The following is a 116,331-nucleotide window of genomic DNA, read 5'->3' as shown; positions in this document are numbered from 1 at the left end:
AAACAATTGATCATGAAGCCCTAAGCACTTTCTACAAAAACACTGTTTACATTTTTCACAGTAACACACTGCATATTCAACAATATCCTTGTCCTTGCATGATTCACAACAAAAGAAGCTAACCCTATCAGAGCCAACGCTAATGTAAGACTGAGAATCTGTCGCCATTTTGCTCACCAACTTTAAAAATGGAATATAAAGCACTTGTATTCAATTGAACCATTAGTCTTTGCTGTATTATTGATATTTCAGAAATGTATTGGCTCTTTCATAGTCTAGTAGACCCTTGCGACTTCAAAGTTTGTTAACGTTAATGAAACACACATAATCTACAAATGACTCCAATCAATAAAATATTTTTAGATTAGATCAGCCAACTTTATAGCCTTCTGTATTACATGACATAATATTAGGTCTAAATCAAAGCGTCACCAAGGTTTAAAAGAAGGTATTACAGCTATTCATATGTAAAGGGATTTATTAAGACTTTTGTGGGTATACAATATCAAGGGGTTTTCAACCAGGTGGAGTATGATTAAAAGAAAAACATTTTCAAGTATTCATCAAAAGTTTATAGTTTAAAAGAAATGTGGTTATCGAATCTTGATTTATGAATAAAAATGGATTTGTATTAGATAAAGTCTGTTCATTGTATTTCATTAAATCATTCAATGCGGGAAACGAGAAACTGCTCTTAAAGGGGCTTTTCACAGATTTTGGCATGTTTTGAAGCTTGTAATTTAATGCTTTATATTGATAAATTTAAACATTTGACCTAAAAATCTCTAGTAAAAAAGCACATGAATACAATTAAAAAAAAGGAAAAAAAGTAACCCTCAACTGGGCTCGAACCACTGAACCCTGAAGTCCTGGAGTAAAAAGTGTTACGCCTAGACCACTCAACCATCCGTGCTCATGCTATGAGCGGTAGTTTTTTTACTTATATAAGCAACTCTCGTAGTTTCCCAAAATATAACAACAACAAGAGAACTTTCATTTCGGATTGCAACGCTTTATAATTTTCAGGTTTTCAAATTGTCAAAAGATGCATATAATGGATATTTTAGAGCATGATAAATGTTCAGTATTACTATTTCTTCACAAATATCATAACTAAAACGCAACTTTGCGAATCTTAAACATTTTTTTTAATTTTGTCAATTTACCAAAGCATGAAAAGGCCCCCTTAAAGGTACACAATTTACACAGACAGACTACTTGAACACGCTGGTACTGCAGATAATGGATAACGGATGGCACTGCGATAACAAAGAAAAACAAAAGCCACACGGGAAATATAAGTTCCTCTTTTTTTTATGCCCCTGATAGGGCAGCATATAGCAGTTGAACTATCCGTCAGTCCGTCTGTCTGTCCATCCGTCTTTCTTTTACAATATTGAAGATAGCAACTTGATATTTGACATGCATGTGTATCTCATGGAGCTGCACATTTTGAGTGGTGAAAGGTCAAGGTCATCCTTCAAGGTCAATGGTCAATAAAACAAATCCAAGGGAAGTAACAAGCTTTAAAAGGTATTTATATTTATCATTTGGCAGGAAAAGATCATTTTCACAAGGGAAGTAATATTTGTATGCCCCCCTTCGGAGAAGAGGAGGTAAATTGCTTTGCACATGTCGGTCGGTCTGTTGGTCTGTCGGTCCGTCCACCAGGTGGTTTCCGGATGATAACTCAAGAACGCTTAAGCCTAGGATCATGAAACTTCATAGGTACATTGATCATGACTCGTAGATGACCCTTTTTGATTTTGAGGTCACTAGGTCAAAGGTCAAGGCCACTGTGACCCAAAATAGTAAAATGGTTTCCAGATGATAATTCAAGAACGCTTCTGCTTAGGATCATGAAACTTGATAGGTGGTTTGATCATGACTCACAGATGACTCCTATTGATTTTCAGGTCACTAGGTCAAAGGTCAAGGTCACGGTGACCTGAAATAGTAAAATGGTTTCGGGATGATAACTCAAGAACGCTTATGCCTAGGATCATGAAACTTGATAGGTACATTGATCATGACTGGCAGATGACCCCTATTGATTTTGAGGTCACAAGGTCAAAGGTCAAGGTCACGGTAACTCGAAATAGTAAAATGGTTTCCGGATGATAACTCAAGAACGCTTATGCCTAGGATCATGAAACTTGAAAGGTAGATTGATCATGACTCGCAGATGACCCCTATTGATTTTCAGGTCACTATTTCAAAGGTCAATGTCACGGTGACCCGAAATAGTAAAATGGTTTCCGGATGATTACTCAAGAACACTTATGCCTAGGATCACGAAACTTTACAGGTAGATTGACCATGACTCGTAGATGACCCCTATTGATTTTCAGGTCACAAAGTCAAAGGTCAAGGTCACGGTGACCAGAAATAGTAAAATGGTTTCCGGATGATAACTCAAGAACGCTTATGCCTAGGATCATGAAACTTCATAGGAAGATTGATCGTGACTTGCAGATGACCCCTATTGATTTTCAGGTCAAAGGTCAAGGTCACGGTGACCCAAAATAGTAAAATGGTTTCCGGATGATAACTCAAGAAGGCTTATGCCTAGGATCATGAAACTTGATAGGTAGTTTGATCATGACTAGCAGTCTCATCATGACCCCTATTGATTTTCAGGTCACTAGGTCAAAGGTCAAGGTCACGGTGACCCGAAATATTTAAATGGTTTCCGGATGATAACTCAAGAACGCTTATGCCTAGGATCATGAAACTTCATAGGTACATTGATCATGACTGGCAGATGACCCCAATTGATTTTCAGGTCAAAGGTCAAGGTCATGGTGACCCAAAATAGTAAAATGGTTTCTGGATCATAACTCAAGAATGCTATGCCTAGGATCATGAAACTTGATAGGTAGATTGATCATGACTTGCAGATGACACCTATTGATTTTGAGGTCACTCAGTTGAAGGTCAAGGTCACGGTGACCCAAAATAGTAAAATGGTTTCCGGATTATAACTCAAGAACGCTTAATATGCCTAGGATCATGAAACTTGATAGGTACATTGATCATGACTGGCAGATGACCCCTATTGATTTTCAGGTCACTAGGTCATAGGTCAAGGTCACAGTGACCCGAAATAGTAAAATGGTTCCTGATGATAACTCAAAAAAGCTTATGGCTAGGATCATGAAACTTCATAGGTACATCGATCATGACTCGCAGATGACCCCTATTGATTTTCAAGTCACTAGGTCAAAGGTCAAGGTCACAGTGACAAAAAACATATTTACAAAATGGCTGTCACTACAACTGAGAGCCCATATGGGGGGCATGCATGTTTTACAAACAGCCCTTGTAAAATCTTGACGTACCATTAAGAATTACAAAATCAAGTTACGAATATTATTTTTGCATCAGATCGTATCAATTTCTATTGAGTTCTTTTCGCGCATTAAAGATCTTTTCGGTGCTTATATAGAATGGTTATCGGGTTTGTTTAACAAAGCGCATTTTTTCCAATAAAAGCGGTGTGTACAGTCTATCTGTCAAAAAACAATGGCGGCGCCCAGAGAGCGTCCTAAAAAGCGTTCAAAGACATGCTTTTAACATATTGTACGCAAAGTGAGCCGAAGTTGAATGTTAAGAAAGACATAATAGAAAAGATCTTTTACGATGTTGTATGTTCAGTTGCCGACACAGTTGGAAAAGCAAAAAAAAAAACGCGACACGACGGTCACACTGTTAGTTCAAAGTTCAAAAATGGCCATAAATGATCTTGTCCGGGCCATAACTATGTCATTTATTGTGAGATTTTAAAAATACCTGGTACGTTTGTTCACAATCATTGGACGATGTGTCATGCCAAAGAATTATGTCGATAACTCCAAGGTCTAGGTCACACTTGGAGTTCAAAAGTAAAAAAAAGGCCTTAAATTTGGACAGCATGTCATGCTAAAGAATTCAAGAGTTCAAAGGTCAAAATGGCCATAAATGATAATGGAATTATAATTCTTAAAAATGGCCATACATTTGATTCTCTTGTTTTGTGAAGACAGCATGCAAAAAAGTCTGTGTCAATGCGGAACGTGGGGGTATATGTCAAGTCTGTGACAAAGCTCTAGTTTGCATATGACAGCAGCCAGTAAACCAACACACACTTTTCCGGGGCTAGAGTGTTTACCAGTAATAGGTGTATATACGCATGTAAGGAAGTGACAACTGCCGTACTTGAATCAGAGATAGAAGGAAAAAAAAAAAAATAGAAAAGATTTACTACCAGTCCCCACACAAGCTATGTTGCCGGGCCAGGGGTTGAGCCCCCAATCCCCTGGATATGTCATCCAGCACTCTTAAAACTGAGCTAGCCAGCCTGGTCTTAATTAAAAGGACATACTAAGTAATAAAACACTGACCCGTCTTCACTAGTATTTGTCTTCTACACAAGCCTTTTTTCTTCCCTCCCCACAGACACTGCTGCTGGAGAAGCGACTGGTTGTCCTCAGGAAGTCTATTGCTGCCATCTGTGCAAATGCCAGGAACCAGTACTCCCAGGCCCAGATACGACGTGACTTCAAGGCTGGATTGAGGGTAAAACAGTGGCTGGATCTCAAGCACTGTACAATCAGTTGTCCAATAAGGGGACGCAAAAGATCCAGTTTTGCTTTATTGTTTTTTATGCCCCCCTTCGAAGAAGAGGGGGTATATTGCTTTGCTCATGTCGGTATGTCAGTCTGTCGGTCGGTCTGTTGGTCCGTCCACCAGGTGGTTGTCAGATAATAACTCAAGAACGCTTGGGCCTAGGATCATGAAACTTCATAGGTACATTGATCAAGACTCGCAGATGACCCCTATTGATTTTGAAGTCACTAGGTCAAAGGTCAAGGTCACGGTGACCCGAAATAGTAAAATGGTTTTTGGATGATAACTCAAGAATGCATACGCGGCCAACAGGGCGAACTTTGAACAATATAACTGAAGCAACTTTTCTGTAATCCTAAATCTATAATTATCAATCCAATGAAACATCATCCTTTGAGTAAAATAAAGTGGATCAGTAAAAATATTATCAGAATATAATTTTTTTTGTATATTTTGTATATTAAATATTGTGTTAATGTTTAATTTTGTTGATTAATATAATTATAAGCACGACAGGGGAGGTAATACACTATTATATCTTTCTTATATACAGGGGAAACAAATGCAATAAGTTCAAATTTCATGTTTAAAGAATAGAGGATATCACCCACCCCCCAATTTTTTTTTTAAACATCATCTAATAAATTACCACACCCCACATTAAACCCCCCTCTCACCCCCCACCCCCTACCACCCCCTACCCCCCCACCCCCCCTTTTTTTTTAAACATGTAATAAATAACCCCACCCCACATTATACCCCCCTCTCACTCCCCCCTACCCCCCCCCCAATTTTTATACGCCCGTATAAAATACGGGACGTATTATGTGAAACCCCTTGGCGGCGGGCGGCGGGCAGCGGGCGGCGGGCGGAAGGCATCACTTTGTCCGGACTCTAATTCAAATTGTATTCATCCGATCTTCACCAAACTTGGTCAGCAGTTGCATCTAGTTGATATCTAGGCCAAGTTCGAATATGGGTCATGCCGGGTCAAAAACTAGGTCATAGGGTCAATAAGTGCATTTTCAAAGGGGCCACTTTGTCCGGACTCTATTTCAAATTGTATTCATCCGATCTTCACCAAACTTGGTCAGCAGTTGCATCTAGTTGATATATAGGCCAAGTTCGAATATGGGTCATGCCGGGTCAAAAACTAGGTCATAGGGTCAATTAGTGCATTTTCAACGGCGCCACTTTGTCCGGACTCTAATTCAAATTGTATTCATCCGATCTTCACCAAACTTGGTCAGTAGTTGCATCTAGTTGATATCTAGGTCAAGTTCGAATATGGGTCATGCCGGGTCAAAAACTAGGTCACAAGGTTACTTAGTGCATTTCAAGCATTTAGCATGGTGTCCGCTCTCTAATTGAAGTAGTTTGCATCTGATCATCACCTAATTTGGTCAGAAGTTGAGTCTAGATGATATGTAGATCAAATTCGAATATGGGTCATGCCGGGTCAAAAACGAGGTCACGATCGGACACATAATGAATTTCAAGCATTTAGCATGGTGCCCGCTCTCTAATTGAAGTAGTTTTCATTTGATCTTCACCAAATTTAGTCAGATGTTACATCTAAATGATATCTAGGTCAAGTTCAAATATGGGTCATGCCGGGTCAATAACTAGGTCTCGAGGTCACTTAGTGCATTTCAAGCATTAAGCATGGTGTCCAAAACCTCCGAACGGGCGTATCTTGTGACAGTTTGGCACTCTTTTTTTTTTTTAAACATCTTATAAATTACCACAGCCCACATTATACCCCCCTCTCACTCCCCCCTACTTTTTTCTAAACGCTTGCAGGTATTGACTTGAATTTTGATGTGTGAGTCTACCTGCATAACTTATAGAAGATCAAGTTTTAGTTTCGTTCTGGTCCATTTATATTTAATGATGTTACCAGCCTTGGACTACAGGTACTGACCTTAGTTTTGGTGTGTGAGTCTACCTACATGAATTACAGATCAAGTTCAAAGTTTGTCCTGGTCCTTACACATTTTCTCTATAATAACTTGTTTTTCATTAGTATCCAAACCAGCTTGTTAATTTCGAAAAAAGAGTAAATTTAACAGGTGTTTCAGTTTTTGGCGAAAATAATACTTCTTAAAAATGAGATAAGGGTTTAGGGTGTTTTTCCTACCTTTTTTGTTTGGCCGGATCTATTCGTGATTGCTATCAATGCTTGATGTTTGCAGGAGATGAAGCGTCGTGCTGGCATGACCGAGACAGACGACCCAGACGAGGTGGACGATGTGTACGATGATAACGATGATGACGACGTCGGCAGTTCAGCAGATAACCTGCGTGTCTTCTGCTGCAGCGCTACAGAGTACCAGAAGATGAGCAATCTGCTGACAGATGATGGACCTCCGCAGGTTGGTAACTCGGTGAATTGTGCTGATGTGAGAATCGTGATTTCTGTTGTTTAAAATCAATGTCTATCATCAAGAGTGTCATGGCCTGTCTTGTGCTTCTTAAAGTAGTAAAGGTTTGCGTGCAAGATGAACTTTTAGTCAAAATGTGTGTGAAAAAAAAAAAAAATCTCTGTAAGTACTACATTTATTAAATTGAATCTTCAATTCAAATGAAAATGTAAGGTCATTTACCAAGGCACATAACTCTGACCTGCAACGGAGCAGAATGACCAGCAATTTTACAGAATAATGCCCCTTCTGTACTTTTAAAATTAGGATTAAGTTTGTGTTTAATAATTAACAATTTCAATTTGTATTAAACAATCTTGATGAAACTTTGATAAAGCACGCTTGCATGAAGATTGCATCCTGGGCTTGTTGGGTCAAAGTCACTTGTGTTAATATATAGATAGGTTCTTTAAAAGAACTTCATTGTGAATGGAGATTTTTATGCCCCCCTTCGAAGAAGAGGGGGTATATTGCTTTGCTCATGTTGGTCGGTCTGTCGGTCGGTCTGTCGGTCTGTCCGTCCACCAGGTGGTTGTCAGACGATAACTCAAGAACGCTTGGGCCTAGGATCATGAAACTTCATAGGTACATTGATCATGACTCGCAGATGACCCCTATTGATTTTGAGGTCACTAGGTCAAAGGTCAAGGTCACGGTGACCAGAAATAGTAAAATGGTTTTTGAATGATAACTCAAGAACGCATACGCTTAGGATCATGAAACTTCATGGGTAGATTGATCATGACTTGCAGATGACCTCTATTGATTTTGAGGTCACTAGGTCAAAGGTCAAGGTCACGGTGACCCGAAATAGTAAAATGGTTTCCGGATGATTACTCAAGAACGCATACGCCTAGGATCATGAAACTTCATAGGTACATTGATCATGACTCGCAGATGACCCCTATTGATTTTGAGGTCACTAGGTTAAAGGTCAAGGTCACGGTGACCCGAAATAGTAAAATAGTTTTCGGATGATAACTCAAGAACGCATACGCCTAGGATCATGAAACTTCATAGGTAGATTGATCATGACTTGCAGATTACCCGTATTGATTTTGAGGTCACAAGGCCAAAGGTCAAGGTGAAGGTGACCCGAAATAGTAAAATGATTTTCGGATGATAACTCAAGAACGCTTTTGCCTAGGATCATGACACTTCATAGGTACATTGATCGTGACCCACAGATGACCCCTATTGATTTTCAGGTCACAAGGTCAAAGGTCAAGGTCACAGTGACAAAAATCGTATTCACACAATGGCTGCCACTACAACGGACAGCCCATATGGGGGGCATGCATGTTTTACAAACAGCCCTTGTTATGAAAATGTTTGTGCAGGTAGCTTTCATGCTGTTTTATTGTTGGATTGGATTTTAGGGCCAGTAGTGTCAAGTTAATGTGTCTTACAAGATCAAGGCTTTCAGACTGATTTATTGTTGGATCAGATTTTAGGGCCAGTAGTGTAAAGTTAATGTGTCTTACAAGATAAAGGCTTTCATACTGATTTATTGTTGGATCGGATTTTAGGGCCAGTAGTGTCAAGTTAATGTGTCTTACAAGATCAAGGCTTTCAGACTGATTTATTGTTGGATCAGATTTTAGGGCCAGTAGTGTCAAGTTAATGTGTCTTACAAGATAAAGGCTTTCATACTGATTTATTGTTGGATCGGATTTTAGGGCCAGTAGTGTCAAGTTCAATGTGTCTTACAAGATCAAGGCTTTCATACTGATTTATTGTTGGATTGGATTTTAGGGCCAGTAGTGTCCAATGTGACTTACAAGGTCAAGAATTGAAATAAATTCCTTCACCTTTGTTTGGATTCAGTTTTAATGCCCCCGAAGGAGAGCATATAGTGATCGGACTGTCTGTCCGTCACACTTTGCGTTTAGGTTTCGAAAAATGCTCATAACTTCTATGTCGCTTCAGATAGCAATTTCATATTTTGCATGCATGTGTATATGGACAAGGCCTTTCCATACGCACACAAATTTTCATCCCTGTGACCTTGACCTTGAACTTAGGGTCGGCGTTTAGGTTTCGAAATCTGCGTTTAGGTTTCGAAAAAGGCTCATAACTTCTATGTCCCTTGAGCTATAACCTTCATATTTGGTATGCATCTGTATATGGACAAGGCCTTTCCATACGCACAAAAAAATGTGTTACCCCTTTGACCTTGACCTTGAACTTAGGGTCTGCATTTAGGTTTCAAAATCTGCGTTTAGGTTTTGAAAAAAGCTCATAACTTCTATCAAGCGTTTATAGGGGGCATACATCATCCTATGGTGACAACTCTTAATTTCCTGTAAATGTGTGAGAATGTTTGTACATGCAGACTTAGCCTGGGATTGCAGTTTGTGCCAGTTGTATTAATGTCAATGTTGCTAAAAATAGAACAAATGTTTTCTATAAATAACTTTGCTTTAAGCTATAATGCTGAATGTTTTCTTCACAGTCATAATATCATGTGACTAACAGAAAATATGCACTTCACTATCAAAGCAGATGCATAGTTAAGTGCACTGTCCTTAAATAGCTCTTAATATTTACATTAGCTGTAAAATCATATTTGTAATTCTTATGGCATGTAACAAATTACAAGCCCAATGGTGTGCAAAGAAATAAAAACTGTTAGTCTATATGAAAATTGGAAACTGAAGAACTCATTGCAGGTTTTCAACCAAACTCCGTATAAAAGTGAATTTTAAAGTTAAACTAGAATGTTGTCTTTTATGGCTACAGTTAAAGAATAAAAAAGAACCTTTTTGCTATACACCTGCCATGTTTCTTCTGCAAAAGTCGCTGTGGCATAGTGGATAAGCTGCCCGCCTACCAAGAGGTTGCGAATGAAGCTGAAATGAATAGAATTAAACTAAAGCTGCCATGTTTTTCGTGCAGGTGTTCAGCACGCTTGAGGAGACCCAGATCCCGACGTTAAGGAACTACGTACATGAGATGACAGGCATTAGACAAAGGCAGTCCATGGAGCGACTGGTCCACAGCGTGGGAAGATTCGTGTCTGATATTCTACTGTACACCAGTCATGATGGAAAAACTGTATGTTGCTTTTAAATTGTTATGTTATATATTTTGTTCGTTATTCTACTGTGCATTAGTCACGATGAAAAACTGTATAATGCTTTTAGATTGTTTTGTTCTATATTTTGTTCGTTATTCTACTATACACCAGTCATGATGAAAAACTGTATGTTGCTTATGGATTGTTTTGTTCTATATTAAATAATTTTGTTAATTATTCTACTGTACACAAGTCATGATGAAAAACTGTATGTTGCTAATCTTTTTTGGCCTGCAAATGTACAAGAATGTGCATCTCTTTTAAGGAAAAACAAGCTGCAAAACGTCTGTACATAAGACGTCAATGTCCCTGTTCTCTATACAAGGATTATAATCAACAGTATTAATAGTGCAACATATGCATCATATATAGGATCTGGCACTAGTTGTCATATCATACCATATTTTATTAAACAAATTCAGGAATTTTGTTAGTTAGCAAGCCTTTGGCGAGCTTGCTAACAAATTTCCTGGAAGAGTTTAATAAAATATGGTATGATATTACAATGAGTGTCAGATCTTTTTATCAGCTGCTTTTAAATGAGCAAATTAAATAAATATTTACGCAAGCATAATGATAAATCCCGAATGTTGTTTACATTTCGTGACTTGATTTGACGTTGCAATTTCAGCAAAATAACAAAATTCGATTGTTCAATGGAACGAAATCTAAGCAAATGAAAACGCTTAAAAAGTATATTACACATGTTTAAGATGAAATTTTTGTAATGGTTATATTACATGGGAAACAGGGTATGGCATGTGATAAATGGTTTTCCCAAAGCAAGGCTCAATTATTTTCTAATCAGAAACTTAATATTGTTCCAGCCTCAAAAGTTGTCATTGGTGCAGAGTACATTACATCTTGCAATCTTTCAGGGTGCAAAAGGTAACATGTTTACCAAGTCAGTTGTTGACAACGAGTTGCAGAAACTTGACAAGGCTCTGGAGCCAATTGTGCGGAAGTTGTCCGCAGATATGGACGCCATATTTGACGGGAGTGTGAGACAGAAAATGGAGGAAGGGGCTTCAAATGCAGCATCAGAGGCCGGCAATACCTGCGCTAAATGGAGCGCTCCTGTATGTACATTGTGAAACAAATTGGTCATGCTCTGTGGAAAAGGGGTTTAATGCATGTGCGCAAAAGTGCCGTCCCAGATCAGCCTGTGTAATCCCCCTTAACTAATTTTTTTGGTAACAAGAGACTTTCTTGAAAGGAAAAATATTATAAAAGCGGAAAGTGTCATCCCTGATTAGCCTGTGCGGACTGCACAAGCTTATCTGGGACAGCACTTCACGCACATGCATTAAACCCCTTTTTCACAGAGCACGGCCCAAATACTTTGTGAATTGATTTTTTTGTTTCTTAAAAAATATTTGTAAGAGTTACCCCTGGTCCATCAGCCAGATCCATAATTGGATCCTGCTATAAGTCAAAGGCAAGGTAAGCTAGGTTGATAGTGCCTGGTAAGTGGACCATATGGGGGAATATTCACTTCATTCATTTCAGTTTTGTCTGTCTGTCCAGTCGTTTGTCTGAACACAAAAAGTTCTTAAGCTTGATTGATGGAAGTATTTATGCTGACCTTATAGCTTCGGGCAATTAATAACATTAAACTGACTTAAAAGTTTGAAATATGGTGGAAGCCAGTAAATATTAAGGACAAGAAAATGGTGAAACTCAAAAACTAAAAAGACAAGGTAAAGATTAAGAATGCCCATTTGTTAGACCAGATCTTTGAGACATTCCTACCTTCTTGTGTTTGAAGGCTGTCAGAGATAAGACTCAGGACAAGCGTTCTGGCGGCCTTCACTTTTCCACATACCGTGCTACAACGCGGAGACAGGGGGTTTTTACCTCGCCAACCTATGGACCTGTGGACTTCAACGAAGACTTAGCTGAGCCCATGTACAGGAGTATGACCATTGTGTGGGACAGGGCTTTTAGGTATAAAGGCAAGCCATATTCTGAGAAAATTGGTCATAACGCATGTGCGTAAAAGGTTTCCCCAGATTAGCCTGTGCAGTCCGCATAGGCTAATCAGAGACAACACTGTATGCCTACTCTGGATTTTCGTTTAGAAAAGACCTGCTTTAAAATAATAATTACATAAAATGGAAAGTGTTGTCCCTGATTAGCCTGTGCAGATTGCACTGGCTTATCTGGGACAACTCTTTATGCACATGCATTAAGCACAGTTTTCACAGAAATTGACTCAGGGAAGAAATCAAATGTTAAAATGTTTGACTGTGGAATATGTTGATAAATTGAAAAGTATTTTTAATAATAACTAGCTTTTCAGTTACATATTTGATGTTCTGCATGTTCTGAACATAATGAAATTGGTTTTAATTGCCCTTCATCTTGAGCAAATAATGGGCTATGTTTGAAATGTGCTCTTATTATGCTCCCCCAAAATTTTTGGGGGGAGCATATAGTCGCCGCTTTTTCTGTCCGTGTGTCCTTCCGTCCGTGCACAATTTTTGTCCAGGCTATTTCTCAGCAACTAATGACCGGAATTCAATGAAACTTTATGGGAAGCTTCACTACCAAGAGATGTACATATTATCAGCGGGTTCTGGTCGGATGATTTTTATGCCCCCTTTGAAGAAGAGGGGGTATATTGTTTTGCTCATGTCGGTCGGTCGGTCCGTCCGTCGGTCGGTCCGTCCGTCAGTCCGTCCACCAAATGGTTTCCGGATGATAACTCAAGAACCCTTAGGCCTAGGATCATGAACTTTATACGTAGATTGATCATGTGTGGCAGATGACCCCTCTTGATTTTTAGGTCACTAGGTCAAAGGTCAAGGTCACAGTGACTCGAAATAGTAAAATGGTTTCCGGATGATAACTCAAAAATGCTTAGGCCTAGGATCATGAAACTTAATAGGTACATTGATCATGACTGGCAAATGACCCCTATTGATTTTCAAGTCACTAGGTCAAAGGTCAAGGTCGCAGTGACTCTAAACAGTAAAATGGTTTCCGGATGATAACTCAAGAATGCTTACGCCTAGGATCATAAAACTTCATAGGTACATTGATCATGACTGGCAGTTGAACCCTATTGATTTTCAGGTCACTAGGTCAAAGGTCAAGGTCACAGTGACTCTAAACAGTAAAATGGTTTCCGGATGATAACTCAAGAATGCTTTGGCCTAGGATCATGAAACTTCATAGGTAGATTGATCATGACTGTCAGATGACCGCTATTGATTTTCAGGTCACTAGGTCAAAGGTCAAGGTCACAGTGACTCGAAATAGTAAAATGGTTTCCGGATGATAACGCAAGAATGCTTACGCCTAGGATCATGAAACTTCATAGGTACATTGATCATGAAGGCAAATGACCCCTATTGATTTTCAGGTCACTAGGTCAAAGGTCAAGGTCACAGTGACTCGAAACAGTAAAATGGTTTCTGGATGATAACTCAAGAATGCTTACGTCTAGGATCATGAAACTTCATAGGTACACTGATCATGACTGGCAGATGACCCCTTTTGATTTTCAGGTCACTAGGTCAAAGGTCAAGGTAACAGTGACTCGAAACAGTAAAATGGTTTCCAGATGATAACTCAAGAATGCTTATGCCTAGGATCATGAAACTTCATAGGAACATTGATCATGAATGGCAGATGACCCCTGTTGATTTTCAGGTCACTAGGTAAAAGGTCAATGTAACAGTGACTCGAAACAGTAAAATGGTTTCCGGATGATTCAAGAATGCTTACGCCTAGGATTATGAAACTTCATAGGTACATTGATCATGACTTGCAGATGACCCCTATTAATTTTCAGGTCACTAGGTCAAAGGTCAAGGTCACAGTGACTCGAAACAGTAAAATGGTTTCCTGATGATAACTCAAGAATAATTAGGCCTAGGATCATGAAAGTTCATAGGTACATTGATCATTACTTGCAGATGACCACTATTAATTTTCAGGTTACAAGGTCAAAGTCACAGTGACTGGAAACAGTAAAATGGTTTCCTGATGATAACTCAAGAATAATTATGCCTAGGATCATGAAACTTCATAGGTGCATTGATCATGACTGGCAGATGACCCTTATTGATTTTCAGGTCACTAGGTTGAAGGTCAAGGTCACAGTGACAAAAAACGTATTCACACAATGGCTGCCACTACAACTGACAGCCCATATGGGGGGCATGCATGTTTTACAAACAGCCCTTGTTCACAGAGTTATGGCCTTTTGAAATTTTCCATTCACTGTACATATAGTGCAATTCTTGTCCCCCCAACTACTGACTGGAATTCAATGAAGCTTTATGGGAAGCTTAACTACCTTGAGGAGATGCGCATGTTATTTGTGGGTTTTGGTTAGATTATTTATTTAGAGAGTTATGGCCCTTTGAAATTTTTAAGTTGCTAAACCATCCATCGTATTATTTTGTACAAAGTTATGCCCCTCAAGACGTTTCCTTTTATTAGCCGAATTTTTTTCGAAAAAATCTCGGCTTATAGATTGATGTTGTCGGGCGGGCGGGCGGGGTGGCGGCGTGCTCGAAAATGTTAAAGTTCTTATTTCATGGTATAACTTTGGTATGCTTGGACCTAGAGTCTTCAAACTTGACATGAAGGTTGGCCAGGATTAACAGATGACCACTGGTCATTTCAAGGTCATTCATTTGAAGGTCAAGGTCACTGTGACCTTCAATATAAAAAAGGTTAAAGTTGTTATAACTTTGGTATGCTTGGACCTAGAGTCTTGAAACTTGACATGAAGGTTGGCCATAACTAGTTAGTAACCACTGGTCATTTCAAGGTCATTCATTTGAAGGTCAAGGTCACTGTGACCTTGAATGTAAAAATGTTAAAGTTCTTATTTCATGGTATAACTTTGGTATGCTTGGACCTAGAGTCTTCAAACTTGACATGAAGGTTGGCCAGGATTAACAGATGACCACTGGTCATTTCAAGGTCATTCATTTGAAGGTGAAGGTCACTGTGACCTTCAATATAAAAATGTTAAAGTTGTTATAACTTTGGTATGCTTGGACCTAGAGTCTTGAAACTTGACATGAAGGTTGGCCAGAACTAGTAAGTAACCACTGGACATTTCAAGGTCATTCATTTGAAGGTCAAGGTCACTGTGACCTTGAATGTAAAAATGTTAAAGTTGTTATAACTTTGGTATGCTTGGACCTAGAGTCTTGAAACTTGACATGAAGGTTGGCCAGAACTAGTAAGTAACCACTGGACATTTCAAGGTCATTCATTTGAAGGTCAAGGTCACTGTGACCTTGAATGTAAAAATGTTAAAGTTCTTATTTCATGCTATAACTTTGGTATGCTTGTACCTAGAGTCTTCAAACTTGAAATAAAGATTGGCCAGTACTAGAAGATGACCACTGGTCATTTCAATGTCATTCATTTGAAGGTCAAGGTCACTGTGACCTTAAATGTTAAAATGTTAAAATTGTTATAACTTTGGTATGCTTGGACATAGAGTCTTCAAACTTGACATGAAGGTTTGCAAGCACACTTAGATGACCACTGGTCATTTCAAGGTCATTCATTCTAAGGTCAAGGTCACTGTGACCTTGAATGTAAAAATGTTAAAGTTCTTATAACTTTGGTAGGTAAAAATGTTAAAGTTCTTATTCCATGTTATAACTTTGGTATGCTTGTACCTAGAGTCTTCAAACTTGACATAAAGGTTGGCCAGTACTAGAAGATCACCACTGCTCATTTCAATGTCATTCATTTGAAGGTCAAGGTCACTGTGACCTTCAATGTTAAAATGTTAAAATTGTTATAACTTTGGTATGCTTGGACCTAGAATCTCAAACTTGACGTAAAGGTTTGCAAGCACACTTAGATGACCACTGGTCATTTCAAGGTCATTCAATTGAGATCAAACTTTCCTAATTGTCAATTCAAGTTCATATTTGTGACCTTAAATGTTATTGTTGTTCATGTATATGCATGCATTCAAAACATAACACAAGGTTTGCTCATGCCTTGAAAAGTACTTACATTTCATTTTGACCTTTGAACAATATTTCAGTAATTTAAGTATTGCATTGACAAAAACACGAAAGGTACTTTCCTGTCATTTAAATAAAAAATCCGGCTTCAATGCGGTCATCTCCGACCGCGGAACTCTTGTCTGAATATATAGTGCAATATTGTGACAAAAAAAAACTTTGGGGAGCATCACCCATCTCCGATGGAGTCACTTTGTCGGTCCGTCGGTCTGTCGGTCTATCCCGAAATTTCATCCGATCTTCACCAAACTTGGTCAGAAGTTGTATCTAGATGATGTCTAGGCAGTTCTATAATAGCTACAGATTAAGCTCCATTTGAAAGAAAACAACCATTAGTAATTCTTGATCTTCTGGTACTAATCAAAATTTGCTAGATAAGTGTTGCTGTTTGCGTCTTATCAGCGTTAAAGATCTATTGATTTTGTCACGATCTCGTGTATGTCATATGTTTGCAGGGCTAATTGCTGACATTAGAGGTAGTGTGATTGTTAAGTCATTTCTGAAAAAAGCCAACTACTTTTGTGTTTTATGTCCCAACAGTACTTATATCTCGTGTATTATACCAACTGAAGTTTAGATAAGCTTGTGCAAAGTAGCATCAATTGGTTTCTGTATAATTCGGAAAATTGCAAAAGTTAGCTGTTATGAAATTATAAAACATCTTCAATGTTGGGCAGAAGTTGATTTTAAAAGGTAAGTGGTTTGTGATGAACATGCATTACTTACTGAAATGAAATATAATTATGTGTCCCGCAAGGAAGCAAAGTGTCTACACAATGTTTGCAAAACGTGATTTTGGCAAAGAAAATTATGGCATGTATGTGTAACTGTCAATAGAACATTTGATTTGATCATGCCTGATCTAAATACATGTATGCATCTGTCATATTCCGCTTTAGACCTTTACATGCTGTAATATCAAATTTAGTTTTTTTTAGACCTTAACATTCTATATCAGTTGGTATGAATAGGCAGCTTTTTAGCTGATCTTAAGATCTCATCATACGAAAATCAATTTGAGACTTAGAATCTCACAGTGCAGTTGTGAGGAAAACATAAAACCATCATAAAACTTACTATACATAACAGTTTGACCAATCAATTCCAACTTCATATAATTTATCATGAAACAAGCAATCTTACAAGCCCCCACCTACCTATTACCTGTATTAACCTGTTACCACTTAGATATGTATTTGTAGGCATTTGTTTTTTAGTCCATTAGAAAGTTACATTTAATGAAATACCTTTCTTACTTAATTCAAAGGCTTCATTTCCAACCCTTGGTTACTGATGAGCAGCAAACAACATAAAACCTGAACAGACTGCGAGTTACTCGCAGGCTGTTCTGGTTTCATGCTGGTTGCAAAAGCCATTTTCGCTTTGCTTCATGTGGGGGAAAGGTCTGACCGTGTAGGGCTTGAAGGCTTGTGTCCATTTCCATTTCTGACATGGTTGGTATGCACTGTTGAAGCTATATATGAGCTTTGTTCTCATCTGGGAAAACTGGTTTTTTTGTTAGGGCTAACCTTAGCTCTTAATGCATATGCATAAAGTGTCATCCCAGATTAGCCTGTGCAGTTTGAACAGGTTAATCAGGGACGACACTTTCTGCTTTTGTGGAAGTTTCAGACCTGTTTACTTCTACGGATTCGCCGTAGTTACTACGGATTATTTGGCTAAACTACGCACTACGGATTTGTACTGAAAAACTTCGGATCCATCGATCAAAATGGTCAAATATCAGTTTTTAATCGTACTTTCGCTTATTTTCGGTCTTTGCGGGTCATTTATCAATCATAATCATTTTGGCGCTTGCGTAGTAAGAAACGTTAAAATTCAAGCCTCCCGGGGAACGAGTGCTGATCGAGCTTGTGGTGTCCTCACCGAACAACAACTGACTTGCGTATTGGTTCGCAAATTTAGCCAAATATATACGATTTTACGTTGCTATCCAGTATACACATCTCTTTCTATTGCGGAGAATACCGACGATAGTTGATGTATCGGGATTGAGCACGCCTGTTTTTACACACGTCCAAGATGGCGGCAAGCAGACGAGAAATTGCGATTAACGGCGAAAATAATAAATACCATTCAAATCAACAACGGATATCATATGGTCATTAGGGAATAATGTAATGCGTGTGTCAATTCACGAAAAATACTACGTTTGAGATAAAAATAAATATTTATCAGAAATATGCACTGTGAATGTGCGTCACGGAAACAAGTGTTGGAAAATTGTAGTTCAGTCTACTCACAAAGTAAAAGCATTTATTATAATGAGTATCGTTCGAAAAAGGAAAGAGACAAACATGATTTGATTTATATGTTAGTGGATCTGTGAATACTCAGATTCATATGCATATTCTGCTTTATTATGTTTGTTACGCTTTACAGTTTAATGAAATAGCATTGAACTGAGGTTGTCTGCAAGTGCAAGATATTGAAAGGTAAACAAATAAAATATATTATTTAAACTCCATTTAATACATTATTCACAACAAGAACACTAAAGGGTGTTTGTCAATATTTGTTTATGTTTCCCCCTTATTATATTTAATTTTTAAAATACTGAATTAAATTAATAGCTACTCTTAAAGAGCTTATGATCAAATGGTTTATTTCAGAATCTATAGATTATTGTAAGTTTAATATGCATGTGGATGGATATTAATTAAATATTGTCTTTATTGTAAGAAGACATTAAAGCAGCATTTTATGATATAAAAATGCTGTCAAACATGCACTCAAAAACAATTTTAATTCTGTTACTTATAATCATATTTATAATGCTTAATGTTTCCCAATTTCATGGTTTATCGCGCTATTTTTTCCAATTTCATTGTTTATCGCGCCATTTTTCCCAATCCAAATGGCAAAGGCTGTAACAAATAAAAGCAAATAAAATCACTTAACAGATTTAATTATTAGCAAGTAAATTCATCTAATACTTTATGTACCGTTAAACTGATATGTGACCCAGTCATGGTGTTTTAATGCTTAAAATGATTGAAAAGGGTAAAACTACTGACAACAGCCCAAAACTACTGAGAGATGCCCTCCATACTACTCAGAAGCAATCGGTAGTGTAAACAGGTCTGAAGTTTTTGTTTGAAGGAAGTCTCTTCTAAACAATAAAACCTAATGTAGGGGGAATATTTTGTCCCGGATAAGCCTGTGCATTCTCCGTAGGCTAATCTGGGACGACCGTTTACCTACCTTTTAGCTGCCAAATTTTCCCAGAATGTGGCTGACAGTGATTGTTGGGCTATTCTGTTTCCAGTGGGATGCTATGGCGGGCCCTGGACACTCTGAAGACGACCTTGATGACAGAGCTGAGCAGGATCACAGCCAGCCTGGGTTCACAGCTGGGTCAACTGGGGGTCGACTCAGTGAGATGTGCTAGAGTGGCTACACAACTCCTCTCCTCGGCAAACCACAAGGTACATGTAAGCTTGGCTACAAATATATAGTACTTCTATAATGCTTACTAGAATAACAAGGATATTTTATGAGCCTTGTCATGTGAAAATGGGTCTCGTGCCATATTTGGCCAGCATAGCTCTAGACCAGCCGGGTAGACCAGCCGGGCAGTCTTTTCAGGAGCTACTCTGTTTGCTAATAAGACTTAATAGTGGACAGTGTAGCTCCTCACCAGACTGTGGGAATGTGTAGGCTGGTCTGGAGCTTATATTGGCAGCATAAGGCATAAGAACAAACTTTTTATGACGGGGCTTAAATGTTACTTTTCCTGTGCAGGGTTTTCGTTTTTAGTAAAGCAAAAAGTATGATAAAGGAAAGCCTAATGTGTTTTACACTATATGCAGCCATTGTGTCTTCAGACCAGCGTGGGGATGCTAGAAGTCTGCTCAAGGTTTCGTGGTCTCATTGGCGGACATTATAACTCCTCGTCATATTATACCTATACAGATACTTATCTGAAGCTACACTGCTCCGTATGTTTAAGTCCCATTTTTGCACAACGTTGCAAAAATGTGATTTCATTTGTACTGTAAGTGATAATCAGATCTTGTATTATACAAAAATTGCAAATCTCAACGTTATGTTGAACATCAGCTTTCAGAAATGGTGAGCCAACTAAAGGACTTGGTGACCAGCAAGCAGCGAGATATTTCCCGTATTGTGACCCCACACGTTCAAATCTCGCTGTTCGGCACATACGACATGTGTGCCTCGGAGTCCGGCGTTGGAATGTTTGTGCGTATGAAGACGTACATGTCAGAGGGCATCAACATGAATCGACACTCCATGTTTGACCAGGCCACAGAAAAACTCATGCAGGAGTTACTGGCCTTACAGGTAAAAATTTCAAATGAATTATTTTATTAGCTCATCTAATTTTTTTTTTTAAATTATGAGCTATTGTCATCACCTTGGCGTCGACGTCGGTGTCGGCGTCCGGTTAAGTTTTGCGTTTAGGTCCACTTTTCTCAGAAAGTATCAATGCTATTGCATTCAAACTTGGTACACTTTCTAACTATCATGAGGGAACTGGGCAGGCAAAGTTAAATAATTCTGGCTTGCATTTTGACAGAATTATGTACCCTTTTTATACTTAGAAAATTAAAAAATTTGGTTAAGTTTTGTGTTTAAGTCCATTTTATTCCTTAAGTATCAAAGCTATTGCTTTCATACTTGCAACACTTACAAACTATCATAAGGGGACTGTGCAGGCAAAGTTATGTAACTCTGACTGGCATTTTGACAGAATTATGTGCCCTTTTTTAACTCTGAAAATTGAAAATTTGGTTAAGTTTTGTGTTAAGTTCCACTTTTTTCCTAAAGTATCAAAGCTATTGCTTTCATACTTGCAACACTTACTAACTATCGTAAGGGGACTGTGCAGGCAAAGTTATGTAATTCTGACTGGCATTTTGACGGAATTATATGCCCTTTTTATACTTAGAAAATTTGGTTAAGTTTAGTGTTTAGGTCCACTTTTTTCCTAAAGTATCAAAGCCATTTCTTTCATACTTGGAACACTTACTAACTATCGTAAGGAGACTGTGCAGGCAAAGTTATGTAACTCTGACTGGCATTTTGACGGAATTATGGGCCCTTTATACTTGAAAATTTGGTTAAGTTTTGTGTTTTGGACCACTTTACCCCTAAAGTATCAGAGATATTGCTTTCATACTTGGAACACTCGCAAACTATCAAAAGGGGACAGTAAAGGACAAGTTGCATAACTCTGGTTGTCATTTTTACGGAATTATGGCCCTTTTTTGACTTAGTAACTTCGTATATATGGTTACATTTTGTGTTTAGATCCACTTTACTAATAAAGTATCAAGGCTATTGCTTTTAAACTTTAAATACTTTCATGCTATCATGAGGGTACTGTACCTGGCAAGTTGAATTTTACCTTGACCTTTGAATGACCTTGACTCTGAAGGTCAAACCCCCCCCCCCCCAATTCCCCCTCACCCCCCCATTTTTTTTTTTTAATTAAAGATCATCTAATAAATGACCACCACACCCTCACACTATACCCCACCCCCACCCCAAAAAAATAATTTTTATCCCCCCCCCGGTAGGGTGGCATATAGCAGTTGAACTGTCCATCAATGTCAGTCTGTCTGTCCGTCCGAATAGAACTTTAACATTGGCCATAACTTTTTTTGTTTTTTAAGATAGCAACTTGATATTTGGCATGCATGTTTATCTCATGGAGCTGCACATTTTGAGTGGTGAAAGGACAAGGTTATCCTTCAAGGTCAAATGTCAAATTTATGGTGTCTGTCCGTCCGAAAACTTTAACATTGGCTATAACTTTTTCAATATTGAAGATAGCAACTTGATATTTGGCATGCATGTTTATCTCATGGAGCTGAACATTTTGAGTGGTGAAAGGTGAAGGTGAAGGTTATCCTTCAAGGTCAAATGTCAAATATATGGCGTCTGTTTGTCCGAAAACTTAAACATTGGCCATAACTTTTTTAATATTGAAGATAGCAACTTGATATTTGGCATGCATGTGTATCTCATGAAGCTGCACATTTTGAGTGGTGGAAGTTCAAGGTCAAGGTCATCCTTCAAGGTAAAAAAATAAAAAATAAAATTCAAAGCAGCGTTCTCATGAAGCTGCACATTTTGAGGGGTGGAAGTTCAAGGTCATCCTTCAAGGTCAAGGTCATCCTTCAAGGTCAAAGGTCAAAAAACAAATTAAAAATTTCAAAGCGGCATTATCATGAAGCTGCACATTTTGAGTGGTGGAAGGTCAAGGTCATTCTTCAAGGTCAAGGTCATCCTTCAAGGTCAAAGGTAAAAAAAATAATAATTCAAAGCGGCGTTATCATGAAGCTGCATATTTTGAGTGGTGTAGGTTCAAGGTCAAGGTCATCCTTCAAGGTCAAGATCATTCTTTAAGGTCAAAGGTAAAAATAAAAAATAAAATCAAAGTGGCGTTATCATGAAGCTGCACATTTTGAGTGGTGGAAGTTCAAGGCTAAGGTCATCCTTCAAGGTAAAAAAACAACAAAACTTTCAAAGCGGCATTCTCATGAAGCTGCACATTGTGAGTGGTGGAAGTTCATGGTCAAGTGCATCCTTCAAGGTCAAGGTCATCCTTCAAGTTCAAAAGTCAATTTTTTAGATAAAAATTCAAAGCGGCGTTCTCATGAAGCTGCACATTTTGAGTGGTGGAAGTTCAAGGTCAAGGTCATCCTTCAAGGTCAAAGGTAAAAAAAACAAACAATAAAAATTTTCAAAGCGGCGCAATAGGGGGCATTGTGTTTCTGACAAACACATCTCTTGTTTTTTTCAAACATGGTTAAAAAACACAAAAATATTTATTTTTATTATTTTATTTTTGAAATACCGTCCAACCATCCCACCCAAGAATCCTCCCCCCCCCCCCCCAAAAAAAAAAATAATTTATTTTTGCATTTTTTTTGCATTTTTGGAAGATAATGTAATAAATGACCACACCCCCACACTATACACCCCTCTCCACTCCACCCCTCCCTACTTTGTGATTGAAAGTGAGATAGGTCACTACACCTTTAAAAAGAAAAATAGATGAGCGGTCTGCACCTGCAAGGGGGTGCTCTTGTTATCAAAATATGACAGTTATTATTCGTCGAATAACTCTTGTCAAACCTGTATGGAATTGTACATTCAAAAGCTACATTCAAATAGCTTTAACTTGGGACTTTGGCTTTTTATTGTCATCAAGAAAACTTATAATCCAGTTAAAGATAAGAGTTTATTGGTATTGTCAAACAAAAATGGCTTTAGCAATTTACAACATAAATGAACAGTGTCATGACAAAATTGGTTTTAATGTCATACACTGACAGCTGGCGATCTTTAAAAAGGAAAATACGCCGTCATGTCATGAGCTACCCTGTTTGCTAACAAGACCAAACCTTGCTTTATTATTATAGCGGACATGGTAGCCCCTGACCAGATTGCGCAATCAGTAGGCTGGTCTGGAGCTATGCTGGCCCCATATGGCATTAGACACATTTTCACATGACTCAAGTCATATACACAAAAGATGATGATCTAAGGTACAGAAAAAATGTACAGGTACACATTCTTATGTGTTATTATTTGTTTGATCATTGCAGCAAGAAGTCATAGAGCATGTGAAACAGGTCTGTGTGAGTCTCCTACAGGACCTCAGGGCTGCGTATGAACCCTTGTGGGAGGCTCCTGCCAACTCCATACAGATAAGAGCAGCATTCCAGAAACGTATGTAGGCTTTGAAGAAAAGTTTTAGCGCTTTTAAACCACACATGGAGGGGGAATATTTGACTCCATCTGGTGCTTTTTCAGTTTGTCAACTTAAAATGGTATATGTGGTATGTGTAGCTATTTACTGTCTTATTTCTTGGGCAATTAAATTAAAACTTCCAGTATGTCATCAGCATAAAAGTAAAGACACTTTCCTGCATTATTATCTGCCTTTGAACAAAGCTATCAACAGGGTGCATGGAGTAGAAGTCAAATTGTGACAAAGCTATCAACAGGGTGCATGGGGTAGAAGTCAAATTGTGACAAAGCTATCAACAGGATGCATGGGGTAGAAGTCAAATTGTGACAAAGCTATCAACAGGGTGCATGGGGTAGAAGTCAAATTGTGACAAAGCTATCAACAGGGTGCATGGGGTAGAAGTCAAATTGTGACAAAGCTATCAACAGGGTTAATGGGGTAGAAGTCAAATTGTGACAAAGCTATCAACAGGGTGCATGGAGTAGAAGTCAAATTGTGACAAAGCTATCAACAGGCTGCATGGGGTAGAAGTCAAATTGTGACAAAGCTATCAACAGGATGCATGGGGTAGAAGTCAAATTGTGACAAAGCTATCAACAGGGATAATGGGGTAGAAGTCAAATTGTGACAAAGCTATCAACAGGGTGCATGGGGTAGAAGTCAAATTGTGACAAAGCTCTAGTTAAAGAATGATAAGCTGTGCATAATTAAAGCCCTGAGTAATGAAAGTTTGTGGGGATATACTTGAATCACCTTGTGGGTTGGTTGGTTTGTTGGTATGTCTAGCTGCCAATGTGTACTTTGTGTAGCAAACTTGTGTCATTTTTTTGTGTATCAACATTTAACTTTATATATACATTATTTATACTTTAGTAGAAATGCATATTGTATATCCCGTGTTTTTTGCAATATTCATCGCGGAGTTATATGCCCAATAACTTAGACAAATTTTGAATACTTACATCATTTAACTTGCATACTTTGTGTCGCTTGGTTCTCTGAAGCTTTCTGCGTATCAGCATAAATTCTGTATTTTATATAAGATATATTTTGTTTTTACTATGTAGCAGTTCAAGATTTTTTTAGCTCACCTGAGCACAATGTGCTCATGGTGGTCAGTCGTGTGTTGTGTGGCGTCAATATTTGCTTTGTTAGCACTCTAGAGGCCACATTTATTGTGGGATCTTCATGAAATTTGGTCTGAAGATTTGTGCCAATGATGTCTTGTACGAGTCCGACAATGGTTCCAGTTGTTTGAAAAACATGGCGTTCAGTGGGTGGGGCATTTTTCCTTATATGGCTATAGAAAAACCTTGTCAACACTCTACAGGAAATGGTTCCAGTTGCTTGAAAAACATGGCTGTTAGGGGGCGGGGAATTTATCCTTATATTGCTATAGTAAAACCTTGTTAGCACTCTAAAAGTAACATTTATAGTTCACTGTTCATGAAACTTGGTCAGAACATTAGTTCTAATGAGACCTTGGGCTGCACAGAGCAGGTCAATTCCTTTGTATCGCAGGTGAGCGACTTTGGGCCTTTCAGGTCCTCTTATTTTGTGTTTAAGCGCATCCATCTAATGTAGTCAACATGAAATGACAACATATTGTGACATTATGTTTTGTTTTCACATGTAGCCATTTTAAAGCTTGCAAAGAGAATGAAGAGGGTGTATGAAGAGGCCGGCTTGGAAAGCCATGACTATCAACACACTGAAGAGGGACTTGCCTTGCATGGAAACCATGGTAACAACCAAGTGAGCAGCGCTGGCATGAATGGTCCTGGAATCACGACTGGGCCAGAAGCATCAGAAAATGTCCTGAAACAAGTGAAAACTGAATGTGGTGAGTCATATATATGTCTGGACTCTTAAAACGGTAAAGGAGGGATTATAATATCCTTGTGCAAAAATTTGAGCATTTCAAAAAGTATCACCACTTAGCACTAATTTATTTGACAAATATGGTAAGGAATTACTATCACTACAACTGTTCAGGGGCTACCCTGTCTACTGTAAAGTTATGCATGGTTTTGCGGTCTCATTTGTATTCAGTGTAGCTCCTGACCGGAATGCACGGATGCCTGGGCTCGACTGGAGCTAGAATGGCTGCATATGACATAAGACCAATTTTTGCATGATGTGGGTGACATCATTAACTTGCACTCAAAAAATCTTTTCAATTTTCTGAATTGCTATGTATGAACTGGTTGAATCTAGTCCTACCTCAATGAATGTACTTTCATATTTAAATTTTTCCAGGTCAAGAGCTGCCGTTCCATGGAACAGAACCACAAGTGAAGAAAGAGCCTGTGGAAACCATGACGACAATGTCTTGTGTGCAGACTGTGTCTGTTAAACAGGAGAGAGAGCTGCAAGGTGGGAGTAGTGTTTTGTATTTCAGCCATTTTGGTGATTTATTAAGGGCCAATGTGTGGTTGAAGTTCGGCCATATTTCCCTGCTCTAATGGTACATCTTTTCCTCTATAATGATCTTAAAATTGCCCTCTTTATGTAAATTTTAACAAAGTAGAATACAAACATTTAATTAGTCTAAAAATTAAATACCCCATTTTGTAAAAAAAAAATCCCCATTTTAAAGGCCCTGCCACCAAAGTTGAAAAATAAACAACTTAAGTAGGAGAATGAGTAGGAGAATGGTTTCATGGCCTTATTGCCATGTTGTAAATAAATATTCCACAAGAGACTTGGAAATGGGATGGCAGGGGCAGTAGCGGCCCATCCAATATATTGGCCATTCATGTTTAAATTCTTCTGTCCCTTTCATTCCATTGTAGAGTAACACATATCATATTGTTTTAAGTTGGTCCTCATTGCCCTTATTAATAACAAAATCAGCTATGATGCTCGTGTCATCTGCTTCAGTCAGCTGCTTATGTGTCTGTAATCATGTTACTGATTATCAGCGATACATATAAGTGCTCCTACAATTGTAATGATTAAATATTAAGAATCTCAACAGTCCAGGAGTTGAGTAGATTACACTTTAGTTATCTATAATTCCTTATCTCGTGTGTAATGCAGATTTTTATCAATATAACTGTTTTGTTTCAGTTTTCAAATTAAAAAAAAAATGTTTGAACAAATCCCTTGCTATTAACTTGATTTTCAAGAAAACAGACATTGTTTCCCATGTCATTGTTGTTCTGAAATAAAATTGCTCTAAACAATCCAGTTCATAACAAATCCAAACATTTGGTTTGAAGTTAAAGGTTTTAATGTCATAAATACATATCTGCTATCCCTAGCTATACCTTTCTAGGTGGGTGAGCTTCTCCAGAAATCAAGTGCCGGAATTTGGCCACCTCTCTAACTGAAAACAGATTAGGTTAAACATAGTACAATGTAACCTAAACGGAAATCAAGAACCGTAACTTATCTTACTTTTCTGGAAGACACACCGTGCAGATTGCTTTTTTTTTATTGGCTTTAAATTTTGACTTTTTGTTCAATTCTGCGTGGTGGATTTGGGTTTGAAATGGATGAATTGTATAATTTATCGTTTGTACTTCTTTCAGAAATCTTTTCTTGTATTATTTTGTTGAAAATTGTTTTTCACATTTAGCTGGGTTTTTACCTGTGCTCATGAATTGACCACAAGGATTTCGTGATTTATGTCAACATGTTATTGACTATATTATGCGGTGTAAATAATTTGTTTAACTGAATATTTCAGTTATTTTGTTCGATTTACCCTGTTTTCTTACATGGATTCTTTTCTTTTTCTAATTTTAGAATAAGAATGAATTTACAAACTAGAGGTTCATGTGGTCACATTAAGGATTCGTGGGATTCCCACATACTTATTTGTTATGTACTAATTGTACCTTTGATCATAAATGCTCTGTTTGTAGTGCATGGGACGATTCGACGTGGCAGAAAGCAATTTGTCGCAGAACGTTTCTGAGCAGAAAACGGGCAGATGAACCTTCACCAGATGATAAAATCCCGGTGACTTTACAAACTACAGACGAGTATTGGCAGCATCAGTCACCGGGTATAGGGCAAGATGAAGATCGCACTATGCTAACTCCGTTAGAAAGTCGATCAACATCAGACCATATGGTGACAACAACCGTCAGCCGGTCTATGCGCGATGGCATTGGTCAAGGAATAAGACCAATGCCAGACCATTTGGCAGCCGCCATACGGTCATTGCCTGGTGACAACACTGGTCATAGTATGACCGTACGTCACCAGGTAACGGACCAGTCACTGGGGACTGGTCCGGTCAATGCTCAATGGCACCGGTCACCAGTCCATGGTACTGGCCACCGGGGACCGGTTCGGTCTGAGGTATCGGGGACCGGTCCGGTCCGGGGGACCGGTCTGGTCACCGGTCCATGGTACCGGTCACCTGGGACCAGTCCAGTCACCGGTCAATACCACCGGTCACCAGGGACCTCTCTGGTCACCGGTCATCTATCAATACCACCAGTCACCAGGGACAGGTCCGGTCATCCGTCAATACTACCGGTCACTGGTCAATACCACTGTTCACCAGTCATCAGGGACCTTTCCGGTCACCGGTCATCTATCAACAGTGACCACCAGGGACCGGTCCGGTCACTGGTCCATACTACCGATCACCGGTCAATACCACCAGGGACCGGTCACCGGTCAATACTACTGGTCACCGGTCAATACCACCGGTCACCACGGACCGGTCCGGTCATCGGTCAATACTACCGGTCACCAGTAAACAGTCAGTACTATCGATCAACTGTAACAGTTCACCGGTCATCGATCCATAAAAAGACATCAAACATCTTCATCAGACTATTCCCCCTCTTCTTTTACTTCTTCAAAGGCATCTGAGTCGTCATCTAGTTCTGACAATAGAGGTAGATGTCGTACACGATCTCCTTTATCGAGTAATCCTCATTCACGGCGTCGATATGATCGATACCGATCATCTCGAGATTCTAGGAGACGTTATTTTAGGAGACGTCGTTCCCATCGAAGCCGATCTGTTTCTCGCCATCATAGGATTAAACTCGTAGTCATGCTTCACGTAGACAGTGTTGCTCTGACTACCCTTATCCTACACAGTACTATACCAGATCCAGTTTCCAGTTTAACATTAACAAATGTTGCTGTGACTGGTACTTCTTCGCAGACCATGTCTTCTGGTGTTTTTCTCACCACTACAGATACTTACTCTGCTCCACGGGTATTGGCTACGTTACCTATTCGGGTACCTCCTGCTACAGCACTGTCTAATCCGGACACGTTATGGCTTCAAGATACGATGGACTATTCGTACCAGTCATCCTGATAATTTACCGTCAGCTTCCGGTTTTAATTGTCATGATGTTGATTGTGTAGATGGTCATTCATCATTACCAGATACTCAGAAGCAATATGGTGCATGATAATAGACCTAGTATTTCCACTTATGTTTCCCCTGATTCTATACACACTGCTGGTGTTGTAGACAATGAGGCGGATTCAGAGGCAGATTCCAATGATGACACTTATCAATATTTGTCATCAATTCATCAGATCTATGAAATAATATTTCAACTCTTGGTGATGATTATTGCATAAGACCTGCGGAGATGTCTACTAATTCGACGATCTCTAGCACAGAAAATTAGTTCGTACATTTGATCCCAACAGGCTTTCTAAGGCTACTTCTCGCCTTGATACACGCCTTCCTATTGGTTTCTACTGTCTTGTCAGTTTTTCAATCTTTGGAATCAGCTAATAAGACCATTCCTTAAGAGGAGAATTGTGGAAAGTGCCTAAGGATTTATCTGATCCTAAGCATAATGAACGTACTAGAAGCTACAAGCGTTCTGTACCAGATCCAACTTCCGGCTTGCATTTTGCCAAATTACCGGTTCAGGATCTTGACATCAATAAGCTGTTGCTGAATATGCCTTCTTTTTCAACTTCTGTTTCTGTTCCTTATTCAATGTTGGAACATTGGGAAATGAGAGAACACAGATCTTTGGGTCTTACGAACCAGATAGATCTCATGCTAGTAACTATTTTGCAGTTGGTGTGTGATTGGTGGGACTCGGTTCCTGAAGAACTTCGTGATTTGTTAATTCATCTTTCAGGAACGACATTGTCCCTTTCACATAATGCTGCTTCTTCAATGTCGGAGATGCTAAGGATTCGTAGAGATCTTATCCTTTCTTCTTTAAGTTAAGTTGCTGTAGCCGAGTGGTTTAGGTGATAGACTTGAAATCTTTTGATGGAAGGATACAAGACGCAATTTCAGCGGACAAGATGATCAACTTCATGCTTCTTTAGCTAGAAACAACTCTGGACAACGCCAAGGGGCCTTTAAGCGACCTGTTTCTAAACCAATGGCGAATCCAGTAGTTAAGAAGGATAAGAGGAATAACCTTTTCTCTAAAAGTCCTTCCTTGAATCCTCGGTCAGTTCCTAACAAACAGTCTTCATTCAACAGACCTTCTGTTCCTCAGAAATCGTCTGTTAAGGAATCTGGTTGGAAGAACAAGTCTCAGCTGGATAAGAGTTATTCCAAACCTTTTACCGGCAAGGGTGGACCTCCTGCTTACCAGCACTAGGTACCTACCCTTTCTACCACCTTCTCATCCAATGCCGGAAATACCAGTAGGGGCCAGACTTCTACATTTTTCAAATCGTTGGCTTTGTATAACTAAGGACGCTTGGGTTCATTATCTCGTTACAGAAGGCCCGACTTTTCAATTCAAAAACAGACCTCCACTCTCTCGCGTCCCTGAAGAGCTGGTATCTCCGCATCCACAGCATCCAGAGTCCATTCTCGGTCTTTTTGTAAAACAGGCGGTAGAAAGGGTTACAGACCCTTATTCTCCAGGATTTTACAGTCGTCTTTTTCTTGTTCATAAGAATAATGGTTCCTGGAGACCAGTAATAGACTTAAAAGTTTTCCACACGTTTCTACTCAAACCAACTTTCAAGATGGAGACTCCTTCCTTCATAAAGAATTTCATCAAACCTCTTCACTTGGGGGTGTCCTTGGATCTGGAAGATGCGTACTTCCATGTTCCTATACACCCTACTACCTGAAGTACCTTCATATAGCTTTTCGAGGCCAGATCAACCAGTTCCGAGCCATGCCAATTGGGTTGGCAACAGCCCCTGTAGTCTTTACCAAGCTTATGGTTAAAGTAGGAGCACATCTCTGTGTTCACAGTATTCTGCTTCTTCAGTACTTCAACGACTGGCTGTTACACCAGCACGATCGTCAATTGCTTCTGCAACATCTGGAATTTTCTTGGAAGCAACTCCTATCATTAGGGCTCCTTTTAAATGCAGACAAATCAGACCTCATTCCATCTCAATATTTCACTTTGGTGGGAATGAACTTCTTGACTCACATCAACAAGGTCAGAGTGTCTCGTCATTATATATCAGACCTTCTGGTGAAGGTCATTTGGGTTTTGTCCCAATCTCATATAACAGCTCAAGAGTTCCTATCTCTCAACGGTATCCTGAGCTCAGTAGCAGACTTTGTGCAATTAGGACGTCTATTCCTTCGTCTTCCTCAGCATTACCTAATAGCTTTTTGGAAATGGTCTCCGGACAATATGTTATCGCAGATTCCTATTCTTCAGGAATTAATACCACATCTTCAGTGGTGGCTAGACGAGGAGACTCTTGCCAGGAGTGCCCCTTCTTCCTGCGCAACCGTCTTTGTATCTTATGACGGAGGCGAGCAAGGAAGGGTGGGGTGCTCATCTGGAACCAATCAATCTGACAGTTTCGGGGTTGTGGTCACATCTGCATATCAACAATCTAGAAATGCGAGCGGTATTTCTAGCTGTATCTCATTTACAGTCACATATTCGAGACTCTTGTGCGATTGTATCAACAGACAACACATCAGTTGTGTCTTACATTCAGACACAGGGGGGAACACATTCTCACTCCCTGTATCTGAAAACCAAGGAATTACTTATTTTTTGCAAGACGCTCAACATTTTTTTTCTGGTCAAATTTATTCCAGGTCATCTCAACGCCCTGGCAGACGGGTTGTCTGGCAAACACCAATAATTCCATCGGAGTGGACACTTCATCAGGAAGTGACCAATCAGATTTTTCTCATGTTCGATTATTCCTCTAGTCGACCTATTTGCAACCAGACATAATCACAGACTTCCTCTGTATGTGAGTCCGGTTTACGATCCAGCAGCGTGGGCATTAGACGCGCTTTTGTTCAATTGGGACCAACTGATTCCCCAAATATTTGCGAAAATCAGGGCGAGTTTGTGTCGCATACTCCTGATCGCCCCTTGGTGGCCCAGGATATAGTGGTTCAATGATCTTCTCAGTCTCCTGTACGAATATTCCAGGACACTTCCTCACAGATCAGATCTTCTGTGTGCTATCAGGCATTCTCTGCAGAAGAAACACTTTTCTGTCAGGGCTTCAAACCTCGTTGCTTCTGAAAGGAGAAAGTCCACCAGAGCAGTCTATGATGCTCGATGGAAACTCTTCTCTAATTGGTGTATTCGAGGGAAAAGTGATCCCCTCAATCCGTCTGCTAGACGCATAGCGGATGTTCTCATCTATCTTTTTGACGATAAGAAACTTTCTCTTAGCTCCATCAAAGGCTATACATCTATGATTTCGCATACATTGGCATTTACTTAATCATCACAAGTCTGTGCTGATCCAGCGATTTCGGAACTGATTCGATCTATGGAACTTAAACGTCCTGTTTCTCATACACTGGCGCCTAAATGCGATTTGGCTTGTGTTCTTGATTCTCTAGATCAAGCTTCTTTACAGTTCCTAACTTGGAAGACCGTTTTCCTTCTTACTATGGTTTCAGCCAATAGGAGAAGTGAAATTCATGCTCTTTCTATCGAGGATGGTCATCTTTGTTTTGATTCTTCAGATAAATCTGTAACGTTGTTATGTCAGCCAGGATTCCTTGCTAAAAATCAACTCGCCTCTATGGATTCTAACCCTTCAAGTTCCAAGTCTTTTTAATACTTGTGGACATGAAGATGATGACATACTTCTTTGCCCGGTCAGGGCGTTGAAGTTCTATCTTAAAAGAGTAAAGTCTATTCGAGGTTCTCGCAATATACTTTTCATTCCGTTAAAAAGGGGGGGGGTATGTGTCTGCGGCATCTATTTCTCGTTGAGTAGCCTCGACTATTAAGAAGCTTATTCATCTCTCTCATTTAGGGATTTATCCCTGTTTAAATTAGACCACATGAATTAAGACCTCTTTCTGCTTCGTGGGCGTATATTAATAATGTTCCACTTTCTGAAGTGCTTCAAGCTGCTTTCTGGAGGAATCCGACCACCTTTTCCTCTTTCTATCTTCGTTCTCTTGAGTGTGAACAAGACAATTTATATGTTGGATTCTCTTGTGGTTGCTCAAACAGTAGTTTCTTACATGGCGTAAATGTACTGGCACTATCCAGAAACTTAAGTACAATACTGTACTAACAAAGATTATTTGAGGACATATTTCTACTATCTCTGGCTGAAAAACCTGAATATGGGTTTTTGCTGTGATGGGAAAATATAACGATAGCCTCCCGCCACAGCTACAAAATCAGCTAGGGATAGCAGGTATGTATTTATGACATTACAACAAATTTTCTTAAAATAAAATTCATTTTAATTATTCAATACTTACCTGCTATTGTAAGTCCCATCTCCCACCCCGCTCATCGTTTAATATTTTCATAATTGCATGAAAAGTAAGATGAGTTACGGTTCTTGATTTCCGGTTAGGTTACATTGTACTATGTTTAACCTGATCTGTTTTCAGTTAGAGAGGTGGTCGAATTCCGGCACTTGAAGATTTTTGGAGAAACTAACCCACCTAGAAAGGTATAGCTAGGGATAGCAGGTAAGTATTTAATAATTAAAATGAATTTTATTTTAAGAAAATTTGTTTTAGTATTTGTTCTGATATGACATGAAGCTCGCAATATCAGGATGTGTTGTTTTCCAGTTTTTAATTATGATTTTACTATTACAATTTTTTCATTGTGCCATGTGTCAATACATTAGGTAGTATTATAATCTTGCAGTTATAACATCACTTTAGAAACAAATCTTTATATCAATGGTCCACAGCTCGATGACGCAAGGTTGAAAAGATGCCAACACCCCTTCACAATAATATACTTATTAAAGAAAACAAACAAATGTCTATTTTTGAAAATATTGGATGGAACATTGATGTACTTTTCTCCATAACCTTAATAACCAAGTTTAGAATACAATATAACTTAATTTTTAATTAAAACCCAGTCCAGCTTTTCACCTTTTCCATTTGGCGTAGCATCATGTACTTTTGCAATTCTAGATTTTTTCCCTTTCTCTTGGAATAATTTGTGCTTTCGAGATGTTGGATTTTTTACACTGTACAAATTTGATTACTAAACATCGTTTCCAACAAATTATATTAACCCACTTTAATTTTCTGACTAGCTAAACTTGTGTTACTTAAATCTAGTGCTTTGTTTTATTTCAGGTGAAGGTGCCTCCAGTCTAACATTTGGTGAGCAGACATTGAGTGACATCCAGTCTGGTCGTTTGGAGGTAGCCCCAATAGAGGTCACTGTATCGACCACACCTAAGAGTCCGACTAAGAGCATTGCTGCAAAACATAATCAGACAATTGGTGTAGGTCCATGCAACATAGCAACTGGAAAAGTCATGCAGTTTGTGCAGAAAGGAGGGAAAAAGGTTATGACCACTGAAGGTCAGGTTGGTTCCAGTATGGCTGCTGGACATCAGGAACCAGTTGTCAAGGCAGTGGCACCATCAGCTACTGTACAGGGTATTGTTCAGATAGCAGGTCCCAGTGGCCGTAACATTATTCTTCAGCGCCAAGCAGGGCAAGTAGGCAATGCTGTAATCAGTTCAGGCAGTGGTCAGTCATCTGGTCAGTACCTCCTGTACACCCTGCCAGATGGACGCAAGGCCTTGACCCCATTTCAAGTTCAGCCAAGCAAGACTCCTGCAAGCTTCCTTCAGAGTTCTGTACCTGCTGCCAACAATCCTGCACCAAATATTCCTGGCAACTTAAGTGCTACAAGGAACTTAGTGGTGTCTAACCTTAGTAGCACACAAACTGGACTGTCTGATAAGCTGAGTGGAAAAGAAAACCAATCAACTCTTCACAAGTTTGGTATCAAACCCGTTGCTATATTACCCATGGCAGCTCAATCACAAAATGTTCAGAGCAAGCCTATTATTGTCAATAAAAGTAACACTTTACTGTCTCAAAAGAATGCCCCTGCTGTTCTGGAACCTCCTCTTTTCACTGTGAAAACTGAGCCAGTCGACAACAGCTACTCTGCGCGTATCAGGCGTGCCAATAAGAACTGTAAGTATCTTGCTTTGTATTGTGCGTTTCTTGTCTGACATATATCTATTACTTTTATGTATTATGTTATTAATACAGTTGAGAAGTAGCTTTACTTGCTAAATATAATATGTCATATTAAAATTGTCCCTTCTTATGCTTACTTAGAAAGTTTATTTGCTCATTTTAGTTTGTCTGTTATTGAACAATAAACCTACAAACTACACAGTATGAAATGATCAGCTGATCACAGAGATAGAAACTAAGTGTTCATAGTTTGTTTCCCATCTTTAGAACTTTGGGCCCAATCAAAGTATTGAGCCCAAACCCAAGTAAATGTTTTGAGCCTGCATTTCTTACCTGTTACAAAACAAACAAAATCAGCTTACAGTTAACAATTGCAGACTTGACCCTTTTTCCTTGCATTTGCCCCTTTATGAGTCTCAATCTGCTGTGATTTAGCAATTTTAAACAAATCCCTCTTTTAAAAAAAATATATAGATCATGGGCAATCATAAATTAAGCCATTGTTTTGTATCCATTGGTTTCAAGCAATTAAATGACAGGAGCCTAAATTAATTTGTTGCAATTGATGCTTGTTGCTGAAGCAGTTTCCTACCAGAAGAGTGGAAGTATTCATAAAAACATTGAAAGCTTTCAAAAGACCTACTTGCCTGGTCAAACTACCAATGTTTTCCTGGGTCTTGATGTACTTGTCTTGGGTTCATGTGCAATCACTCCTTATTTCTATCCCTGGATGATGTGAACTGTTAGACAAATATACTTTATAAGCTCTTTATTTGAAAATTTGGCATCAGCTGTAACTATTCTGTATTGAGGTCACCATGATTTAGTGGATGCGGAGTCCGGTTAGTACCTAAGAGGTCAGAGGTTCATTCCTTAATGCATGAGCGTTCTTTAGATCTCCCCCAAAGACACCAACTTTCGGTTCTACCAAGGAAACGGACTCAAGAGCGTTTCAAGAAGCCAAAGTCTTTTGATGCAATCAGGCAAAATAGGTTTACAATTATTCTGTATTAGGCTTTCTATTCAATCGAGCTAAATAGGTTTAAAACTGTTCTGTATTGCTGTTACTGCTATTTCAGTTGGGTTTGTTGATCTGACAGACGATGATTGAAGAGGTGTTCAGATTGATCATCAAGTTCTGGACATGAAACCACGAAGTCACATTTATTGCTGGATATAATGCAATAGCATTGTATTAACACTTGCATTAATTTTAGTAAGGATTGTCACTTGATCAAGTTGATTTGAGAATAACAGTATGTTGTTTATGAAATCTTAAAAACATGCTAATCAGATATATATGCAATTTGTGTTATTGGCTCACTTGATGAAACACCTCTGTCTTTGCTCCTTGAAGTGCGTGTTTCAATAGCACATGTAAAGCCCATGTTTTTTTTTTTTTTCATTGTTCTATGACAGACTTGTCTCTTGCCAACTTTTCCCATAAGCTTGTTATGTTATGTTATTTAATCAAGCTTTCGTGTCGAGTTTCTGCCAAAAAGTTTTGTGTACTCTGTCTGATTATTGTGCATATTAACAAATTACATTTTGTTTAAATATTTCGAGCTTTGAACATAAAAGATGAACAATGTATGTCAAATGTATGATCCCTAAAATGTACAGATTTCTTTTCATGGACATGTAGAAATATACATTCTAAATATTTACTGAAACATATTGACCAGAGAAAGTCATTGTAAATAACACTGGTGCAGATGTTAAGATCTAAGTTTATGTTTCCAAATTATGATCTAGAAGTCAATTTGCAAACCTATTTGTTTGAAGAATAAAGATCAAATATGTATAATTTATCATTTTAAGATTATGCATTATCGAAATACCATTTTACGGTTCTTCAATATGCATGCATTATATTTATTTGTGATACTAAAGAAGTTTTTTTGGCACTTTATTGTTTAAGCTTAATTTAACTTGGACGAGTTACAACCGCAATTCTGCTGATTTTGTTATTGTTTGTTGGGATTTTAATCTCTTTTTTCTGCTAAAAATGTGCTGGTGTATTTTGTCTATATGTGCTTATTGTCCCCTACCGGTGAAACCAGAGGGGACTTATGGTTTGCGCTCTGTGTGTCAGTCAGTCAGCCAGTCAGTCTGTCCGTCACACTTTTCTGGATCCTGCGATAACTTTAACAGTTCTTCATATTTTTTCATGAAACTTGAAACATGGTTAGAAGGCAATATGGAGATAATGCACGTCATTTCATTTTGTTCCTGCGTCGAAAATTCTGGTTGCTATGGCAACAAATACATATATATATAAAATCTGACAATGGTGGAGTTTCACCAGTAGGGGACCTTATTGCTTGACAATAGTCTTGTTTTATATGTATACATGTATGTGCAATTTAATTTGTCAAAATGCTGAAGACTTGTTTTTTCTTTCTTGGGTTTAATTGAAATTGAACATGAACTCAAATGTTTATTTTCATTACCATTTAACCTGTAAATATTTTATTAAATAAATTTGAAAGATTGAAATTAGTGTTGAGACAAATATTTATTTTGAATTATGCTTCCTTAATTGGTTCAAAGGAAAATAAAGATAGAAAGTGTTAAAATATAATTGTATTTAAATGAGAAATATCAGTGAATTAAAACTGACATGTCATTGTTTCAAACAACAAAAATTATCTATAATTTGCACTGTTATACTGTGAAATGATGTTGTTTTTTCAATTAAATTTGTTGGGTTTGGTGGAATATAGATTTCAATTCACTAGTTATCATAAAAATATATATTTTCTTTGATTACCCATGAACTAAAATCTTTATTCTACCAAATCAAACAAATATCCTGTATTTTATACAATACAATAAAACTGCTTGCAGAGCTTATTGTGTTTCAATGCCACCCACATTTACATGGGCATAAAATCTTCTGCACAATTTTTAATCTAAGATTGTTGTTTTATTTTAAATGTACATGTACTGTTTAATTTCTGTCTCATACACATGCTTAATGGAAGGGTGAAAATATCAGTTGTAAAACATGCTCTCTCCTTGTAACTTCTATCCTTTTGCTATTTTCTACTTATAGCAATTGTTTTTTAATGGGGGGGGGGGGTAAGAAAACATTTTCCTTAAAATAGAATTTTACCATAAAGACCTGTTATTATTAAATGTTTAACTGCATTATCTACTATTCTGTTTTTAACATAATTTTGATTTGATATCCTTGGCCTTTTGTGGAGAATATTAATAGCTTATCAAGCATTTCTTGCAAAATAATTGCATGGAAACTTGCTTGTTAAAACCTGAAATACTAAAACATATGCATATTTCAGTAGAAGATGGCAGTATAAAGGGGTAAATAATGGGTAAAACAGCATCCATAAAACTAAGCATTTTATATCTTGGTATGTGTTTTCTGTGGCAGAAGGTTTAATTTTAAATCTAAATCTTGTCAAATCAAATGTGGTATTTCTGCCATAATTTTTGTTCTTGAAAATTTAATTTTTTAAATTTAAGTCTCAATTGTTTAGATTTTATTTTTATCCTAATAAGTGATTGACGTTTTGATCTCTTTGTTCACAATTTATCTGTTGTGTTAAAAATCGCTTTGGTGTTTATCTGCTTTCAGCTTTGTTTCAGTTATTTTCATGTTAATGTTTAAGTTCCTGTTTGCACACAAATTTCATTCTTTTTCATTTGTTCGACATTATTCATTTTCATAACACACACGGTTATAGCCATATTTACTGTAAAAAGCTTTCAACACTTGACTTTCATGTGTTTTAGTATCAATCTTGCAATGCTGATCAAGAAAAAGGTTCTATTATTCATTACTTTGTGTGTATGCTTATTTTGTAGCTTAGGTTTCTAAGGTAACCTATTCGCTGAATAGTAATGTATTAGTATTAAAAACAAGGATAGTTCCAGATAATTTAGTGTATGTGAGTTGCCTTTTATTTGTGTAAAACTCTACTTTTTAATTTTCAATTGAATAAAAAACACACACTATGTTAGTTATTGTTAAGAAAGCCTTTTAACGCTGATATATTAGCTGCTTTTAAACCTAAGTTCGTTTTGAGGCTATTTTTCTAGATAGTGTACTTGTCAAATATATTGCATGTTTAAATATAACTGTTGTGAATCAAATACAGAACTGCCATCTTGACAATCGAACATTCACCTATTTACAATGCTTCATTAGTCTGAAGTATTTTAGCTAGTCAATCATGTTTGTTACATTTTAAACAAATTATAACGCTTTTATGTCATAAATATATTCCCATATAAAACGTGTGTCTCTGTGTCTTCCTTATAGTGATGTATCATATAAATATTTTTTCGCGGGATGATAAGAACAATATATGTTTTCCTATTCGTCCTGTTGCGAGCGCCTCATGTTTGAAATTGGTAAATGTTCTACTTGTTAACTGAACTGCATAAGATTTCCTATATAAATTTTAGTATACTTCCTTTTTTTCTTGAGTCAATTACCAGCAGTTACTTCACATAATAGAACTGGTAAATGTTTTTTGACTAGTCACTAGTGGTATATCCATTTTTCTCACAGATTATCTGGTTGATGTTAACAATTATTATGACTTCATATACTGTCCACGGTTCATACTTGAAACATGAAATATTCATTTGTAATGGCCATTATTAAGTGCCATTATCCCTTTTCCCTGTATATATTTGACAGTCATATCCTTTACGCTCACCTGGGTGCGTGTGCTCATGTTGAGCACATATTATCGCCCGTTTGTGTTACTACTCCTAAAGTCACATTGTAATATTGCCCTTTCTTCATGATGCCTGGTCAGAGCTTTTGTCCTTTACAATTGATCATAAATTGCTGTTTAAAAGATTCCATTTGAATAATGCAAACTAACTGACACCGGTTATGGCTTACATTTAAAATATAATGATACATTTAATGATGGCCATCAAAAGCATTTTTCATCAAAATCGTGGTCATAAATGAAACACATGTATGAATTGTACCACTAACGCAGGAGTTAATTACCTTTTAAATATTTATGACAGAGTGACAGAATACTACGATTAGGAAATAAACAACGCAACTGAATTCAATATTTTATATCAACTTATTGTAAACATGTATAAATATGACTATTTGAGCGAGGAATGAACACGTCAATAAGAAAAGGTAAACTAAAAGACTTAAATTCGTAGTAATCCTGTGGCATTTGTGTTCCCATTCTTAATACCTATATTAAGCATTCTGCAAATTATCGTCTGTTAATAGAAGATCAAAATGCGTGTCAGATATTTCCGATTAACTCACAAGGAACTTGACATAACATAACAGTTTGCTTTTGTCTTTTTAGCACACCTGAGCACAACGTGCTCATGGTGAGCTTTTGTGATGGCCTTTTGTCCGTTGTCCGTCGTACGTTGTGCGACGTCAACATTTGCCTTGTTCACTCTCTAGAGGCCACATTTATTTCCAATCTTCATGAAATTTGGTCAGAAGATTGGTTTCAATGATATCTTGGATGAGTTCGAAAATGGTTACGTTTGCTTGAAAAACATGGCTGCCAAGGGGAGGGGCATTTTTCCTAATATGGCTATAGTAAAATCTTGTTAACACTCTAGAGGCAACATTTATTGTCTGATCTTCATGAAACTTGGTCAGAAGATTCATCCCAATATTATCTTGGACGATTTCGAAAATGATGCCGGTTGGTTGAAAAACATGGCCGCCAGGGGGGCAGGGCATTTTTCCTTATATGGCTATAGTAAAACCTTGTTAACACTCTAGAGGCCACATTTATTTCCAGATCTTCATGAAATTTGGTCAGAAGATTGGTTTCAATGATATCTTGGATGAGTTTATTGTCTGATCTTCATGAAACTTGGTCAGAAGATTCGTCCCAATAATATCTTGGACAACTTCGAAAATGATGCCGGTTGGTTGAAAAACATGGCTGCCAGGGGGCAGGGCATTTTTCCTTATATGGCTATAGTTAAACCTTGTTAACACTCTAGCGGCCACATTTATTGTCTAATCTTGATGAAATATGGTCAGAAGATTTGTCTTAATGATATCTTGGATGAGTTCGAAAATGGTTACGTTTGCTTGAATAGAATGGCCACCAAGGGACGAGGCATTTTTCCTTATATGGCCATATAAGGCTATAGTAAAATCTTGTTAACACTCAAGAGGCCACATTTATTGTCCAATCTTCATATAACTTGGTCAGAAGATTGATCCCAATAATATCTTCGACGAGTTCGAAAAAATGCCGGTTGGTTGAAAAACATGGCCACCACATGGGCGGGGCTATTTTCCTAATATGGCCATAGTAAAACCTTGTTACGACTAGAGGTCACAGTTATTTTCCGATCATCATGAAACTTGGTCAGATATTTGTCCCAATGATATCTTGGATGAGTTCGAAAATGGTTTTGGTTTCTTTAAAAACATGACCACCAGGGGCGGGGCACTTTTTCCTTATATGGCTATATATGGCTATAGTAAAACCTTGTTAACACTCTAGAGGCCACATTTATTGTCCATTCTTCATGAAATTTGGTCAGAAGATTGGTCCCAATGATATCTTGGATGAGTTCGAAAATAATTATGTTTGCTTGAAAAAAATGGCTTCCAAGGGGCGGGGCATTTTTCCTTATATGGCTATTGTAAAATCTTGTTGACACTCTAGAGGCCACATTTATTGTCCGATCTTCATGAAACTTGGTCAGAAGATTCATCCCGATAATATCTTGGATGAGTTAAAAAAAATGATGCCGGTTGGTTGAAAACATGGCTGCCAAGAGGCGGGGCATTTTTCCTTATATGGCTATAGTAAAACCTTGTTAACACTCTAGAGGCCACATTTATTTTCCGATCTTCGTAAAACTTGGTCATAAGATTTGTCCCAATAATATCATGTTATCTCAGGTTAGCGACTTAGGGCATTTCAGGCCCTCTTTTTTAAAAGAAATTCCAGAATGTTGAATGTAACGCGTTGACGATAATTTTCTCATAGAATATATGTGATATTGCGTTTTTCAAAGTATTATGAATAATCTCAATATATTTTCACATGTACGGAACTTTCTTAACATTCTAAAACAAAGGCACACGGCTTTCAAAACGTCCTTCATTTTCAACCTGAATCATTTGCGACATTGGCAGGCTGTCAAGCGGTCATACTTTTTCCTACTATTTCCTACTTTTTCATCAGGATCCTACTTTTTCCTATTTTTTTACCAAATCTTCCTACTATTCCTACTTTTTCATTTTCAATTAAGAATATTTTTTTTAAAGAGTTTATTTAGTAAACTTGCAGGATGAATGAATCAATGGCATGACTGTATCCCTGGTAATGTGCATTCATCTAGATGAGACCTGACAATTAACCCATGCTGACTGTCTTCTAGCACCTCTTCAGGAAGCATAAATATTTATTTCTTATGTAACTTTTGAAAATATTGACAATTTTTTTTAAGTAACAATAGTGCCTTGTTTACTTCCTTAGCATTTGTACACTGCAGACTTCACATACCTTACACAGTTCCCAGTGATGCAAGAGCTGAGGGCACCCATTGTTTATTCCAGTTTTATTTTGTCTCTATTGACAACAATTTGACCAAACCTTATGCATATTTATATGATATTGCTGTTTGGAATGTAGAGATATAGAGATACCATGTATTGTATGAGTGGTTATGAAATATGGAATTTATTACACAAGTTATTGGAAAAAGATAAAACTGATGCTTTGCTGAGTTTTCATCATTTAAAAATATAATGTAATAAATTCTGTATTACATGACAACAGATATGATGTTCTATTGATATCATAGGCACATCATGTTTAGTAATTAAAAATAAATGCACAGAGCCTAAATGTCCCGATACATTTTTATGCTCCCGGTAGGGTGGCATATAGCAGTTGTACTGTCAGTCCGTTTGTCTGTCTGTCTGTCTGTCTGTGTGTCTGTCAGCAAACTTTAATATGGGCCATAACTTTTGCAATATTGAAGATAGCAACTTGATATTTGGCATGCATGTGTATATCATGGAGCTGAACATTTTGAGTGGTGAAAGGTGAAGGTCATCCTTCAAGGTCAAAAGTAAAAAAGTACAATCCAAGGGAGGTAATAAGCTTTAAAAGGGAGATATTTTCTAAACCTGCCAAATGATATATTGAAATTTTATTTCAAAGCGGCGCAATAGTGGGCATTGTGTTTCTGACAAACACAGTTCTTGTCTAATGATGCCATAGTTAGTGAGGTAACTTCAAGGTGTTACAGCGTAGTATTAAAATTATTTAACGGCATTATTACACTCCGGCGAAGTAATCAATACCGTAATGAAAAAACCATTATTTGAAACTGGAATAAACAATGTAGTGCAACTGTTTCATTGCCCAATCAATGATGTCATAAAAGATGTCAGGTGATAAGGTCCTATCTCCAGTTGCATAATCTGCTCTGCAATGACCAGTGAGTTTGAATGTAACTTAAGTTATTATAACTGCACCCTATTGTCAATTTAAAGGTTTCACAATGTAGCTGTAGCAGAGCATTGACACTGCTTTATATACTAGTATTAATCTTGTACAACAAGTTGGTGTATCACTAAATAAATTTGGTCTTCTGCTTAAGGATATAACATGCACACTATATTACCATTTTTATTGCACAATATATTACCATTTTTATATCGATACACAGAAGACCTCTAACCACTTATTGGATGATACACCAAAATGAACAGCATCTACTTATACTTCTTTAACAGGGTAGCTTTGCTTGAAACTTAATTATCATAGATGCACTATAAGTGCTAAAATGCCTAGTGGGAAAACAAAGTTTAACCCTTCATGGATGGAGAAGTTGGACAACAGTGGAAAAACACTTGGATCATGGTGCAAGAGAGATACCGGCAATGAGTTTGCAAGATATTGTACTGTCTGAATGAAGTCCATCTTGTTGTAATTCTGGTGCTAATCAACTGATAAGTCATGCAGATGGATAAAAACACAAGGAAAACATGAAATACATGCATGATAATTCACAAAAGCTCTCAGGGTGGTGGGGATAAATATATCTGTATGCAAGTACAACCATCACACAAGAAACAGATACAAAAGGCTGAAATCCTCTCGGCCCTTAAGGTAGCTTCAAGTGGGTATCCATAAAGAACATGTGATGGCACTCCTGCTCTGTTTCAAGCTATGTTTCATGGACCTGTGTCTAAAAAATTAGTATTATGTATTTCTACTTTTGAGGGAAAAGTTCCTACTTTTTCCTACTTTTTTCCTACTTTTCTTGCAAAAGTAGTTCCTATTTTTTCCTACTTTTTGAAAAAAGGTCACTTGACAGCCTGCATTGGATAACTCGTGTTCTTTTCCTTGCAGTAAAGAACATTTTAATTGTATCCAAGATACACACACAGTACATAAAGCAAAGTTACATGCCAGTTGGAATTTGTACACATTTTAGAATTCTTGGCGGTATGAGCTTAAACCGTTATCATTTAGAACAGAAGTTGAAAAAAATGTTTACGGGTTGACCTTTGTGATAATAGCCCTGTCATAAACAAAACAGTTGGCGTCATATTATTATCAAAAATAAATTAGCATAGTAAGCTAAGCTATTTTAGAAGTCCATCCATTTTGTACGAAGTGTACGTGGTTGATTTTTCCATTTCACCTTCGACATATACACTTTTTTGTTTTGAGATGTTAGTGGGAACAAATAACATTGTTTGGCCTAACGAAATTCACATCCACAACCAGGCTATTTTTGTAGTCATGAGTTAGAATGCCAAATGAACCGTGGTCTGACAAGTTTGTCTTTATTGAATGCATTAAGGTTTGTATTAGAAAACATACTGGTATATTTATAAAGAGGCAGAATTTTTACATCGCGTCTATGAAAATGAGCTCAAAAATAAGTATCTTAACATTTTGTATCTTATATTTAATCGGTTATTTGAGAGTAAAGCTTATATACAGAAGAAACAAGTAAATAAGCAAAGCTCAGCTTATAATAACCATTAAATATGAAGTATTCTCGCCTCGATTGTGTTACTATTCTTAATACGATAAATTGCAATAATTCAACAAGCGTCTATTAATGCGTGTCAGTCATTCCATATTTGATCAGAAAAAACTTTACAAAAAAGTGTGTTGCCTTCGATGTTAAATAACAATTTGCATTTTAGTCGATTATATGGGCAAAACGTGAAATTATCTATATGGCATAATTGGAATGCGTTACACATTTTAAAACAAATCTTGGAGTGTGAACCGATAGTGATACTCTACCACAGAGTGATTGTTTAACATTGTTGTTCTATAGACAATACATGACATATAAGGCAGTAATTATCGTCCTGTTACTGACCCATACATATGTGATGTTAATACCATTAACTTCAAGAAGATTTTACTCCATGGTTGTGTAACACGAATCATAATAATAATAAGTATCACTAAACATATACTAGTCACAGACATAATGACCCCATACAAAAGGTTTGGACACAGACAAGTCCAAACTATGTTCTAAAGAGGTTAAAGAGAAAAAAACATATTTCTTTTTCAAAATTGGTCGCAGTATTCTTATACACATTACGTTAATTAAGCTATACACGTTTGAACGAAATACACCAGACAGTGGTAATAAAACAGGTAAAAGGGCTTCAGTTCAGCAAAATCTAGTCGAAGCAACACAACTATTTATCTTAAAAAAAGACTTTGATAATCTACCATTGACGGTTGATCAGCAGTAAAATATGGACAGTTGTTAAAGATGAGTGGAGTACACAAAATATTTCGGCTTACTTATTATGTATTTGAAAAACGGACACAGTTCATAATTTAGCTAAATCTGTTTGGAGCCAAAATTCCTTCCTTAATGATTTTTTTTGTAAAGTCAATTTTGTTTTGTAAACAAATGCCTCCGGCCCAAAATACATAGTAATACATTATAACTATCTATAAGATCATATCAGAGTTGTGTCTAGTACATATGTATAAAAATTCATACGGGTTGTGTTAATATAGCAATAAACATTATAAAGTTTTTTGATATTTAAGATGTTAACATAGATGCGGTTAAAAAATATCTATACACAGGTAAAGACATACACAAACAACAACAACACAAACAAAACAGATGTGTTAATATACATCCAAAGTATTTTATTAGTTATTGATAACGTTCAATAAATGATACACATATATACTTAACTTTTTTTTTAAAATAGTTGCATCATTAGAGCTCATTAAGTTATAAAAATTTAGTGGTGAATTGCCTGAAGTATACCAGCTATGAAGATAATTTAATCGTATTTTATTGTATTTGGTACACTTGAAGAAAGCATGCTATTCGCAATCCAGCTATCGAACTTCATTTGTAGAACAATCATTACATATTCTGTTCTCTTTTTCGGCGTAAGCTGTCTTAAGCCAGCTTTTCACCCTGACTTGACCTTTGTAAGTGTCCAATAATACTCAAATAAAATTTCCCGCGGCTAGGTACGAATGAATACACTTCATTTATTCCATTGGCTGATTTGAGTATAACACCAGAACATTGGAAACATATCCGCGTCTTTGTAACACTGTTTTACTGCATGAAACAATTTTATCTCTAATGAAAAGGCTCAATAGATAGAACAGTTTTACAATCAATTTTCGACATAAATACAGTTTGTGCGTTCACCTTTTATTTTCAGAGAATTACCAGCGCAAAAGCGTTTATACTTTAGGCTATGTTGTCATATTTAGTACTTACTTGCATTGCATTTCAACGCGCGAGGTTTCGGGTCAATTCGCGGCCATTTGTGAAAGTCAGAGTTTATATACAGTTCATCACCGGAGTTCGCAGAAGGGGTTGCGATCATTGTGTTACACCGGTCTTACTGACAATAACGTAGTGACTGTAATGCATTGCATTCCAATCCGCAAGGTATCAAGGTCAGTTTGCGGTCAGTTGCAGAAATCTTTATATAAACGCCGTCTCGTAAACTTTGTGCACTTGAAGTCTGTTTTGATCAGAGAGATACTAAATAAAGATATTCGGCGATATTATTGTGGTATGTCAATCATCGATTTTTAATATGGTTTCAACATTTGCATGATAAGGACCAATTTTGATAAAATTAATTAGAAATATTTATCCATTTAGACCAGTTCAGTTTATTAAGCATGAGCACAATAATTCACTATACTATAATTATGCAATTAAATAAAATTCGAGTATTGCCGGCTGTCCTATATGCACTCGTTTATTTTCATGTTTCTTGTGTTTTTCTATTATGTAAATATAGATATCTGAGTAATAATATCACATAAAGCAAAATAAGCCTCGAAATCTAGCGCAACACCCCGTAATTGATTTGCTTATGATGTAGCTAAGAACTGCGCAGAAAAAAGGCATGCGCTACTTTTTATCTCATAGAGATAACTTTTGATCGTTCATAAACATCGACCACAATCAACGCCGTATATCTTTTTTAAAGATATTTCTTGTTGTACATTATTGTGTCTATCCAGTTCAATTTGTAATTCATGGTTTGATGCTCGGAATTTCGAAAGAGCAATCTTATATTTTGGTGTTACATCAATTGATAAGTACTTTTCTGTGTTAAGTAGGCTTTTGTAATGTTTATAATGATGACATCGACTCGAGTTTGAAACGTCGTCGTGCCATTTTTTAGTGCAACAATCAATAACGCGTTGCTTAAAAGATGATATAAACATGTTTTTATCACCAACATCTTGGCTTATCCAAGTATAACCAAATCCGTATGTGAACAACAAATTCTTATTTTCGATGCCCAGCAGATTCGCCCAGCGTCATCCAGTGATTTTAACAGTTACTAGTAATAGCAATTTCTCGGATAACAATGCGCGGGCATTTGTAAAAGGTTACACCAATAACTAATACAATTCGTAAAATAATTTACACACAATGGATGTCTACCACATTCTCCCAGCACAATACAATTATTTGTGTTTTTATTAAGTTTCAGGAATTGTTTACAAAAAGTAGTGTGAACAGTTTCGATTGTTTGTATGTACTCATATCCCCATATTTGGGATCCGTAACAAAGAATGGGTTTGATCATGGAATCAAATTGTTTGAACATTTCGAAAGGTTGAAAGTAACCAAATGGCTTTTGAAAGTTATTTATTGAGAATATAGCCTTTTGTACCTAGAACCGCGATAACACATTCGGTGTTAACGCCATTGTTTCTGCAGCGATGCGTTTTCATGCACAAACAGCTAACTATCAAGAAAAGGAACATCGGAATAAACGTCAAAGTACATGTATGTTCAATGTATTCGCATTCAATATGCGATTTAAATTAAAAATGAATTATTGGATTAAGCCAGAGGGATAAAATGTTGGAAAGGGGTTTAGGTATACAAAGGGACAGGGTGAAAAATCGCTCGATGGAAAGCTTGGTACATCGCAAGGGACTGAATTCCGCTGTTTCCATTAACTTTTTTACAGTCAATCATTTACTCAGATTTTTATGTAATTGATGGGTATTCGCCTATATTGCAGAGTTCTTCCCTAATATGAGATATGCAGAGTTCTTCATTCTGATACGTTTTATATTGTCTTCAACTATAATTAAGCGTTCTGCTGCGCTATTCCCTCATAAAAATTCTGGATGGTTCTCATATAATATCTCGAATGTTAACCTTAAATCCCCAGTTTCATCCGTCATTTAATCTCATAAGGATTGTTCCATCAAATAAGATGTGGATGGAGCTTCACTTATACAAATTATGGAGGGTTATATCCTAAAAAATATTTTTGATTATTCTTCCATTATATAAATGCTGGATGATTCTTCATAATAAAAATAAAAATAATATATCTAATGTTTTGGAAACTTAGAGTTATAACGGTATTTCACTTTGTAATCTATAAGGACGATATATCTATTTGTTTAAGTTACGATTACATGACCTATTTCTACAATTTCTGCAAAACTTACAAAACGAGCTAAACAATTCGTGTAGAGCTCTGACTAATGTAACTTTTTGTGATTTTAAAATACAACCATGTCAAACAAGTATCAAGTATCAAAACAAACAGGTTAAGAAATGTCTTAAGTAGACTTCGTGTATCTTCACTTAGACTGAAAGTTGAAGCCAGAGATGGCCAGAGATCGCAAAAACCTACTCCTATTCCATATGAGGACAGACATTGTGATAGTCATATCCTCGAAGATGAGTATCAATTCGTTATTGATTGTAAACTATGTACAGAAATAAGGAAGTTGTATATTGATCAATACTATTTGAACAAGTCAGATATGCTTTACTTTGTTAAATTAATGAAATCCATAAATGGTTGAACCAATAACAATCTTGCATTTTATGTGAACGAAGCCTTTTAACTACGAATCTTTTCTATTATTTATCTTAGACCATTAGAGCTCATTCATACATCACCATTTAATGTAGATTTATCATGATAACAAGATTAGACCTCTCGCTTATTTTTTGTTTATATATGAAAGTGTACTCTACTTGCATACAATGTACTAGTCGCCTTACCACTCGATTGTTATATACATAACATTTATGTGCTGTATACCCATGGGCAATTGTCTATTGTATAAACAATAAACTGTTATACACTGTTATCAAAACAAAAAGAATACAAAAGTTGGACAGTAAATATTAAGTTTGGGGAGCAGGACTTTGCACGCATCTATGTTAAGCCGCATAGACTTGACGGGATTTGTCAATCGTGATACATCGGCTATCTCCGGACTCCTCCGTAAGATAGACCTCTTGCCTCACGGTCGCCATCTTGCCTTGTCTTACTACTTTACTACCCAAAAGGTTGTCAGTCTAGTGTTATGAGGCTGTATACGACGCGCAAAACTTTTACCGAAACTTTGATATTAAGCACGGTGAACGTTCATTTGTTTTGCATTTTGACCTATTATCCAAAGGATTTACTTTTCCAACATTATTTAATCACGCTTGTATCCACTTTTTAAGATGAATTTACGGTGTTAAAAAAACCAACCAAATCGAAAGTGAAACTGGATGAATTACGTTTCGCGATGTAAACACTAAATATGTGTTCAATTTGAGAAGGCGAATCGATCACAGACGATGGAATATGTATGCAATACAGACTGTCATTGCCGATTGTAGTTCTGGATAAAAAAAACATATGATGACAGCCTCAGGTAACGTATAAATAATATAATCAGAATGATGTATGGGTTGATCATTAACGTGATTAATATAACTAATACATGTGTCTTATATAATTGGCTGTATCTATTTGTTAATACCATGATAAATTAAAACGTTTTTTCATAAATTAACATTTCGTGTTTTATCATGATAATTTAAGTTATATAGAATTGTATCATTAAATATTCTAAAATTTGAAAAAAATATCTTAAATTATCATGATTTTTTATTTAAAAGTATAATTTTTAAATTGAACTCATTATTTTTTAATGAATGTCCACATTTGCTTCATTTAAAATGAAATGTTTTAATAAGGGTTTCATATTTTAGTTTTAAGCTAGGTTTTTAATTCAATTGCATTGAAAGTACTAACTACGTACAATGCTCTTGAGTTCGTTTTCTGGGCCTAGAATTGGATGTCTCTTGGAGATTTCTTAAGAATGCTTCCACACTGGGGATCAAGCCAGTGACCTCCCGGTCATTAGATGGACACCACATCAATTACACATCAGCTGTTTTAGTATTTAAGCATTATATAATGTTGCTCATACATGCCATGAATTTTCAGACTAATTCCGGTACATTGAGCTCAATTTTCCGGGATGTTTTCCGATTTTCCGGAATGTGTATACATATAGCGATATATATAGACATATATGCATTTTTGGTATGCATCTTTTCACATCGTAAATTGAGTACATTTCTAATAAATATGTTGTTAGCATCTAAAACGATTTTATGCATCGTTGATTATCACAGCCATTTCATAATCTTTTCTAAGTGTATGATCTCCATCGTTAATTCGATTTTTATTTGCCATGTTTGCCGAGTCACAATTTATTATCTTTAACGTCCGCCATCTTGTTGAAATGATGTAAGCGGCAGGTGCGCCTAGCAACGTACAGATTTGACAAATAAGTCTTAACTGGAATCTCAGAAGCAGACTTTCCTCTTACATGTATTTAATTTAATTCACGATCTGATCTGCTCTTTGGCAAATCTTCGTTGGTCACAGTATTCAACTGATTTATTTCACTTGTAGTTATCATATTTTAATTATTTATCAGACATCATCTCTGTTCAAAATTTTAACATGATTGCTTGGTGAATTCAATTACAAGATCAATGCATAATAACATAAAATGAAAAAATATGCAATAGTAAAAATGGCAGTAAAAAGCATTAAATTATGTGCCTTAAATCGGAGATGATATAGTGATGTATTGGTATTTCTCATAAATAATGTGTCCTATAGTTGTATTATTGTATACGGTAGTCGCATGCATAAGCGGTGCCAATGTCATAATACAATTTAAAGCCTATAATTTACTATAACAATGTGAAATTTGATTTGGTTGGATGCATATGCGGATATATCATGTTATGTGCGGATGACAGTAGCAAAAAAAAGAGTTTAACATTGTTTTAGTAAATAAGTAATGTAGTTAAAAGTACAGAATCATCAATAATTATATTTATTGATTATAAAAAAAGAATTGATGGCATATTAGATGTGTCCAACTAGTTATAAGAAGGTCCCTATCTGATCCTCACTCGCACATGAGTGAGGGTTCTCAAAGTTTTGTTGATTTGGGGGCTAAAAAACCTGAAATAAAATTGACCCTGAACAAGTTTTGTTTTTCTTCCCAGGAAACGGGCTTAAGCTTAAGCTAAGCTTAAGCCTTTCAGTGCAATCTACGGTAAATAAATTGATTAAATTAAATAATAATTTGTAAAAATAAACATTCTGCACAATTTCAATTACAGTTTGGAATGTAGAGGGCATGTCAAAACACACGAACATGACATAAATCATCTGATATATTAACAATGGCATGGAAATGGACGAAAATAAACATTAAACCTACATAAAACACGTTTTTCAAATGCAATATTAAAACATATCCTATGCCTTGATCAAAGCATTAGTATTACGTTTTTTCATTCAATGAACATTAAATTCAACATTTAAACATAGTGACAAGCTGTTGTTTTTTCAGCAATTGACAATCTGTTGTTTAAAGCAATATGTGTTATACAATACTTAATAAAATCATATGATTTTAGTTATCCAATAAAAAAGTACACACTGTCGTTGAGGAAAGACATTACATCTGCATAGATAAATAAACTGTTACAATAGAGTTAAGAAATGATTCAAGTTCCTTCTCAATTTCCAAGGATATGCCATCCATGGTATCAAGCAAGTCTGACTTTAGTTTACTTAAGAACATATCAATATCTGTGAAAACACAATCACATGGCAAGACAAAAAAACACCACCTTCCTGAATTTTAGCTTACCACGGGGAAAAACTGGCCACTGGAGTCTCGTGTAATTTTGGACAATATCTTGCCACCATTAACCATTAAGTTACAAAAAAGTCACTGGTACATTTGTGTGACATGGCCAACTGGTAAACCTGCAACATAACTTAACATTAGTTATCTTTTTATGCCCTCTTTTAAAGAAGAGGTGATATATTGTTTTGCTGGATGTCAGTCTGTCTGTCTGTCTGTCTGTCTATCTGTCGGTAGACCTGTTCGTTTAACTCGTCAACGCATCGACTGATCAGCTTGATACTTCAAATGTGCATTCGCCTTTAACAGTCGATGACCCCTATTGAAAATGGGGTCACTAGGTAAAAGGTCGCAGTCACAATAAGTTTGAAAATCGTTTCCGATCAATAACTCGTCAACGAATAGACCGATTGGCTTGAAACTCCATATGTGCTTTGACCTTGGGCAGTAAATGACCCCTATCGAAATTGGGGTCAACAGGTTAAATGTTAAGATCACTGTCAAAATTAGTGTTAAAATCGTCTCCAATTTATAACTCGTCAACGAATCGGCTTCACTTCTTTATATTGATACTTCCCATATACTTTAGCCTTGAACAGTAGATGACCCCTATGAAATTGGAGTTACTAGGTCAAATGTCAAGGTCACTGTAACGCTAAGTTTGAAATCAGATTCTAATGGTGCGATCCACACAAGACAAGCTAGGTCATCATCTGTATGGGGGAATGTTTGGATGAGACGCAGAGTTTTTCAGCAGAAGTTTAGATGCAGGAGTTGTCTTCTCAGAAGAAAAACTACTAGCCTCATCTTTGAAAGTACCACTCTTGGATGACTGTAAGCAAAAAAGCATTACAATACCTATTTCTTTATTTAAGCATATAACATTAGATTGTAATATAATTTCCATTATTATTATTTTTGATTGTTTTATTATTGTTTATTCTTGAAGTTTATATTTGTGTAATTTAGTTTTACATGTTTTTATTTTATTATGTAAATGAATTGAAAAATGATTGACGAATAAATAACTTGAAAATATGTACCAGTTTCGTTAACGTATTTTAACTAATTTCCTGAAAACTAAAAATGATGGAATGTAAATTGAGGTGAATGAATTTATAAAATAATGTTTCAGTTAATATGCTCAGTAAATCAAGATCACTTAATAAATTTATAATTTGCCAAATTTTCTAAATTAAAAGCTGTATTTAAAATTTGATAAGAACTGGACGATGTGGAGCATTCAACATTGAAACCGTACAAACATATCGTAAAACTACAAATTTGACATCTAAAACTTAGTTTTAGATGACCCCCTCTTTAATCAACTTTCCCGCCATATTGCCGAACGAATTCGCTACTGGCGACTTCACTTGGGTTTCAAAAAGTGCATGTAAAAACCGTTAAACAGCAGCTTATGTGATACATTTTATGTAAATGTATTTTTTCATTACTTACCTTTCGAATGACAATATGATTTGATGGAAAAGTTCAAATGACATTGATGTTAAGTGTTTCTTCAAATTCTCATTATCCAGAACGAGGCTCACTTTGTAAACACGGTGCGTACATGTTGATATGCAATCAATTATAAAAAATAACTAGTTCATCGCTGGGAAAAGAAATTGTATATTTCAAGAGAAAAAAATATTATTCTCGTTGAAAATACAGTTTGGTCAGTAATTTGTATAGGGGTAAGAGCAATAGAATGATAGTTTCCGATAACGGATCCGCTACTGGGGAAGATCCGTTACTGGCGACCAAACTGTATTTACTTTACCTGTGTACAGGAAGCATTTCAGTCTTGATGATTAGTGAACTATGTTAAAAGCACCATAACTATGAAACACTAGCATTTTGAATATTGCAATGTTCCACAGAAATTATGCTGATGATAATTCTACACGATGATGAATTATTAAATATTTCTAAATTCCAGTTCCTCTAACAAGTCCACTACAGTTAATTTGCTTCGTACACAGTTGAAAATAACACTATTCCACTATAGAACCGTGACACATGTACTCAATATTTCAACTTTTCGAAATTAAAATCGTTTTCCACTGTGGATCTAAACACAAGACAAAAATTGATTTAATTATGTGTAGTGAGAAAACTGTTGAAAGCAGCCGCTTTCTCTCTATATTTAAATACTGAATGAATTTAATGGAATATTCATAAAAACAACAACATTAATATTATTGATTTTTTGGGGAATTATTTAAAACAACAACATAATTTTGCATATGAAAATTCATTCAATGCATAAAACACTTTTATTATTATAATATTGTTTCGTCACAGATTTTGTCCAAGCTACCCAAATGTTTAGTTATAATTAAAAAAAAAGAATAAATAGGTCAACAGGTTTATTTGTTCACAAGTGCGCATGGTCAAGTTCAAAACACATACTAGTGTATTGCTGTATGTCAATGCAAAAGTAGGTTTTAACTTAAATAAAATTACAAAAAAATAATATTGTTTTACTTAATCAGTAAAAGTTGGTTTAAACAGTATCAACACAAAAAACAAGATGCATACAATGCTAAAAAGAGGTGCACATCAATTAATTGTAATTCTTGACATAACTTGACAAATTCACGCATTCTATTATGATGCATTAAATTACTTTCTCTTTTTTGTGTACGATACGAAGACAAATTAATTATACATGACATGTCTATTATGAGTTTTTAACATTATAATAACCTATTAGTATTCGATATCCCACTGTCATGTATTAGTACTGAAATCAATATTGATTTTTTAAAAGTCAAAATTGACTCATATTTTGAAAGTAGAGAATACAATTTAAGTAGAATACATTTTTTCACATTCCTGTTTGTATAACTGAAAATGTTAAAGTCACACTATTGTATACATCCTCAAATTTTTGTTCGTTTGATATCCTTGCAGGTGATTCAATGGATTAAAAAATATGAGTCATTGCTGCCCGGGCTGAAATTTTGAGGAAACAAAGACTAAGAGTAACAAAATGTCTTAAAAATTTACATTGCATTTATTACGTATTAAATAACAAGATCATAATTTACATCATAGACAATCTTAATGCATGTGTACACAATAATCACTACAAAATATATAAAAGGTTATACTACTTATTTGTAATGCATCAGGAATACAGTAATCAATGTTACCAATAACTTTATAAATGACAACACTATATTATGACGTTCTTTTTCAATGTCAAACCAACAACTTGTAATAGTTTTCTTATATTTGATGTTTAGTTCAAAATGACATGATTTTCATACAAAATATTCGTTTGAAGGAATGCAAGTTATACAATATTATTTTTATGAAAAGTCTGTTAATACGGACAAGTATTTGTTACTATTATACATGCATAGCCATTCATCCTTGTACTTCAAAACTTTATAACCACTAATAACCAATACAACTTGTATGACGTGGTCAACTTGCACTTTGTTAGTGATTGCTAATTGTAAGGGCCGTTTGTAGCATACATATTTGTCTTTCCATTGTCAGCTGACCACTTTCACTTCATCAGAAGTCCATCTTTCTCCATTTGTTGAGACAACAGCCATGGAAAAGACTTTTTAGTTTCATATTTTAATTGTCTATACAATTTCGTGTGTGACTAATCAGCTACTTATCCAGTCTAAGTGGCCAATCAAAAGAATCTTAGACCAACGATGAATTCAAATAAAAATACTTCATGTTTATTTTCCGTGAATAAATGATGCATTCTTTAAAATGTCTAATTAAAGTCAAGGAAGTGAATGAAATTTTGCAAGATAGGTGTGCTAGGCATACACGCATGTATTTATATTTTGTTCTTTTTTCAAAGGTAATCTTTACTCCTGACTAGAGTTAATGCTATTGAAATACCAATAACAATTTCAATTAAATGTTATTTCTGATATAAAAGTGTTATTTCTGATAGATTTTTTTATACAAATGAATGACAGGTGCATTCCTATTATACAAGGGAGAGAAAGCGTACAGTTGATATGACTAAAGTGCTCCACCAAAAATAGATAAACGTGGTTGACTTCAATTAAGCTATTTATAGATTGTGTCGGCTTTGTAAGAAGCATAGGATATTAAGGACATATCACTTTCTGAAATGGTCAGAAGTGGGTGGGGTAATGTAAAACAATAATTCCTTATATTAACCTTCTATATAAAGTTTGGATCAATGTGCACAATTAAAATAACATATACTTCAGTGAACCAGTTATAATGAAATCTTTCAAAAAGAGTAAATACTCACACGTTTTCACCTTATAAACCACTTTTTGCTTGGGCATTGTAAGTCTTTACTTTCTTATTTTGTTCATAAATCCATTGACACCAGCTGGAACCTACACTACTGTAGAAGATAACGTTAGAGTATCATTAAATATAACACAATAGAAACACTGAAAAAAAAGGATACTTTTGTGCAAGCAAAAATGTAAACAACTCCACAGGGATCTTTAAAAAAAATAAAAATATATATATACCATATATATATACAAGGGATGCAACTGTCAAAAATCTCATTCAACACCCTTGTCTGAATAAAATTCCATATCTCTCAAACGAATGCAATCAACGAAATATGCACACAGAATATCGATAGTCAACACATTTATCTCCTTAAAATCAGCACAATCAATGGATTTGACATGTTTAAGGTATAAAACCATACACAAGTTTAAAGTAAATCAACGTAAAAAGGCAAGTTGGACACAGGTCTGCACATAAGATTATCCATAAATTTGTTTGTTTAACCTTTTGATTTCGTTTATTCACAGTGTCACCTGTTTTTTTAACGTAAATAAAGTTCAAAGCATTATATCATACGCCGATCTTCTTATATTTGTAGCCTTTTTTGTATAAAAAACCAATAATAACAACTTTCTTCAAGTTTGTAAAGTTTTGCCGGCAGCCATATGCAGAGAAGGTCACATAACCCCAAACCGGAACTCCTGTTTTTAGGGTTACATGCAGTCAGTTTGATACTTAGCACACATTGTTGAGTGAATGCTGCCTAGGAATGCTGCCTAGTAAAATACATTGCAAATGGTTAGTTTTGGTATCAACTTGAAGGTATATTTGTAAGCAATAAGAAAAAAAAGCCATTTTCGTGCTCTTCTTTTTGTGTTGATTGTTCCCGGCTTTGAAAGTAGGTCATACTATTTGAGCCCAAAACGGTTGTCTGCACAGCTGTCAAAATCGGTGTGCCTATTCTAAGGTAAATATTTTGAGTTAGCACACATAGAATTTAATGACATGCATTTTTTTTAATTATGCATTTATCTTTCCAATGATGTATGATGATATAGTGGGTATGCGCTTGATCATGGTAAAAATTGATATCGAACTTCAACTATTTTATATGTAATATAGAAGGAAATTAATTGCGCATGCGTAACCAGAACAGAAATTTGTTACGCGAAATTTGATTGGCTGTGCGATTTTGGGCCCGATTATATTATATAGTACGGTAAGTGTCGCAATATGCGTGGAACCAGTCACAAAATGTAAACAAAAAACAGCTGTTCGTGTCTCATTCGCTTTCAATCTATCTGTCGCTGTACATCTATTAACAGACGTTAAATATATCAAGCGTTTTCATAAGCTGTCATAAACAACTTATAATGCTTGTTAATTGGTAAATAATATTGTGTATTATTATAACTCCAACTAATAACACCCAACTCATTATTTAATTAAATATAATACTATTCAATGATAGCACATGTGAGTTCTTAATATAATTTCCATAGGGTCCTGTAATAAGAATACACTATATTTACACAATAAACATATACATTTTTGCCAAAGGACCCTGTATTTTATTTTTAGTGCATAACTTATGCGAACTATTTGTGCTTCTTTGAGTTATATTATTGTTATTACATTTATATAATGTCCTTTAAAAATTGCATGTGTGTATATATTTTCACAACAATAATTTATTGCAATATAATATATATGGTTTGCATGAATTTATTTTCCTAGTCTTCATTTTATATTATTGCTGACATATATGAAGGTCACACATACTCACTTCAATACAATTGCTTTCATTAAAATATGAATATTAATTTAATACTCATATATTATAATGTAAAATTAATGTTATATATATTATTTTGATACAATGCAATTCATTTGACTTCAGATTGCAATTGTAAGATAAACGCATTGGATGCACTTTAACAAATGTATTAAATGACTAGCATTTTTTTATTGTAATAATGCACAAGAACATGTTATTGTTAAAATTAATAACCAAACTCATAGGTTATGTAGTACTCTAAATGTCTTTGTATGCGTGATAGGTATAAATTAAGTTGCAAACAAAATTCTAATTAAATTATTTATTGCACTTCAACAAGCGTACATGTACAAATACTTATATACAATGTAGCAATCAATATTGAACTTTCAACTACACATAAACATGAAAATCGCTATCAATATATGATATGTATTACATGTATAACATTTCAATACACGTTGAAATTACATAAATAAATGATCACATTGTTAATAAAATATATCACAAGTTGATAATTTGACTACGATCACACATAATTGGATATTTGAATGCAAAATATAATTAATTTCACTCATACATGAATCATGTATATATATATATATATATATATATATATATATATATATATATGTAAAGAGAGAATTTCACAATTACAAACATACACATTCATTTGCACTCTATACATAACCATGAAGCATTTTGTTTTGATAATTTTGACCACAATTTTGCAGTTCTTATTCCAGAGCATTTTCTGTGAAACCATTTATTACAAGAGTCTCATTGTATCCACTGACCATCCATATTTGTAAAACATTTTTGACAATGATCATTGTCAGCAATTTCCGAAACAATTTCATGACCAACGTCCATAGTAACCTCAGTTGAAGGTCTAGGCTGAGACTCACACTGCACAACCAGATTTAAATCCGTTTCTTTTGTTTTAGACATGTCATTGTTATTACAATCAATTTGCATATTTTTATTTTTGTTTACGTTTTTTATTTTTGAGTCCAGTTTCACTTTCATTTGCTTTCTATGGGCCATTGTTTTGTCAAGCTTGTAATGTGATTTTACATCTCTTCTGAACTGTCCCAACAACACCATCAAATACTTTTTACTAAATGATTGTAAATGTCAAAAATATTGGTTGTCAAACAAAGCAAAGTGGACATTGATTCATTTACAGAAAAATCTTCTTCTGGACCAATGGTTTGCATGTTTGTTTCATTAAATTTTTTGGAAACAATGCTAACACATTTTTCAAACATATTGTTATCATTACAAACTATGTTGTAACATTCTTCATTCATTTCTTTTCATATTTCATTAAATTTTCATTTGTTACAGTTGAAATACATGCACCAGTTAAATCAAAGAAAAATGTAAAAAAAAATCATCAGTTTGTAAGACCATCAGCATTTTTTTGTTTTCTTTCAATGTCCAGCAAAGAATCTGGGTGTGTTGTTACTTCTTTAATATACAAATCATTTTCTTTTAAAACATCTATAATTGTAAAGCAATTTTTGAGTTGTTGTAAATTGAATTGGATGATTGTGAGGTTTTAAACTGGTATGTCTTCAGTGACTTTACATACTTATTTTTTAATTTTGATACACAATAGCCTGCAACATAACGGACTCGTGCTTTGTCTGTATCCGTAACAATTCTCTTAAGCATTCGGTTGTTTGAAAGACACAACATATCCCCCTTTTTTCAAGAAATACAACACGAATTGTTTCCACTATTTCATGGCAAACTGCAATGTGTTGGTTTGCAAATGTTTTTTCATTGTTAAATAGCATTAAACAGTCCATTTTATATGATGTTCCTGTTAAAAAAATGTGCAACTAATTGTAAAATTGCACCAAACATTTCTCTGGTATGGACTTCTTGTCATTAGACACTGTAAATCCATTTCAATATCATTAAGATTTAAATAAATTGTCTTAACAAACTGTATCAAATTTGAATAATCAATTTTGTCAACAATACCATTAATTTGCACTGTGTGTTGGTTACTGGACGTTTAAATTTTAAATTTTCTTTAAAATCCTGAATGTTAAAGTCATTAAGTTCATATGTCTGTGCTTGTTCTTCACTTTTTACTAACGCACTAATAATTTCATTGAAATCATCATCGAGCTGATCATCTTCATCTTCATCATCATCCGGAGCGGTATAACTGGTAATTGTTGTTTTTCTGTGTCCATTGTCAGTATCACTGAAATATATACATAAATAAATTGAATTCATGTTTAAATCATGATGCAATAAAAATATTGACCCTCAATTATGACCTTGACCTGACATTACTGATTAATGTTGTTTCGGTTATCTCGTTGACCTTCACAATGAAATTAATGTGATTTATATTCACTCTAAGGATTCATATTGAGCAGACATGACAATGAAGGCTCAATTTTATAACCTACTTTTAATGTGAGTCAATGTAAATGACTCATCCAATTGTACACATCATATCAATAACCATACGATTTCAGCCAAATATAATTAACAAGAAACCAAATGAAAGGCTTTTATTGTGGAAATTTACCCACAACCTTGAATCTTGTCCTTTACATTTCATGCACTTCAAAGTGACCAGTATATATTATGGGATCAACATGGCAATAAAGAATACAAATTGACCTTGAAGCACATTATTGACCTTCATCAATCATTCTGCATATTGTCATTTGAGGAAAAATGCATGACAATATGTCAAATGGTATAGGAAATTTGGAGCATACAAAAAATGCTAAGAACAGACAGATGGACAAAAGTAGTACATTCATGTAATTATATTTCAGTGGGAAATTAACAAAGTGCACATACAGAACAATACCATTTACATTAAATTTATGTATAAATCATGAAAACATGTCTCTTATACATAGTGTTGTATTTGGAATAATAACAATAATTGGCTTCATTTAACTTTATACATAAAAAATGCATTTTACTTTATGTATGTTATTTAACTTAATGCAAGGAAAATAGTTTGTAAATGTATAAAAGTCTGATAATGTTTATTTATTTTTTAGGTTAATTAACAGACTTGAATATGAAGAAGAGAGTAGCGTGGAAATCAACAAACTCTTTGAGACTTTTAAATTTGAACAGATTGAAAGTGGGCAGTTCAATCCATCAGTAAAATGTCAACTTTTTGTTGAACATATGTTGAATTTATTTCCAAACATAAAGAGATGCAGAAAAAGAATGAATTGAACATTTCTGGTTATCTCTAACGGAATTTCTTTAAAGCAACTTCAAGAAATAAATGATAGAACTTTACAATTCAAGACAACTGTGGATTTTTTCCCAGAGTTAAAACCTACATTGGTAAATGAAAATAAAATTGTATATAACATTGAAAGTGGATTTTATTCCAATGGACATGCTGTTTTTAAAAAATTGACATTTTGTTCATGTGCAATATTGAATGTTTTCATAGGTGGAAAAGACATTGATTTAAATTCTATACATATAGACAAATGTTTCAAGTTCACTGAAGAAAGCATAAAAAATGTTATGCATATTGTGAAAAAAAATATTATGCAACGGAATAAAATATGAAAACAATGACTGTTGGAAAATGCAGTGTCTTAGAGCAATGGAAATACCATGAACAAATTGAATGCTCAAGACAAATAAGATCATTGAATTGCTCTAAAATTGTACAGATGAAGACTGTTATTAAAGCATGTCGAATTTGCCAAAAAATGAGGGTTAATGCCATTAGAGAAAATGAAAATATTAATCCTAATGAATGTGAGGTGTCATGTCAATCCATTATCCCTCATGAATGAAGAGTTTCATCTGGATCTATAAAGCCTAATAAATGTGGAGTTTCATCTGGATCTATTAAACCTAATGAATGTGGAGTTTCATCTCAATCTATAAAGCCTAATGAATGTGGAGTTACATCTAGATCTATTAACCCTAATGAATGTGAAGTTTCATCTAGATCTATTAACCCTAATAAATGTGGAGTTTCATCAGGATATGTCTCTATTGAAGACATAAAGAAAATATTTCCGCAAGCACCAAATGAAATGTTACTAATGCTTGTAAAATAGTCAAAAAATATAAGTAGAAATCCAAATGGCAGTCGCTGGTCAAAAGGGTTCATTTCTACATGTCTGCAATTATTCAATAGAAGCCCAAAGGCATATGAACTCCTTGAACAAAGTAAAATATTGCTGTTACCATCCAAATCAGTACTTATTTTGTACAAGAATGCCATTAAATCAAGATGCTGGATTTGACGATGCATTTTTTGAATGGATGCATGAAGAAGCCTTGAAAAATGGAATGGATGAAGAACATTGTGTAGGGGGGTTAATATTCGATGAAATGAGCATACAGACAGACATTCATTTTGAAAATAACGGGGACTACTTGAAATGACTGGATTCACGGACATAGGACAGGAAGGTGACATTTGCAATAAACTTAGAAATGGAAACTGTGACAAATTAATGGGAACACATATATTGCAATTATTATTTTTGGGTTTAAATGGCTTTAGATTTCCATTTGCTCACTTTGTTACAAAAGGAATTCAGGCTTCAGAATTATATGGCTTGTTCTGGAAAGCCATAAGATTGTTGTATACATATGGTTTTAAAGTATTGTATACATGCATGGATGGTGCCCAGTGTAATAGAACATTTTGCATGTATGTTTAGGTGACAATCCGACAAGTTTTCTTTCATCAAATCCATGCTACACTTTTCCTGTAGTTTTCATTATGGATATTTCACATGTATTGAAAAAAAAAATAGAAATAACATACTAAAAGTGGATTTTACAAAGGCAGTACACGACTTTTAACACTACCAGTTAAACGTGAAATCCACTGGCAAATGTTTACTGACTATTATGCTTGGGATCAACAAAATGCATTTCAGTTACATCGAAAACTTACATTAGAACATTTTCATATGGATAATCAATTTAAATGAGAAATTCTTTGGCTGAAGATCTTTTATCATACGAAATGTGCCATTGTTTTACATTGTATAAAAATGCTTTAGGTGAAAAGGGAAAAATACTCAATGGTGAGTATTGAACTACAACAACAGACTTCAAAAATGGTGGAAATTTTTAGCGACAAAATGCCTATTTCAAATAAAAGTTATAAACGTTTATTAAAAAGTATATATTTGGTTTGTGCAATGGGAAAACGGTATATTAAATGACACAAACATTGCCAAAAATAACAAAACGAAATGCTTGATGTCTAAGCAATGTATGGAAGACATTCATTCCTGTTTACAAGGATTTCTTGAATTAACTGATAATGTTTTTGCTTTGAAAACAAACATTCCGATAACACCAGCCCCGATCAATTCAGATGTGATTGAAAATGTATTTAGCCAACAACGTGCAACTTACAATGGTGCAAATGCAAATCCATCTGCGTACCAATACGAAAAAAATCAATTAATAGCATTTTATTGGGTGAACAGAAAATTTCCAAAAAGGCCAATCAATGCTGCTATGAATGCTGACCCAGCAACACCACTATTCAACATAAGCATGCCGAGTAATAATAAGAAAAGGCGAACAATTTGTCCAAAAAAATCATCATAAGAGGCTGATGAATCTATGCATTAACAAAGGTAAATATTATTTATAATTTGTGGGTTTGTGAAGCTCATATTAACCATCATATTAAAAAATATTAATTACCTTTCAGTATAAGTTGGTACATTTGGTGGTTGATGATATGCATCCATTGGTGTATGTTGCTCACCACGCGCCATACTGAAAGTAATGTCAAATATATAAGCTTAAATGCAAAAAATGTATTAAAAAATAACAATATTAATGTGTGTTTAAAATAAAACGTTATATTATTTCATATATATTAAGCATTTGTGCAAAATTTAAACACATTACATGCTGTTGAATAGTTTAAAAGTAAGGAATCATGTAAAGTGTATTATTTTTTGTTTCTTTATTGTATATAAATATACGCGACTACTCAGCAACAAAGATACGTTTTACAACATTTATTATTAAGAAGTATTGAAATGACATGCACGAAATAAAGTCAATGAAACGTTAAAGCTGTGAATGTGCAATGAGCACATCCCGACACAAGAGCCCGATGGAATTAGAGACAACCCCTGGGTGCCAACAAATCTACAGTACTAATGAATTTTACAATTTAATATGTTAACATTGCTTTAAAATAATAAGATGTATAAATACATCTGATTATTTTAAAGCAATGTGAACGTATCAAATTGTAAAATTCATAGTATACATGTATTTATAAATTTGGTTACTGTATGACATTTTATATTACCTCAATGTTTGCGTCTTCTTACAGCACGACAGGTCTTCTTGTGGTTCGCACCCTGCACCATTCATGATGTCTGTTACTTCGTCTGTTGGCTTAAGCAAGTAACGCGGATGGAAGTTGACAACACGCAAGCCTTCTACACTTCTGACTCTAGATATGTCACGCCTAACTGCCCAGGTTGAAATATGGAGCGACAGTCGATTTCAACACTGAAGTACACATATAACATTAACATTGAACAGTTTTCACAAACTAATGATATTTATAATGTGTGTACGTAGTTTCACATTATTGTTAAAAATCATTGTGTGCAATAGAATCCAATGTTAAAACAATGTTAATTATTGTTAATTTTTGTTTAAATCCTAAACAATAATAATATACAATTCAGAAAAACTAATTTCATTTAAATGTTTTATAGTATTGAAATAAATATTTATTTTGTTAAGTTTAATTATTGTTTCATGTAAAAAATAATTATACACGGTATAAACATAATTATGTTAACTTCAAATTAGTATTGACATTTATTTATTTATTTAATGTTCATATACATATATAATTATGAATTGCATACTTCTCCAATGTCATTCCATGTGACTTGTGAATTGTCAGAGCAAATGCAGCTTTCAATGGGAATTGCTCTCGTTCGGCTGTAACTCTCTTATCCCTTGGATTGAACACTGAAATAACAGTACATTTATGTGGAATGTTTGATGGCAAGGAACAGGAATTAAAAAATTTTATATTTTTTCAGTTATTATTTATAATTATTACTACAACATGATATAGCACACCGTATAGGGTTAGTAAAAAGCTTTTATAAGTCATAATAAAATATAAATGTAATTTACATTTATATTATATTATGACTTAAAAAGCTTTTTACTGACCCTGAACGGTGTGGTATATGGTGTGTATTTTAATATTGGTTGAGAGGGTAACTCAAACACTACATTAATTGGTTAAATTTCACACATAGTGGGGTTTCATTAGGTACATGTGAAAACTATTTTATTACTTAGTAAAATATTCTTTCACCAAGATCACCTAATGACAGTTAGTTTAAATAAATTTAATAATGTGACATTGTGTATATCCATGTCATAATTTCATTTTTATGATCTTTCTGTGTGAAAATATAATGACTCATATGGATTCATACAGTATAAAAATGTGACAATAATAGCAAAATGGCATATGATTGTTAAAAAGATAAGTAAACAATGATTACCTGTGAATGAAATTTTAGGAATTTCTCTGGTAATGTTTACAGAGGGAAACTCTACCACGACCTTTTCAGCAGTTAATGCTTGCACTATGCCTGTTACACCATTTACAAGTTTTTCATTCAATGTGTGGATAAACTGCACAGGACATCCGTTTTACATCCACAGCATTTTGGGTGCACCTATTCTATCCAAGTATTTTGCATATCCCTGACCTTTTGCAAAAAACTCAAATAAATCACCTGGATGTTTCATCATCGCAGTGCGGTTATAGCCATCGACTAATGCATTGGTGGCGAAAAGCTTTGTGCTTCGTGCGGATCTTCTTGAAGACAGAGGCCTTGATAACGAGTTCAAAAATGCACTTACTTCGTCACTACAAATTCCTTCAAACACACTCTGAACTGTAGAAGTTATAAATATCTCGCCTGATTTTGTTCGCATATTCTTATCAAGAACTATCATGTGCCTGGACACATCAAGTTGATAAAAAAAATCACCACATAAAACAATGTGAATGCCACCAAATGGTAATATTTTTTTTTATTTTACACACATTGTTTATGGTATCCAAAGTCTTCCTGCTAATCATTGAACACTCGTCTATTATTACACAGTATATTTTTGTCAAGTTTTCAAATATTGTTTGATATTTCGGATTAAAACGTACAATGTTTTCAATTTCTTTAGGATCATGTCGCCCGTCTAACAGACCGAAGAACTTGTGAAACGTGTTTATACCATAGGGCATTCCACTACCTGAAAATATATATAAACACACATAATTACACAATGACAAATGGGAAATGCTATGTTAGTCATACCTTATATATATATATATATATATATATATATATATATATATATATATAAATGTTTCATATAATATTCAAAGTTCATATAATATATATTTAAAAAAATTATTATTTGCAGGATACATTTCATAAGAATTATATACATATAGACTTGATGAATAAGTCTTACAATCCGTTATGATTGTACAAGCATTTCATTTAATGCGACATTATGCATCACAGTACACATATGGCACAATAATTTACAAAGCAGCTTATTAAATAATCAAAATATTACCGTATACTGCACAGGCACTCCCGGTGGAACATGCCACCTGAACACAGGAGCCTTTGCTGTGTAAAAGGTTTGCGAGTTCGAACACAACATACGATTTTCCGGTGCCAGCGGATCCCAACATAAACAAATTGTGATCTTTCGAAGCCAAATTTAGTGCTTTTAACTGTTGGGAGTTCATTTTCAATATCCCAAATATGTTTGGGACCGTTGCACTCACATTAAAGAAATAAATTAATATTGCCGATATGTGATTGCTTTCGTTCTTTAAATTTTCATACCGCAAATGTTTGTTGACAATTTGTGGGCGTGTGCGTATACTTAAACCAGGCTCGCATCATAACTGATCGTAGCGTATCAATATAACGGGAACCATAAAGCGATTTTCATCTGACCAATCAAATTTTGTTTTACAAACGGTAACGAACCATTATCATAAGCATGCCGAATCGTTATGGCTGTGAAAAATCAACACTACCATTAATGAAAAAAACTACTTTAAACATTTATTGTTGTAATCAAGAGTTATTTGTGAAACTGTTTTGTTATGTGTAATTATTAAAAGTGTCATTAACACGGGTGCTAATAAATAACATACTTTGTTTGCCAACAAAGACAACAATTTGTGAAAAACGTCTTCATCGCTGTGTGCAGACCTGTGTCGCAATCAGAAAATTCGTCATTTTTTTATGAAAATTGCTTTGTTTTATGTACTTACACTGATGTCATGTGAATATAGGTTATGTTTTTAAGGAGATAAATGTGTTGACTATCGATATTCTGTGTGCATATTTCGATGATTGCATTCGTTTGAGAGATATGGACCTTTATTCAGACAAGGGTGTTAAATGAGATTTTTGACAGTTGCATCCCTTGTATATATATATATATATATATATATATATATATATATATATATATATATATATATATATATATATATATATATATATATATATATATATATGGTATATAATTTTTATTTTTTTAAAGATCCCTGTGAACAACTCGAGTCAAAAATAGTACACTTGAAAAAGTATGGTGGACCAGAAAGATAATTTAAAAAAATGTAATGATGTATACATGTGTTTGTTCAAGTGATGTTTTACACTGTTTCAAAAAAAGTTTCAATCAAATTTATATTTGTCATTTCTGGTCAACCATTTACTATTTTTAGACTCAAGTTGTTTACATTTTTTTCTTACAAGAAAGGATCCTTTTTCATTTTTTCTAGTGTGTTATATTTACGTACATATTTATTTGTTTCTTTTAGTTTAATTTATGAAGCATGTTCAGAATTACCACACTGGTTGCACAATTAACTTGGCTAATAATCAATTATCGTACAAATTGACTTGCATATTTCAATCATTTCTTTAATTTTTTCAGGCTTCAATAAGAGCTTTTAGATATTGTTTGGAGCAAAATCAACCATGACCGACAACGAAGTCAATCAAAATAACAATGGCCTGTCGATGTTCCATCTGCGCCGCATTGGCCAGAGGGCAAGCAAGGCTGGAGTTGCTGACACCATGGAGTAAGACCTTCACCTTGCGCTGTAAAATATACTGTCCGAAAAATAAGAGACATTTATTATGGACGAAAACCTGCATGTCCGAAAATGGAGAGTCACGAAAAATAATTATTTGGCAATAAAAGGTGTCCGAAAACTTAAGTGTCAGAAAATTAGAGTAATTACGGTATATCCAATTTGAATTAAAAAAAAATCAAAACAGAAAAAATGAAGGAATAATTAATACATGATTTTAAGCAACATAATTGACATGTACGCATCATGTTGAGTGTGATAATTTGTGGAAACAGATCCAATAAAAGTTCACAACATATTAAATATTGAATACAATACAGCAAATGAACATCCTCAGTACTTCATTTGAGTCATAGCTGTTCTGCACTACATCCAATTGTTTCTGAATTCCAATTAAGTGAGGTGGAGTTTAGCTTTCCTTGGAGCTATGTATTTTCAGTTTCTACAATGTCACATACATTATTGGCCGCAGTGTGGACAAGGTTGATTTTGTGATAGACTCCAATACGTACATTCAAAGTGCCTGTATATCGCGATGTCATGCCAGAATAGTAAGGCAGGCTGGGAACCAACATAGGCTGTACGATGACAGTCTGAATGGAGTCTTTGTAAATAATATCAAAATTGAAGGTACGTTGGATTATTATATAAGTCACACGCAGGGAAAATGGGGCTTAATGCATGTGCGTAACGTGTTGTCCTATAGAAGCTTGTGCTGTCCTCACAGTCTAATCAGAGACAACACTTCCCCCTAGACTGGATTATTGTATAGAAGAGACTTACAAAATTGCATAACAGAGGAAGTGTTAAAACAGTTTCTTATGTATAACTACTTTTTAACAATATTAACGGGTCAGATAGTAAAACAATAATTGGTAATCCTATTTATTTTACAAAATCCCAAATAAAGTGCTGCCATTGCTTGATTGTTTTCCCAATTTGGTGATATTATGATGTGAACATTTCCATTTTAATTGTATCAGACCCATTATGAATAGGGCAAACAATCAATATACATATAAAGATGACAATTGGTGGGTAGAAAGCTTGAATTGTTGGGCAAGCAGTCCTTAAAACTGAACTACCACTGCCCTTTGACAAAACAGCATGAAGAAGGTATTTTAGGCACAACAGTGAAACAACACACTAAAAAGCGCAGCTATTAATTTATTTCACCCTTTTTGAACCACCTTTCCTTATAACTAACTTGACTATATTGTACTTGACTATTTTGTAAAGCATGAAGTTTTGACAATACAAGTTTTAATTTTTGAAATGTGTCGGAAAAGCTTTCAAAATAATCATTTTGCTAATAGTGAATGGTATATTATATTAGATTACATTACTTTTCTAGTTGCCCGTAGACAAATTAGACAAATTAGATGTAAAAGTGCCAATGCCTGGGCACGAAAAACTGATTCCGGACAAGTGCAGCATAGAAACTCCACAGACCTTGTTAATTTAATATTTTGTTATATAATTAAGATGATAATTTCCCTGACCTTTCTTTGTGATCAAACTAGAAGAAGATTAATATAATACAACTGTCATTTGTTATTTAGTATATAAATGTATACTAAATGTAGGACAGCACATAATTACAACATGCGACTACCATGTATGTTTCACCAGGGAGCTGTGTATTGAGGGAAGGTGACCGGGTCACGTTTGGTCACCCCACGGGCATGAGGATCCCTGCAGGGAGCAGGGTGAGGCAGCCAGACTCTGAACACCAGTTTATGGTAAGGGACTGCAAACCACTGTATGGGGTCACATTTTTTGGGAAGGTACTTAAACCATTACTGGCAATAAGGTCTGATAATCTTGTAATGATTACTTGCCCACTTCCAATTTACTGGCCAGTTAACAACAAATTGGTACCAATGTATCAAATATATAGTTATATATATAGTATATCACATTGGAAACGGTAAATGCAAATCATTGGTGTTCAAACAGCTTTTAGGACTAGCAAAAACTTAAAGATTCCCTTGAATAAATAAAAAAATAAACAGGCAACTGAAAAACTTAATCTTAATCAAATGTACATATGCAGTAAAAATTGATAAAATGATTGCCAAATCATGATATGTGAATCGAATATTCACACATAATTTTAGTGTAATAGTGTGGTAAGTATTGGAAATTTATTTAAAGTTTAAAATGCATACGGGATAGGTTTTGAAGTTATTGGTACTCAAAGAAATATAGTCCATCTTTCAAAGATTTTGATCGATCAAGTTGGCATTATGTGCAGAAAATTGTCATACAAATTAGGTGTGAAAAAGATCTAATATATCTTTCATTCACATATAAAAAAATTAATAATTATATAACTGATTACAGACTAAGAGGAGGTCATTATTCGGGCATTTTTTCCTGGTTCTTGTTCAGTATACATGGCTTTATCCAAGGGCCCGGTAACTTTCATAGCGTAGAGTCTAGGGGTCCATTCCATTACAGACCAGTGGGGAAACAAAAGTTTTGGACACTTAGATTACCAGTTGGAAAACTGTGTTTTGTTAAAATGTTCAAACCCTTTCAAATCTATCTAAAAATGTATGTTTGTATTTATCTTAAATATATGTATGTATTTAATAACATTATGTATTTTTGTTATAGTTCAAATGTATTTCACATTCAACCATGCATATCACTGAAGTGAATGAAATTTAACATTTAACGGAGTAGCAATTGAATCTACAGTGTGTGTTTGTGTGTGTGGATTCCTGATTTCAATCTTGAAATGCAAAAATAATCTTGGGGAATTTTTCAGGAATACAAGAAGCTGTATTGTTGCTATGTCCTATATAGTAAAAATAAGCCAATTCCCCTTAATGTCTCCAGTATAACTTTAGTATATCGCATCCTAGGTAATTAAAAGAGTATTAATTGTATTGACTTCATTGTTGAAATAATTACATGACTAAGAACATAACGAAATGTATACTATTAATAAAAATTAAACTGGTCTTCCAAGTGTTTACATCTATTGTGTTAAGAAAAGTTACCAGACTTTGATATGGATAGTCTCCAGGAGTTCAAAAAGCAACAACAAATACACGTCATGTAAATACTGAATGGGACTACAATGCAATCTGAGAATCATAAAAGTGATGTTTATACATTGATAAAAATTGAATACAATAAAAGCTGTTTCCTGCACTACATCCATCAGTTTTGAAACAAACCATTTATGTATGTAAATCTTTTTTATTGCATTTTAACAACAAATCCCGATTGTATGTGTCTTCCCCAATGAAGCGGGCACTGACCAAAAACTGTAAAAACCAATTTTGGTTGTGATTTTTTAACTTAGTAGCAGTGCTCCAGCTAGGCCTCAAAGTAAAGGCGCAGTACCATGCAGTTCCAAGGAATCGCTCTGCTACTTCAGACACACACTATTCTTTCAAATCTTAACACATTAGTGTGCAGTAAATTGTATTTAAATTTCAATATATTAACTAAACTTTAACTATTGTTTGAATGAGAGAAATAGAAATTTGAATGAAAATCCATGTTAATATTTTACAGAGAGATTGTGCTGAAAGTTTTTGTGTAGGTAACCAACATTCAGACCCTAGTTTTGGAATGCACTATAACATAAAGTAATATTTTAAACGTTGATAACACGGTTTTACGGCGTTGGTATTTTGCTTGTTTTTATTAAAATGGATAATCATTATAGTTGTTAGATTTTTTATCAAATAATTAAAACACAAGTTTTTTTTAAATTTGCCCCCGCAACCTTCCAACCCTCATTCTTTAGAAAGCTGTAAGGACATATTTATCTTTCTCTCTAATTTGTCTTTACGCTACATGTATTGTATCCAATCATGATTCAGTTTGAGGCATGCCGCTGTGGACTGCACATCCAGACAGTAGCGACAGACCAGACTGACATTGTGAAAGGTGGACTAGAGGAGGAGCAGAAGGTACGACAGAAAATGCAGTATTATTAGTTTCCTTATCAGTGCTCAACTTAAGGGGACCTTAGGTTTGGTCTCCATCTGTCCATATATTCACACAATTTGATTTTAATTTAATTATAAAACTTAGTATGTATAACTATGAAATTAAACATGAGGATTATGCACTTAAGGTTGTTTGCCACCAGAGGTCAAAGTCTAGTTATCATAACACGTTACAATGCTTTAAATCTTATACTTTTATTACTATTAAAGTCTGGGGTGGGATTTTTCCTATATTCAGCTGATTTCCACCCTTTCGATGTCGAACTAATTTTACTAATAGTTGTTAACTTTGCTGGGTCTATATTATATAAACGAAGAGTTTATATGAACCTTGCAAGGGGGGGGGGGCATTTTCTTTCCCTGAGGTGGTTTTTAAATCACACTCATTAAACTCGTTATAATCATTAACGCCAGCACCCGATAATCACTAAGGGCTGCATGTTTGTCATTTGTCTGTTGATAAATCTCTCTCTTTGTACAATGTACATCTGTCTGTCTGCAAGCATATTCAAGATTAAATTAAATATGAACTTATTTACAAATCTTAAAAGTAACAAACTGTAAAACATAACATAGAAAACTAAGAATTGTATTACAAAACAAAATGATATTGCAAACTTCTAAACATAATTACAGAAAGTAAACAACTTTGTAAACATAAAATGTTTAATAAAGTTTAAAATATGTGATATTGTGAAGTCATCTTGACCATGCTCCAGTCTATGACACTTTTGAAAATATATTATAAAAGACGAAGCCTTACGAATTTCCTGAAAAGGATTTTTTTAATGTTTTCCAATGGAATTGATTGTTGTGAACTATAAACATACGTGAATTCAATTATTTCATTTAAATTACAAAGCAAATACCAAAACATAAGATTTCTAGAAAGTCAAATGTTTTTTAACCAGGTTTTCCGAAGGAAAAAACTGGTTATTAGATTGGCAAATGCGGGCGGGCTGGCGGGCTGGCGGGCTGGCTGACGGGCTGGCGGGCGGGCGGGCGGAACAAGCTTGTCCGGGCCATAACTATGTCGTTCATTGTCAGATTTTAAAATCATTTGGTACATTTGTTCACCATCATTGGACGGTGTGTCGCGCGAAATAATTACGTCGATATCTACAAGGTCAAGGACACACTTTGAGTTCAAAGGTCAAAAATGGCCATAAATGAGCTTGTCCTGGCCATAACTATGTCATTCATTGTGAGATTTTTAAATCATTTGGCCCATTTGTTCACCATCATGGGCCGGTGTGTCGCACAAAAGAATCACGTCAATATCTCCAATGTCAAGGTCGCCACCACTAAAAATAGATTTTTTTTAAACAAAGGGGGTAAATTGTGTTTGTTCATTTCAAAAGTTCAGTTTGAGTTTTCTCCCTTTATCAGATTTTTTTTTCACAATGAAAACTTGGTTTTGTGACAATTTTGTCCCTTGTTCTCTTTATGTATTGAGTGTCAAGATCCACATTGCATGGGTTTGAATATATTAAGCCAGCAGGACAGTGTTACACTTTAATATTTGACAATTATTCACGAGTAATAAGGGAACATGGTTTTTATGGAATTAAGCTCATCTAAGATACAGCTTGCTGGGCCACGCTTATGTGGTCATTCTGTTTGTCAGGCTGAGTTCAAGAAGCCAGAGGTGGTGGTAGAGGCAGGTAGCAGATCTGCCACTTCACATTATAGAGTTCCACGATTCCAGACAGAGACATTGACACACGATGATATGGTATGTGCAATCAAATCTGTGACTTGTGAAAATGTGATTATAAACCTGCATGCCAATTGCTTATATGTATAAGTGATAAATTATCATACAATAATTTAAGGCGTGAAAATTGTATGTGCTTAGAGCTTAATTGATATGAATTATTGAGGGCTTACAATTTTATTTCAAGATTTGCTTTTATATGGTTTTTTTTAGTCTTAAACATAAGCTATTATATGGACAGTAATGCTTACATTAAAAACAATTACTTGACAGATATAAAAAATGTAATCTTTGATAAATCTCATACCCCAAAAAGGCATTTATGGAGAAAGAAAAAGAATCGACGCACCAAAGTTTGTTAGACCAGAAAGCACATACAAACCATTATGATGTTGAAAGAAAAACACCAGAAAAAAACATAACAGACTCAGCTATAGCAAAAGAGACAACTGACGTTTACTGGAATCAATCTAGTAAAGAATCTTGGAAAGACATAAAAGATAATCTGGAAGTAGACATGGAACAGATTGAAACTGAAGGTATGCAGCAGCCAACTATGAGAGGTAATGAGTTCCAACCTGAACAGAATATTGCTGCAGAGATTGAAGGCACCTTTAAAAACATCATTAAGGACTTGTCTTCAATATGTGAGAAAGAAAGTGGTTTGAAGAATGCAGTTCATGAGAAGTCACCAACTAAAGATGCATATATTCAGACTTCTCAGTCCTGTGCAATGCGTCAACAATCACCAGTTAAAGATTTAGAGATGCAGACCTGCATTGAATTTGAGGTTGCCATGAATAATTATAATGAAAAGGTATCTGTTTTGAAAGAAAAAACAGCGATTGCAACAGAAATGAACATTTCTGAATACCATACAGATTCAGTTGGAAGTGATGAGAATACTGAAGATGTATGTGGTGATCGTACTATAAATTATAGTCCCAAACCAAACAGTATTGAAAATAAGAGCGTTGCAGGAAAGTTGTGTGAGCTAGAGGATAGAGATTCGGCTGCAGAAAATAAATGCATTGAAGAAGACAATTCTGACTGTGCTAAAGGAAGTATAGATTCTCTCGTACAAACTCGTCAATCAGTTGTAGAAAGTGAACAGCAGGGTGCAAAATGTGTTAATGGTACTGCCACATATGTTAACAATATTACAGGAATTATTGCAAAATGTTTAGGCAATGTTGCTGAAAATGAGGACACAGTTGCAGAGGAAGTTTCACAGAATACAGACAGCATCGCTGAAAATGTTTCAGAAAATGATGAACACAAAGGAGTCGGAATAAAAACTGAATACATTGCAAAAAGTAAAAGTTGTGCTAAAGACATTGAGGATGATGTTGCTGTTCAAAATAATGCCTCCATTAGAGTGGCTGTGCATGGTGGTAATGGTGAAGTGAACACTGTACTACTTACATTAAATTCAGAGAGTGATGGAAAAGAATACACCAAAGAACAAATTGATATGGATGTTGATGCAAAACTTGACATTGATGTTGACAGCACTAAAATGGATAATAATTGTGAAATAGAAAATACAGAAGTTTCAGCAGATGATAAGTTCGTAGTAAGAGAAGCTAATAATACTGGAGTTACAACTGATTGTGTTTTACAAAGTGGAGGAAGAGTTGACGTGAAAAAGAAAACAAGTATAATTGGTAAAGGGATGGATTCTGAAAATTTTGATAGTCAATGCATTGATGCCGAAAGCTCTGACAATGAAAAAAAGACAGAGGGCGATTATGGTGCTTCAAATGATTATGATGATGCCCCTGTTAAAATAGGTGCTGAAGAAAAATGTGTTGAACATGTTCAGTCCGAGGCCATGACAAAAGCTTCGTATATCTTATCAGATTCTGTAGCATATGATGATTCAGACACTAATGACGAAGATTATATTGATGCTATAGAGAAAGTTGAAGAAGATAATGTTGAGTGTGATGATGTGGATAATGAAATAGATCACCAATCTTGTTCATCTTATAGTAAAGGGGTAGGAGTTGAGTCTGACTATGGTCAGTGTTCTGCTAAATATGAAAGTAACAATGAAATAAACTCATGCTTTGCATCAGAAGTCAGCTATGAAAATGACGATTCTGAAGATAATTTTTATGAAAATGATGATGGCCTTGAATCAGAGTTGGCATACATTGAGACTGATACTGATACAGCCGAGAATGACACTACTGCCAAGGAAGCGCATGTGATATCTACATCTTTTGAAGTGTATAACAGTGCTATTGAAAGTGAATCAGACCAGGGAAACATTGTTGTAAAAGAACTCAGCACAAGCTTCTTTGGTGAAATACCAGATACAAACTTAATTTATCGAGCTGGAATTGGAAATTCATTGAATGATACTGACATTAGTTCTTTATATGAAACGGCCAGTTTAGGTGAAAGTGGTATGTCTTCCCTTATAAACAATGACAAGTCAATATGTTGTGACGAAATAGGAAGTATTGTATCTACCAATGATGAGGATATCTGTGTGGAAAAAATGAAAGAAAATGATAAATGTAAGCAGAATAAGGCTTATGAAGATTGTGAGAAGGCAATATATGAGAATACAGTTGTTAAAAACAATAATGTTGTTGATGAAACCAATGTTGATTTGCAAGGCAGGAAAAGGAACATGTCTTCAGAAATAGATGAGAGCAATGGAAATGAAGTGACAAGAAAAAGAAGGTGCAAAGGAGATGAGAATGATGAACATGCAACAGTGGGTACTGTTGATGCTAATAGGGTTGCAGAGAAGAAACAAACCACAGATGTTGTTAAATTAGCGCTTGCGAAACTGAAATTGCAAATGAAACAAGTATTGAAGATAAAGTCTAGTAGACATATTGATTTGACAAAACAGAAAGATAATGAAACTCTTGATGAAAGTGAATCCTGTACAATTAGAAATTATGAAAAACTTCATTCTGAAACAGAAAGTAATATGGAGAGGTTGGTTCAAAATGACCTGGCAGTTGCTAGAGAAATTAATCATGACCATGCTGATTGCCTTGGTAATGATACTAAAATGTTAGAAAATAAGACCAAATGTTTGGAGACTGTAGCAAAACTTGACAATATTTATAACAACTTGAACCAATCTAATTTGAATAATAAAGATAAAGACTTCATAATGGGAGAAAAAGAAGCTCAAATAGGTGAGGACGAGGCAAGACATAATAATCTGCATGACATAGCAGAAGTGTCTGATAAAAAATTTACTAACAACATTGAACTAGACATTAAAAAAGGTATCTTTGAAAGTGAAGATATTGGTTCCGAGAAGAGTGGGTTTAATGATGAAGAAAATGTGGTTCTAGCCGATGTTAAATCAGATGCGTCAAGTAGTGTAATTTGTGTTGATAAGAAGTCTGCTAATTGTATGAATAATGATTCATTTAAGAACATAGAAGACATGGTTACAGAAAGTTGTTGTTTTATTGATGCAGGTAAAATGACTTTAACGGATGAAACTAATGAACCCTTAGATAATGATAATAAAATAGGATATGCACATGATGTTGCGGAAATTGTGAATGAGGTGGTTGGAAGGGATGAAATGCAGGAGAACGTCAATGTAATAAAACCCTTAAACGTAAAACAAAATGATCTCAATATTGATGAAGAAAAAGCAAATGAAGGTTTAGAGGGAGTTGATGCAAGTGTTGATGAGCCTGAAACCAACAGTTACACTGAGTGTTTGTCTACCAGTTGGATGAATGCGAAAAGTAGAACAGCCTCAAAAACCAAGGATGAACTGGAGGACACTATTATGTCACCAGTAATAGACCATCTTGGAACCAGCCATCCAAAGAGCAGGCAACCACAGTCTTCAATCATAGCTGAGAAGGGAACCAGTAAGTCTGAAAGCATTTCAGTGACCCAATCAGAAGATGATGCAAGAAGTGTCCTTAGTTGCCAGTTTTCTGATGATGGCGATTTTGGAGCAGATATTGATTTTGAGCACTTTGATGAAGATGAAAATCATGAATCAGCTGCTGATAAAATTATAATAGATGGTGGTCATAGTTCAGACACTGTATCTTTGGCATTCAAAGACGGTGATAACCAAAATATGGACTTAGGATCCTGTTCATATGAACAAGCAGAAATACTGCCCTTAAATACTTCCACTTCAATGTTAGTCAAGAAGAATAAAGGTGTCAAAAGAAAATGTCAGTTTGAAGATAATCCATATGCATATACCACACCACTAAATCTGTCCACAGAGAACGTCTGTGATGTTTTCAAATGCCCAGAATCAGTGCATAAGCAAAGCTTGGGGCCTTCAGTTTTGAAAGATGACGGAGATTCCCCTGGCATCTCAGGGACACAGTTGATAGAGAGTTCAGAATCGGCAGACTTCAGAGATCTTACCATGTCACAAGTTTTCAAGGTTTCCCACAGCTTAGAGGCTAAAGCAAATGACACTTGCATGTCAGGAAAGAAACGCTCCAAAGCCAAAGATCTCTTGGAAAAGTTGAGAGCAAAACGACAGATCAAGGAGGAGAAGGTTGATAACAGTGAAACTGTGAATGAGTCAAGTGGAGGACCCGTGCAAGGAACCAGTACTGATATGGATATCTACAGACGTACAGAGCTGGCACGGACAAAGGCCAATGAAATGCTATCTTCGATTGATAACCATGTATCCAGGTCTGTAACTTGTATTTGTAGTATATTTATATTATCATAGCCTCGATTTAGATCACATCCTGTTTGAAAAAAAAATATTGTGATGAATTCAGAATTCAGAATCTGTTATTTGTTGTGTTTTTTTATATCTTAGAATTTCATGTTTTTTTAATCACTTTCAATTCACAGAAATATCTTGATTTTAACATGAAATTATGTCTCTTGTATTTTTAAATGGTCAGATTTTGGCCACAACATTTTAATCACATTTCAGTGACATTCACTTATAGTTAATGTCCAATTACCGAACAAATGTAAAGTCAGTATGATTAGAGGGATTAAATAATTGTATAACATTGACAAAAAAATTCAATGCCATTATGATTGCTATTTCTTTGTTAAAAGTCATTTTCTTGGTAATGCTTATTGTGTGTCTGTTTCTGGTACTAGTATAGTATATATGTGAGCCTGTCACTTGACAAACAGTGCGTATTGTCCGTGCTTAAAGTGTCGATTAGCCTTTACAGTCAGCACAAACTAATCAGGGATGACACTTTACGCTGTTATGGTATTTTTTGTTTAAGGAAAGTCCCTTCCTGGTGAAAATCCAGTGTAGGCGGAAAGTGTCGTCCTTAGTGTGCGGATAACACAGGCTAATCAGGGATGACACTTTACGCTCTTATGGTATTTTTAGTTCAAGGGAAGACTCTTCCACGTTTCGTCCCTAGTGTGCGGATAGCACAGGTTTATATGGGATGACACTTTACGTATTAAATGCATAAAGCCTCGTTTTACCATAGTGCGACTCATATATATATATATATATATATATATATATATATATATATATAGCGAGAGAGAGAGAGAGAGAGAGAGAGAGGGAGAAAGATTTGTGAACAACCAGATACACAGACATACAAACAGACATACATATTCCCATTTGAGACTTCGGCGTGCGCGCCTAGCTACGGTGCAGAACGAGGCATACATACTATGAAATCCCAATCCCAAATAAGGATGGTTCATTCACAGTTATATATCTCGCACTTACACCGCAGCACATCTCGACGTGCGAACAATTTTTTACATACACAGAATGGACAGTGCTACATACATAAACACTTATTTACAAACATGAAACCATAGTTGTATTAGGGCAAGATCCGATAAGGATTCTAAACTACCCTCACACTATGTTAGAAACACCGCGGAAATCCGTTGGATCTATAATATACAGTGAAATCATGAATATATCTGTGTATTAACAGGTAGATAATTATATTTTACAACAACGTGATTTCCTATTTCCGGGATCTATTAATTGATACTCGTTCAAAGTCGACAATTTATATATAGGGAGAAAGGTGTGTGAACAACCAGATACACAGACATACAAACAGACATACATATTCCCATTTGAGACTTCGGCGTGCGCGCCTACCTACGGTGCAGAACGAGGCATTCATACTATGACATCCCCATCCCCAAAAAGGTTGGTTCATTCACAGTTATATATCTCGCACTTACACCGCAATACATCTCGACGCGGGAACAATTTTTTACATACACAGAATGGACAATGTTACATACATAAACACTTATTTACAACAGGAATTTTATATATATATATATAACAGTGTTGCGGTGAAAGTATGGGGTATATAACTGTGCATGAACCATCTTTAATTGGGGATGGTGATTTCACAGTATGTCTGCCTCATTCTGCACCGTAGCACACGCCGAAGTCTCCAATAGGAATATGTCTGTCTGTCTGTCTGTTTGTATGTCTGTGTATCTGGTTGTTCACGCATATCTTTCTAAATATATATATATAATCCTGACTAAGATATCAATATATTGAAAAAGTAAACAAACGTCGCATGAGTATAAAAAAATGTATTTAAATATGCCGACTGGTTTCGCACAGCTCATTAGGGCATATAACACATTAACGTCAAATTGTCAAAGTAACAACGTCAAATGACGTTACTATATTGTGACGTCAAATGTTAAATTATAACAATGTTTTTAACATGGTCTTAAAAAATCAATAAAAAATTTTCCTTTTGCTTACCTAGCTGAAACAGAGTCCGAATATAACTTATAAAATGGAAATATTTTAAATTTTGGTTCCATTTTAGAACATTCATCAAGATGTTTGCTTAATGGCATTTGTCTTGTTGAGGGATCGCGCATTTGTTGTTCATGAAAAGTTCGTCGATTACGTAGTTTATCTCCAGTTTGTCCAATGTAATATTTATTGCAACCACTACATACTAAGACATAAATAACATTTTTAGCATCGCATGACATTTCTGTTTTTATTTTAAATATTTTACCATTAAAATTAAAGTTTTCGCCTTTTATCATATAACCATGCTGCATGTGTGGTTATATGATAGAGGGCGAGAAGTTTAATTTTAATGTTAAATTCATTGTTATAATTTGACGTTTGACGTCATTATATATGTAACGTCATTTGACTTTGTTACTTTGACAATTTGACGTTATTGTGTACATTTTATATGCCCTGATGAGCTGTGCGCAACCGGTCGCCATATTTAAATACAATTTTGTTTTACCCATGCGACGTGTGTTTACTTTTTCAATATATATATATATATATATATATATATATATATATATATATATATATATATATATATATATATATATATATATATATATATTTATATATATACTAGTATGTCTCGCCACATGAGTTGTTTGCCTCTACACAGCTGTCGTTCCCTGCTGGATGCCACCAAGGACATGTTCACGAAGACTCCTGCCCTCTCCACCAATCCTCGTGTACAGGCTTGGGGGTACTGATAGTTGTTAGGCCACTGAAAGTGTTATGTGCTATTGTAATCTAAAAATAGTTACTGCAAATTTTCCATTGGTGTCTGTCTATTTTCTCTATGTGTGAGTTAATTAACTACATGTATCATAGCAATAGTTCCCATGATATCAGTTATTAGCATCTGCACAGGCTTGTCCTATGTGTTTAACAAATTATTGTCTTGATTTTTTTTCCAAATTGTGGTGCCCAGCATGTAATCTTTATCCTGTGATTATTTATTTTTAAGACATTGTTGAGTCATCTGTGCATGTAACCTATTCTAGACATAATTATTAATATGGTATATAACTTAAAAGCTTCGAATTACACTCCTTTTTAACTGTGTAAAAAGGCCTTTATATATTTTGCCTGGGGGCCAGAAAAAGATTTGTTAAGTTAAAGCCTTAGCTAGTGAAATAGTGAAGTTAATTATCATAATACTAATTTTAAAACTTCTAAAAATAAACATGTTTTTTTTAACCATTTTGGGAATGGTGCTGTGGTCCTTTGGATAGGGAAAATTGCATTGTTTTAGCTAAAATTGGGAATCGAAAAAACGAAAATAAGTGTTTTCAATACTATATTTAATAAGGTTCAACCCATAAATCTGCATAGGGAAATTAAGTCGATGTTGCTTTTTTGTGTGAGAAGGCATGGGAACCTTTAATTGGGTAAAATACATACTTTTTGACAGTGTCAATGAGGCAGAATTCTGGCCCCAAATTTGATTAAAAAGCAATATTAATACTTGACATAAAAACAGGAAGGAGCTGACCGACATAGAGAAGAAGCTCATATTCCCCAAGACAGTGATAGCAGTGGTAGGTGAAACGGGGGCGGGGAAGTCCAGTCTGATGAACGCTCTACTAGACCATCGCAGTGTGCTGCCCACATCAGGTATGAGGGCCTGTACAGCTGTGGTGGTGGAAGTCGTACAGAACACCACAAGCAGCAGTTTTGAGGCCGATATCGAGTTCCTACAGAAAAAGGTAGTCACGGTTTTCAGAGCTCTAAAGCTTGTTGTGTTTTGCAGCTGTTTGACAATGGAAATATATAGGCTATTTTTAAGTACTTTTTTAATTTTCTGTCATTTTACTGGAAATCAGTTAGATTGAAAGTATTTCCGCAATAGAAATAAGTGCTCAATTATTAAGGTTCATTGTTCAAAATTTCCAGCTAAATTCGTAACGCTTGCTGTGAAATCTTTAATTAGTCCACTACCAGTGAAACCGGAGAGGAACTTATGGTTTGCACTCAGTGTGTCTGTCAGTTAGTCTGTCACACTTTTCTGGATCCAGCGATAACTTCAAAAGTTTCTTCATATTTGTTCATGAAACATGTACAGATGACAATATTGAGATTATGCACGTCATTTTATTTTATTCCTACGCCAAGAATTCTGGTTACTATGGTGACAAATAGACTAGAAATATCGCTGAAAATGGTGGATCCTGCGATAACTTTAAAAGTTCTTCATATTTTTCATGAAACTTGAAACATTGATAGATGGCAATATGGAGAAGTAGGGGACTTTTATTGCTTGGCAATTGTCTTGTTGTACAATAACATATTCATCGGAAATTAGGATGTCAAAGCTCATTTTTGCATGTTAAGTGTTAAACTCTTAGAGTACTGACCTTCTTTTAGATTGATCCCTGTCAGAGTCATTAGGGTCAGTTGTAAAAGGCACGTTCTGGGAATACTGGGCTTAATGCATGTGCGTTAAGTGTCCTCACAGATTAGTCTGTACATTGGCTAATCAGGGCCAACAGTTTCAACTTTTATTATATTTTCCTTGTAAAAGAAGTCTCTTCGTAATGAAAATTCAGAATAGTTTGAAATTGCGGTCCCTTTTTAGCCTGTGCGTTTTGCACTGGTTGATCTGGGACGCCACTTCATGCACATGCATTCAGCCCAGTTTTCCCAAGGTTCTTATAACGATTGTGTCCCTTCCCAGGAGTGGTTTGATGAGCTTGAGGTGCTCCTGAAGGACCTGACAGCCCTGGACGGGACCATCAAGAAGGGAGTACCTGACCCCGCTTCTGATGCCTACTCCTCGTACTGTAAGGTGCGGGCTGTCTACGGCCGGGTAGAACCCCTTTCAGTCCTCACCAGAATCACCACGGTTACACATCAGCTGGGCAAAGTGAGCGTTCTCAAGTCACATAACGTAAGTCCATTTTTTTCTGTCTGTTCAATTATTGTACTGACATATATAAATATTCTTCTCAATGGCCGTTACACTGGAGTCCAGATAAAAGGATGAAGCAGAATATCTTTTGTAGAGCCGTTACACTTGGAGTCCAGATAAAAAGATGAAACAGAAGATTTTTTGTAGAGCTTACACTTCTCTCTACAGCGTATGGTGCAGTCTTTAAAGTTCTGCCTATGCGCTGGTGGTCACTGCATACTTGCAGGATTTGTTCAGCGGTTTTTGTTGGCTCCTCCAATGGAGAAATTAAATGAAGGCACATGGTTATTAACACTTTTAGTTAAAAAATCGTATGATCTGATAACCTGGATGATCAACATCATAAATGAATATGATACATGTGTATTCGGGAATTTATGTTTATCGGATGCCAAATGTACATGCAACTTATGCAAATTTCAGGCAGATAATTTCCGTCGTCAAGTGGAGACGTACATAGAGACGCAAGAACCGGGGACAGGGGGTCAGTACTGGCCGATAGTGAAGCACGTGAGACTGAGACTCCCACACTGTGATGTCTGCAGCAGTGGTGCTGCTCTTGTGGATCTACCGGGTGTCAGGGACTCAAACGCTGCCAGGGACCGCATTGCTAAAGAGGTACCTAGCTTTACTTTAACGTAAATGTGTTTGAAGGGAATGTAGTACAGACGTTACTTTACATGAATTGTTTTGCATATTTTTGAAGAAAATAACGTTACCAATTCCTCAAAACAGACAATTTGAAATCTATTGGGTAAGGGCTGAAATAATATGTGTGGTTGTCGTGGTTTGAACATTTAAAATTCAACCATTATAACATTATAACAGTAAACACTAGCTTAAAGTACTCACGTTGTAATTTCTTTGTAAGTGTTATGGTTTTTCAAAATGTATGACCGAACATTAAAAAATCAAATTGTACCGGAACTATTGCCTAGACATTAAAACAATCCTTAGATATAGCTCTATAAGTTGAACCTTAATAAATATAATATTGAAAACATTTATATCATTAATTTTGAAGCATTTTGTAGCAAAACAAGGACAACACTAATTTGTTAATCACAGTCAAAATGCAGCAATTTTTCCCAATCCATATGGACCCGTCCACATTCCTTAAATGGTGAAAAAACACACACTTCAACTTAAAGTAACAAGCACGAAGATACAAAATGTCATGCACAAGAACAATTTCCCTTTATCAAAGGTCACTTTTAAATATCAATACTTTTTGTTCAGCAATGGATGGATTTTGAAATGCTTTGGCAATATTAAAGACCAGTGCCAATACGTCAATTACTATTAAATGTCAAAACAAAACATAGTACTGAGCATAACAAGGCTTTTCAAAGCAGTAAGTTGGATGAAATACCAAGCCATTGATTAGCACATAAATAGTCAAAGTCCCTAGGTTGAAGGTCAAAGTCACATTTCAAGGTCAAAAGTAAAATTATAGGAATTGATTCGGACTTTGGTCTTTTCCTGAAAAAATATTTTCTGACCGCATCTCTATGATAATTACCAATACGTAGAATACGTAGAAATGTATTGTATATTGTCCATCATGCTCTATGATATCTATTGGTTGTTTAGTGTACAATCATTCTCTGCGCTATTCCTTTAATGTCTTCAATAGTATTTGCGAAAGAGCTCAGCTGTGGTGAAAGTCTGGTGGAATATTCAATTTCATATTGCCATAAATATGAGCCTCGATCCTGGAAAACGGGGCTTAATGCATGTGCGTTAAATGTATTGCCAGATTAATCTAGGCAGTCTGCACAGGCTAATCAGGGATGACACTTTTGACCTTAACTGGATTTTTGCTTAGGAAAGACTTCCTTTAAACAAAAAATACTGTAACGGCTCAAAGTGTCCCTTAATAGCCTGTGCTGACTTCAAAGTCGAATCTGGGACGACAATTTTCGCACATGCATTAAGCCCTATTTTCCCAGAACAAGGCTCATATTAGGTCTTATATGAAGACAAGAAACAAAGAATGTGTTTGATGCTTTCAGTACCTGAAGAATTGCACTGCAGTGTGGGTGGTATCTAGCATTCATCGTGCCATTGATGATAAGACGGCCAAGGATCTGCTGGGGGAGAACTTCCGTCGTCAACTGCTGATGGACGGGCAGTATGGCAGCATAGCCTTCATATGTACCAAGACTGATGTACTCATGCCATCGGAGATCATCAGGTGGGTGTTATGTGCATTATTGCAATGGTTGTCGTAAACAACCTGGATGCCATCAGACGTTGTCAGTTTTCATGATGACATGTCTTTCATGTGTGGTTTAAAAAGTGTGGCCTCAGCGAAGAAGGATAATCGGTAATCGATCATGGGATTTTTAGTTTTGCATGCTATTTAATACCCAGTTTATATTTTGTGGGGATATTTCAACTGTTAGTTTGATATTGAATTTCAGTTGTTAAATTTCAGTATGTAGGGAAAAACCATACACATGTTTAAAGTCCTATTGATAGTTGGTAATTTGCTGTGATTTGTAGATTTAATATTTTGTTAGATCGCTAAAACTTGACAAAGAAACAAGAGAATTGGAAACAGAAATCAAAGCACTAGAAACGGAGAAAGTAGACCTCGACCTATCTGTTGCTAATGGAAACCTAGAGGCTAAGAGGTTACAAGGCACCATTAAAGAGCTGGAAACGGAGGTGACAGAGCTCCGTAACAATCTTGCCGAAATCAGATCTCTCCTTGATCCGGTCAGCCAAGATAGTCAACAGGTGAGGAAGAACCTTATACTTCACCCTATGAGAAAACTGCCTAAGTATATTGGTTTGCGATGGGTTGTGGTCAATTGGTCTGTTAGTATATTATATTCTAAACATTTATACTCACTTTTACATTGACACAATTATTAGAGGCTGAGTTGAGGTTCCATGTTTATTTTGGTAAAACAATTAGATAAATGGCACATACAAATTCAAAGTAAGACAATTCATGTTTGAAAATACAGTGTTTTTAAAAGATCATCTTTTGAAATGATGCCTTATTTTATTACCAATATCATACAAGATGAAACAGGTTTTCTGAAATAATATTTGAGCCTTGTAAATATATGCCAACAGTATCTGATATAAATATGTGTCAATCAATTCATACACTGCACCTAACACATGATAATGCTTGAATACAGTGTGACTCGACACTCTTCGTCCCTTTTTTTCTGTCCATAAAAAAAAACAGTTTAAAAGCGACATTCTATTTTTAAATTAAGATGAATTAAGGTGGGGTTGTTTGTTGTAGACCGAGGAGGTAGAAGCTCTGAAGGAGTATGAGGAAGAGATTCACTCCAAGACCACAGAGATACATGAGTCAGAGGGGAGGATAGCGGGGTTGAAGTCTCAACGACAGGAGGCCATGCAAAAGGTAGGCCCACACTTGAGCAGGGTGAAGGAAAACTACCATTTGTTAAAAAAAAATCACCCTGTAAATCTGTATTTAGTTTTTATATGAATTCAGCCAGTTAATCAATACACACTTTTCCTGGGCTAGCTGGGTGTTTACCAGTAATAAGTGTATACATGTTTGTCAGGAACTGATAATGCATTTGTCAGGAACTGACAACTGCCCTATATAAAGAATCAGAAATTGGAGGAAAAAAATACAAAAATAGAAATGATTTTACTACCAGTCCCCACACAAGCTATGTCGCCGGGCCAGGGGTTGAGCCCCCAGTCCTCTGGATTTCTCATCCAGCACTCTTAAAACTGAGCTAGCCAGCCTGGTCTAAATTTAAATGACATGCTTAGTAATTAAACACTGACCCGTCTTCATTAGTGTTTGTCTTCTACAGAAGCCTTTTTCTTCCCTCCCACAGACTATGCTGCTGGAGAAGCGATTGGTTGTCCTCAGGAAGTCTATTGCTGCCATCTGTGCAAATGCCAGGAACCAGTACTCCCAGGCTCAGATTAGGAAAGACTTCAAGGCTGGATTGAGGGTAAAACAGTGGCTGGATCTCAAACGCTGTACAAAGAGTTGTCCAAGAAGGAGACACAAAAGATCCAGTTTTGCTTTATCGTTTTTTAAGCCTGTCCGTATGTCAGTCTGTCAATTCGTACGGTATTCTGTTTCTTGAGATTGTTTTACTAAACACATTAAGATATATACCTGAGTTTTGGTACGTGAGTCTATGTGCATGACTAACAGATCAAGTTAGAGTTTTATTTTTTGTCATTTTTGGCGATGTCACTTGCCTTGGACTTTGAAAATTCCTAGAGAATTGCAGATTTCCTGACTTTTTTTCTAAACGCTTGCAGGTATTGACTTGAATTTTGATGTGTGAGTCTACCTGCATAACTTATAGAAGATCAAGTTTGAGTTTCGTTCTGGTCCATTTATATTTAATTAGTTTTGGTGTGTGAGTCTACCTACATGAATTACAGATCAAGTTCAAAGTTTGTCCCGGTCCTTACACATTTTCTCTATAATAACTTGTTTTTCATTAGTATCCAAACAAATTAAAACCAGCTTGTTAATTTGGAAAAAAGAGTAAATTTAACAGGTGTTTCAGTTTTTGGCGAAAATAATATTTCTTAAAAATGAGATAAGGGTTTAGGGTGCTTTTCCTACCTTTTTTGTTTGGCCGGATCTATTCGTGATTGCTATCAATGCTTGATGTTTGCAGGAGATGAAGCGTCGTGCTGGCATGACCGAGACAGACGACCCAGACGAGGTGGACGATGTATACGATGATAACGATGACGACGACGTCGGCAGTTCAGCAGATAACCTGCGTGTCTTCTGCTGCAGCGCTACAGAGTACCAGAAGATGAGCAATCTGCTCACAGATGATGGACCTCCGCAGGTTGGTGACTCGGTAAATCGTGCTGATTTGAGAATGAGGATTATTGTTGTTTTACTTGAATGAATTCAATGTTTATCATCAAGAATGTACTGGCCTGTCTTGCTCTTCTTAAAGTTCACTAAAGTATTGCGTGCAAGATAAACTTTTAGTCAAAATGTTATAGTAATATATATATCTGACATTAGCGACAATTGGGTTAACGAAAATGTAAATTAGTTTAGGTTATAGTTGGAACAGTTTGACATTTTATACATATATGGAACCGGAAAAGAACGTAGATACCGAAAATGAATTAAAGTAAAAATCGAAAATTTGGTCATTTGTGCTGGTTTTCTCATGGCGCGATACATATATTATATATATGCGTGTGTAAGTACAACATGTATTCATTTGAAACTTCAATTCGTTTGAAAATGTAACGTCACCTTCCGACGCCCATAACTCTGACCTGCAACGGAGCAGAATGACCCGCAATTTTGCAGAATAATGCCCCTTTGTAACTTTAAAAATTAGGATTACGATTAGGATTTGTGCTTAATAATTTACAACTTCAATTTCTATTTAACAATCTTGAACATTTGATATAGCACGCCTGCATGGAGATTGCATTTTGGGCTTGTTGGGTCAAGGTCACATTTGTTAAAAATAGATAGTTTCTGTTAAAGAACTTCAGTGAGTATGAAAATTTTTTATGAAAATGTTTACGCTGGAAGCTTTTATGCAGATTTATTGTTGGATCGGATTTGGGCTAGTAGTGTCAAGGTCAATGTGACTTCAAAGGTCAAGAATTAAAACAAAATCCTTTACCTTAGTTTGGATTCATGGTTTTACCAGTAAATTTGTGAAAACGTTTGGTACCTTCAGTCTTAGCCTGGGATCGCATTTTATGCCAGTCAGATTAAGTTCACTGTTGCTAAAAATTGAAAATAAGAATAAAAAGAACCTTTTTGCTATAAACCTGACATGCTTCTGTGCAAAAGTCGCTGTGGCGAAGTGGATAAGCTCTCCGCCTACCAAGAGGTCTCGAATTTATCCCAACTTTAAGTGTTTTCTTTTGATATTCCCTCAAGATACCTGGTACTAACTCTACCCAGGAAACAGACTTGAGAACAATTCATAAGGTTTACAATGCAATCGAGCGTAAATAAATAGGTTTAAAGTAAAGCTGCCATGTTTCTCATGCAGGTGTTCAGCACACTTGAGGAGACCCAGATTCCAACGTTAAGGAACTACGTACATGAGATGACAGGCATTAGACAGAGGCAGTCAATGGAGCGACTGATCCACAGTGTGGGAAGATTCGTGGCCGATATTCTACTGTACACCAGTCATGATGGAAAAACTGTATGTTGCGTTTGGATTGTTTTGTTCCACAGTTGCAAAACAATTAAGGGATAATATTTTTTGGCCTGCAATATGTGCCAGAGTGTGAAGCTCTGTTAAGGAAAAACAAGCTGCACAACTTCTGTACATGGATCGTCAATGTCCCTGTTCTTTAACCTTTACCACGTAGATACGTATTTTGACGCATTTGTAGTCCAAAAGAAAATTAAATTTAATTAAATACCTTTCTTAACTAAATTCTTAAGTTTTAAAGGCTTCATCTTCAACCCTTTGATGCTGTTGGGAAACAAACATAAAACCTGAACAGACTGCGAGTTACTCACAGGCTGCTCTGGTTTTATGCTGGTCGCAAAAGCCATTTCCTCTATGCTTCTTATAGGGAAAAGGGCTATACAAGGATTATAATCAACAGTTTTAATGGTACAACATATGCAATTTATGTTTTTAGAGCGAGGCTCAATTACTGTTTAGCTTTGAAACTCTTTAATATTGTTCCAGCTTCAAATGTTGTCATTGGTGCAGTGTACATTACATCTCGCAATCTTTCAGTGTGCGAAAGGTAACACTTTTACCAAGACAGTTGTTGACAACGAGTTGCAGAAACTTGACAAGGCTCTGCAGCCAATTGTGCGGAATTTGTCAGCAGTTATTGTCGCCATATTTGACGGCAGTGTGAGACAGAAAATGGAAGAAGGGGCTTCAAATGCAGCATCAGAGGCCGGCAATACCTGCGCTAAATGGGGCGCTCCTGTATGTACATTGATAAACAAATGGGCCGTGCGCTGTGAAAAAGGGGTTTTATGTATGTGCATAAAGTGCCGTCCCAGTTTAGTCTGTGCAGTCTGCAGAGGCTAATCAGGGACAACAATTCTTGCTTTAACTAGATTTTTGCTAAGAAGAGACTTTCTTGAAACGAAAAATATAAAAGCGGAAAGTGTCGTCCCTAATTAGCCTGCGCGGACTGCACAGGCTAATCTGGGATGGCACTTTTCGCACGTGCATTCAATCCCTTTTTCACAGAGCGAGGCCAAAATACTTGTTTAGTTTTTAGTGTGAATTTATGTTTTAGTTCATTAACAAATGTTTGTAAGAGTTACCCCTGGTCCATCAGCCAGATTCATGATTGGGTCCTGCTAGAAGTCAAAGGCAAGGTAAGCTGGGTTGATAAAAATCTGGATCATGCGAAAACACAAAAAGTGCTTTAGCTAGTTCGATGGAAGTATTTGGATATGGGCCATATTGGGAATATACAGCTTTAATTGATTTTTTATAGCAGATGATAAGTATGGTTGCTTTGGTAACCGAATTTAGTGAAAACTAAAATCTGGGTCATGCTATAACTAAACATTAGTTAGGTTGATAAGAAACTTGATCCTGTTCTTACTCCAAAGACATTAACTTTGTCGAGGACTGTTGTTTTATCTGTGTACAAGTAATGGTTTTGATTGCAATCTAAGATGAAATAGCAAATAATCCTGGCCTTATGGCTTCGGGCGGTTAATAACATTGAATTGACTTAAGGTTGCAGTGGTGTAGTGGATATGGTGTCCGCCTAGTGATCGGGAGGTCACGAGTTCGATCCCCTTTGTATGAGCATTCTTAAGATTTCCCCCATAAGCACCAAGTACTGGTTCTAGTACCAGGAAACGGACTCGATAGCATTTCAAATAAGCCTTAGGCTTTCTATGTTATTGAGGTAAAATAAATAGGTATAAACTAAATACTAGCCTGACTTTAAAATTTGAAATATGGTGAAAACCAGTATTAAGGACAAAATATGGTGAATACTTAAAATCTAAAAAGACAAGGTAAAGATTGATAATACTCATTTGTTAGACCAGATCGTTGATGCAATCCCACCTTCTTGTTTTTGAAGTTTGTCAGAGATAAGACTCAGGACAAGCGTTCTGGCGGCCTTCAGTTTCCCACATACCGTGCAACAGTGCGTAGACAGGGGGTGTTCACCTCTCCGAGCTATGGACCTGTGGACTTCAATGAAGACTTAGCTGAGCCCATGTACAGGAGTATGACCATTGTGTGGGACAGGGCTTTCAGGTATTAGGGCGAGCCATGTTCTGGGAAAATTGGTCATAACGCATGTGCGTAAAAGGTTTTTCAGATTAGCTTGTGCTGTCCGCATAGGCTAATCAGAGACAAAACTGTATGCCTACTCTGGAATTTCATTTAGAAGAGACCTTTTAAGAGATTAAAGTGGTGTCCATGATTAGCCTGTGCAGATTGCACTTGCTTAACTGGGACGACTCTTTATGTACATGCATTAAGCCCAGTTTTCACAGAAATTGAATCAGGGAAGAAATCAAATGTCAAATTGTTTTACTGTGGTAAATATTGATAGATTGAAAAGTATGTTTTATAATACCTAGATTTTGAGTTCCATATTCGATGTTATGCATGTTCTGTACACCATGAAATTGGTTTTAATTTTCCTCCATTTTGAGAGCAAATTATGGGTTATGTTTGAAATGTGCTTTTATTTTAGATCTGAATACTATAGAAGATAAACTTTTATCTAGCTCTAATTTACAGGTGTTCAACTTTTAAGATATAAACAGGTTTCTATCAAACTTGTCTGTAGCTCACAATAAGTCTGTATAACTGAGCGCTCAACTGCATACCCGCCATACGCCCCTATTTTAGTGGGACAGGCCTTTTTATGAGATGTTTGTTCTGACAATTTATTCAGACACTTCTTGCCAACAATTATTGTTCTATAATTTACTATAAAAGCTGCAGTTTAAGCTCCATTTGGCAAAAAAGCACTTTGTTATTCTCTATTATCTATTACCTGCTAATACAAAAAAATTCTAGCCAAGTGTTGCTGTTTGCATCTTATCAGCAATAAAGATCTATTGATTTTGTCATATGTTTGCAGTGTTAACTGTCGCCATTAGAGGTAGTGTGATTGTTAAGTCGTTTCTTAAAAAAGCCAACTGCTTGTGTGTGTTATTGCCCAACAGTACTTATATCTGGTGTATTATACCAAATGAGGTTAAGATAAGCTTGAACAAGGCATCAATTGTATCTAATCTTTAAATAGAAAATTGAAAAACGTCCCACAATTCACTTCTCTGTATAATTCAGAAAATTGCTAAATTTAGCTTTTATGAAATTACAAAAGACATCTTATCTTCAATATTGGGCAGAATTTGATTTTATTTAGTAAGTGGTTTGTGATGAACATGCATTACTTACTGAAATGAAATATAATTTTGTGACCAGCAAGAAAGCGAAGTGTCCGCACAATTTTTGCAAAAAGGTGTGATTTTGGCAAGGAAAATTATGTCATGTATGTGTAACTGTCAATAGACCATTTGATTTGATCATGCCTGATCTAAATACATGTAGGCATCTGTCATATTCCGCTTTAGACCTTTACATGCTGTAATATTAAATTTAGTTTTCTTAAGACCTTAACATTCTATATCAGTTGGTATGAATAGGCAGCTTTTTAGCTGATGTTAAGATCTCATCATACGAAAATCAATGCATCTTAGAATTTCAAAAGGCAATTACAATAAAAAACATTATAAAACCATCAATCTCACAAATTTCGCCTAGTAGATTTGTGTTTGAACATAACTATACGTTAAATTTGCAGTTTGACCAATCATGTCCGATTTCATTAAATTTATCATTAAACAAGAAACCATACAAGCCAAGCTATATATAACTTTGATTAATTGCAAGCCTTGTTAATAAAGTCTGACAGTTTAGGGCTTGAAGGCGTGTGTCTATTTCCATTTTGACATGGTAAGGATGCACTGTTGAAGATTTAGATGTGCTTTGTTCTGGGAAAACTAGGTTATTGTTAGGGTTAACCCAAACTCCTACTGCATATGCATAAAGTATCATCCCATATTAAACTGTGAGGTCTGAACATGCTTATCAGGGACGACACTTTCTGCTTTTGTTTAAGTTTTGTTTGAAGGAAGTCTCACCTTAAAAAAACCGAATGTAGAGGGAAGGTTTTGTCCCTGATAAGCTTGTGCAGTCTGTGTAGTCTAATCTGGGAAGACCCTTTACGCACCTTTCAGCTGCCTAGTTTTCCCACCTTTCAGCTGCCCAGTTTTCCCAAAATGTGGCTGACTGTGATTGTTGGGCTATTCTGTTTCCAGTGGGATGTTATGGCGGGCCCTGGACACTTCGAAGACTGCCTTGATGTCAGAGCTGAGCAGAATCACAGCCAGCCTGGGGTCACAGCTGGGTCAACTGGGGGTCGACTCTTTGAGATGTGCTAGAGTTGCTACACAACTCCTCTTCTCGGCAAACCACAAGGTCAGCTTTGCTATACATATACTGGACTTACTGTATTCTATAGCGCTTACTAGAAAAATCAGGGTATTATATTAGCTGCGTGATTCTAAAACGGGTCTTATGCCAAATGTTGCCAGCTTAGCTCAATAACAGCCTGTTCAGTTTTGCAAGAAGCTACTCTGTCTGCTATTGAGACTACAAAATTTTGAATGACTTAATAGTTGACGGGGTAGCTCTTGACAAGATTGTGCGAATGTGTAGGCTTGTCTTAAGCTGATGCTTGTTGCATTTGGCATTTGTGTGATTTTTGCATGGCAGCTCAAATAACAATTTTACAGTGCAGGTTTGGCCAAGAGCACTTATGTTAAGAAACAATTAGCATTTGCTTTTGAATCGCTTTCTGGATGATGAAAATGCCATGATTAACACTGGGAAAATTGGTATCACATCATATGTCCCCAGCGTGGCTTCAGACCAGACTTCCGTCTGTGAAGTAAGATCAGGAGCTCACCTTTCCGCTATGAAGTCATGCAAGGTTTTGTAGTCTCAATTGCAGTTACTATTACTCCTCAATCATATTATGCGAATACAGATGCATATATAGTGTTCTGATATGCCCTCAAGCCCATTATTCAATAACGCGGCTCAAATGTGATTTCTCTATAACTGCAAGTAATATCAGATCTTTTATGATAAAAAATATGCACATCTTAACGTTATGTTGAACATTAGCTTTCAGAAATAGTGAGCCAACTAAAGGACTTGGTGACTAGCAAGCAGCGAGATATTTCCCGTATTGTGACCCCACACGTTCAAACCTCGCTGCTCGGAACTTACGACATGTGCGCCTCTGAGTCAGGTGTTGGAATGTTCGTGCGTATAAAGACGTACATGTCAGAGGGCATCGAAAGGAATCGACACTCCATGTTTGACCAGGCCACGGAAAAACTCATGCAGGAGTTACTTGCCGTACAGGTAAAAACTTCAAATGAATTATTTCATTATCAAATTACAGTAGGACAGTTATTAATCACCGAATAACTCGTGTCACACCTGTCTGAAATTATACATTGAAAAGCTACGTTCAAATAGCTTTAGCTTGGGACTTTTGCTTTTTATTGTCATCAAGAATGACAAACTTATCGTTCAGTTTAAAGACAACAGTTTATTTGCGATCGTCAAACAAAAATGGCTTTAGCAATTATGATCAGTTTCATGACAAATAAATGTCATACACTGACAGCTGGCGATTGTTAAAAAGGAAAATGCGCAGTCATGTCATGAGCTACCCTGTTTGCTAACAAGACCACAAAACCGTGCTTTATTATTATAGCGGACATGGTAGCCCCTGACCAGATTGCGCAATCAGTAGGCTGGTCTGGAGCTATGCTGGCCCCATATGGCATTAGACACATTTTCACATGACTCAAGTCATATTCACAAAAGATGATGATTTAAGGAAAAGTAAAAATGTACAGGTACACATTCTTATGTGTTATTATTTGTTTGATCATTGCAGCAAGAAGTCATAGAGCATGTGAAACAGGTCTGTGTGAGTCTCCTACAGGACCTCAGGGCTGCGTATGAACCCTTGTGGGAGGCTCCTGCCAACTCCATACAGATAAGAGCATCCTTCCAGAAACGTATGTAGCCTTGGAAAAATGTTGAACATTTTTAAACCACACTTGGAGGGGATATATGGACTCCGTCTGTCATTTTATCAGTTTGTCAATATATGTGGTTTGTGTAGCAAATTAACAGTGCCACTGATAAGCTGCGTATCTCAGTGCCCATATAATTATTTGGGAAAAAGGGTTGTCAACCATTGATTTCGTAAAATAGGGTAAAATGAGTTATAAAAATGCATACCTTAAAATCATTGCTGCTTTATTTCTGTTGAAGCTGCACACTTGTATTGATTCAATAAACTATAAACTATGATAATTAACTTTAATAAACTGATGTTTTTTAAAACATCTTTAATTCTTGAAACTGTCCATAAAATAAACTTTAAACTTAAAAAAACTGATGTAAACTTACATCTTTGTAACTTTCAAACACTCAATCAAGGCACCCTGAGGCAGAACTTCCAGTAATTGTGGCCGCTCTTTTACGTGGCTTGTATGGTTGTACAAGCCTCCTCTTTCGTCTGTTTTTGGAGCTTAGCCACACCTTACATGCCGGAACTGGATCGTAGTTTCTAACAGATGGCCCATTTAGAACAATGTTAAGTAGAATATCGAATTTCTCAGTTTTTAGTGAACTCCTAAACTTGTTTTTAATTCGAGTTTAAAAAACTATACGTTTGTTCACATTTGACACTTGTAACCATGAGGCAGAGAGCCACTTTAGACAAAACTGCAATATTGGGATATATGTTCTGATGACGCACAATCATCCTCTTACATATTTCACTGACTGTGAGCTTGGAAAATGATCCCTTAACCATAGCACAAAACCCAGGCCATTCTTTCACCAGTGATTCCCTGTTTATTAATGGAGAAATCACAGTTTCTGTTTCATAAACACCCTGAAGCAGGTCTCCATGTACGTATTGTGCTTCTTTTCAGTTCCATAGAAATTGGCCGAGAATTTCACTGCTTCCAGACTGTCAGAGTCAGAAGAAAACTGCATTGTAATGGGTTCAAACAGATGTGCCATGTTTTCTAGAACTTCTCTGCTTTCCTTTGGAAACCTACGTTTATTGTTTTTTTTTAATGTAAGCTATATATTCGAGTTTCAGATAATTTAATTGTATGTCAATATGTTTTCCATAGTTTTTAAGATCTGTATCCTTGAATGATGCCTTGTTTATGTTCTTTATGCAAACACATCTTGCTCACTGACATTTCCATCATATGTTTCTGTTTAATTACACTCGGTCTCAATGCTAATATCAACATTCCTACTCAAAAACAGTTTTGCAGCCCTTACAAGGTCGTTGGATTCATTGTGTCTTTTAACTGACGACCGCTTTATGTTAGGGGTTCCTTCTGCTGACCATACGTTTTTTAAATTAAACTGGGTGCAGTATGTACATTTCAAAATTTTCTGCCCCATCAATGTCAACAATTTCTAACCAAGAAAATGCAATTTTTCCATTTTAAGCTCGGCTGTTTTCGGAGAAAACCCGAGGTATTGTCATGGCCAGCTCGTCGTCCGCCGTCCGACGTCCGCCGTTCGCCGTCCGCGTCGTGCTAAAACCTTTACATTGGGTCTAAAATCAAAGTGCTTCCACCTTCAATTTTGAAACTTCATAAGTAGATACACCTTGATGAGTTCTACACGCCACACCCATTTTGGGGTTACTAGGTCAAAGGTCTAGGTCACTGTGACCTCTAAAAAACAAATTGACAAGCTTTCATTTATTCAAAACTGCACCCGCAGCCGAGCGTTGGTACCCGTTATGCGGTGCTCTTGTTGACAGGTGTTGTGTTCAGTATCGGACTTTCCATAATGTTTTTTTTTGGATTTCAACTCAACTGCTGCATACACAGTTTCTAACAGAATAGATACCACGAATGATTCGGCACTTATTGTCCCTTGCTTTCTTGGTTCGACAAAATTTTGCGATAGACTGATATTTTGACGAGAAAATCGCGAACGTCTTTCGACCTCGCTTAGACATTTTTAATTTTTGAATCGTAATAGAAACTGAAAGTACAGACGCTTTACAAATACATGCACAATGAGCGACGGATTAAGTCAGATTGAAAACGCATGTATGTCGTCGTAAATAATTTGGTCAGACGCTTTATTTAACAATGAAATCTAGTCCGCAGAGCGTTTGAATCACTCAGACCATAGGTAACGTAAGCATCCTAAATGGCAGTGCACATTCGATTGTAAGCACCACTTACAGTTATCTAAAGGAGTCGGGAATAGATATGTCACGCTGCGTTTCATTGTCGACTGATGGAGCAAGTGTCATGATAGGGCGGAAAACTGGTGTAGGAGTACAAATACAGTCTAAATATGCACCCTTTGCTATTCAGACACATTGCTTTGCGCACAGACTTATCCTTGTCCTTACAGATTCCATTAAAGAGAATGAAGTTCTTCTCAAATTTAGGGACAAGTTTAGTGATCTTTACAATTTCATTAAGCTTCTATCTTTCGAACGGCTACACTGAAACAAATACAGCACCTTCTCGATGAATCTGAGTTGACCATAAAGGAGCCATATTCAATCTACTGGCTTGGCTTAAAGAATGCAGTACACGCAGTGTATATGTATTATGGCTCAATTTTGGTAACGCATTCCAAGTTTGCAAATGATAAGAATGCTTCTGCAAAGGGCCTATACAAGTACTTTTCTTAGTACAAAGTGGCTCTTCTAATAGCCTTCACAATGAGTTGGCTTCCCTGTGACTGCACATCCAACAAAATGACTTGTTGTTTAGTGAAATACAAAATGTTGTTGACAGCACGCTTGGACATTAAGAAGCTTTAAAAACATGTGACGGGGAACGATTGGCTGAGATAAGGCATAATATTGAAATATCAGAGGACAAGCTCTCATTCAAGAGGGAAGATCTGAAACACTATGGCAAACATATTGACATAAAATTAGATAATCTGAAACTCGATATATATCTAACATTTTAAAGAACATTTAACATAGGTTTTCAAAGGAAAGCAGAAAAGTTCTGGAAAACATGGCATATCTGTTTGAACCCATTGCAATGCAGTTTTCTCCTCACTCTGACAGTCTGGAGCAGTGAACTTCTTGGCCAATTTCTATGGAACTGTAAAGAAAGCTCAATAAGTACATGACGACCTGCTTCAGGGTGTTCATGAAACAGAAACTGTGATTTCTCCATTAATGAACAAGGAATCACTGGTGAAAGATTGGCCTGGGTTTTGTGTTATGGTAAAGAGATCTGTTTCCAAGCTCACAGTCATGTAAGGTGTGGCTAAGCTCCAAAAACAGACGAAAGAGGAGGCTTGCACAACCATACAAGCCACGAAAAAGAGCGGCCACAACCACTGGAAGTTCTGCCTAAGGGTGCCTTGATAGAGTGAACAATTTCTAGAACATGTTTTACAGTTACAAAGATGTCAGTTAAAATCAGTTTAAAGTTAATATTATGGACAGTTTCAAGGATTAAAGATGGTATGAAACATTAGTTAATTAAAGTTAAGTATGATAGTTTTATTAGCTCTACTTTTCGAAGAAAAATGAGAGCTATACTACTCGTCCGGGCGTCGGCGTTGGTTAAAGGTTTTTATAAAGTCAAATAACTTTAACACTTTAAAAGATAATTAAGTAAAACTTGGAATACATCTTTATGGCAACAAGACAATTGTGTAAGTCAAGGTGCATTACTCTGTCAGCATTATTTTTAGAGTTATGCCACTTTTTAACTTAGAATTTCGGGTTATTTTTTTAATAAGTTCAATTATTTGAATAGTATCAAAGATAATCAATTCAGACTTGGACTACTTCCTTATGGGGACAAGACACGTGTTTAGGTCTAGCTGGATAACTCTGTCAACAATATTTTTAAAGTTAGGCCCCTTTTTAACTTAGAATATGTAGTTACATTTCTAAAACTTTAACACTATCAAAGATATTTAACTCAAACTTGGAATACTTCTTTATGGCAACAAGACAATTGTGTAGGTCAATGTGCATAACTCTGTCAGCATTAATTTTAGGGTTATGACCCTTTTTAACTTAGACCTTTACCTTTGAATGATCTTGACTCTCAAGGTCAAATTAATAAATTTTGCTTAAATTGCCATAACTTTTTTATTTATGGTCAGATTTGATTCATACTTTGACAAAACAACACTTGCCTGACATACCACAATGGACTCCACCCAAACCATACCCCACGCCCCACCCCAGAATCCCCCCCCGAAAATAAATATATTTGTTTTTCCTTTTTTGTCTTATTTTTGAAAGATCATCTTATAAACGGCCACATTATACCCCCCGTTACACCTCAACTTACCCCCCCCCCCCAAAAAAAAAAAATTTTTGTTTTGATACATGGAACAAAAAAACACAAAAAAAATATTTTATTTTTGAAGGACCGTCCAACCATCCCTACCAAGCTATTGCTATCAAACTGGAAATAAAATCGTATCAGTTTGATTTATGTCTTAACAAATGTTCAATAGATTGTGGAAAATATACCTGAACTCAGAATCGTCTATAAAGTACAACTTCTTTAAAACATAAGCGACCAATATGTTTCAATTATGGTCTTCTTCCACTTAAAATATGACTATATTACCTTGACATTATTGAATATGAACAATTTTCCAATGATGGCTTACGTTAAACTGTCAAGCATTCGAAAAGCGCGCTGTATTCTGACAGCTCTTATTCAATCAATACAAGTGTGCAGCTTCAATGGAAGAAAAGCAGCAATGATTTTAAGGTATGCATGTTTATTTTCCAAACCGCTATAGTTATAGTTTTTACCCTGTCTGTTGGTTTGCTGCTTTGTTTGTTTGTTTGCGCCAACTTTAACATGTGCCATAATTTTTGCAATATTGAAGATAGCAACTTCATATTTGGTATGCATGTGTATCTCATGGAGCAGCCCATTTTGAGTTGTAAAAGGTCAAGATCAAGATCATCCCTCAAGGTCAGAGGTAAAAAATATGGGTCAAAATCGCTCATTTAATGTACACTTTTGCAATATTGATGATACCAACTTGATATTTGGCATGCATGTGTATCTCATGGAGCTGCACATTTTAAGTGGTGAAAGGTCAAGGTCATCCTTCAAGGTCAAAGGTCAAATATATGGGGACATAGTGTTTCATTTTGTTATAACTCATTCAACCTATTTTAAGAATGAAATCACCCTATTTTTCAAAATCAATGGGTGAAAATCCTATTTCCCTAATAATTATCGGGGGCACTGAATTACTGTCTAATTTCTCCGGCAATTAAATTGAAACTTCCCGTATGTCATCAGCATAAGGTGAAGACACTTTCCTGCATTATTATCTACCCTTGAACAAAGCTATGAACAGGGTGCATGGGGTAGAAGTAAATAACTTGACAAAGCTCTAGTTGATGAGCAGTGCATAATTAAAGCCCTTAGTAATGAAAGTTTGTGGGGATTATTCTGGAATCACCTTGTTGGTTGGTTGGTAGGTATGTCTAACTGCCAATGTGTATTTTGTGTAACAAACTTGTGTCATTTATCTGTGTATCAACATTTAACTTTATATATAAGTTGTTCATACTATGTGGAAATGCAAAACATGTTTCTGTGTTTCTTCTATTTATCGCAGAGTTATATGCCCATGAACACATTTTGATTACTTACGTTCTTGTACATGCGCTCTTTGTGTCTCTATTTGCCTCTCAAGTTGTCTGCATATCAGCATAAATGATATATTTTATTAAAGATATATATTGTTTTTACTATGTAGCAGCGCAATACATTTTTAGCTCACCTTAGCACAATGTGCTCATGGTAAACTTTTGTGATCGCCTTTTGTTCGTTGTGAGTCGTGCGTTGTGTGGCGTCAACATTTGCCTTGTTAACACTCTAGAGGCAACATTTATTCGAGTTGAGTTCGAAAATGGTTCCAGTTGCTTGAAAACTGGTGGTCAGGGGGCGGGGCATTTTTCTTTATATTGCTTTAGTAAAACCTTGCATACACTCTACAGTCCACATTTAATGTCCAATCATCATTAAACGTTGTCAGAAGATTTGTTCCAATAATATCTTGGTCGAGTTTTGGAATTAATGGTTCCGGTTGTTTGAAAAATATGGCCGCCAGGGGGCGGGGCATTTTCCTTTTATGGTTATATATAGCTATAGTAAACCATTGTTAGCACTTTATGGGCCACATTTATTGTCCGATCTGCATGAAACTTGGTCAGAAGATTTGTTCCAATGATATCTTGGACGATATCTTGGACGAGTTTGAAAATGGTTTCGGTGGGTTGAAAAACCTTGACGCGGGTGGCGAGGCATTAACTTTAAGTCACATTTAGAGTCCCATCTTCATGAAACTTGGTCAGAACATTTGTTCTTATTATATCTTGGATGAGTTCGAACATGAATCTGGTCTGTTGAAAAAATGACCGCCGGGGGGGGGGCTTTTTTCCTAACATGTACATGGCTATAGTAAAACCTTGTTAACACTCTATAGTCCACATTTATTGTTCGATCTTCATGAAACTTTGTCAGAAGATTTGTTCTTATTATATCTTGGATGAGTTCGAACATGGATCTGGTCTGTGGAAAAACATGACCGCCGGGGGGGGGGGCTTTTTTCCTTACATGTACATGACTATAGTAAAACCTTGTTAACACTCTATAGTCCACATTTATTGTTCGATCTACATGAAACTTTGTCAGAAGATTTGTCCCAATGATATACTGAACGAGTTTGAAATTGATTTAAGTTGCTAAAAAACATGGCCACCAGGGGCGGGGCATTTTTCTTTATATGGCTATTGTAAAACCTTATTAAAACTGTAGGGGCCACATTTATTGTTCGATCTTCATGAAACGTGGTCAGAAGATTTGTCCAAATGATATCTTGGACGAGTTTGAAAATGTGTCCGGCTGATTAAAAAACATTGCCACAAGGGGGCGGGGCGTTTTTCCTTATATGGCTATAGTAAAAACTTGTTAAGTCACATTTATTGTCCAATCATCATTAAACTTAATCAGAACAATTGTGTTAATAATATCTTGGATGTGTTCGAAAATGGATTCGGTCTGTTGAAAAACATGGCTGCAAGAGGGCGGGGAATTTATCTTTATATGGCTATAGTAAAACCTTGTTAGCACTCTAAAAGTTAGATTTATAGTTTAGTCTTTATGAAGCTTGGTCAGAATATTTGTTCTTATGATATCTTGGGATGCACAGAACAGTTAAGTTATTTTAAATCGCAGGTGTACGATTTTGGGCCTTTCAGGCCCTCTTGTTTTGTGTTTAAGTGCATCCATTTAATGTAGTCACCATTAAATGACGACTTATTGTGACACGATGTTATGTTTTCACATGTAGCCATTTCAAAGATAGCAAAAAGGATGAAGAGGGTGTATGAAGAGGCCGGCATCGAAAGCCATGACTATCCACACGCTGACGAGAGACTTGACTTGCATGGTAACCATGGTAACAACCAAGTGAGCAGCACTGGCATGAATGGTCCTGGAATCATGAAGGATCCTGAAGCAGGGCACAATTTCCTGAAACAAGTGAAACTTGAATCTGGTGAGACATTGATATGTCTGGACCATTGACACTTAAAAAACGGTAAAGAAGGGATTATAATATCCATGTGCGAAAAATTGAGCATTTAAAAAAGTATCACTAGTAAGCACTTTATTTAATTTATTTAACAAAAATTGTAAGGAATAACAGTCTCGAATACTGGTCAGGGGCTTCACTTTCAGCTGTGAAGTCATGCAAGGTTTCGTGGTCTCATTTGCCTACAGGGTAGCTCCTGACCAGATTGCGCGGATGCGTAGGCTGGGCTGGATCTACAATGGCTGCATATGGCATAAGACCCATTTTTGCATGACATTGGTGATATGATATTCTTACACTCAAAAAATCTTCTCAATAAGTATGTATTACTATGTATGGACTGGTTGAATCTGGTCCTACCACAATGAATGTAATTTCATAATCAAATGTCTCCAGGTCAAGAGCCGCTGTTTCATGGAACAGAACCGCAAGTGAAGACAGAGCCTGTGGAAACCATGACGACAATGTCTAGTGTGCAGACTGTATCTGTTAAACGTGAGAGAGAGCTTCAAAGTGGATGCAGTGTTGTATTTCAGCTATAATGTTGATGTATTAAGGGCCAATGTAGATAGCTTGCGATATCTGGATATATTGTTTTCCAGTTTTATCTTATGATTTAACTATTACAAATTTTTACATTGAGCCATGTGTCAATACATAGGGTAGTATTACAATCTTGCAGTCATAACATTACTTTAGAAACAAAAGTTTATATCAATGATCCATATCTCTCTGATGCAATATGGAAAAGATGCCGACACCAATGCTCAATAATATACTTATTGAAAAAAAACAAAATGCAGTACTTATTTACACTAATTTACACAAAAAATCACCCCTATGCAAGATATTTTTAAAACAAAAATATATACATTGATCTGTAAAATAACTTCTCCTCGCATAAGCGAAAAAACCGCATTACATACTAGTGGCCGCACTCCAGTGCGACGCCAATAACAATTATATTTTTGAAAATATTGGATCGAACATTTATGTACTATCATTCAAAATCTTAATTACCAGTTTTAGAATTCAATTTAACTTATTGTTTTATGAATACCCGGTCCAGCTTTCCACCATTCCCATTTGGAACAGTATCATGTACCTTTTGCAATTTTAGATTTTTACCTTGCTCTTGGAATAATTTATTCAGTAGAAATGTTGGCCTATTTACACTGTACAAATTTGATTACTAAACATCATTTTCAACAATTTATATTAACCTATTTTAATTTCTCTAAATGTCTCAAATTGCGGTCCTTACATCTAGTCCTTTGTTCTGCTTCAGGTGAGAGTGCCTCCAGTCTCACATTTGGTGAGCAGACATTGAATGACATCCAGTCTGGTCGTCTGGAGGTGGCCCCAATAGAGGTCGCTGTATCGGCCACAGCCATGAGTCCTACTGAAAACATTGCTGCAAAACATAATCGGACATTTGGTGTAGGTCCATGCAACATAGCAACTCGAAAAGTCATGCAGTCTTTGTTGATAGGGAAAAAGGTGATGGCCACTGTAGGTCAAATTGGTTCCAGTATGGCTGCTGGACATCAGAGACCAGTTGTAAAAGCAGTAGTACCATCAGCTACAGTACAAGGTATTGTTCAAGTAGCCAGTCTCAGCGGTTGTAACAGCATTGTTCAGCCCCAACAAGGTCAAGTTGTCAGCAATGCTGTAATCAGCTCTGGCAATTGCCAGTCCTCTGGTCAGTACCTCCTGTACACCCTATCAGACGGACGCAAGGCCTTGACCCCATTTCAAGTTCAGCCAAGCCAGACTCCTGCAAGCTTCCTTCAGAGTTCTAAACTTGCTGTTAAAAGTCCTGCTCCATATATTCCAGGCACCTTAAGTTCTTCAAGGAATTTAGTGGTTCCTAACCTTAATAGCACACAAACTGGACTGTCTGATAAGCCGAGCGAACAAGAAAACCAATCAACTCTTTGCAAGTTTGGTATCAAACCGGTTGCTATATTGCCCACGGCAATTCAATCACAAAGTGCTCAGACCAAGCCTTTCATTGTCAATAAAAGTAACACATTACTGTCTCAGAAGAACGCCCCTGCTGTTCTGGAACCCGCTCTTGTCACTGTGAAAACCGATCCAGTCGACAACAGCTGCTCTGGGCGTATCAGGCGTGCTAATAAGAACTGTAAGTATCCTGCTTTGTATTGTGCTTTTCTTGTTTGACATAAATCTATTACTTTTATGTATGATATTCTAAATACAGTTGAGAAGTAGCTTTACTTGCTTAATATAATATGTAATTTCTATCCATGCAAAACTGTCATAATTGTTGCTTCTTATTCTTACATAGAAAGTTTATTTCCTCATAATAGCTTGTCTGTAATTGAACAATAAACCTCCAAACTACACAGTATGAAATGATCAGCTGATGACAGAGATAGAAACTCACTATTTACGGTTTGTTTCCGAGCTTAAGTACTTTGGTTGCCCAATCAAAGTGTTAGGAGCCCAAACCCAAGTAACTGTCTGGATCATGCATTTCTTACCTTTAACACAACAAACAAAATCAACTTACATTTAACAATTGCAGACATGACCCTTTTTACTTGCATTATGCCCCTTATGAGTCTCAATATGCGGTGACTCAGCGATTTTAAACTAATTACTCCTTCTAAAGTTATTTTAGATCATGTACAATCTTTTTTTTTACATTTTTTGTGCAATTTTTTTTCCGTAGAATATTAAATACATATGTAGACAATACAGTACAAACATACATTTTGCTTATCAAATAGTATTGAACATTTCATAAGCAAAGTATTTCATGTACAGCTACTTGATGGGTACATAAATATTGTTGTCGTTATTATTGTCGTATTTTCAACATACATACATATACAAATCTGGTAGTGTTATACTAAAAGTAGTTTACAACGGCAAAGAAAACACAAAAACACAAACAACCTTGTAACATACAAAATAAATTAATGTTGAATATATGTTTGTATATTGTTTATTATAAAAGTATTGCACCTTAGAAAATTAATTAGTACGTGCTGAATTTTACTATATATGAAAATTTATTTTGCAGAGTTTAGAACAAAACTTACATCATAAACATGTTTTATATTATGAGTTATTATTACTATTTGTAATGTCGTTGTATGAGATGTCAGTAAATATTTTAAAAAGGGACCATATTCCTAATTCTTCTTCTAATTTATTTGCAGTTTTGTAAATTTCAAAAGCGTGCTTCATACTATTTACGAGTCCATACTTTGATGGGATTCTGTTTTTTCTCTGACAATGAAAAATATATTGTTTAAGCTCTAGATATACTATGTTTAAATCGTTCATTTTTGTATTAATTATTCCAAGGACTAGATTTGACATGTAATATGAATAGGTATACTTGGTCTAATTTTACGAATAATCTCAGCAACAAATTTTATAATTTGTTGGGTAAATGGACAGTACCAGAAAAAGTGCGTTATATTTTCAACTTCAATGTTCCAAAATGTTCATAGATTATTTGCAACAATTTTTATTTTGTACATTCGAGATTTTGTTCCCAATATTATGTGGACTATTCTGCATTGGAGCCATCTGACATTTATTTCCTTAGTAAGATTGAATACGAGTGGATGTACTTTTTACCATTCAAGATTAAAAAAAATTGAGTTCCATTTTGTATGACAAGATGGAATCTCATTGTTTTGAATTAATATTTTATAAATATGTTTCTCTTCTTTTGGGTTGGTTATTAGATTTTAATGTAAGTTTGTAATAAAGTTTTGAGTTTATTTTGTTTATATTTGACAGGTCTTCAAATTTGTCAATATCTTTCTTTATTATATTTATTAATCCTTGGTAGAGAAGGAAATAAACATTTGTTCCAACCTATGTATCCAAAGATTCAGTGGAAATAAAACAGTTTCTTTCTACCATAATATCTCTCACAAACCGAATACCTCTTTCATAAAGACATTCAATATAGATATAGCTATTGTTAATTGTAAAATTATGATTATAAAAATTAGAGGCATATCCAGAGTATCATCACAATTTATTATAATTTATTATTGGCAGCTTTTCAACATTCACTATCTAGTATTTTCAAAACATCGAGCCAAAATGTATTTGTCAAGTGTAAACATATTTTTTTCAGCATACAGTTTACAGTGTTGAATATTATCTTAAAATCTATACACGATTTTCCCAATTAATAGCAATTTCCTTCAACTGACACTATTCTCTTAATCCATGTTAATTTCATGTATTTTTCAAAGAACATATATCAACCATATTTAACCCACCTTCGTTATACTCCTTAACAATTAATTTTTTGTCTTGGCCCTGCCCAAATCAAATCATAAAAGTGCTGTTCTATTGTTTTCATGCTGTCTTTTCTTGGTGTTGGCAGTGATACAAATAAATGAGTACGTAAAGGTAGAAACAATGATTTGACAATCGTTACCTTTCCTAGAGGAGTTATATTTCTGCGATTCCAATGAGTTATTGAACTTTTAATACGTTCGATTTTGTTATCGAAATTTTGTATGATCATGTTATCTAAGTTAATATAAGATAATGTACAATCATAAATCATAAATTTATTGTGCATATACTGATTTCAAGCAATGTTATGACGTGAGCCTAAATTAATTTGTTGCATTTGATTCTTGTCGCGGAAGCAGTTTTCTACCAGAAGAGATTAAGTATTAATTAAAACAATGAAGGAAACTGTTTGAAGCTTTCTAAAGACCTAATATTAACTACTTGTCCAGGGGCCGTATTTCAGATGCTTCTTAAGTTTTCACTTAAGTTAAAGAAATTTCTTAAATAAATATCTGTAGTTAAATTTGAAATGTCAAAAACAAAAACATGAGATGCTTAATATTTCTCTTTAAGAAATTCCTTTAAGAGTTAAAGGAAGTTAACTTAATTTTAAATATACGAGAAAAAATACACAGAGTTAAGAAATTTATTAAGTTTATTAAGCTACCAGAATTAAATACGTGAAATCTTATGTTTAAAGAAAAAATGGCCGAGATAAAAAAAACTATTGCGCAATATTTCAAATTAAGTTATTTTTTTACTTAAGAAGCTACCGGAATACGGCCCCTGGGCTCATGTGAAATCACTACTTATTTATATCCCTGGATGATGACAAATTTTACACAAATATACTTTATAAGCATATTTATTTGATTATTTGGCATCGGCTGTAACTATTCTGTATTGAGGTCACCATGGTGTAGTGGATGCGGAGTCCGGTTAGCAACCAAGAAGTCACAGGTTCATTCCTTAATGCATGAGCGTTATTTAGATCTCACCCAAAGACACCAATTTCCGGTTCTACCAAGGAAACGGACTCGTGAGGGTTTCAATAAGCCATGCAGTCTTTTGATGCAATCAGGCAAAAATAAAAAAGGTTTAAAATTATTCTGTTTAAGGCTTCTTATCAATCGAGATAAAAAGGTTTAAACTGTTCTGTATTGCTGTTATTGCTATTTTAGTTGGGTTTGTGGATCTGACAGACGATGATTGAAGAGGTGTTCAGATTGATCATCAAGTTCTGGACGTGAAGTCACGAAGTCACATTTATTGCTGGATATCATGCAATTGCATTGTGTTTACACTTATTTTAGTAACGATTGTCGCTTAAACAAGTTGATTTGAGAATTACAGTATGCTGTTTGTGTAATCTTAAAAACATGCAGTTATGTATGAATTTGTGTTATTCGCTCACTTGATGAAACCCCCCTGTATTTGCTCCTTGAAGTGTGTGTGTTTCTATTGCACATGTAAAGCCGATGTTGCATCTTTTTGCATTGTTCTATGACAGGACTGCCTGTTGCCAATTTGTTCCATCAGCTTTAAAATGCCATTTAATCAAGCTTTCGAGTCGAGTTTCTGACAATTTGTGTTGTCTGTTGTCTGATTAACAAATTAAATCTTGTTTAAATATTTTAGCTTGAACAGAAACGATGAACAATGTATGTCGAATGTATGATCCCTAAATTTACAGATTTATTTTAATGGACATGTATTGTTAATATTTACTGAAACATAATAGCCAGAGAAAGTCATTGTAAATTATACTGTTGTAGATGTTAAGATCTGAGTTAATGTTTTCAAATTATTATGTAGAAGTCATTATACAAACCTATTTGTTTGAAGAATAAAGATCAAATATGTATAATTAATAATTTTTAGAGTATGCATTATTGAAATACCATTTTACTTCAATATGCATGGATTATATATTTTTGTTTAAAGTTCTTGTCTTTATTTGGGACATTAAAGGAGTTATTTTGGCCCTTTATTGTGTAAGCTTAATTTAACTTGGACAAGTTGCGTCCACAATCCTGTTGGCGTTGTTATTGTTTTTGGGTAATTTAATCTCGTTTTTCTGCTTAGACATTTTCAGGTGTATTTTATCATTATGTTCTTATTGTATATGTATGTATGTGCAACAATTAAATTTGTCAAAAATGCCGAAGACTATCCTTTCTTTCTGTCTTGTATTTAATTGTAATTGAACATTGACTCAAATGTTACTTTTAATTACCGTTAAACCAGTAAATATGTTATCAAATAAATTTGAAAGATTAAAATTTATGCTGAGACAAAAAATTTTTTTTATTATGTTTCCTTAAATGGTTCAAAGGAAAAAAACACAAAAAAAGTGTTCAAAATATACATGTATTTTATGATTTCCGGTGGTTAATAGAGAAATATCAGTGAATTGAAACTGATAATTCACTGTTAAACTGCAACGCCATTATATAAGAAAAAATATACAAATAATCATAAAGTAAAAATAAAATTTGTTGGGTTTGGTGGAAAATAAATTTGTATTCACTGGTGATCATTAAAAAAAAATTCTATGATCACGCGTGAATTAAAATCTACCAAATTCTACCAAATCCAACAAATATCCTGTATTTTACACATTACAATTAAACTGAAGACCTGATTGTGTTTCAATGCCACCCACATTTTATCTATGGACATGAAATCTTCTGTAAAATCTAAAATCTAAGATTGTTATTTTAATTTTAAATTTACATGTACTGTTTAATTTCAGTCTCATAAACGTACTTTATGGAAGGGTGAAAATATCAGTTGTAAAACTTTCACTCTCCTTGTTACTTCTATCCTTTCACTACTTCTACTTATAGTAATGGATTTGGGGGTTAAAAAACATTTCCTTTAAAAAGAATATTACAATGAAGACCTGTTATTATTGAATGTCTAACTGCGTGTTCTACTATTCTATGTTTAACATATTTTTGATATGATATACTTTGCCTTTTTGTGGAGAATATTACACGCTTTTCAAGCATTTCTTGCAAAATAAATAAATGCATGGAAACTTGCTTGTTTAAACTTGAAATACAAAACAATTTGCATATTTCGGTGGAAGAAGATGGCAGTATTAAGAGGAAAAAGTGCTAACAGCATCCATAAAACTGTCCATTTTATATTTTGGCATGTGTTTTCTGTGGCCGAAGAATTCATTTTAAATCTAAATCTTGTCAAATCAAATGTGGTATTTGTGCCAAATATAAGTTTTCTTTTGGAAAGTTTAATTTTATTAAGTAACAATTATGAAGATTTTATTTTTATACTCATAAGTTATTTGCGTTTGTATTGTTTTTGTTCAAAATTTATCTGTTTTTGTTTGAATTTGCTTCAGTGTTTATCCGCGTTCATCTTAGTTTCTTTTGACTTCATGCATGTGAATGTTTATGTTCCTGTTTGATTACGAATTTCATTCTTTTATCATTTTTTTAACATTATTCATTTTCATAACACACACGGTAAGAGCCATATTTACTGTACACGCTTTTAACACTGGACTGGCATGTGTTTTAGTATAAATCTTGCAATGCTTATCAAGAAAAAAGGTGCTATTATTATGTCATAACTTTGTGTGCATGCTTATTTTGTAGCTTACGTTTCTAAGGAGACATATTCACTGAATAGTAGTGTATTAGTATTAAAAACAAGGATAGTTTCATTTTATTTAATGTATTTGATTTGCCTTAAATGTGTGTAAAACTCTACTTTTTATTTTCAATTGAATAAAAAAAGATACTATGTGAGCTATTGAAAAGGAAGCCTTTTTAATGCCGATATATTTGCTGCTATTAAACCTTGGTTCGTTTTAGGCTATCCTTCTAGATAGTGTACTTGTTAAATGTATTGCATGTTTAAACATAACTGTCGTGAATCAAATACAGATATTCCATCTTGACAATAGAAAATTCACCTATTTTCAATACTTCATTAGTCTGAAGTTTTTAAGCTAGTCAATCATGTTTGTTACATTTTAAATCAATCATTGCGCTTATATATAATAAATATATTCCCATATAAAACGTGTCTCCGTGTCTTCCTTATAGTGATGTATATCAAATATCAAATAAATATTTCTTCGCGGGATGATAAGCACAATATTTTTTTTCAAATTTGTCCTATTCTTAACTGAACTGTATAAGTTTTCCTATATAAATTGTATGCTCCTTTGTTTTCACTTGATTCAATTACCAGTAGTTACTTTACATTACAGAACTGGTAAATTTTTTATTAGTCACCAGTGTTATTTCCATTTTTCTCACAGATAATCAGATTGATGTTTACGATAATTATGACTTCATATACTTTCCACGGTTCATACTTGAAACATGAAATATTCATTTGTAATGGCCAGCATTAAGTGTCATTATCCCTTTACCCTGTATATATTTGACAATCATATCCTTTAAGCTCACCTGAGCGCGTGTGCTCTTGTTGAGCATATACCGATTGTGTTAATACTCTTAAAACCATATTGTAATATTGCCCATTCTTCATGATGCCTGGTCAGAGCTTTTGTCCTAATGCTATTTCGGTCGAGTTCTAAAATTATCCCAATAGGACAATTTATCTTTAATTGCTGTTTAAAAGATGCCATTTGAATAATGCAAATATTTCATTTCATAATGCAAACTAATTGTCACCGTTTATCGCTTACATTAAAAATATGATGATACATTTAACGTCTGGCCAACACAATCATTTTTCATCGAAATTCGTGGTCATAAATGAAACACACCAACATAAACAAGTATGAATTATACCACTAACGCAGGAGTTAATAACCTTATAAATATTTACGACAGAGTGACAGAATACTATGAGTAGGAAATAAGCGACACCACTGGATTCAACATTTTATATTAGCTTATTGTAAACATTTATCAATATGACTATTTGAGCGAGGAATGAACACGTAAATAAACAAAGGTCAACTAAAAACCTTAAATTCGTAGTTATCCTGGTACAATGGTGTTCCTATTCTTAACACATATACTTGCCATTCTGCAAATTATCGTCTGTTAATAGAAGATCAAAATGCGTGTCAGATATTTCCGATAAACTCCCAAAGAACTTGACATTACATAACAGTTTACTTTCTTTTTTTTTTATCGCAATGTGCATTTTTGTCGATTATATCAGCAATATACAAGATAAGTATTGATGCAAAGCATCAAAGGGCGTCGGGAATTTCAGTATAACAGGCACTCAATGAAGTTACATGGAACGATTTTTTTTACTGTAAATATTAATATATTTGCCGATTATTTTAAACAAAATAGAAAAAGATACTGGTATAACCATTATCTATGATTTTGTGTTTTAACCCCCAAATAACCATTATCTATAATGTTGTGGTATAACCCCCAAATAACCATTATCTATGATTTTGTGTTGTAACTCCCAAATATTTCATAGTTCATTTTATTTACATTGGTTTCCTTTTTAACTGGCATCCGTGTGCAGTTTTCATTAATGGAACAGAACTGTGTAGGTTTTCAAAAATCTCTTCATCTTGTAAGCGTAATTTAATATTTTTCTCAACTTCAAGTGGAGATGATTTTGAACTTATTCTTACGTTGCTCATTTATAACAGGGGTTGAGTACTCATTGAAATGAAAACACTGTAAACGTTTTAATGTGTTTACGAACCCCCCCCCCCCACCCTCTCACACATATATTTCATTGGCATAAAAAATGGTTACAATAAAAAAAGCATATTTATTTAAACTAAAATGTCTACATCAAAACAAAAAGTTAACATAGAACACAAATAAAATGATTAGATTCTACTGGGGCTCGAACCATGGGCCTCTCACATGTGAAGCAAACGTGTAACCACTACACTACGGAACCGCTTGAAAAATCACCTTCTAACTATGATATTAAAAAGCTATTAATAGTCGGAAAACCCGGAAGTTTAAACGCTGGATAGTGAGCGGGGTTAAAGGTCCATACTAAAGGGTCTTTACCACTGGCAAGATACGAGTCAGGCCTGCGGCCTTCTATATGTGGATCTTAAAAAAACAACCTGTAGGAGGACTTGATAGTAATAAGACTGGGGTGCTGTGATGGTGCTCCTCATTGATTAGCGGCTGCTTCCTTTATCAAGACTCATTGTAACAATTAATAATACGTGTCGCGCTTCGCGCTCTATTGCGCCTTTATTAGTAACTAGGTGGTTGCTAGGATAGTGGAACAAAGAAGTTTTTTTTTTACAAACCAGAAAGTTTCACCGGTTCGCGTATTTGCCCAGTCCCTGTGATCTTTTATTATTGCCCAGTCCCTGTAATCAGTTATTGATTAAAACAATTAGCCTTGCATTATTGGCAATACATGTTGTAGTAAATGTAATAGGCACAAATGCAGTACTTATTTACACTAATTTACACAAAAAGTCACCACTATGCAAGATATTCTTACAACAAAAATATATACATTGATCCGTAAAATAACTTCTCCTCCCATAAGCGAAAAAAAAGTATTACATACTAGTCGCCAATGACATCAATTATGTGTCATACTTGGAATTCTTTTAATACGCTCGTTGCAAATGGGACGTTTTATATGATCACCCTTTGCGGACGGCGTCGACAGCAGTTTCGGCTCTCTAATTCAAATAGTTTTTATCCGATCTTCACCAAACTTGGTCAGAAGTTGTATCTAGGTCAAGTTAGAATATGGGTCATGCCGGGTCAAAAACTAGGCCACGGGGTCATTTCGTGTATTTCTAGGAATAAGCATGATGTCCGCTCTCTAATTGACGTAGTTTTCATACGATCTTCGCCAAATTTGGTTAGAATTTGTGTCTAAATTATATCTAGGTCAAGTTCAAATATGGGTCATGCCGGTCAAAAACTTGGTTACAAGGACACTTTGTACATTTCAAGCATTGAGCATGGTGTCCGCTCTCTAATTAAAGTAGTTCTCATCCGATCTTCACCAAATTTTGTCAGAAGTTGTGGCTAGATGATATCTAGGTCAATTGTACTTTTCTGACCACAATGCTGTCTGGATCATGATATAGTTTGTATGGTTAGCTATGCAGTTAAATGGTTAGTTATGTAGTTTTTGCCTTATTTTAAAAAATATATCACTTTGCCTCTCAAATGGTTAGTTATGATATAACAAGACTCTTGCCAAGCAATATAAGTCCCCTACCGGCTCCAGCATCACCATTTTAAGAAGTTATAATTATTTCATAATGTCCATATTGCCATCAATCCATGTTTCAAGTCTAATAAAAAAATATGAATATAACTCACAGACAGACAGACAGACACACGGAGCGTAAACCATAAGTCCCTCTGGTGAAACCGGTAGGAGAAAAAAATATATCATTTTGCCACACAAATGGTAAAGTTATCAAGTTGTCCAAAACCTTCAAACGGGCGTATGTTGTGACAGTTTGGCACTCATGTTTTAAATATTTTAGTTCGAACTGATAGCGATACTCTGCAACAGAGTGACAGTTTAACATCGCTTGTTCGTTAGACAGATATGAAATACAAGATAGTTAATATCTCCCTATTTATCACCCATACCTTTGTGATGTTAATACCATTGACTGAAAGAATATTTAATTTGTGGATTGTGTAACAAGCATTGCAATAAGGATAATCAAAGCACTGAAGGCACTGTAGTTGTTCGCTATTGCGTAATTTAAGACGCAATTATCTTTCAATTATTATTTCATCGTTATATACTTAATCTCGTCTAAAATGTAATGCTCAGCTACCTTTCACTTCCACCTGTTTGTATTCTTATAATGTACCCGTAAGCAAGCTCATACGCACTTATTACACATCTAAAATCTTCGTAAGAAGTTATCCTTCTTTTTATGTCCACCACTATATATGGGTCAAAATAGCTCATTTAATGTACACTTTTGCAGTATTTCAATATTCAAGATAGCAACTTGATATTTTGCATGCATGTGTATCTCATGGAGCTGCACATTTTGAGTGTTGAAAGGTCAAGGTCAAGGTCATCCTTCAAGGTCAGAGGTCAAATATATGT

The 116,331-nt window shown here is 35.5% G+C and overlaps 2 protein-coding genes across 3 annotated transcripts in view; both read left to right on the top strand.

The window, feature by feature from the left end:
* LOC127843616 (uncharacterized) overlaps nt 1-39,477 on the top strand; it is a 122,312-nt gene extending 82,835 nt beyond the window's left edge. The window contains exons 15-26 of the mRNA XM_052373304.1: nt 4,438-4,557; nt 6,804-6,983; nt 9,930-10,088; nt 10,989-11,189; nt 11,879-12,057; nt 19,411-19,570; nt 20,205-20,447; nt 23,723-23,846; nt 25,505-25,711; nt 26,128-26,244; nt 34,352-35,209; nt 36,295-39,477. Of these exons, the coding sequence (XP_052229264.1) occupies nt 4,438-4,557; nt 6,804-6,983; nt 9,930-10,088; nt 10,989-11,189; nt 11,879-12,057; nt 19,411-19,570; nt 20,205-20,447; nt 23,723-23,846; nt 25,505-25,711; nt 26,128-26,244; nt 34,352-35,209; nt 36,295-36,326 (2,580 nt within the window). The 3' untranslated portion in view covers nt 36,327-39,477. The remainder of the gene's footprint in view (nt 1-4,437; nt 4,558-6,803; nt 6,984-9,929; nt 10,089-10,988; nt 11,190-11,878; nt 12,058-19,410; nt 19,571-20,204; nt 20,448-23,722; nt 23,847-25,504; nt 25,712-26,127; nt 26,245-34,351; nt 35,210-36,294) is intronic.
* Nucleotides 39,478-49,990: 10,513 nt separating this feature from the next.
* Nucleotides 49,991-112,334, top strand: LOC127843617 (uncharacterized). Of its 2 annotated transcripts, none has more exons than XM_052373305.1 (26): nt 49,991-50,397; nt 68,768-68,915; nt 69,367-69,557; nt 70,560-70,669; nt 72,773-72,862; nt 74,529-74,636; nt 74,935-79,283; nt 82,004-82,087; nt 82,868-83,093; nt 84,062-84,274; nt 84,719-84,913; nt 86,311-86,492; nt 86,821-87,040; nt 87,564-87,686; nt 88,138-88,257; nt 88,945-89,124; nt 90,310-90,468; nt 91,018-91,218; nt 92,345-92,523; nt 94,605-94,764; nt 95,476-95,718; nt 96,263-96,386; nt 103,741-103,947; nt 104,380-104,500; nt 105,273-106,129; nt 109,464-112,334. In XM_052373305.1, exons 2-26 carry the CDS (start codon nt 68,812-68,814, stop codon nt 109,493-109,495), a joined length of 8,778 nt encoding a protein of 2,925 aa, XP_052229265.1. In that variant the 5' UTR covers nt 49,991-50,397; nt 68,768-68,811; the 3' UTR covers nt 109,496-112,334. The 2 variants fall into 2 exon arrangements, with proteins under 2 accessions (XP_052229265.1, XP_052229266.1); XM_052373306.1 differs by lacking the exon at nt 49,991-50,397 and adding an exon at nt 56,754-56,837.
* The last annotated feature ends 3,997 nt before the right edge of the window (nt 112,335-116,331 follow it).

The sequence above is a fragment of the Dreissena polymorpha genome, chromosome 9, assembly GCF_020536995.1.
Source record: "Dreissena polymorpha isolate Duluth1 chromosome 9, UMN_Dpol_1.0, whole genome shotgun sequence".
Taxonomy (NCBI): domain Eukaryota; kingdom Metazoa; phylum Mollusca; class Bivalvia; order Myida; family Dreissenidae; genus Dreissena; species Dreissena polymorpha.
The sequence above is the reverse complement of the archived record's forward strand: the minus strand, read 5'-3'. Positions and strand labels throughout refer to the sequence as shown.

Coding starts and splice junctions, on each gene's coding strand:
- LOC127843617 (XM_052373305.1), top strand. CDS start 68,812: ATGACCGACAACGAAGTCAATCAAAATAACAATGGCCTGTCGATGTTC. Junction 82,088..82,867: donor CCTCGTGTACAGGCTTGGGG/GTACTGATAGTT, acceptor ACATAAAAACAG/GAAGGAGCTGACCGACATAG. Junction 106,130..109,463: donor CAGGCGTGCTAATAAGAACT/GTAAGTATCCTG, acceptor TTGCTATTTTAG/TTGGGTTTGTGGATCTGACA.